Raw genomic sequence first — 108,984 nt, forward strand, 5'->3', positions numbered from 1 at the left:
GGACATTTAGGTTGTTTTCATATCTTGGCTATTATAAATAATGCTGCAATAAACATAGGGCTGTAGATATCTTTCTGAGTTAGCATTTTCCTTTTCCTCAGATAAATACCTAGAAGTGGAATTGCTGGATCATATGATAGCTCTATTTTTAATTTTTTGAGGAAACTTCATCCTGTTTTCCATAATGGCTATACCAATTAAGCCATGGTCAACCTTAATGTTTGAGCAAAAGAACTTGCAATCAGAATTCTGGATGATGTACGGCTACACACAAGAAGCCCATCAAGGATTACCAGGAGCTACACTCTTAGAGATTACTTAGCAGCAGGGTAGCCCTGGCCTGAGAGATGTTACTCATTTCTAATTCTAAGGTCAGTATGTAGGTAAAAGGCAGAAAAATAAATCAAAAGTAAAGATGACAATTACAATCACTTGAGGGTAACATTTCTAAGATTTGGGAAATAAGGATGGTGGTAGAGGAGCAAAGTAACTCCCTAAGTGCAACCTGATAGCCATTCCAGGGCTTAGGCATTAATTTGAAAAGCCTTAACACAAACCAAGACTTTAATGAAAATAACAAATCCCTATTTAAGAGGAAATCATAATTGGGAGAAAGGTTTCATAAAGAAGTTGATTTAGTTGCTTATGGGTGAATTTGTCAAATAAGCTTTGGTGTTCCAGATGACCCAGGTCAGCAGAAAGAATCAGAGAATGTAGAGGGAATAGTTTGTCCTTATTCTCTGTAACTGATAACCTACAGATTGATCATATTAGTTGCTTAATAGTAGATTAAGATAGTAGATTATTAAAATAAAGGCTTAGGCTGCAAGGCTATATTGTACAGCATATATTTTATAATAAATTTGAATGGAATATAACCTATAAAAATATTGAATCACTATGTTGTACACCTGAAACTATCATATTATAAATCAATTGTACTTCAATTAAAAATAATAATAAAGTTAAATATAACTCTCCTAAAAATAAACAAAATAAAGTAAATATTTATTTGTTAGGGTGCAGTGGACCCTCCAAAAGAGTGATTCTCCTCTATCTCTGCCCCTAAATTTCTCACCTTTAGTCCTAGACAAGTTTGCTGACAAAGCACTTGGTGAGGAGGCTTCTCCTGACCATGGCTTGTCTCCTGAAGAGACCTCATTCTCAATTGTTTGCTGATTTCAGGGACACCAGGTGTTAAATGTCTTAAAACGTCATCAGAACAGGATGGACAACACGGTAGCTCTGTTCTTGACAACCGCTCAATCTTACTGATCTCTTTGCCTCTCCTCAGTCTGTTTTCTGAAGTAGACACCTGCTCGTTATTGAATTCTATGGAATGTCTCTGACAAAGTATCAGAACGCTATATAAAGGTTTCTATAGAGAACCTGGGAGTGGGGGCTTGGAGTCTATGGGTTCACTCACTCCTATGGTACCATGTCCGAAAGGGGGCTTACATATTACTTACAGAGCAAAGTGTTCCAGAACCAGAAACATATTTTCAGTGAGGAATTGATAACTGAAAATTTATTTTTATATTCTTTAAACAGTACTTGTCAACATATTCAATTGGCTCTGAGTAAGGATGATCAGAGATGGCTTTAACAACTCAAATTGCAAAGCCCTCTTCTTGTCAGGTTCCTATACTCCTCTAATCATGACCTCAGGAAACTCTGTCAGCATCAGTACCTTAACAAGATGTTCCAGACCCCACTTTGCCATGACTGAGATTCTGAATCAGCCAACTTCGAGGAAGCCCAGATTCCATTTAGAAAAGGACGATAAAGCACAGCAGTTCCAAAAACCTGGAACTTAGATGCTTAGTCAGGCCTTCTCACAGAAATGCTAAATCTCAGCCTCCTGGGGTGGAACCCAAGATAACTATATTTTTAACAAGCTGCAGTTGATTCTGATGCCCACGCACATTTGGAAATCACTGATACAGATTCAGATTAGGCTATAAATTGCATGTTTATACCATTCCATATGACTATTTACAGTAAATAAGCTGATGCCAGAGACAGCACAAATTATTTCAGTGACAGACTGAATTTATGCTGATGTTTCTAATTTAATCATCATTGCTCTAAGGACAACTTAACCAGTATCTTAACTACAGGAATTTCTCAATCTGTCTTTTTCCACATATAACAGACTCATACCAGACTCCCCTTATCAAGTTGTATGTTTCCATAGCAAGCCATGTTCAAAGCTTTAGAAATAACATCATTTAAAAGTTGAGTTGTGGCTGCTTGTCCCCGTTACTTTTCATTTGTGGTCATCACCCATCTCATCTTGGGTGATGTCAGAGAATCCTTTGTAAATATTTCCTTTGGCAGCTGATGTGCATTTTCAAGTCTCTTAAATCTTACCTCCTACTTCAATCAATTTATTGGTAGAAATTTTTGTATTCAGTAGGTTCAGCACACTAGTAAAATGCCACCTAAGATTTTGTTTCTTTTTCTTAATCTCATGCAAACATTGCATAGAGCAGTAATTCTCCAACTTTGGTATATATAAAAATCACCTACAAGGGGAGGAGGAGCTTTTATAAATGCAAATCCTTGGTCCTCACACCTGTAGACTGATTAGATATGGTTGAAGTCCAACCAGATGATTATATACACTGAAGTTTTCATGCACCAGTACTAAGGTATTATTTACACTTAAATGAAGCAAGGCAAAAGCTAATCGTTTTGCCAAAAGAATGCACTGGTCATATCAAACACTCTTTTCCAGCAACACAAGAGACGGCTCTACACATGGACATCACCAGACGGTCAATACCGAAATCAGACTGATTATATTCTTTGCAGCCAAAGATGGAGACGCTCCATACAGTCAGCAAAAACAAGATCAGGAGCTGACTTTGGCTCAGATCATGAACTCCTTATCGCCAAATTCATACTTAAATTGAACAAAATAGGGAAAACCACTAAGCCATTCAGTTCAGTTCAATTCAGTTCAGTTGCTCAGTTGTGTCCAACTCTTTGCAACCCCAGGAACCACAGCATGCCAGGCCTCCCTGTCCATCACCAACTCCCGGAGTCAACCCAAACCCATGTCCATTGAGTCGGTGATGCCATCCAACCATCTCATCCTCTGTCATCCCCTTCTCCTCCTGCTCTCAATCTTTCCCAGCATCAGGGTCTTTTTCAAATGAGTCAGCTCTTCACATCAGGTGGCCAAAGTATTGGAGTTTCAGCTTCAAAATCAGTCCTACCAATGAACATCCAGGATTGATCTCCTTTAGGATGCACAGGTTGGATCTCCTTGCAGTCCAAGGGACTCTCAAGAGCCTTCTCCAACACCATTCAGGTATGACCTAAATCAAATCCCTTACAATTATACAGTGAAAGTGACAAATATATTAAAGGGATTAGATCTGATAATTATAGTTCTATGGACAGAGGTTCACGACATTGCACAGGAGAAGGTGATCAAAACCGTCCCCAAGAAAAAGAAATGCATAAATGCAAAATGGCTGTCTGAGGAGGCCTTACAAATAGGTGAGAAAAGAAGAGAAGTGAAAGGCAAAGGAGAAAAAGAAAGACATACTCATCTGAATGCAGAGTTCCAAAGAACATTAAGGAGAGAGAAGAAAATCTTTCCAAGTGATCAAGGCAAAGAAACAGAGGAAAACAATAGAATGGAAAAGACTAGAGACCACTTCAAGAAAATTAGATATACCAAGGGAATATTTCATGCAAAGATGGGCACAATAAAGGATAGAAATGGTATGAACCTAACAGAATCAGAAGATATTAAGAAGAGGTAGCAAGAATACACAGAAGAACTATACAAAAAAGATCTTAATGACACAGATAACCACAATGGTGCAATCACTCACCTAGAGCCAGACATCTTGGAGTGCAAAATCAAGTGGGCCTTAGGAAGCATCCCTATGAACAAAGCTAGTGGAGGTGATGGAATTCCAGCTGAGTTATTTCAAATCCTAAAAGATGATGCTGTGAAAGTGCTGCACTCAAGATGCCAGCAAATTTGGAAAATTCAGCAGTGGCCACAGAACTGGAAAAGTTGCTTTTTATTCCAATCTCAAAGAAAGGCAATGCCAAAGAATGTTCAAACTACTGCACAATTGCAATCATCTCACACGCTAGCAAAGTAATGCTCAAAATTCTCTAAGCTAGGCTTCAACAGTACATGAACCAAGAATTTCCAAATGTTCAAGCTGGATTTAGAAAAGGCAGAGGAACCGGAGAGATCAAATTGCCAACATCTGTTGGATCACTGAAAAAGCAAGAGAATTCCAGAAAAACATCTACTGTTTTATTGACTATGCCAAAGCCTTTGACTGTGTGGATCAAACAACAAACTGTGGAAAATTCTTCAAGAGATGGGAATACCAGACCACCTTACCTGCCTCCTGAGAAATCTGTATGCAGGTCAAGAAGAAACAGTTAGAACCAGACATTGAATAACTGACTAGTTCAAAATTGTGAAAGGAGTACATCAAGGCTATATGTTGTCATCCTGCTTAACTTATATGCAGAGTACATCATGTGAAATGCCAGGCTGGATGAAGCACAAGCTGGAATCAAGATTGCCGGGAGAAATATCAATAACCTCAGATATGCAGATGACACCACCCTATGGCAGAAAGCAAAGAATAACTAAAGAGCCTCTTGATCAAAGTGAAAGAGGAGAGTGAAAAACTGGCTTAAAACTCAACATTCAAAAAACTAAGATCATGGCGTCTGGTGCCATCACTTCATGGCAAATAGATGGGGAAACAATGAAAACAGTGAAAGAGATTTTATTTTCTTGGGCTCCAAAATCACTGCAGATGGTGACTGCAGCCATGAAATTAAAAGATGCTTGCTCCTTGGAAGAAAAGCTATGACAAACCTAGACATGTTATAAAGCAGAGACATTACCTTGCTGACAAAGGTCTGTCTAGTAAAGCTATGGCTTTTCCCAGTAGTCATGTATGGATGCGAGAGTTGGACCACAAATAAAGCTGAGTGCCGAAGAATTGATACTTTTGAACTGTGGTGTTGGAGAAGACTCTTGAGTCCCTTGAACTGCAAGGAGATCAAAGCAGTCAATCCTAAAGGAAACTGGAATGACTGATGCTGAACTGAAGCTCCAATACTTTGGCCACCTGATGTGAAGAGCTGACTCCTTAGAAAAGACCCTGATGTTGGGAAAGATCAAAGGCAGGAGGAGAAGGGGATGACAGAGGATGAGATGGTTGGATGGCATCACCGACTCAATGGACATGAATTTGAGCAAGCTGCAGGAGATGGTGAAGGACAGGGAAGCCTGGCATGCTGCACTCCATGGGGTTGCAAAGAGTTGGACACAGCTGAGCAACTGAACAACATCACACTCACCTTGGGTAATTCCGATATAGGTGATCTGCAAACCACACTGTAAGAAACAAGAATACTCACCTAAGAAATGTGAAAGTGGATAGTTCACATATATCAAGGCAAGATTTTAGATATCATTACCCAGGAAAAGCAGCACTGTGGACCTACCTCCATGATTATTTATATTCTTGGCAGAATCTTGTACCACTGGACAAGTCATGTTATAAACAAAACTCTTTGTGAGGTTTTCTCATTCTCCTTATGGGTCCATGGTGTCCCATAGAAATAATTCTTTTCAACGTTCTTTTTATTGCTTCTTCATAAACAGAACCTTAAGGTGACAGCTTCTGTATCTTATAACATTAAAAAGCTTAACAAATAACACTTTCATTTAAATTTCACTTAGGCTCTTGGTATGGTTTATTTCTTATTGCAACTTCATTATGAGTGTATATTCATTATGTATGTTCATTATGATTGTAAATTCATTAAGTATAACTTTATTATGAGTGTTGAAGTCCTAGGTGAACTCTCCCCCTCTCCACAATTGTCATATTTGTAATGGGTGTCTCTTCTGCATGTCTGTAATTCACAGTTTTGACAGTACTTATTATCACATCTATTACAAAGGATTTCTCTTCCAGGTAGATTCTAATAAAGGTATTTCCTTTCTGACTGAAGTCCATATCACACTTGCTAATATAAATTTTCTCTTGGGTGGGTTCTCAGATGAATACGAGGTGTTTAAGCCTCAGAGGAGCCTTACTGCACTCATCACATTTATAGAGTCTCTCTCCCTATGGGCCCTCTCTCAAATGCCAGGTTTCACACTCATAAAATTCTTACCGCACATACCACATCAATATGAATGGGAATGGAAGGTATAATGGAGAAGAGTGGAGCATCTGGCGAAGCCCTCACTGTGCTCATCATGTGGATATGGTTTTTCTCCCGTGTGGACTCTGAAGACGTCTAAGGTAGGCAGCTCTTCAATAACTCTTACCACCTTTACGTCCTTCATAGGGTTTCCCTCCTCCACAGACATCTTCGTGATTGCAAATATTTTTGTATTGGCTGATACCCTCAACCCACTCAGACCATTCGCAAGGCCCTTCTACTATATGAACTCCAAGATTGTTGAAAGCTTTAGGCTTCCCAGGTGGCGTTAGTGGTAAAGAATATGCCTGCCAATGCAGGAGCCACAGGCAATGCAGGTTTGATCCTTGGGTTGAAAGATTCCCTGGAGGAGGAAATGGCAACCCACTCCAGTATTCTTGTCTGGGAAATCCCATGGAAAGAGAAGCCTACAGTCCATTGGGTCGCAAAGAGTTGGACATGACTGAGCATGCACACACAATCACACAATCATCTAAAAGGATGTATAGAAGGAAGCTTCTGACTTGGCTGCCATGATATTCATGCCTCCAGGTAGGTAATTACAGCCTTGGATAATCCCTTCCTCTGGAGTTCGGGCTGGACCTTGCTTCTAACAAGTAGAATAAGAAATACTAACAATGTTGATTTCCCTTTCATTTGCTTAAACTGAAATGATTATGAATTAGGGTTGTTATTGTACTTCTGTGATTAGGTTACAGAAGATTGCGACTTCTGTCTTGCTGGTCATTTCTTTCTGACTCTTTTTGTGTTTAGTTGTGCAACCATCACCACAACCTAATTTTAGGACATTTTTATCCACTCACCCCTCTCAAGAAATTCCATACCATTAGCAATAAATCCTCTTTTCCACTTTTAGCCCTGAGCAACCACTGATCTACATTTTGTCTCTTCAAACTTGCCTATTTTAAGCCTTTTATATAACTTGAATCATACAATATGTGATATTTTGTGACTGACTTCTTTCACTTAGCGTATTTTAAAGGTCCATCTATGTCATTACATGTGTCAGTACTTTATTTCTTTTTATAGCTGAATAATAGTTTCGAGGTGGCTCAGATGGTAAAGAATCTGCCTGCAATATGAGAGACCCAGGTTCGACCCCTGGGTTGGGAAGATCCCCTGGAGAAGGGCATGGCAACCCACTCCAGTATTCTTGCCTGGAGAGCTCCATGGACAGAGAAGCCTGGGCTACAGTCTGGGTTGTAAAGAGTCAGACATGACTGAGCAACTTAACAACAAAGTGATTTGGTGTGATTACCTAAGTTTAATTAGCACATAGAATGAAAACTCTGTAAAACAAAGTTTCACTTAGATCTGATGGATATTCAGAAAAATACTCTCATTCACATGTCTTAGCTCATCATCACCCTGCAATAATGCTAATGAGGAAAAACAATTCCAAGCTCACATATTTAATCCAAAAACTTATGCTTCCAACCTGACTTTGTAAATATAGATTTAAGCTCAACACTGTACCTAAGCTTCACAAAAATGTCTGAAGAAAGAGATTAAGGACTCTACAAAAATTTCCCTTAAAATCATTGTGAGTTCATGTGTTTTTAAAGGGAATACACAGAATGTATGTAATGTCAAATTATAAGAGTTTCTAAGTAGTTCAAGGAAGGAGACAAGATTTTAAAAATAGCTTGGTTTATAGGAGTAGGTCTGGTTTTTACAAGGATATATCCTGCCTGAGGACAATCTTTGGATTAAACCTTCTGGCCAACTCTGTTATCTTAAAATGTAAATTATGGGAGTGGGTCTGGTGAGGTCTTTGCAGCCTCCAGACATTCTTTGGATTCATTGGAGAGTATGTAACTCCATTGCTAATACTAGCAAAGGGGTACTCTTTTGCCCCCTTCTGATGCCTATGTCAGAAGCTTTCTCTATCTCCTTTATACTTTAATAAAACTTTATTACACACACACACACACACACACACACACACAAATAGCTTGGTATGATACCTATGCTAGTCACCTGGAAATTTCCAAACATGTCTGAGATATCTCTGAATCAATTCCCTAAACAAAAAGGTAAGGACTGATTTTAGCAATAATATTGACAATTTAATTTTATTTTAGTCAGTAATATTGATTTTTAAGAATCTTCTTCCTGAAGTGTTGCAAAATATTTTAACACCTAATTTTTTTAAACTAGGTACTCCCGTTATATGCTGCTTCAGCTAGGCTCACTTCTACTTATGAAGTTGCTCCAGCAAAATAGGATGGCTTTTACTTATGACTGTCTACTTGGAGAAATGCCCCTTTCCCTGTACTAAGTACTAGCAGTAATACAGAACACAGCTGCATCCTTTCTTCAATGTCTGGTTAATCAGGATTAAATACATACACACACATGCACACACATATTTTGCATAGAGACAAAAACATATTACGTGATGTGCTCAGCTGAACAGAGCAGAAGACTTCAACCGTCCCTGACTATTATTTAAGAGGAAGCTCAAGAAGGCTCAGGCTCAGTAACAACTGCTGCAACTATTTGCAAGTGCCCCAAAATGGTTAGAGATCAAGTTCATACTGCTGAGCTTCATTTCCATAAGAAACCATATTATTTCACTTAAAGTTGGCAGTTCTGTATATGCTGATTTTAGGCTTTGAAGAGACAATGATGGTGTTTACCAAAAATATTAATAGATACAATTTTAGAAGGGGTTTAAGTTTTATTTATATATTATTTTAGTAAAGTATACATAACATAAAATTTACTATACTTAAACCATTTTTAAGTGTATGAGTCAATGGTATTAAGTATGTTCACAATGTTGTACAACCATTACAACAGATAAAAATCAGTATAATATGCATAGCAAATATGTCAAATATACAGATACACAAATTTCTAAAGCAATGCCGACATTTGTATAATTGGTGTGAACATCACAAATCAGGGGGCAGAGTATATATGCAATTATAGTCAGTTTGATGCCTAATTATACAATTTTTTCACAACTTCCTCAGTTTTACTGTACGGTAAAGTTGTCTACAGCTCAAAATTTTCCATAATTGTTTCCAAAAAATTTGTAATATCACTTACAGAACATGAATTTCAGACGTGCACTTCCACATTCGTTCAACTGATAGGGTTTTTCTCACAATGAATTCTTTGCTGCTTTAGTAAATGGCTAATTGGAAGTTTTCCCACATTTACAAAGCTCTCTTGTTTTTATGACTTCTTTGATGGATAAGAAGATATATTTTCTGGTTAAAAGATTTCCCACATGTGCTGCCTTTATTTTGTTGCTCTATGTGAGTTATGTTAAAGGAGATGTGACCTCTTGATGAAGGCTTTTCCACATTCAGCGCACCTGTGAGGTTTCTTGCCTGTGTGAATTCTCTGATGCATGCTCAGCACTGACAAGTCAGCAAAGCCTTTGCCATACTGTCTGCCTTGGTACAGTTTCTGGCCTGCATGGACTCTGGAGTGTTGATAGAGGGATGATCTGTACTGGAATGTTCTCCCACATTCCTTACATTCATATGAGTTCTTGGGTGTGTGAGATTTCATATGTTCAGTAAGGGAGTAAGGCCAGGTGAGTGATCTCCTGCACTGACCACATTCGTAAGGCTTCTCTCCAGTGTGAACTCTCTGTTGGATCTTGAGCTGTGTTTTATGCATAAACACTTTCCCACAATCACTGCACACAATGGGTCTCTCTCCAACATGAATTTCTGATGAGCTGTAAGATGTCCTTTTTATAAAGTTCATGAGGTTCTCATGGCACGTATACTGGGGTGGTTTGCCATTCCCTCCTCCAGTGGATCACGTTTTGTCAGAACTCTCTGCTATGACCCGTCTGTCCTGGGTGGCCCTTCATAGCCTGACTCATAGCTTCATTGAGTTACATAAGCCCCTTCGCCACGACAAGGCAGTGATCCATGAAGGGGATTGGAATGCAAAAGTAGGAAGTCAAGATATACCTGGAGTAACAGGCAAGTTTGGCCTTGGAGAACAAAATGAAGCAGGGCAAAGGTTAACTGAATTCTGCCAAGAGAATACACTAGTCATACCAAATACCCTTTTTCAATAACACAAGAAATGACTACACATGGACATCACCAAATGGTCAATACCAAAATCAAACTGATTACATTCTTTGTAGCTGAGTATGGAGAAGCTGTATACAGTCAGCAAAAGCAAGACCTGGAGCTGACTGTGGCTCAGATCATCAGCTTCTCATAGCAAAATTCAGGCTTAAACTAAAGAGAACGGGAAAAGACAATAGGCCAGCCAGGTATGACTTAAATCAAATCCTGTATGAATTTGCAGTAGAGGTAATGAATAGATTCAAGGGGCTAGATCTAGTTAACAGCGTGCCCGAAGAACAAAGGATGAAGTCCATAACACTGTACATGAGGCAGTGAACAAAACCATCCCGAAGAAAAAGAAAAGCAAGAAAGCAAAGTGGTTATCTGAGGAGGCATTACAAATAGTGGAAGAACAAAAAGAAGTGAAAAGCAAGGGAGAGAGGGAAAGGTACACCCAATTAAATGCAGAGTTCCAAAACAAAACTAGAAGAGACAAGAAGGCCTTCTTCAATGAACAGTGCTTAATAATAGAAGAAAACAACAGAAAGGGAAAGACTAGAGATTCTCTTTAGGAAAAATGGAAACTTCAAGGGAGCATTTCACCCAAAGATGGGCACAATAAAGGATAAAAATGGTAGAGACCTAGTAGATGCTGAAGAGACTGAGATGGAAAGAATACAAGAAGAACTGTATAAAAAAAGATCTTAATGAACTGGATTACTACAATGGTGTGGTTAGTCACCTAGAGCCAGGCATTCTGGAGTGCCAAGTCAAGTGGGTCTTAAGAAACACTGCTGTTAATAAAGCTAGTGGATGGAATGAAATTACAGCAGAACTAGTCAAATCCCTACAGGATGATGCCATCAAGGTTTTGTATTCATTATGTCAGCAGATCTGGAAGACCCAGCAGAGGCCACAGGACTGGAAAAAGTCAATCCTCATCCCAATCCCCAAGAAGGGTAATACCAAAGAATGTGCTAACCATTGGACAATTGCACTCATCTCCCATGATAGTAAGGTTATGCTTAAAATTTTGCATTCTAGGCTTCAGCATAATGTGACATCAAGAACGTCCAGATGTCCAAGCTGGGTTTAGAAAAGGAAGAGGAACTAGAGATCAAATTGCCAACATTCGCTGGCTTATAGAGAAAGCAAGGGAACTTCAGAAAAACATCTATCTCTGTTCATTGACTATGCTAAAGCCTTTGTGTGGATCATGTCAAACTGTGGAAAGCTCCTAGAGAGATGGGAATACCAGACCATCTTACTTGTCTCCTGAGAAACCTGTATGCGGGTCAAGAAGCAACAGTTAGAACCCTGTATGGAACAACTGATTGGTTCAAGATTGACAAAGGAGTATGACAGGGCTGTCTGCTGTCACTCTGTTTAATCTATACACTGAGTGCATCATGAGAAATGTCAGGCTGGATGAGTTACAAGCTGGAATTAAGATAGGCGGGAGAAACATCAACAACCTCAGATTTGCGGATGATACATACCACTCTAATGGCAGAAAGCAAAGAGGAATTAAAGAGTCTCTTGAAGAGGGTGAAGAAGGGGAGTGAAAGAGCCGGGTTAAGACTAAATATTAAAAACACTAAGATCATGGCATCCACCCCCATCACTGCATGGCAAATAGAAGGGAAAAAGGTGGTAGTGACAGATTTCCTCTTCCTGGGCTCCAAAATCTCTGCAGACGTTGACTGCAGCCACTGAAATCAGAAGACAATTGCTTCTTGGCAGGAAAGCAATGACAAACCTAGACAGCATATTGAAAAGCAGAGACATTACTTTGACGTCAAAGGTCCGTGTATAGTCAAGGCAATGGTCTTGCCAGTGGTCACATATAGTTGTGAGAGTTGGACCATAAAGAAGTCAGAACACTAAAGAATTGATGCCTTTGAACTATGGTACTGGAGAAGACTTGTGAAAGTCCCTTGGACTGCAAGGAGATCAAACCAGTCAATCCTAAAGGAAATCAACCCTGAATATTCATTGGAAGGACTGATGCTGAAGCTGAAGCTCCAATACTTTGACCACCTGATAAGAAGAGCCAACTCATTGGAAAGACAGTGATGCTGGGAAAGATTGAGGGCAGGAGAAGGGGGCGGCAGAGGATGAAACAGTTGGATGGCATCACTAACTCAATGGACGTAAGTTTGAGTAATCTCTGGGAGATAGTGAAGGACAGTGAAGCCTGGCGTGCTGCAGTCCATGGGGTCGCAAAGAGCTGGACATGACTTAGTGACTGAATGACAACAACAAAAAAATAAAAGACCATTGTTTCTTCCTCATCGTGGGTGAGTTTAACCCATTTTCAGTTAATATTATTGATATGCTTTTGTTTCTACCTTTTTTTTTTTTGGCAGGGGGACTTTCTATTTATCATGCCTTTTTTCTGCAACTTTCACCTTTCCTGCTTTGTTGGATTTATGAAGTTTTCATTATTCCTCTCTTCAGATTTTTAAGTTATACATTATATTTCTATGTTTTTCTAGTTACCATTGCATTTTTTTCACCTTATAAGGCCTTATCCTTTTTCAGAACTCAAGGATTCCTAATTTCAGATCTCCCCTTTCCATGTTCTTGTTTTCTTCTTTTCATTATCCTTTTCATATTTAATTCTTAAAAATTACCATGTATGATATAAACAGAAAAAAATGGAGCAGATTCACTGGCGAAAAAAAATGCCCTAAAAGAAAAAGAAAGGATTTTTCAGTGATCTTTTTATAAAGCTAAACAAGAAAGAAAATTTCAATGTATGACAAACTCTTGGAGGTGGGAAAAATTGAGGGATTTCTCCCTTAGACTGTGTATGGCTGTTTCAGCCCGAGAATACAGAGTAGGGAGTTATGGGAATCTGAGATGTTTGGATGGAGCTAAGCATACTTTTGGTTTTCTTCTTGTCAAAATCTTGTACAGCCTGACAATGAGGTCAGTGACAAAAGCTTTCAAGGTGGCAATTTATATTTGTCTAGTATTGGAAATATATTTTTAACTTGCTTATTGTATTTCTTCTTTCACTTATGGAAGGGAGCATATTAGAGAACCTAGATCACAAGCTTCCTGATGTATTACAATTAAAACTCCCTTATTTTAGGGACTTCTCTGGTGGTCCAGTGGGTAATATTCCATGTTCCCAAGGCAGGGGGTCTGGGTTCAATCCCTGATCAGGGAATTAGATCTCACATGCCACAACTAAGAGTTCACATGCCACAACTAAAGATTCCTTATTTTATTCACAGATCTTTACACACTTCTTGCCACATCTTTACACATTTCCTGCCTACACAGCTGCTCTTCCAGGGGGACCTCACGTCATGCTGACAACAATAGAGCTCCCTACTTCTTCTTAAAATGTGTTCTCCTATAGTCTTAAGTAATTTGGAGTTTTTCAGATGAGAAGCATGGGCATGGGAAGGGGAGATAGAATGGGGATGGGAAGCACTAAACAGGGCAAAATGAGGATTTCATGTAGGAAATGAGAAAACTGAGTTGAAAAAAGGCAAATTCCATGACTATAAGTACTTAAAGAATTCCCAGGACTTCCCTGGTGGTCCAGTGGCTAAGACTCTGCACTTCCATGGCAGGGGGTACAGGTTTGAACCTGGGTGGGGACCTAAGATCCCTCATGCCATGTGGCCAAAAACAGAATTCCCTGTGTGGCAGGCAAACTGATTCTGAAGACAATTCCAAAATAAGGTAACAGAGATTTGGGGAACTGAAAGAGTGTAAACAATATGTAGTCTCCTAAAATAACTGGCAAACTGTTAAAGAAAAAAAGGTATTTGATGACATTTGTTAAAGATGTCATCTTTAACAAAGTCTGACAAGGCAGACTTTCTTCAGGACCAGTGAGATAGGCAGAGGGACCATTGCAATGGGATTTTAGTCAGGCTCAACTCTGAATATACTGTGGACAAGTGGGTATTCACAGCCAATGAGTAGGGTAGGAGTCAGTGAGTGGAAAATTACTACGAGAAAACATTAGGGAAAAGAAGGGAAAACATGAGGGGTAAAGGAGGGTTCTGGCTAAATTGTCCTAACAGGATTCTTGCCGAAACAGGCCAGGGTAATCAGACATTACCTGAAGGATGATGGAGGATGAGAAATCTGATCAGACACTCAAGGTGGAGAGTTCTGTTTAAAATGAACTCTCTTTTTAGCAGGGTTCTTGCTAAAAATAGATTTTTTAAAGAAAGTGTGCAGGTGAGCCTCAGAAAGTTTCAGGAACCTGACTAAAGTTTAGTCAAGCAAAAAAATATTCAGTAAAAGATTTAATTTAGATCCTTAAGTTCTAGTATGCTTGTTCAAAAAAGCACTAGCATTCATTTATAATCATTACTCAACATTACTCTTCAAAATATGGTTAATGAAAGAAAAGCAACGTAAAAAAGTTGTAACTGAGCCTAAACTTGAAAAGGCCTGATTTCTGAATTTAGGATCAAGCTGTTTTGCCACAACTCAAAAAAAGGAATAAAAGTTTTTTAACATTATTAAGGAATATTGTGTACAATAATGAAAACTGTAGCTTAAATAATGATTGGTTCATCCTTTTAAGGGAATATTTGGAATTTACCAAATGTCACATTCCAAAGTGAAGTTGCTAAACAAAACATAACCAAAAAAAGTGCTCTTTTCAACTCAATTAATGTGCCTATGGAAATTTTCCATGTGCTGTCACATGGAAAATTCCAGGCAGTTCTAAGAGCTAAACCTGTATCAATCTCTTAACAAGAAAACAAAAAACAGATCCAAAAACTTGCTCCCTGAAAGTTGCAAAGTATCACGACACCCTACTTTATTAAGATGAAATTCAGATGATACCCTAGGTAACTACTACTCGAGCTATGATTACACCTTAGGTGGATACATCGATGAAAAAGAACAGGGATAGCTGAAGTGCAAATGTTTTATTTACATACTTCTTTAAATACTTCCTTTTCCACAACTGAGCACTTAGTGTATAGAATACAACTGCTTTCACCATCTCAATTGATATCTTGTTAAATTATACACACATGTAATTCTATAAATCTTTATAACAAGTTTTAGAATTAAAGAGGAGACTCTGAGATTCAATAACACTGCCATACCCATTAAAAGTGCCAGCAAATGGATGAAAATATTACTGAAATTCATACTATATCTTAAACTACATTTTTTCATTGCATGTTACTATTCAGATTGGAAGAAAAAGTGTGATATTTACTTCAGAAACTCTTAATAGATATAATTTAATATAATAAATAAACTTATTTTATATTCATACTTGCATAATTATATAATTTGTTATAAAAATAATCAGAGATGCTAAATGCAGTTTTCACTGATTCCTTGATTGTTTAATTTATGCTTTCCAAGCTCTAAGTTTTATCATTATAAATTAACATTTTCTGTGATCTTTCCTCTAAATACTTTATCACTTCCAGAACATGACTGGCGTTGATTTTTTTATGGGAATTTATCCTTTCAGTTCCTTCAAATTGTTGATTTCTCCTCACCATGAATTCTCTACTCAATAACTTATCAAATATTGAAGCTTTCTCATATTCATAAGTGAACGTTACATATGAATTTTCTGATGTACAATAAGATTTGACTTCTGGGAAAATGGCTTCCCACATGTGCTACACTCATAGGGCCTTTCTCCTGTATGAGTTATCTGATGTCTAAGGAGATGAGACTTCTTGATGAAGGCTTTGCCACATTTAATACATCCATAAGGTTTCTCTCCTGTATGAATTCTTTGATGGGTAACAAGCACAGAACTGTTGCCAAAGGCTTTCCCACATACAATGCATTGATATGGTTTCTCTCCTGTATGAAATTTAGAGTGTTTATAAAGGGATGAACTATACCTGAACGTTTTCCCACATTCCTTACATTCAAATGAATTCTCAAGTGTATGCGATTTCATGTGTTGATTAAAGGAAGAATTCCAAGTGAATGATTTTCCACACTGACTGCATTCATAAGGCTTCTCTCCAGTGTGGAGTCTCTGATGGACCACGAGCTGTGCTTTATGTGTAAACGCTTTTCCACAATCACTGCACACAAAGGGTCTCTCTCTGTTATGAATTTTCTGATGAGTGGCAAGGTGTGCCTTGCTGCTATAGGCTTTCCCACAGTTGTTGCATTCAAACAGTTTTTTTCTTGTATGATTTTTTTCATGTCTAATGAAATTAAATTTCTTTTTTAAGGCTTTCCCACATTCATTGCATTCATCAGAGTGTTCTCCATTATAACATCTATTATAATTAAGAAAGTCCAAAGTAGGTTGCAAACTCTTCCCATATGACTTACATTTATATGATTTTTTTCTTGTAGGATTAAGACTTGTGCTCATATTATAACCATGAAGTCTCTTCACAGTCTGAATTTTATTGAACATGAACAAAACTGAATTTAAAAAATTGTCTTTGCTTTTCTGGTGCTTGTCTGATTCATCAACAAGTGGGCAGTCAGCTTCTAAAAAGGAGTACAATGAAATGTTCCTAGTTAATTTTTGCCATTGACAGTCTTAGAAAGAAACTTGATTTCAAATCTAGTCTCATTCTGAAACAAGTATGTTTTCACCTTGCTCCTGAACTTTAAGAATAAAACTGCTAGGGAGGAAAAAGGAGACAGAATGACAGTGAGAATGGGTGGCTTAACTTGTGACCTGGAGGAAAAAAAAAAAACAACAGTAAAATAGCACAAAGTAGTGAGGAGAGTACAAAGAAAATCAAAAAGTTGCTCAACAGGGTGTACGGTCAACTCACAGAACAAAGACAGCCCACTACGGAGATGTGATCAATGGACAGGGAGAGGAATAAGAGACAATGGAGTTAAGGGAAAATTGGATTTGAAAGAGGGAGATCAGAATCAGAATCCTCACTACATAATTCCTAGATCACCCTGGTAGAATACCTCCCTTTTTTCTGCATTCATATCTCTTTTTTCCTCTTGGTCATCTGGCACAATATCAGTTCCCTTCAAGAACATTTTTATATCTCCAGCCCTCTGCTGCTGCTGCTAAGTCGCTTCAGTCGTGTCCGACTCTATGCGACGACCCCATAGACGGCAGCCCACCAGGCTCCTCCGTCCCTGGGATTTTCCAGGCAAGAATACTGAAATGGGTTGCCATTTCCTTCTCTCTCTCCAGTCCTCTAACCTTATCCAAAAGAGGTTGGTGGAGTAAGACTGCAAATCCACATAAGCTGACTACATTATTAGAACTAGATGTATGGAAAGATCTGCCATCATGTTGAGGAGGAAAGAACAATGAGGATTCTAGGAATTGAGAGAACCAAGCAAGCACTTCGATGCAATGGGCAGTGTGAGGAGTCAAAGCGGAGCGGCAGGACATCCTCCTACACAAGAGCTGAGGAAGAGAAAGAGCAGCCACGTGGGAGAGTGGAAATGAAGGTGTCATTTGGGGATCTGAGGATGTCATGTCAAGTGCACCCAGTCACTTCCAAAGGTATGTGCTTCCTAAAAAGTGTTTCAAAGGTGCCAGTCCCTCACTCACCAACTGGGACCCCAATTTCAAAGACTCCCATCTTCCTGGTTTTCTCTGACTCACCTGGAGAGCTCCGACGTGAGTTCTCTCCCTCCACCATCCATGGTTCTTGTCCTTGCTCCACCTTGAATATCACTGTTGTTTCAGTAACTGGACACCCTGTTCCTGGGAAACAACACAGAACTGGGGACAAAGCGCTAGGAACAACTACCTCATAATTCAGGTTTGCCTCCTGGTGTCTTAGGGCCTGTGAAGGCTGACAAACGGGCTTCAGAACAGAAAAGACCCTTCTTCACTTAGGAGGCAGAAGCATAAACACAGTACGTGATCCCCAAAGGAGATTAAGAATCTTTGACTAATGAAGTTCAAGGCCGAACTTACTAATGCTTCAGAATGTTCACAGCTTTCACAGGTCTTAAAGAAAGGGTACTGTTAAAACATTCTGAGTTACACCTAAAAAGTTACCACCCACTGTCCTTACCCACTGAGATGAGGTTTCTAAAGTTCTCCAACATCACATCCCAATACAGGGTTCTCTGATCACAGTCAAGCAGCTGCCACTCCTCTGGGGTGAATTCCACAGCCACATCCTGGAGTGTCACTGATCCCTGTAATAGTACATGGATCTTCAAACTAAAGTGTGCGTCATTTGGGGACTTGTAAGAGTCATGGCAGCCTCTTAGGATCATATCATGTTCATTGATGAGTTTTCAAAGTTATGTATGAAAACTACTATACACCTGATTCAGAAATTCCTTTGTGATAGAAACAAAAATTATATTAAAAATATTCAAATAGTATCAGAACAATTCAATAGCAGAAAGAATAGTCTTTTAAACGAATGGTGTTGGGACAGTTGGATATCCACATGCAAAAGAGTGAAGTTGGACTCCCTCCAACCTGCACACCTCATATCATAAAAAAAGAAAGTGAAGTCGCTCAGTTGTGTCCGACTCTTTGCGACCCCATGGATTGTAGCCTACCAGGCTTCTCTGTCCATGGGATTTTCCAGGCAAGAGTACTGGAGTGGGTTGCCATTTCCTTCTCCAGGGGATCTTCCTGACCCAGGGATCGAATCCGGATCTCCCGCATTGTAGGCAGAAGCTTTTACCTTCTGAGCCACCAGAGAAGTCATCATAATAAAAATGAACTAAAAATGGATCAGAGACCCAATGTAAGAGTGGTTAAAACTGCAGGTAACCCTTGAACAACTTGGGGGTTAGGGTGCCAATCCTCCCCACAGCCAAAAATCCACATAAGTTTATAGGTACCTCCATATCTGTGGTTCCACAACCATGAATTCAATGAACCACAGGTCATGTAGTACTACAGTATGTATTTACTGGAAAAAACCTGCACATAAGTGGACCCACACAGTTCAAAGCTGTGTTATTCAAGGGTCAACTGTATATAATTCCTACATGAAAACAAGGGAGTAAATCTTTATGACCTAGGATTAGGTAAAAGTTTCTTAGACATGATAGAAGAAGTGTGATAAAAGAAAAAATAGATAAATTGGAATTCATCAAAATTAAGCATTTTTGTGCTTCAAAGGACACCATGAAGAATGTGAAACTGACAACTCACAAAATAGCAGGAAATATTTGTAAATCATCTATCTGAAAAGAGAGATGTCTCTAAAAGAAACAACAACAACAAAAAGAAAACTGAATCTAAAAATCGGCAAAGGATTTGAACAGACATTTTTCCAAAGACAGATATGATCCAAAAGCACATGAAAAGATGTACAAATCAAAATCACAATGAGATATCACTTTACATCCAATAGGATGGCTAAAATCAAAGGCAGACAATGACAAGTTTTTCACAAGGGTAGGGAGAAACTAGAACTCTCATACACTGCTGATGGAATTGTAAAATGGTGCAGCAACTATGGAAAACAATTTAGGAGTTTTTCAAAACATTAAACATAGAGTTACCATATACCCAGCGATTTTTCCTAGGTATATACCCAAAACAGTTGGGAACATATGTCCACACAAAAACCATACACACATGTCCATGGCAGAATTCATAGCAGGCAAAAGTGGTAACAATATGGGTATTGAGCAAGTAATAAATGAATAAACAAAATGAGGTATATCCATATGATCAATATTATTCAGTACTAAAAAGGACTCTATGACATAGATGATCCTTGAAAATATTGTGCTAGGTGAAAGAAGCCAGTCACAAGAGATCACATATTGTATAGTTCCATTTGTATGAAATTTTCAGAACAGGCAAATCCATAAAAACATAAAGTAATTCAGGGCTGGGGGAAGGAAGGAATGGAGAGTAACTGTTAATGGGTATGGGGTTTCTTTTGAGGATATGAAAATGTTCTGAGATTAGTGATGACAGTTTCACAATTGTGCTAATATACTGATTTTAAGGTGATCAACTTATAATAAGTAAATTAAGTCTTAATAAAATTATTTTAAAATATTGCTTATATGTTCTTCATCCATTCACTCATATAATATTTAATGAGGATATACCAAGTACAGTACTAGTGATACAAAAAAGAAAAAAATTATTACTGCCCTCAGCAATCTTATAGCTTATTAAACACTACAAAATAAATGTATAAAGGTAATTAGATGTTAAACTGGCTATAAGGTTAATAGGCTAGACTTATATAAGCATAATAAAATAGAAAAACACAGATTTTTGTATGATAAAATATATCCTAACCATGAATCAAAATCATTTTTAATTTAAACTGAAATTAAAAAGGCACATAGCAACATTTCTAAGCTTTTTTTTAATGCCACAGAAATAATTTTATTTAGAAGAAATATAATTTTGTAAATAAAATGTAACTGGAAAACTGTTATGCCTATTTGTTTTACTTCAACTACAAGGGCAGAGTTGAGTAGTTGTCACAGAAGGTATATAACCTTCAAGCCTAAAATATTTACTGTTTGTCCCTTTAAGGGGAACAGTATTAGAAATTCTTTAAACTGTTATGTTAAAAGCACGAAATATATTATTGACAAGTATAAAAAAGTATATGAGGAAAAAAGTTCCCAATTTATGAAAATAATCTTAATAAGCTAAGAATCCTTAACTTGATTAAAAATAAAAAAACAAAGAACAACTATCTACCAGAATATAAGACACTGAAAGAATTGCCATTAAAAGTGGACCAGAAAAGATTTTGGCTAGCAATTATATTCAAAATTATAGTACTAGAAATCCTGTCCATTGCAATAAGACAAAAAAAAAAAAAAAGAGAGACAAGCAAATAAGGGACAAAACTCCATTTGAAGAGTATATGATGACCTATCTAGAAAATCTAAGAATAAACTAAAAAACTCTTAGACTTAGTAAGAGTTCTGTAAGTTGAATAAAGTCAAACAGACAAATCCATACTTTCCTATGCACCAGAGTAGCCAGTTAGAAAATATTATGAAAAAAATATTCATCCCATTCTCAATAGCAACTTAAACCATGTGTAAGAATAAACATTATAAGAAATGCATAAGAATTACCATAAAAACCTATACAACTATAATGAAGGACCAAAATAAAAATGGAAATAAAATGGAGAACTCATTACTGAAAAGTTATGAAATTCTCTCCAAATTTATCTAAAAGCGTAATGCAATCACAATAATGATACCTAATCTATCCCCTGGGTTGGGAAGATCCCCTGGAGGAGGGCATGGCAACTCACTCCAGTATTCTTGCCTGGAGAATCCCATGGACAGAGGAGGCTGGCAGGCTACAGTCCATGGGGTCGCAAAGAATCAGACACAAATGAGCAACTAAGCCCAGCACAGCACAGCACACACGGACTTACAAATGGAGTTCTGGGCACTATGTTCTCTGTTTACTCTAGGGAACACTCCTAAGAAGGTCATTGGAAATTGGATGTTACATTTATCACAGAATTGTTACTGGCAATACTGTAACTAACATAACCTCTTTGAAACCCTATTGTAAGATATTTTCTTTGGAGAACTGTGCTAGGATAAATTTTACTTATCAGGGGAATTGTTCTGCTTTATGCTTCTGGACAAAGCCAATACTTTGGTTGGCTACCTATTTTCTACGATCACCAGAAAGAGTGGGTACACATATGAAGCTCTACTTAAATGCTGACAAACCCTATAACCTGGATATCAATTTATCAATTTTCTGAATTTTGTATTGGACCTGATCTATTCAGTCTACATTCTCCCTAACTATACATCTCCTCTTTATAAGGATTTTTTAAAAAGAGATTTGGACCTCTTGTTTTCTGAGATGGCACACACTCTGTCTACGGACTGTGTATCTCTTTAAATAAATCCGCTTCTTACCCATTAAAAAAAAAGAGATTTTAATAACAATAAATGGATGCCTTACCTTGATCATTTCTGCCTCTCTTGCACAGAGATCTATGAAAGTAGAAATGGGGAATAGAATAAAGACATGAAATACCAGGACTGCAATGGAGAACCCTGCTCTATGAGAACAGAAGCACACACAGTGCAGTCTGAGAAAATGCCACCCAGTGAGAGAATGACACTTCCAGCAAGTTAGAAATGTCCACATTTTATAAGCAATGATCTTATATTAGTAGGCTATACATTTCTATCCTACTGACCTAATAGCAAATCGTTAACCTTTAAACCAGTGACAGGTTTTTTCCTCCCAGAAATTCATTCTAAGTAGATAATAATGAATGAGTTAAAGTGATAACTAAAAGCCTGATCTCTCCAGCTCAGTTATCTTTGGAAGTCATTCCTTCCTGTGATTCTCTGGCCTCTGTTCTGTAGGTGGATTGGGTAAGAGATCTCAAATTAGGTTTTATGAAGAGGCTGAATGCAGGGACGGGGTGGTGGGGGCTTGGGGGTGGGTGTGGGTATTTTTTTTTAAGCTGAAGTCTTCAATTGAGACTCTAAATCTCAATCTCTCTCTCAATCTCACCATCTCCTACAGGCCCAATCTGGGCTTTTTGAAATTCCAACCAGCACTGCTACGGCCCTAGAAAGGCTAAAATGCACAAGAGGCACTCTCAGCTTTATTTACAATCATCACTGGAAAATCTGCAGATTCACCAAGGGTTCTTTTTTTTAAAAAAATTCATTTTGTGTTGGGGTATAGCCGATTAACAATGTTGTGGTAGTTTCAGGTGAATGGCAAAGTGACTCAGCCACACATATACCAAGAGTTGTTTTTTTTTAAATGATGACAAACCAAAATTTACTCAGCATATATAAAAATATTTTGAAAGAAAAATAAATCCAATGATTTGTTTGGCAGGTTCTTCTCATCTTGCAAAAAGAATGAAACTTGAAGGAAACTCATCTGGAGTTTAACTCTTAGATCATCTACACTAAACTGCCTGAGTCCAGGCAAGTTAAACTCACCTTTCTGCTTCAGTTAACTCATATACAAAATAGAGATAATATTTACTTCAGATGATTGCTGTGAGTGTTGACTAAAAAAATATAGTCACAATCTGAAAGTAGAGAGTTATTTTATTTGGTGGGAATGTTAGCCTGGGAGACAGCATCTCAGTAACTCTGGGAAAACTGCTCCAAGGAGGCAGGAGAGGAAGTCAGGCTATATACAAGTTTGCAACAATGGAAGCAGGCAGGCTGCACATCAAGTATCAGTACCAAGTTAAGGAATTTAGCATTCTGTGTATGGGAAGATGCAAGCCTCTGGGCTCACTGAATTCATTCCTTTCATACGCACCTCACTCTCTGGGGCTAATACCGTTTCCTTGTTCACCTTACTTTTGGCAATCCCCCAGCTTCAAAGCAATCACCGTAGGGAGGGGGGGGCGGGCAGCAGCTTCTGCGGGATCGCAGTTTTAGCAGCCCTCATTCACATTTGGAAGCCAGGTATCACTGAGAGCTGTGACATTTCTTGTTTGTTAATACGGCAGGAGATATTTTCACTTCACATGAAAATACCCTAAAGCATGCACCGAAGTTTCTCTAAAAATGTTTTCTTCCTAGATCCCTTAAAATGGTTTACTATTTCCTTTTGCAGGCTCTGGTAGGTCATCAGGAAAGGTGCAGTTTAAGGCACAAGAGCAGGAATGCAAACTGAACTTGCTCAAGCCGCAACTGGGATCTAGGAACCCATGGAGTGGCAGTTGGACCCTTCCCTTGCTTTCTTTGAACTACTCCAGAATGGGACAGGACCCACACACCCAAACTGGAAGCCACCGCATGTGAGGGTTTTCAAGTTTTATTTTCGTAGGGTAAGCCAATAAAGCGGTCCCTTTCTTCCTGCCCCTTCCTTACATCCCCCGAGTTCTGTAGAGTCATACTTGCCAGCTTTGCACCGCCACACTCCCAGCTCCGGCTCTAAGCTGGAGATCAGGTTACGGAGATCTCCCAGATCCGGGAGATACCCCAACTCTCACTTCATGCAGTACTGGTTCGAAAATTACAGAATACCGGCTACCACCCCACTGCGCGTGTCCGGAAATAACTCTTTGCCCAGAGTTCCCAGGCTTCCGCGGGGTGCAGGCTATTCACCCAATACTACATTTCCCATAAAGCCTATGGAGCTTATTTCTGGAATGCGTCGGTTCTGCCTCCTTAGAGGGAGACTCCAGGTCTGGTATCTCTGGGGCTGCTTGAAGAGACATGCTCACTTATAAAAGGGAGATGTAGATATTATTTTTGCTTAAAAGCTATAGACCTCAGAATTTTTAAATACTGGAAAATCTAAGTCAGCAGTTTGCTAAGAGAATAATTTGCCTTTATTCAGTTCAGTCTTTTCTAGTAGCTTAGGTCAGAAACATGAAGAGGACCCAACAAAGAAGACTGAGACGGAATAATCCTGAGGCAGATGGAAAAGCAGGAAGGTTTGGATCTGCAAAATCAAGGGAAGGGAACGTTTCAAGGAGGAGGGAGTGATCCATTGCACTAAATGCTGCTGATAGGTTAGGTCGGATGAGAATTAATAATTGACCATTGGATTGAGCAATGTGGGGATGGCTGAAACATGCCCTTTTTGATGAAATCTGATAAGAATTAGGAGTGGGATGAAACAATGGGAGAAGGCAAGTACTTATAGACATACTCCTTCAATTTTTAAAAGATGAATAGGAAAGTAAAACTGTCCATTGCAGATGGATTTGGGGTTCAGAATTTTTTTTTAAGATGGAAGAAATTACAGTGTTTGTATCCTAATTAAAATGATACACTGGAGAGGGGAAAATCAACAATACAGGAAAGACAGGACAGTTGCAAGAGCAAAGTCCTTGAGGAAAGAAGGGATGGAATCCAGCACACAATTGGGAGGATCAGTTCTAAGCAAGAGCCTGGACAATTTATTCATTGAAATAACAGGAGAAGCAGAATCGATAGGTACAGATTTGGTCGGGGGAGAATAAGGATATCCTCCCTGAGTGTTTCTATTTTATAAGTGAAATTGGAAGCTCAAAGTGAAATTAGGGAGAAGGTATTTGAGATATGAGGAAAGAAAAGATAAGAAATTCTGCATTAGATTGATTCTAATTTTTTTTCATATTTCAACATATGTGAAATTGCTATCTCACAAATGATGACATGCCATAGTTTAATTGGTAGTCTTTTTTCTTTCCCAGTAATATGTAAAATAATGATGTATCTTATAATCAATGGCATCTGAGATTCTAATGTTAGTTATTTAGGAATGTGGGGAAGTGAATGGATACAGAAAATGAAGTACTATTACCCAGCACCATTAAGATCTCACTTGATGCTAGTAAGCCCTTGACTTTACTGGCGTTTTTTTATGTCATAAACACATATTTCTATATCTTATTGTTAAAAAATCATTTCTTGACTTTAGTTCACTTGAGCAATTGTGCCATTTCCTAGCTTTCTTTTTTTTAATGTTTGACTGTGTCCTGCAGTTTTGGTAGTTCTGTGACCGAGGATCAAACCCATGCCCCCTGCAGTTAAAGAGCACTGTCTTTTTTGGGGGTGGGGGGCTTAACTTTTAATTTGGAAACACTTTTAAACTCACAGAAAATTTGTAAGCAGAGTACAAAGAACCAATTGCTTAGGACAGCAATGACCTAAAAAAGGAAGTTCAGTTCAGTTGCTCAGTCGTGTCAGACTCTTTGTGACCCCATGGACTGCAGCACACCAGGCTTCCCTGTCCATCACCAACTCCCAGAGCTTGCTCAAACTCATGTCCATCGAGTCGGTGATGCTATCTCATCCTCTGTCATCCCCCTCTCCTCCTGCCCTCAATCTTTCCCAGCATCAGGGTCTTTTTCAATGAGTCAGTTCTTCACATCAGGTGGCCAAAGTATTGGAGCTTCAGCTTCAGCCTCAGTCCTTCCAATGAATATTCAGGACTGATTTCCTTTAGGATTGACTGCTTTGATTTCCTTGCAGTCCAAGGGACTCTCAAGAGTCTTCTCCAACACCACAGTTCAAAAGCATCAATTCTTCAGTGCTCAGCTTTCTTTATAGTCCAACTCTCACATCCATACATGACCACTGGAAAAACCATAACCTTGACTAGATGGGCCTTTGTTGACAAAGTAATGTCTCTGCTTTTTAATATGCTATCTAGGTTGGTCATAACTTTCTTTCCAAGGAGTAAGCATCTTTTAATTTCATGGCTGCAATCACCATCTGCAGTGATTTTGGAGCCCAGAAAAATAAAGTCAGCCACTGTTTCCACCGTTTCCCCATCTATCTGCCATGAAGTGATGGGACCAGATGCCATGATCTTAGTTTTCTGAATGTTGAGCTTTAAGCCAACTTTTTCACTCTCCTCTTTCACTTTCATCAAGAGGCTCTTTACTTCTTCACTTTCTGCCATAAGGGTGGTGTCATCTGCATATCTGAGGTGATTAATATTTCTCCTGGCAATCTTGATTCCAGCTTGTGCTTCATCCAGCCCAGCATTTCTCATGATGTACTCTGCATAGAAGTTAAATAAGCAGGGTGACAACATACAGCCTTGACGTACTCCTTTTCTTATTTGGAACCAGTCTGTTGTTCCATGTCCAGTTCTAACTGTTGCTTCTTGACCTGCATACAGATTTCTCAGAAGCAGGTCAGGTTGCCTGGTATTCCCCATCTCTTTCAGAATTTTCCAGTTTGTTGTGATCCACACAGTCAAAGGCTTTGATGTAGTCAATAAAGCAGAAATAGATGTTTTTCTGGAATTCTCTTGCTTTTTCAATGATCCAATGGATGAAACCAGGAGAATAAACAAATATACCTCCTGCCCCCAACTGGAATCAACCAGACAGCACTGTCTCCCAACACGAGGGGTCTCATGATGCCCCCTCATCCTACCTAAGGATGCTTAGCTGGCACTGGATGGGCCCAGGCCTGCCTCTTGGAGGTGGTTGACCAACATCTCCAATGGTCTGGGTCACTTTGTGGTAGCGAAGTCTTAATCACTGGGTCACCAAGGAAATACCCCTAGCTTTCTTTCATAGGAAAATTTCTCTTGCTTCTTGGTTCTGCCTACATTTTCTCACCTCCAGTTCTCTTAAGTCCACTCTAATTGGCTTCTTGACCACAACTACACTCCTGAAACTGCTCTTGTCAATTGATCAATGAAATTCCAATTGAAAAATTAAATGGGCTTTCTTTGTCCTCATATTTGACTTCAACAGCATTTAAGAAAAATGAAATACTTCCTTATTTTGATTTCTGCATCTCACGAAAGATAATTCCTCCCACCTCACTAATACTATTTTTCTATTTTCTTTATTGAATAGTCTTCCTCTATTCCACCTCCAAATGTTGGATTACTCAAGAGTTTGGCCTTGGGTCTTTTCTTTTTGAAGTTTTCTTCAAATGGTCTCATTCAGCCCCACAATTTTAAATACCATTTATTTGATGTTAACTGACAAATCTGTATCTCCAGCCCTCATCTCTTCCCTGAATTTCTGACCTCTAATTCCTTATGCCTACTTGAAATCTCCCCCCTAAAAGCTACCTTCAACTTCACATGTTCAAATCAACCTATTAATCCTGTCCCCATCCACACTCCCACTATAACACTTCTCCTAGTTCAATAAATGTATCATTCACCTGGTTACTTGAGCAAAAATTTAGGAGCCATCCTTCATTTCTCCTTTCTTTGATTTATATGTATTTGGCTTTCATCCCCAATTCTAGATCAGAGCTCCTAAAACTCTTGGAATTTCCTAAGATAGGAGAATGAGCATGTCTTTTGTTATGTTAATGAGGTGGCTTTTGGACAGCACCTAAGGATAAGGGCTGACTGTCAGGAAAACCAAACCACATGATTAGAGGGTTAGAACTTTAAGTCCCACACCTCCTAACCTATGGGGAGGGGAGAGAGGCTGGAGGTTGAATCAATTGCCAATGGCCAACGATTTAATCAGTCATGGCTATGTAATGAAGACTTCATAAAACCCCAAAAGGGGACTTCCCTGGTGGTCCAGTAGTTAAGAATCCACCTGCTAATGCAGGGGACACAGATTCAATCCCTGGTCTGGAAGATTCCACATACTGCAGGCAACTAAGCCTGTGTGCCACAACTATTGAGACCATGCACCCCAGAGCCCATGTTCTGCAACAAGAGAAGCCACCACAATGAGAAGCCCACACACAACTAGAGTGTAACCCCTGCTCACAAGCAGGTTGGTGAACACGTGAAGGTATCGGGAGAGCCATGTACCCATAGACAGCATGGAAGATCTGCACCCTTTACTGATACCTTACCTTATGCATCTCTCCATATGGCAATTCTTCAGTTATATCCTTTACTAATAAACTGGTAGTCTAGTAAGTAAAATGTTTCTCTGAGTTCTGTGAGCCACTCGAGTAAATTAATCAAACCCAAGGAGGAGGTTGTTGAAACCTCCAACCTATAGCCAGCAGGTCAGAAACACAAGTAGACAACCTGGACTTGTATCATTGAGTAGGAAAATATCCCTCCCATTTTCTGGATGTTTGTCTAGACTTCAGTGTCATTTCTAAATATTTGGTAGAATTCAGCAGTAAATCATCTGGGCCTAGAGTTTTCTTTGTGGGGAGGTTTAAACTACAAAATCAATTTCTTTGTTGGATATAGGGCTATTTAGGTTGCAAATTTCTTCTTGAGAGAACTTTGGTAGTTTGTATCTTTCAAAGAATTTTTCTGTATCATCTAAGCTGTCAAATGTATTGGCATAAAGTTGTTTTTAATATCCCTCCCCTCCTTTTTTTTTAAAACAAATCCACACTTTTCATTTACTTTTCAGTAAGTTTAAATTTTCGAGGGTACATCATCACATGGATTCTGTGTTCAATGTCTTCAGCAGGAAGGTTGCTTTGGAATTTGGCAGGAAACATGTCACTGTTTCCATGAGCTTGAGTTATCTTTCCCCAGATTACTAAGGTTTTCTGCCAGGAGTTACTGTATTGTTCTTTGCTTTGTGCACAAAAACACATCTCTTGACTAGACAGAATTCAGGTTCATCTCGAGTATCAGTCAGTCAGTCAGTTCAGTTGCTCAGTCATGTCCAACTCTTTGTATATCTCGAGCATATATACCTTCAATTTTCAGGACAGCTGCGTGCTCCCTCTGGCTCTGTAGACCCCACTTATAGCCAGCAAAAATGGCCTTGGACCACAGCCTTCCAGACATATTTGTCAATTCAGAAGTCCTGTTCCTAGCAGGCCTCCGCAGGATCCAAGATGGCTGCATAATAGTCCCTTATTTTCTTTTAATATCTATAATATTTATAGTGCTGTCACCTCATTCCTGATATTGGTCATGCGTCTTCCCTCTCTCCCTTCCCACCCTAATTCAGTTCAGTTCAGTAGCTCAGTTGTGTCCGACTCTTTGCAACCCCATGAACCGCAGCACGCCAGGCCTCCCTGTTCATCACCAACTCCCAGAGTCACCCAAACCTATGTCCATTGAGTCGGTGATGCCATCCAACCATCTTATCCTCTGTCATCCCCTTCTCCTCCTGCCCTCAATCTTTCCCAGCATCAGGGTCTTTTTCAATGAGTCAACTCTTCGCATGAGGTGGCCAAAGTACTGTAATTTCAGCTTCAACATCAGTCCTTCCAATGAACACCCAGGACTGATCTCCTTTAGGATGGACTGGCTGGATCTCCTTGCAGTCCAAGGGACTCTCAAGAGTCTTCTCCAACACCACAGTTCAAAAGTATCAATTCTTCGGCGCTCAGCTTTCTTTATAGTCCAACTCTCACATCCATACATGACCACTGGAAAAACCATAACCTTGACTAGATGGGCCTTTGTTGACAAAGTAATGTCTCTGCTTTTTAATATTCTGTCTAGGTTGGTCATAACTTTCCTTACAAGGAGTAAACATCTTTTAATTTCATGGCTGCAATCACCATCTGCAGTGATTTTGGAGCCCAGAAAAATAAAGTCAGCCACTGTTTCCACCGTTTCCCCATCTATCTGCCGTGAAGTGATGGGACCAGATGCCATGATCTTAGTTTTCTGAATGTTGAGCTTTAAGCCAACTTTTTCACTCTCCTCTTTCACTTTCATCAAGAGGCTCTTTACTTCTTCACTTTCTGCCATAAGGGTGGTGTCATCTGCATATCTGAGGTGATTAATATTTCCCCTGGCAATCTTGATTCCAGCTTGTGCTTCATCCAGCCCAGCATTTCTCATGATGTACTCTGCATAGAAGTTAAATAAGCAGGGTGACAACATACAGCCTTGACGTACTCCTTTTCTTATTTGGAATCAGTCTGTTGTTCCATTTCTAGTTCTAACTGTTGCTTCTTGACCTGCATACAGATTTCTCAAGATGCAGGTCAGGTTGCCTGGTATTCCCCATCTCTTTCAGAATTTTCCACAATTTATTGTGATCCACACAGTTAAAGGCTTTGGCACAGTCAATAATGCAGAAATAGATGTTTTTCTGGAACTCTCTTGTTTTTTCGATGATCCAGCAGATGTTGGCAATTTGATCTCTAGCTCCCACCCTAATTGCTCTGGCGAGAACTTATCAGTTTTATTGATCTCAAAATCAGTTTTTGGTTTTGTTGATTTTTCTCTATTATCTGTTTTCTATTTCATTAATGTCAGCTCTGTTGTTGCTTATTTCATTTTTATGCTTTCTCTGAATTTCATTTTCTCTCCTTTTTTTAGTTAAGGGAGACACTGAGGTCAGTAATTTGAGATCTTTCTTCTTTTCCAATTAGTGGCATTAATGGTGTCAATTAGGTATCCAACTGGCATTTAGTGTTATAAATTTCCCTGAAATATACTGCCTCCCACACATCTTTGTATATTTTCATTTTCAATTAAATATAAGTAATTTCTCTTTTTGTGATATCTTTATTGACTCATAGGTTACTTTAGTGTGTAATTTAGTTTGCATATAATTTTTGATTGTTTGGATATCTGTCATCAACTCTAACTTAATTCCACTGTGATCAGATAGCATACTTTGTATGACTTTCATTCACATAAATTTATTCAGATTTGTTTTATGGCCCAGAAATAGTTTATTTTGATAAACATTCTATGTTCACCTGAAAAGAAAAGCATGCTACATAAGATTTTTTATGTCTAATCACATACACCCAACACATGTATTTGATTTATATTTAAATATATGTTGATAGATCCAAAAAGTATCTTGAAGAACTTTATCCAACTTCCTATTGATGGTTATTTTGGGATTCAGGATTTATAGGTATGCATGTAAGACCAATATTTACTTTCTACTTTATACATTATTATAGTGTTTTTAGTAGGAAAAGATAGGAAATAGCTTAAGTATATATAAATAGAGGCCTAGTTAGATAAACAGTATATCTTTACAATGGAACCCTTTGCAGCAGCTAAAAGGAAGGAGGTGAACTATAAATACTAATATGAAACAACTCTAAAATACATTGATAAGTAAAAGAAACAAGGTGTGTTGAAGTTGAAAAATATTGTATATCAAAAAAAAAGAAAAATATTGTATATCTTAAATGAGATATCAAAAGCACTGATGAAACATTCAAACTGGCCTTCAGTAATATTTTGTTCATCAAAAGACACCATGACAGAATAAAAAGGCAAGCCACAGACTGGAAAAAAATACTCCCAATAAAGATATTCAATGAATGTTGTGTTTATTGGAGACATTATTAAAGAACAGCAGAAGTGAAGTTCAGTGGAATTAGAGATACTGAGGCTGGGATAACAATTCTTAGCTTACTTGTATTCCACATTCACAGAATCTGCTTATGAGGCTTAATCAGTATTCCTAGGATACTGACCTGGAATTCAATACAGTTCATTTTTCACTTCATCCAGACTTCTAGGACTTAGACCCTCCCCTTGTTCCCAATCAACAGAACCATCTGCATTTTTTGCTTCCACATGTGAGGATCTGACAACCTGGTGGACTATGACACCACTTAATAGTTCTAGTTTCGGATCCATCTGAGATAAATCATTCTGCAACATGTTAGCTTTTACCATGTCAGCTCCTCCTCTGGAATACTACTTTGCTCTCATTTACTTTTAAAAGCTATTGACACAGTAGAATATTATTCAGTCTTAAAAAGGAAATTCTGGCACATGCTATAGCACCTTTTAGAAACCTTGACTGAGAAAAACGGAGGGACGAGACTTAAAAGAAATGGAAGAATCTTCTTGGGAAAACAATGATTGTGCTCGAGCCACGATGAGCATTTGTCTTTTTGGCAACCTGTGGCAAAGATCTAGGGATAGTGTAATCCCAGATCTCTCCCACTCAGCCATGAGCCAGGGTCTTGGATTTGTGAGGTTAGAGGCTGAGAAAATATGAAAAGAACCAAAATAAGAACACTCTCCAAGAAATTCAAGCTCGGTTGAAAAGACTGGTCCTCTTTAACTCTGCTGAGTACATTAGATGCAGGAACCATCAAAGTTCTTGAAGGCACATCTTCTGTTCATTTGGCCTTTTTGACTTGTGGCTCTCGCGTGGCACTGGTCAACCCACCGCTCTTCTTCCACTCACAGATATCTGCATAGTTACACATCCGGCATTTCCAGGCCTCCTCCACGTCAACCCCTTGAGGCTCTCGGTGGCCCATCCAGTAGGTCATATAATGCTGTACTTTGCTTCTCATCTCCTTCTCTTCAAAGGCCACTATTTCTGTACCCAGCACAGTGGCAGTCTCTTGGTGGACATACTCAATTTTGAGGCTATCAATAAGTGGGAGGTCAGACAGTGTTAGAGACAAGAAGACCAGTTCTATGAGGTCACCCAAGGACTTCACAGAGTAGCCTCCCTGCTGGGCATGCCTCAGCACTGAAGGTCCCAGTGGTTTTTCTGGATGAAATTTTGTGTGGTGGATTAAGCTAGCAGCAGTCACTTTCCCCTGTACCATGGCATCAAAGATATATTTGTACAGGCTGACTTGAAAACTATCTTTTTTTTTCTGAGCATCTGAAGGGAGCACAGGGTTCCCACGTGTCTTGAGTTCCACCAGTTCCAGTTCCCCGCTGGCTGTATAGTGCAGCTCATCAATCACACCAACAAGAAACACACCCTCCACTTCTCCAAACACTGGAAACTCTCTGATACGTCCTTCTGACTGCAGGGTAGGAATCATTGATAACATGTTCAGAAACTTAACTGCCCAAGCATCTTCTGTACAGGTGATGGGGATACTCACAAGATCATGAACTTCTAGTTCTCTAGCTAGGTGGATGCTGGCACCAGTATCCAAAATACCTGATTTCTTGGGTGTCAAGAAACCAGGAAGCTCCTTTCCAAATACCATTTGCTGTTCACACCAGTTCTGAGTAGACAGGTCAGTGACATATAAATATTTAAGATGAAATCGCTCCATAGGTGATGAGAACTCCAATCTTCTTTTCAATTTTGGTAAACTTATGAGCTTGTCATCCTTCTCAGGTAATTCATAAGAAGGACCAGGCTTGCTAGGTGAAGCACTTGACTCTTCCGAATCCTCCAGGTCCAAAAATTCTGAGTCACTCAAGTCTGAGAACCCAGAAGCCTCTGCTGACACCGTCTCCTCTTCCCCAGTCTCTGCCATGGCACAGCTCTAGATTGGGCAAAGGCTATACACATCATATTAAAGAAATGCATTATTCAAATGAAAAATTTCTCAAAAGCACTCCTGAATTCCAATGAGGTAAAAAAGATTCACAACTAATTATTTATATATAGTCTTTAAAGATGCTTATTAATTTATGAACAATTAGTAATGCTATAGAGTTGTAGCATACATGCAGTTTACAATAAGGCTCACTGTATTGTCCATATATGAATACTTGGCAAATATTTTTTAAGTGCAAAATAGTTTTATTCCTAAATCTGGCACTAACATATTATGTGACTTTAAGCAAATCACTTTCCTCATCCTCAATTTCTTCATTTAAAAGAAGATTTAAAGTTTGTCATCTTTCCTTAAAAGCTCCCCTAGGGCTTCCCTGGTGGCTCAGTAGTAAAGAATCTGCCTGCCAATGCAGGAGACATGGGTTTGATCCCTGGTCCAGGAAGATCCCACATGCTCAGGAGCAACTAAGCCTGTGTGTCACAACTATTGAGCCTGTGCTCTAGAGCCCATGAGCTGTAACTACTGAAGCCTGCGTACCCTAGAGCCCATGTTCCACAAAAGAAGTCACTGCAGTGGGAAGTCCATGCACCATAACTAGAGGGTAGCCCCTGCTGGCTGCAACTAGAGAAAAGCCTGCACAACAAAAAAGAACCAGCACAGCCAAATATAAATAAATAAATAAAATTATATATATATATATATATATATATATATATATATATAAAATCTCTACTGCCTTGGGATATTATTTCATTATTTTAAGTAAATACAGAACATTGTAAATGTTGTAGCAATGTCTGCCAGTTTATCATGGACTGCTTCTACACTTCCTTTGTATACAAAGTCCTTGGCTAGGAAAACAAATCTCAATACCAAACTGTTCCATGAGAAAAATCAGCTCTACAGTGACTGTTTCAGGAACACAGTGTGGCAAAATTAAAAAACTAACTACAGATAAATACAAATAGAGCTACCCATATACAAAGTAATAGCATACAGTAGTAAGAGGATATTCACAGCAATATGCAGAAATCAGTTGTTTTTTCTATTTGAGATATATTAATACTTTACTGCCTTTATAAATTCTTCCTAACATAATAGAAATTGATGTTTCTTGCTAAGTTTTATTTTCTCTCCCCACAAGAAATTAGCTTATGATGGAAAACATCTGTCAGTGAACACTCTTAAAATATTACATGCTTGCTAAATCACTTCAGTCATGTACAACTTTTTGTGACCCTATGGAATGTAGCCCACCAGGCTCCTCTGTCCATGGGATCCTCCAGGCAAGAATACTGGAGTGCGTTGCCACGCTCTCCTCCAGGGGATCTTCCTGACCCAGGAACTGAATCCATGTCTGTTATATCTCCTGTATTAGCAGGTGGATTCTTTACCACCAGCACCACCTGGGAAGCCAACAAATATTACTGGATTTTGCTATAAATAATAGTGGATATTGGGAATTCCCTGGTGGTCCAGTGGATTGGGCTCCATGCTTCTACTGCAGGGGGCACAGGTTCGATTCCTGGTTGGAGAACTAAGATCCCACATGCTGCAAGGCACAACCAAAATGTGCTAGACACTGAGCCAAGTGCTTCACATTTAATATCTCACTACTTTACTACAGGACAAGTACTCTCTCTCTTTACAACAAGCAATTTCACAAACACAGGAGATAGAAAGAATAGAACAATGAACACAATCTAGTTAGCAACTGTTGACATGTTGCTGTGTTTGCTTCTTTCAGGTGCTTTTTGTTTTCAGTTTAACTATTTTAATGTAAATTACAGACAGCATAATGCTTCAAATGCTTCAGCATACATTTCCAAAGAAGACTTCTACATTAACTACAATATTATCACATCTAATAAAATGAATAATTCCCTAATACTCTAGTCCATATTCAAATTTCCCCAAGTGCCCTAAAAACATCTTGACATTGTCCAGATTCCAGGCCTGCCCACAAGCATAGTAAGTCAGGCAGCACTTTTAGATATCTTATCTAAAGGGAGTGGGTCTTGGAATTCTTGAGCCCCTGGAGGTCTGGCCAACTGCTCAGGGTATAATGAAATTCTGTGACTCACAAGATAAACAGTATTGTGAAAAGATTAAAGTAAAACCAGAACTGCATTCTTTCTTGAAAACTGATAATGTATCAGTTTGCGGCCTGGATTTTTAAGTGGGAACTCCCAAAACTGTAGTTTGAAGTCTCACCCGTGGCGTGGACACACTACCTGGGACCTTTTCCCAACTGGGACTCCAGGCTGCTGAATAAGGAGGGACTTCCCAGTGTTGTTCATATCTGGATGTTGGCCAGCCCAATTTGGTGATGTATGTCCTGTTACTTTTCTCTATTGTTTCTTTTCTTTTAATGGCTGTATATTGAAATTAAGTCAGATAACCTCCTATAAAATATTGAATTGTTTGTGAGTAACACGTGGTTTCTTTTGTTAATGAATCCTTCAAACCCGAAATGAAAGTAAAACTTTAAGCAAAATATAAACTGGTACCATAAGCAGGATTCATGAAGCAAAATGCCACAAGAGATTAAGATTAATGAAGTTTTTAATTCCTGGATGGGAAGATTTGCCTTACTGCTCATTAGTTACTGAATGGGGCATACCCACCGGATTGTGTGAGAACTGAGACCCCAAATTAAAGCAGCCAAAACTTTAGAATTTATTGAGTGTTTGCAGCTCACGCCAATTGAGAAAGGATAAGAATGTACTGCACTGGGTCAGAAAGGCTGATCTACCTCTCTGCCTTCTGTAAGGTACATGAAGCCAAATTAAAACTGGCTGAAGAGAAGTCAAAATTGGAGAAAGAATTATGCAATTTGCAAGGACAATTGTCCATGTTACAATGTCAAAGATTTATTTTAGCTGACCAAGTCCATTTTCCAGTTGGTAGCCGAAAAAGTCGCTATAAAGGTTGCAGAAACTATGAGCCATGCTGTGTAGGGCCACCCAAGATGGACTGGTCACAGTGGAGAGTTCTGACAAAACGTGATCCACTGGAGAAGGGAAGGCAAACCACGTCAATATTCTCGCCTTGAGAATCCCAGGGACAGTATGAAAAGGCACAAAGATATGACACTGAAAGATGAACTCCCTAGGTCGGTAGGTGCCCAATATGCTACTGGAGAAGAGTGGAGAAATAACTCCAGAAAGAATGAAGAGACAGAGCCAAAGCAAAAACAACACCCAGTTGTGGATGTGACTGGTGATGGAAGTAAAGTCTGATGTTGTAAAGAACAATATTTTATAGGAACCTGGAATGGCCGGTCCATCAATCAAGGTAAATTGGAAGTGGTCAAACAGGAGATGGCAAGAGTGAACATCAACATTTTAGGAATCAGTGAACTAAAATGGACTGGAATGGGCAAAGTTAAATCAGATGACCATTGTATCTACTACTGTGGACAAGAATCCCTTAGAAGAAATGGGGTAGCCCTCATAGTCAACAGAAGAGTCCAAAATGCAGTACTTGGGTGCAATCTCAAAAATGGCAGAATGATCTCTGTTCATTTCCAAGGCAAGCCATTCAGTATCAGAGTAATCCAAGTCTATGCTCCAACCACTAATGCCAAAGAAACTGAAGTTGAATGGTTTCTATGAAGACCTATAAGACCATCTAGAACTAACACAAAAAAAGGTGTCCTTTTTATTATAGGGGACTGGAATGCAAAAGTAGGAAGTCAAGAGATACCTGGAGTAACAAGCAAGTTTGGCCTTGGAGTACAAAATGAAGCAGGGCAAAGGCTAATAGAGTTTTGCCAAGAGAACGCACTGGTCATACCAAAAACCCTCTTCCACAACACAAGAGAAGACTCTACACATGGACATCACCAGATGGTCAATACCGAAATCAGATTGATTACATTCTTTGCAGCTGAAGATGGAGGACCTCTATACAGTCAACAAAAGCAAGACTGGGAGCTGACTGTGGCTCAGATCATGAACTCATTATTGCCAAATTCAGACTTAAATTGAACAAAGTAGAGAAAACCACTAGACTATTTAGGTATGACCTAAGTCAAACTCCTTAGGATTATAAACAGAAGTGACAAATAGATTCAAGGGATTAGATCTGATGGATAGAGTGCCTAAAGAACTATTGATGGAGGTTCGTGACATTGTACACTAGGCAGGGATCAAGACCATCACCAAGAAAAAGAAATGCAAAAAGGCAAAATGGTTGTCTGAGGAGGCCTTACAAATAGCTGTAAGGCTATTGAGAAGCAAAGCCTATTGAGGCCTTACAAATAGCTGTAAGGCTATTGAGAAGAAGAGAAGCAAGAGGCAAAGGAGAAAAGGAAAGATATACCCATTCGAATGCAGAGTTCCAAAGAATAGCAAAGAGAGATAAGAAAGCCTTTCTCAGAGATCAATGCAAAGAAATAGAGGAAAACAATAGAATGGGAAAGACTAGAGATCTCGCAAGAAAATTAGAAATACCAAGGGAACATTTCATGCAAAAATGGGCACAATAAAAGACAGAAATGGTACGGACCTAAACAGAAGCAGAAGATATTAAGAAGAGGTGGCAAGAGGAACTATACAGAAGAACTATACAAACTACACAGAAGAACTATACAAAAAAAGATCTTCATGACCCAGATAACCACGATGGTGTGATTACTCACCTAGAGTCAGACATCCTGGGATGCAAAGTCAAGTGGCCTTAGGAAGCATCACTATGAACAAAGCTAGTGGAGGTGATGGAATTCCAGTTGAATTATTTCAAATCCTAAAAGATGATGCTGTGAAAGTGTTGCACTCAATATGCCTGCAAATTTGGAAAACTCAGCAGTGGCCACAGAACTGGAAAAGGTCAGTTTTCATTCCAATCCCAAAGAAAGGCAATGCTAAAGAATGTTCAAACTACCACACAATTGCACTCATCTCACACGCTAGCAAAGTAATGCTCAAAATTCTCTAAGCTGGGCTTCAATAGTACATGGACTGATAACTTCCTGATGTTCAAGCTGGATTTAGAAAAGGCAGAGGAACCCCGAGATCAAATTGCCAACATCTGTTGGATCATCAAAACTGCAAAAGAGTTCCAGAAAAACATATATTTCTGCTTCATTGACTATGCCAAAGCCTTTGACTGTATGGATCACAACAAACTGTGGAAAATTCTTCAAGAGATGAGAATACCAGACCACCTTACCTGCCTCCTGAGAAATCTGTATGCAGGTCAAGAAGCAACAGTTAGAACTGGACATGTAACAACAGACTGGCTCCAAGTTGGGAAAGGCTGTATATTGCCACTCTGCTTATTTAACCTATATGCAGAGTACATCATGTGAAATGCTGGGTTGGATGAAGCACAAGCTGGAATCAAGATTGCCAGGAAATATCAACAACTTCAGATATGCAGATGACACCAACGTAGCGGCAGAAAGTGAAGAGGAACTAAGAGCCTCTTGATGAAAGTGAAAGAGGAGGGTGAAAAAGTTGGCTTAAAACTTAACATTGAAAAAACTAAGGTCATGGTAACCAGTCCTATCATTTCATGGCAAATAGATGGGGAAACAATGGAAACACTGACAAACTTTATTTTTTAGGGTTCCAAAATCACTACAGATGGTGACTGCAGCCATGAAATTAAAAGATGCTTGCTCCTTGGAAGAAAAGCTATGACAAACCTAGACAGCATGTTATAAAACAGAGACATTACCTTGCTGACAAAGGTCCATCTAGTAAAGCTATGATTTCTCCAGTAGGCATGTATGGATGCAAGAGTTGGACCACAAACAAAGCTAAGCGCTGAAGAATTGATGCTTTTGAACTGTGGTGTTGGAGGAAACTCTTGAGAGTCCCTTGGACTGCAAGGAGATCAAAGCAGTCAATCCTAAAGGAAATCAGTCCTGAATATTCATTGGAAATACTGAGGCTGAAGCTGAGACTCCAATATTTTGGCCATCTGATGTGAAGAAGTGACTCATTGGAAAAGACCCTGATGATGGGAAAGATTGAAGACAGGAGTAGAAGGGGACGACAGAGGGTGAGATGGTTGGATGGCATCACCAACTTGATGGACATGAGTTTGAGCAAGCTTTGGGAGTTGGAGATGAACAGGGAAGCCTGGCATGCTGCAGTCCATGGGGGTCACAAAGAGTCTGACACAACTGAGAGACTGAACAACAACATGCTCTTTCAGTCTAAACAACACTGAGGCTGACAGTTAGGAAATTAAAATGGAGAAAGTCTTGTTCAGGCTTCAGAAGCATGAGGGCAGGTCCCTTACCTGGCTTCTGACCTGCCTGGACACTGCCCAGATTCAGTGCCTGCCCACAAGCATAGTAAGTCAGGCAGCACTTTAGATAAGAAAGGGAGTAGGTCTTAGAATTCTTGAGCCCCTGGAGGTCTGGCCAACAGCTCAGGGTATAATGAAATCCTGTGACTCACAAGATACAACAAACAACATTGTAAAAAAATTAAAGTAAAACCAGAGCTGCATTTTTGCACACAAATATGCGGGAATCCCTGAAACTGCAATGTGAAGTCTCACCAGTGGAGTGGATGCACTGCTTGGGACCTTTTCCCAATTGGGACTTCACATTGCTATTATGGAGGGACTTCCCAGCACTGTTTAAATTTGCATATTGACCAGCCCAATTAGGTGATGTATGTGCTGTTAGTTTTCTCTATTGTTTCTATTTCTTTTCTTTTAATGATAGTATATTGAAATTAAGTCAAATAATTTTCTATTAAAAAAACCTGAAATTGTGTGTAACAAGTTATTTCTTTTGTTAGCAAACCCTTCGAACCTAAAACGAAAGTAAGACTTCTGGCAAAACAAACCCTTCATAGGAAAAAAAAAAAAGTATGATCAGTCCACTAGTATTTGACTTTGGGTGCCCAGGAAAATAACTTGACACAGAATTTAAGCTGATTGAGGTTATAAGCCAAATTTCCTCCTTGCTACTCTAATGAAAAATAAAAGAGATGCATTCACCAACTCCCATGGTAAAAGTTTTAACAATTGGTACCTTGAAAATGGTATAAATATTAATTATCATTGTACTTAACTAATTTTTAAATAGTCTAAATTCCCCCAAGGAAAGAAAACACAGATAACTGGAAGAAAAGTTATTTGCAATAAACAAAGGTAATACAATGCTCAGACTTCTGGGTATATCCTATTAAGTTATTGCTTTATAGGATACTTCAACAGAAATAAAACACAGGAGAACATTTGCACAAGTGTCTTAAACTATAAGTGGGTCTTAGATAATGATAGTGTCAAAATGAGTAATGTTATTTGGACAATGAAGTCTCTGAAAGTGGGAGAGAATCTTTACCTTTCATCAAAAAACAAAAGTTAAAAGGCATGACAGTGCACTGTCTCCCAAATTGCAGTCTGTATCTTTTTGACAGGAGATGATTTTACATGGTACATAGATCAACACCTTCAGATACATCTTAGAATAAATATAAAGACTTTAGAGCATCTATCAAATGCATAATTTCATATGCAGTGTTTCTCAGTGCAAGTTTGTTTTTTAAAATAAAAGTTAAAAATTAAAAATATGAGAATAACAGTAATACAGGTAGGACACAGGTATGGCATAAATAGGTGGTAAGTGAATAAGATGTTTGGGAAACACCAGCATAGTGTCAAGAGTCTGGGGGTCCTACAGCTCTAGATTCTGAATCTGACTAGGTCAATAGTATTTAGTAGTAGACTACTTTCCTTCTGAGTACTCTTGGGCAAATTTTTCATTTTACTGAGGCTACTGACACATCTTTAAAATTAGAGTACTTCTTCCAACAGTACTTCTTCCAACAGCAGCTTCTCTGGTGGTTTAGCCAGTAAAGAATCTCCTGGAATGCAGGAGACCTGGGTTCGATCCCTGGGTTGGGAAGATTTCTTGGAGAAGGGAATGGCTACCCACTCCAGTATTTCTGCCTGGAGAATTCCATGGACAGAGGAGCCTGGTGGGCTACAGTCCATGGGGTCACAGGGTTGGATATAACTGAGTGACCAACACTTTCCAATAGTACTCAGCTACCCAAATGATAGTGTGATGACACAGGAGACACTGCCACTCAACAAATGTGGGTCTCCTCCTTCCCAGAAAGACATAAGATAGTTTATTCATTCCCTCTGTCGAATTAAACTAAATTTTAGGAGAGAAAAAACTTCTACTCACCTGGGACTTGGCTGATCTTCCTCTTCACTGGGAAAGGCAAAATGCTAAACTGACAAGTCTAGGGGAGGAGAAAGGAGCTCTGAAAGACCAGGTCTGAAATTGGAGAATCCAGATTAGCAACCGCCGGACTTGCTGTGGTAAAAGAGCAACTTTTGGTCTTTTCTCACCTGACCAGTCAGTCAGTCCCTCACACTGTGGTGTTTCCTCCTCTCTGATCCTCACTGCACAGACTGTTGCCCACCCAGATCCTAGGTAATGCTTGCCTCTCTTTACGGGCAAATTCTCCGTAACTTCTTCGTTTTGCCCACACCCTGGATGCAGACACTCGATCCAATCCCTGCTTCCAGCAAGTAAAAGTGTCAACAATAGCGAAGGTCTCCCGGCAACTCCGAGGTCAGTTCCCTCTTCCAGCCCCAACCGGGGCTCAGAAGCTCAGAAAGAGATCTCAAATCCAGAGGCTTTTCCTCCCTGACGGATTCCTGATGCCTCCGGAACTGCCACTGGCTTTACCACCAATATTCTGAATGGTTGGTACAAGCCCGGACTTGTGGGTCCCAGAAACTTCTGCTTTCAGCGGGGACCTTCCCACCATCCCCAAACCACTGTCTCCCCGGGAGTCTCAAGCATGCCCAAAAGTTTACTGAGCACTCCCTTCAAGGTGCTAGAGGAGCGGCGAGAAGGGGATCGCTGACTTCGGGAAGGGGTCCCAGCCGACAGCAGGGTCTTCCAAGGTGAGAAGGAACTCAACCCACAGGAACAGACGAGATAAACCGCTACTCCGGAGCCGTTCCCACCCGGAGAAGGCGATGGGGGGACGTCGTAACTGCTGGTACAGATCCCAGGGTTCCAAAACGCAGCCCCTCAGCCCGCCACCCGCATTCGCCGGCCTTCTTCTAACCCTTCTGACCTTGGATACGCCTCCGAACCCAGGACTTCACCTGCTCCTCTTGAACTTCGCAACCGCTCCCGGACTCTTTCCCTTAGGCGCAAGTTCTAGTCAGGAAGAGGACCTGACTAGCCCTGTCGGGCTTCGCAGGAAAGCCGCCCGGAGACCACGCCCACAATGCCCAGCAGCTGCCCAAGGACCGCCCCCTCCCAGAGGCCTCAGCGGCGCCACTTCTTAACCCGCTGGCGACTCAGACTGGCAAACTGCTAGCTGCGGGTCGGAGGGGGTTCGTGGTGCGGGTACGCCTCCGGGGAGGTCGTCCTTGTGGCCGCTGGCTGTCCCTGTGAGTTGGTTCCGGACGAAACAGCGCTGTCACTTGACCTAGAAGCTCCCACCCTGGTGGCTCCCGGCTACCGCAAGGCCAGTTGTAGGAGAAAGGTCTGGGCACGTCCCTTTCCTCCGCGCACCTGGCCGCGGCCCATTAGTGCTGAGTCTGCGCTTTGCCACCTTGAATTCTGTATATTGTTGTTTGCATCTCGCACCAGCTTCCCTAGCCGAGAGAAAAAGCCACAAACTCACTTTTCAAAGATGCTGGCACTCGTCTCATCAATGTATTTCTTTTTTCTATATGCTTACTTTCTAGCTAACCCTTTTGTTAGGAAATATAACACAATTATATTCTGAACTAGAAAGGTAAGTATAATAATCACTGAACAGACATGTCATCATGTAGAGCAAAAATAAAATAGTGTCAGGCGCTTCACAAATACACTCCCTGCCTCCTTCCTAAGAAGACCACTAGTCTGACTTTTTTTTCTTTTTAATTTTGGTTTTATATTGAAGCACTTTTGATTAACAATGTTGTACTAGTTTCAGGGGTGCGGCAAAATGACTCATACATATGTATATATTTTGGGAGGGGGGGCTTCCCTGGTGGCTCAGTGGTAAAAGAATACACCTGCCAATGCAAGAGATCCCAGTTCGATCCCTGAGTTGGGAAGATTTCCTGGAGAAGGAAATGGCAACTCATACCAGTATTTTTGCCTGGAAAATTCCATGGCCAAAGGAGACTGGCAGGCTACAATCCACCAGGTCACAGAAGAATTGGACACAACAACTAAACAACAGCAATTCTTTTTCAAATTCTTTTCCCATTAGGTTATTACAGAATATTGAGCAGTGTTCCCTGTGCTATACAGTAGGTCCTGGTTGGTTATCTATTTTAAATATAGCAGTATATACCTGTCAACCCCCCACTAGTCTGACTTATATGACAATCATTGTTTTAAAAAACACAGTTTTTATAACATATTTGCAAACTTGATTTGTGACAAAGGTGGCATCACATAGAAATGGAGGAAAAAAAGATGGTCTTTTCAATGAAGGGTCTGTGACAAGAGGGTATCCTTAGGGAAAAAAAATGAGACACGTCATTTCATCACAAATATCAATTCCAGGAGGATTTAAGACCTAAATATATTTTGGACTTCATAATAGGGAAATATTTCTTTTAAAAAATACATGAATGCCTTATCAGTTGTGTCCAACTGTTTGAGACCCCATGGACTGCAGCCCACCAGGTTCATCTGTCCATGGGATTTCCCAGGCAAGAATATTGAAGTAGTATTTAAAAATTAAAAAAAATGTTAAATAATAAAGAAAACTACAAAAGACATTTTGGGTCTGTTGAAGTTAAATGTGACATATATTAGATAATTAGATAACTCAACCAATTACCAACATCCTGAGTGTGATTTTGTGGCTGTGTAGGAAAACATCCTTGTTTTTGGAAATGGGGAAGTTGAGGAAAATCTTCTTAATCAAGTGAAATATGAGTGGGCATTGCTTATTGAGGCTGGAGTTTTCTGCCTCCTCCCAAATGTAACTTTCCTTCACCAAGATGTAATTCCCAATGCTGCGAAAGCCCCTCCTCCACTCTTTCACATATGGACCTATTATCTTCCAATAGAGTTTGAGGAGGCAGTACTGCTGGGTGGAGTCAAGCAAAAGGAATTGAGAAATGATCACACCATGGGGAAAAGATATGTCCAAGTTAGCTGGATGATGTTCCCCAAAGCTTTCATTCTCAAATTTCAGAAAATATTACCCTCCCCCCAAAAGGCTATCATAAGAAGCCTAAGTTTTTAAGGTCTGTGTGTGTGTGTGCTCAGTGGTATCTGACTCTGTGACCCCATGGATTGCAATCTGCAGGCTCCTTTGTCCAAGGAATTTTCCAGGTAAGAATACTGGAGTGGGTTGTCATTTCCTACTCCAGGGGATTTTCCTGACCCAGGGATTGAACCCCTGTCCCTTGGGTCTCCTGCATTAGCAGGCAGATTCTTTACCATTTGCCACTTGGGAAGCCTCGATTTAAGGTCCATTTGTATACAAAAATCATTGATTTAGATATTCTACCACCAGGGATGTCTGTAATCCGGGAAATACTTTTAGACACAAATCGTCTGTTTCCTCTTTCCGTCTTACCTTCCTTACTCTTTCAGAGCATAGAGTTTGTACCTGTAAACAACACTGATTACATTCTTTCATTTAAGTGTTTATCTATATGAGTGTTCTCTAGAACGCCACTGTCCAATACATTAGCCTCGAGGCACATGGGGCTCTTAAGCATTTGCAATGTAGCTAGACCAAAATGAGATGTGCTATAACTATAAAACACTGTATTTGTAGATTTAGTAAAAAAAAAAAAATTAAATAACTAATAACTTTTATTTCGATTACATGCTGAAATGTAATAGTTGGATATATTACATCAAATTAAATATGTTTAAAAATTGATTTTATTTACTGCCTTTCATTATATTAGTGTGGTTGCTAGAAAATCTTAAATTCCTTATATGATTTGCATTTTTATTTTGACTCATATTACATCACTCTTGGACAGTGTACTTCTTGAGCATCAGAATATAAGGGCAGGGAATTTATCTTACTCAAGTTTGTGTTTGTCACAAATGCTAGAACAATTGTTATTCTTATTTTTGGCTAACTAAGGACTTTACTTCAAACAAAAATAAAAAATTGAGAGCTATCTCCCTGGGTGTGGGGAAGGGATCAGGGTAAGGAATTCCCTGAGGCTAGGCCAGTACCCTCAGACTGGAGGGGCTGTGATCTTTCCCTTCCTCACTTCTGGGATAGGGGACCTTAGCAAGTGCAGGACCCTATGCCAAAGCCCACCTACCCAGGGGAACTCAGGCTAAGGCTCAGTCCCCGGGAGGTAGAACAATTATTGATATAACTGTTACATGCATAAGAGAAACCCACTGATAATATTCTGTATTTGAGAATCTCTTCTTCCCTGTGTTAGGATCAGCCTCTCTTCATCAAAACACCAGTTTTTTTGGTAATTGAAAAGAGCATTGCTTAGTTGGAGAAACCCAGAAAAGGTAGCCCTAAAGCTAGGAATTTTCCACAGTTTATTGTGATCCACACAAAGGTTTTGGCATAGTAAATAAAGCAGAAATGGAAAATTCTGAAAGAGATGGGAATACCAGACCACCTGACCTGCCTCTTGTGAAATCTGTATGCAGGTCAAGAAGCAACAGTTAGAACTGGACGTGGAACAACAGACTGGTTCCAAATAGGAAAAGGAGTACATCAAGGCTGTATGTTGTCACCCTGCTTATTTAACTTATATGCAGAATACATCATGAGGAATGCTGGGCTGGAGGAAGCACAAGCTGGAATCAAGATTGCCGGGAGAAATATCAATAACCTCAGATATGCAGATGAGACCACACTTATGGCAGGAAGTGAAGAAGAACGAAAGAGCCTCTTGATGAAAGTGAAAGAGGAAAGTGAAAAAGTTGGCTTAAAGCTCAACATTCAGAAAACCAAGATCATGGCATCTGGTGCCATCACTTCATGGCAAATAGATGGGGAAACAGTGGCTGACTTTATTTTGGGGGGCTCCAAAATCACTGTAGATGGTGACTGCAGCCATGAGATTAAAAGACGCTTACTCCTTGGAAGGAAAGTTATGACCAACCTAGACAGCATATTAAAAAGCAGAGACATTACTTTGCTGGCAAAGGTCCAAGTAGTCAAAGTTACGGTTTTTCCAGTAGTCATGTATGGATGTAAGAGATGGACTATAAAGAAAGCTGAGTGCCGAAGAATTGATGCTTTTGAACTGTGGTGTTAGAGAACTCTTGAGAGTCCCTTGGACCGCAAGGAGATCCAACCAGTCCATTTTAAAGGAGATCAGTCCTGAATATTCACTGGAAGGACTGATGCTGATGCTGAAACTCCAATACTTTGGCTACCTGATGCAATGAACTGACTCATTTGAAAAGACCCTGATGCTGGGAAAGATTGAAGGTGGGAGGAGAAGGGGACAACAGAGAATGAGATGGCTGAATGGCATCACCGACTCAATGGACATGAGTTTGAGTAAGTTCTGGCAGTTGGTGATGGACAGGGAGGCCTGGCATGCTGCTGTCCATGGTGTCGCAGCGAGTCAGACACAACTGAGCGACCAAACGGAACTGAAAGCTAGGAAGTTAGGGGACCTGGGTTAAGAATGTAAGACTGGGCCATGCTTCTGCTAAAACAGGCAGCCTCAGATGTAGGACATTTTAACCTTGGCTTAAATAGGGTTTATTCATTTATTAGTTTGAAAACCCAGGAGCTCTAGCTTCAAGTGAGGCTTGATCCAGGTGTGAAACAGTGTGATCAGAACTGAGTTTTTGCTCTCCATTTCTTGGATCTATTCCCTCTGTGTTTCATTTATATGCAGTCTTCCTCCTCTTCCACTGTCATTAGCTTCCAGGGCCACTTCTAGGTTTTTGTCCAGTGGAAAAAACAGTCCATTCCCTAATATCTCAAAAATAAGTCCAGAAATTGTCCAATTGGCCCTGATTACTCAAACTGGGGCTGTATACTTGTTTTAACCAGAGTCACCAAAAACAAAACAAACAGAGCCTGAGGCAAGGACTGGATGCTTTTTTTTTTTTTTTTTAAGATACAAACCCAGGACTTCCCTGGTGGTCTAGTGATTAAGACTTATGCTTCCAATGCAGGGGACGTGGTTTCAATCCCTGATCAGGGAACTAGGTCCCACATGCAGTGTGGCATGACCAAAACACAAAGCAAAGCTGCAAAACCATGGTACCAAAGGTAAGAAAAGAAGGAAATGTAGCCAACAACAGTGTGAAGCAAACTGAAGTGGTATAGCACTGGCTATTGCGGCATGTTGAGCCATGGTCTTCCACAGTGATTCCAGAGTAATTTTATAAAATTAAAACCCCTTCTAGTAAAAAACCCAATAGGATAAGATCTAGATCTTTATTAATAAATTTAGTCAAGAACTCAAGTGTTCATCCAAAATTGTCACAAATTTTGGGTAGTATTTGCCATGGTCCGTGTGCAGGTTGAAAGAGAATTTCCAGACGTGAGGCAGAATGAGAGGAGACAAAAGTTTATAAGAGCAGGAGATGCTGTTAGAACAGTGGGCCAGCTCAAGGGAAAGTTGACCCCTTTTGCAGACTAGTAGCCAATTTTTATAGCCTCAGGACAGAGAAAAGTCCTCCTGAAAGGGTGGCCCTAGGTGATTGGTTGGGATGCTATAGGGTGGGTAATAGGGTGGGTATTTTACCTAATATGGGGTCCGAGAACTGGCCAGTGTAGATCAGGAGGCTCATGGCAACAACTGTTATGGGGCTTGGTTAATTCTGGAAATTTTTGTCCTGTGACCTTGATATAAGTCTCCACACCTGTGACCTTGGTAAAGGGCTCCATAGTCCCATCTCTTTTTATTTGTGGGCCAAATATTTAGCCTGCTCATGATGAACTGACTACCTACCCCATCTCAGGTCATGGGGACACAGGTCACTGGGAAAGGGATGATGACCATTCCTAGATTCTTCAGGCTTAACAGAGGCATCATAGGGTCCTGGGTCCCAGTGCCTGCTCTCTGACAGGGTGCATTTACAGAGGGAGATGAGAGTCCACAGAATAACAAGGCAGCTTATTCAAGCATTGTCTGAGTGTTGGCCAGGTGATATTCTTGTTCTGCTATTATCTGGAGATTTATTTGTTGTATTCTAGAAGAAACAAACTTACCAAGAAGTTTGAAGATACATGGCCTGAAGATTAATAGAAGTAGAAAGGCTGCCAAGTGGCTTAGAAGAGGGGCTAGCCAGGAGAACCAGAACCAGACATTGGTCTGTGGTATTAAATGTTTCTCTAGGTATGAGAAGATTCAAGAATTGGACTCATGAAAATCTTTACCTGAAAATATGAAAGCATCTCTCATACAGGGACTCTTAGGGATTTCCCCCCATCACTTGCTTGTTCCTTTCTCTTCAAACCCTCTGCAAACAGGCAAATGGCCATGGAAGCAATTGAGAAACTCTGGCTAGGGTTACCCTCTGGCGTGTTCCAAAGGCCCCATAGCCCACTGCATCCCAGTAGCTGTCACCCAAGTGGGTGAGGGCTCTCCTTTCCTCTTTCTTCCTTAGACTGAGGATTAGGCCAATTGATAATGTGCTGGCATAGGTCAGGCTCTTAAAAGACATTACTGCACCTGCTGCTTGGAGACACCTATGACAGGATAAGGTGGTCATGGAATGGACCAGACTACAGGGCATCCACTCTCAGCAAGACAACTTCTGTGCACCATGAAACATATATTGATTGGTTCAAGCAAAACACTAAGCCCACTTCCCTGACCACCACCTTCCCAGTAGGACTAAAAGACAGATTCCTCAGCCTGTCTTCCCTGTTATTTTCACTTCTCTTTCAGTCCAGATTGATTTACAGGAGCCTAGGTGTTGCCTCTGGAGAAGGAAACAGCAACCCACTCCAGTGTTCTTGCCTGGAGAATCCCAGGGACAGGGGAGCCTGATGGGCTGCCGTCTATGGGGTGGCACAGAGTCGGACACGACTGAAGCGACTTAGTAGCAGCAGCAGCAGCAGGTGTTGCCTCTGAACCGTCCCAAGAGTGCCTTCCATGTTTCAGGAAATCGCCAATTGGAGAGTTATCCGTTGGTCCTGGAAATCTCTCTCTTTTCTGTCTTTCCCCGCTTGAGTCACATGGTTGGTGCCTTAGCTTCATGGTTTACACTCAGGGGTCACCTCTCACTGTTGGATGCAACTGTTGGGATGGTCAGCCATTTGGTGCCACCAGTTGAATGGAGGGCTCACTGGGACAAAGGTGATGCCTCTGAGTCAACCAGTGACTCTCAGTATCCCCATTCTACAGCATATAGGCTAAAAATGGATACTGGTACATCCAGAAGCCTCCCTCAGACTCACCTCTTGGCTACATTCTCAGGAACTGGAAAAATTTGGAAATCTAGTCTGACCTCAATACAAATCGGAGGACCAAGAAAACTGACCTCTTAATGGCACACTAAATTATACCTCCATCCTCCAACTTGATCTCTTTTGCCAAAAGCAGGGGAAAAGGACTCACTCAGAAGTTCCTTATGTTCAAATCTTTATGACCCTTAATCAGAACCTTGTTCTGAGGTACACATGCCACATGTCTTTCTAAGGCAATAGCCGCCTTATCGCCATGCCCACCCCCATCCCCGTCCCTGTCTCCCTCTCCATCAGATCTCCTAGATGACCCCAACTCAACCTTTCCTGTCCACATTTGATCTTTATTGTTGTAGACAAGGAAGGGATTCTGAAGTTCCCTTTGGTCCAGGACTTTCTCCTAGCCTGAGGGATCAAAAAACTCTCCTAACATTCTAAAGAATCCCCTCATAACTTCTGCTATCTCTGGGGGTGGGGGAGTGTTGGGGAGAACCAAGCTTTCCCTACTTCTGCAAGTTCCCTTACTTCTTCAGATTCTTTGGATCAAACTAAGACCCCGCCTCCCCAATCCTTGCTAGGACAACATTTTATCAGTCAGTCTGCCCCTGTTAACAGAGCTGATTTGAGTACTCTAATTTAAATTTTAGCTATTAGACCATAACCACAGAAGGGGAAAAAACTGTATGACCATGATATTCTTTAGACTCCTGAGAAGACTGGTTAAAGTGAAATCTTTCTGAAATTATAAAACCAGTTTTCCTAGCCTATACAATTAGAAAAAGCTAGCTTGTTAAACAGAAATATGCCTAGGAAAAGCCTGAAGTTAACTCTTATCATGTCTTTGAGATACACAGCCCACATTGTCTGAGACTTCAACCTTTGTTAAATTGGTAGAACTTCAAGTCAAGGGACAAAAGGGACAAAGAGACATTTTAAATCTCAAGCGAAAAACTATAAGATCAGATCTTTGTCTCTCTGGATTTATGTATGTCTCAGTGTATGTCTTAGTCTTTGGATAATATTGCTGAGGTTAATTTGTTGTTGTTTTTTTTTTAGTTTTTATTTTTGAGGTTAATTTGTAAATGAGCTGTAATTTAATTGGCCTAAAGAAAGTAAGCACCTATAAATCAAACAATTCTAAATACAAGAGAAATTAAGTTAAAGGAATTCCAGGTTCATGTGAATGGGGAATAGTTAATATTAAATTAATACCTGGTATTTAATGTTTGTTGATCTAATTAATATAGACCTATGTTAAGAATCATCATTAAGCATAATACTTTTATTGTACCTAAGTTTAATATAAACTAAAGAAGAGCTTATTTTATCTGTTGAAAATTTGTCCATAAGGGAAGCAACTCAGTGTGAATAAACTTTTAAGGAAAGAAAATGTGAGATAAGAGATTTTAGGAAAACTCTATTAAAAATAATTTTGCTTTAGTCTTTCCAGATTTTGGTAACTTGAATTTCTAGGGTTGTGTTAAATTAAGTGTTGGAAGTTTATTAAATATCTAGGTCACTCCCAAATAAAATAAGATACTGAAACATTAATTACTAAACATTGGCTTCCTTTTACAGAGAAACTAAAGATATTTTGAACTATTAATGAATATGTTTGGTGCCATCCTGAGATGTTCCCTATAAGAAAGGAAATATTTTTAGAAATTACCACTGGTTATTTTCACCAATCTACAGAAAGATAATATAAAGGACAGTTCATGGTTGTTTAAGGAAAGTAGGGTGTTTTTCTAGTAAAGGAGGTATAAGCTCCACACCTGTGACCTTGGTATAAAGCTCCACAGAATTCTCTGAAGATGTGCACAAACTAAATCTGGGAGGATGAGTAGGAGCTAACTAAATAAAGAAGTTAGGCGGAAGGAGGAAAAAATAGCATAACTGATGAACAGAAACCATAAAAGAGCATGGAATTTAGAGGACCATAAGATGTTTTGTCTGGAGAGACGTGTGCTCAGGGAGAAATTTGGGAGCCACTGCTAGGAAACTAGGCAATGCTCTATACCAAGTATTCTATTAAGGAAATTGACCTTTACCTTTTATGAGAAACCATTGAAGGATTTCTAGCAATAACTTGATTAGTTATATATTTTAGAATGACTACTCTAGCAGCAGTGGGGAAGATAGATAAGTCCAGATTAGATATAGAAAAAATAGTTGGGAACCTAAGCAATTAGGAAATGCCAAGAGCCTGATTAAAGCACTGCCAATGGAAATAGAACAGAGGGTATAAACTGACAAAGTCCTAAATAGAATGTATAGGACCTGGTGACTGATTGGGGGGTGGAGGGTGGGGGCAATGGATGAGAGGGAGAAGTTTAAACTGGAGAATTGAATGAGTGGTGATACCACTTCCTGGATTAAGGAATACAGATTTTATCCCCAAAGCTGAGTTGAGTTTTGGACATGCTGACTTTGAGGTTTACTATGAAATATCCAAGGGGAGATATATGGTGGGATGTTGAAGATCATTATGACCTGGAGTTCAGGAGAGAGTTCTAAAATGTAGATGTAAGAGGTGTTGGGATGGTAACAAAATCAATCAGACAAAATGTCTAACTTGAGAAGAGAATGTGCCTAAGGACACAGCTCTGGGGAAGAACATTCACAAGACCAACAGAAGCAGAAGTGCCTGGGGGACAGATTGAATGAATGAATCAGTTCAGTCAGTTCAGTCGCTCAGTCGTGTCCGACTCGTTGCAACCCCGTGAATCGCAGCATGCCAGGCCTCCCTGTCCATCACAAACTCCGGGAGTTCACTCAAACTCATGCCCATTGAGTCGGTGATGCCATCCAACCATCTCATCCTCTGTCGTCCCCTTCTCCTCCTGCCCCCAATCCCTCCCAGCATCAGGGTCTTTTCCAATGAGTCAACTCTTCGCATGAGGTGGCCAAAGTATTGGAGTTTCAGCTTCAGCATCAGTCCTTCCAATGAACACCCAGGACTGATCTCCTTTAGGATGGACTGGTTGGATCTCCTTGCAGTCCAAGGGACTCTCAAGAGTCTTCTCCAACACCACAGTTCAAAAGCATCAACTTTTCGGCACTCAGCTTTCTTCACAGTCCAACTCTCACATCCATACATGACCACTGGAAAAACCATAGCCTTGACCCGACGGACTTTTGTTGGCAAAGTAATGTCTCTGCTTTTTAATATGCTGTCTAGGTTGGTCATAACTTTCCTTCCAAGGAGTAAGCATCTTTTAATTTCATGGCTGCAGTCACCATGTGCAGTGATTTTGGAGCCCAAAAAAATAAAGTCTGACACTGTTTCCACTGTCTCCCCATCTATTTCCCATGAGGTGATGGGACCAAATGCCATGATCTTAGTTTTCTGAATGTTAAGCTTTAAGCCAACTTTTTCACTCTCTTCTTTCACTTTCATCAAGAGGCTTTTTAGTTCCTCTTCACTTTCTGCCATAAGGGTGGTGTTATCTGCATATCTAACGTTATTGATATTTTTCCCAGCAATCTTGATTCCAGCTTGTGCTTCCTCCAGCCCAGCGCTTCTCATGATGTACTCTGAATAGAAGTTAAATAAGCAGGGTGACAACATACAGCCTTGATGTACTCCTTTTCCTATTTGGAACCAGTCTGTTGTTTCATGTCCAGTTCTAACTGTTGCTTCCTGACCTGCATACAGGTTTCTCAAGAGGCAGGTCAGGTGGTTTGGTATTCCCGTCTCCTTCAGAATTTTCCAGAGTTTCTTGTGATCCACACAGTCGAAGGCTTTGGCGTAGTCAATAAGGCAGAAATAGATGTTTTTCTGGAGCTCTCTTGCTTTTTCGATGATCCAGCGGATATTGGCAATTTGATCTCTGGTTCCTCTGCCTTTTCTAAAACCAGCTTGAACATCTGGAAGTTCACGGTTCACGTATTGCTGAAGCCTGGCTTGGAGAATTTTGAGCATTACTTTACTAGCATGTGAGATGAGTGCAATTGTGTGGTAGTTTGAGCATTCTTTGGGATTGCCTTTCTTAGGGATTGGAATGAAAACTGACCTTTTCCAGTCCTGTGGCCACTGCTGAGTTTTCCATATTTGCTGGCATATTGAGTGCAGCACTTTCACAGCATCATCTTTCAGGATTTGAAATAGTTCAACTGGAATTCCATCACCTCCACTAGCTTTGTTCGTAGTGATGCTTTCTAAGGCCCACTTGACTTCACATTCCAGGATGTCTGGCTCTAGGTGAGTGATCACACCATTGTGATTATCTGGGTGGTGAAGACCTTTTTTGTACAGTTCTTCTGTGTATTCTTGCCACCTCTTCTTAATATCTTCTGCTTCTTTTAGGTCCATACCATTTCTGTCCTTCACTGAGCCCATCTTTGCATGAAATGTTCCCTTGGTATCTCTAGTTTTCTTGAAGAGATCTCTAGTCTTTCCCATTCTATTGTTTTCCTCTATTTCTTTGCATTGATCACTGAGGAAGTCTTTCTTATCTCTCCTGGCTATTCTTTGGAACTCCGCATTCAAATGGGAATATCTTTCCTTTTCTCCTTTGCTTTTAGCTTCTCTTCATTTCACAGCTATTTGTAAAGTCTCCTCAGACAACCATTTTGCCTTTTTGCATTTCTTTTCCATGGGGATGGTCTTGATCCCTGTCTCCTGTACAATATTATGAACCTCTGTCCATAGTTCATCAGGCTCTCTGTCTATCAGATCTAGTCCCTTAAATCTATTTAATCTATTAATCTATTTATCTATTTAGTCTATTTAAACCCCTCGTCCAAGGTAAGGCTGTGCTTTGCTGGAGCAGCCGTGAAGAGATACCCCACGTCCAAGGTAAGAGAAACCCAAGTAAGATGGTGGTGTTGCAAGAGGGCATTAGAGGGCAGACACACTAAAACCATAATCACAGAAAACCAGCCAAATTGATCACAGGACCACAGTCGTGTCTAACTCAATGAAACTAAGCCATGCCATGTGGGGCCACCCAAGATGGTCGGGTCATGGTGGAGAGGTCTGACAGAATGTGGTGCTGGAGAAGGGAATGGCAAACCACTTCAGTATTCTTGCCTTGAGAACCCCATGAACAGAAGGCAAAATGATAGGATACTGAAACTCCCCACGTCAGTAGGTGTCCAATATGCTACTGGAGATCAGTGGAGAAATAACTCCAGAAAGAATGAAGGGATGGAGCCAAAGCAAAAACAACACCCAGTTGTGGATGGGACTGGTGATAGAAGCAAGGTCTGATGCTGTAAAGAGCAACATTGCATAGGAACCTGGAATGTTAGGTCCATGAATCAAGGCAAATTGGAAGTGGCCAAACAGGAGATGGCAAGAGTGAATGTCGACATTCTAGGAATCAGCGAACTAAAATGGACTGGAATGGGTGAATTGAACTCAGATGGCCATTATATCTACTACTGTGGGCAGGAATCCCTTAGAAGAAATGGAGTAGCCATCATAGTCAACAAAAGAGTCTGAAATGCAGTACTTGGATGCAATCTCAAAAATGACAGAATGATCTCTGTTCGTTTCCAAGGCAAACCATTCAATATCACGGTAATCCAAGCCGATGCCCCAACCAGTAATGCTGAAGAAGCCGAAGTTGAACGGTTCTATGAAGATCTACAAGACCTTTTAGGACTGACACCCAAAAAAGATGTCCTTTTCATTATAGGGGACTGGAATGCAAAAGTAGGAAGTCAAGAAACACCTGGAGTAACAGGCAAATTTGGCCTTGGGTTACGGAATGAAGCAGGGCAAAGGCTAATAGAGTTTTGCCAAGAGAATGCACTTGTCATAGCAAACACCCTCTTCCAACAACACAAGAGAAGACTCTACACATGGACATCACCAGATGGTCAACATCGAAATCAGATTGATTATATTCTTTGCAGCCAAAGATGGAGAAGCTCTATACAGTCAACAAAAACAAGACCAGGAGCTGACTGTGGCTCAGATCATGAACTCCTTATTGCCAAATTAAGACTTAAACTGAAGAGAGTAGGGATAACCACTAGACCATTCAGGTATGACATAAATCAAATCCAATGAATGACTAGGCAGTGATAAAAGGCAAAACTAGTGAGTAGGTTCTGAAGTATAATTTATGAAAGATCTCCTTGGGGCAATAGCAGATCTAAGAAGCAAAACTCTTAGAATGATGAATTGCAGCTATTCTCAGCCATTAAGGGCAAGTGTTTGGAGAACCAAGTTAACAAATGTAGAGGAAAAAAATGATTTAAAAAAATATGACTCAAGTGAATACATGTGAGTAATTAAAGAAGGGGATTCTTCACTTCTTCATCTATAAAGGGAGAAGTTTCAATTAGGTGAATTCCTAGACTCTTTCCAACTCTTAAGTTCTGATCTGATGAGCCAGCATTGAAGAGTGAGTAGGATCTGGATCTCTATGAACAGTAACTCTTTCTTCTGCTCTCCTGCCCCTCCAGCCCTCTTCTCCCATTCACCATCACACCCTCCACGTGGTTCCCACAGAAACTGAGATCTCTGCTTACAATTGACTTGTTTAGGGTAGGCAGCTGACCTAGCTGGGTCAATAAAATACCTTCCTCAGGATTTTGAGATAAAAAGGAAGAGAGGACAGTTTTTCTCTGGGTAATGAAAAGGGAATATATGTAAAATCTAAAGTTGATGATAACCGTGATTTGCAATGAGGTGTTGGCGGGGGAAAGCTGAAGAATGAAGACACAAGAAGCAAAGATCACAGATGGAGAGAAAACTGCCTGGGTTTTCCAAAGCATTTTATATCTCAGTCTCAGGCCACTGTTATAATGTATCATTGCCCTGAATTCCATGATACCCCAATATCCTTCTATTAACATCCCCCTTTAAGACTTAACTAGCCTCAGTTGATTTCTGTTACTTGCAACTTAAAAGATTCTCAACTATTAGAGCCCATATGGGAAAGAGAAAAGTAAATGGAAGGTGAAGCTATAAGGTAGACTAGATGTAATGAGTGCCATGCTTTGGTTTATAACTGATTAGTGGCTGTGGTGATGGAGATGGGAAATCCATCAACACTCTACAGAATCATGAAAACTTTAAACAATAAAACTACCAAAATGAAAAATGAACATCTACAAAATCACTGTGGTCCTTTCATTGGCACTCAGCTTTTGCAATGTAATAGGCAATGTCAACAAATTAGTGTTCTCATTAATTCATGTTTATTAATTAGAAAGTCATGTCCTGCCTCATTTCTGTCTCCTTCCACAAGTGAACTGTAACTCACTAACATAGCCATAAAATGCTATGTATGGTCAGTTGATCTTTTGTAGTATAGCCTGCCATCTTAAGTATCCTGACTGAATTGTCCATTTTCCTCCATTCCAAACAAAGGTGTTGTAGCCAGGATTATACTTGCTAAAGCAGGTGGATCAGTCTCTTAAGTGACTATATTTCATCAGACAGTTCCAGCCTCAGAAGTTAGGGACTGGAGCAGTTGGTGGAGAGGTGTTTTCTTCTCCAGCAGAGACTGGTGGGTTTGGCTGCTATTTGATAAGATGCAGCCAATGCTGACTCCAGGGACGGCAAGTACTGCTCTTTTGGGGGATGTGTTTAGACTGTACTTCTAGGCTATGCTATTGACATAAACTGATACTTCTTTAATGGCTTATAAGGCTGCTGGAGATGCTTCAGTATCATATATGGCTCCCACATGGCTTCTGTATCTTTCTAGTAGGAAAATAAATTGGTTCAACCTCTCTGAAGGTCAGTTTGGTAGTATCCATCATACAAATGCAAATACCCTTTAGCACAGAAATTCCCATTCTAGGAATTTACCCTCTGCATGTTCTTATATGTGAGAAGCAAAAAAAAAAATGTGTAAGAGTATTCATTGCAAAATTATATAAATAAAAGACTGGAAATCCAAAAGGTCATCTACAATGAAATGGCTAAGTAAAGTACATTCAAACCATGGAATACTATACAGCTGTTAAAAAAGAACAAGTAGGTACTTTGTTTAGTGATATGGAATAACCTCCATGATACACAGTGAAGTAATAAAAGTAATATGCATTTGTCTAGAGAAATTCCACTTATGCTTAAAAGTAAAACAATGTATGCTTGTATTCTCTTGGATTTAAACAGAAAGCTCTCTAGAAGGGTGTACAAAATATGAGTTATAAAAAATGGGTGCCTGCAGGTAGAATTTTGTGTGGAGGATGGAGAAAGAAGGTTTTTCACTTACACAAGTGACCATACCTTTTGAAATTTATACCATGTGAAGTGTTTCCCCATTAAAAAAATAAAATTTTAATTAAAAAATTAGGGGTGGTGGTGATGTTTTAAACAGTAGTTTCCAAATGCTGGTCTTTATCTATGAATGCCCAAGAAAAATAATTTATTAATCTACCATGAAATCATAAAAATAATGATGTACAAAATTTTCTATATTGTTGATTTTAATTTGAAGGGCCATCTTTTATTCTCGATTAAGTAACTTTGTGTGGAGGTATTAGTAAATAGTTGTTATCAATGTAGTGTTTATTTACACAATGAGCAAAACTAGAAGTTGGCATCATTATGTCAATTCCTCAAATTTAGAGTCCTGAAATTCAAAGCAGAGAGTTACTGATTTAGACTTAGCTTTTGTTCTCATGTTGCATAATCTGTTTTCAGATATTATTTTGGAAGACATTTCTCCTGTGTATTTCATGGTGTCGAGTAAGTGATGAATTATAGCTGAAGGCTTTTCCACATTCATTACATTCATAAGGTTTTTCTCCTGTGTGATGCCTCTGATGTTTCTTAAAGGATGAATCATGCCTGTATGCTTTTCCACAGCGGTTGCATTCATATGCTTTTACTCCTGTATGAACAGTTTTATGGTTGCTAAGGTGTATCCTCTGCCTAAAGGCTTTCCCACATTCTTTACATTTGTAGGGTCTCTCCCCAGTATGGATTCTCTGGTGATGCGTTAGATAAGCTCTATGACTAAAGGTTTTACAACATGCAGTGCATGCATAGGGCTTCTCCCCAGTATGAATTCTTATATGTTCACTAAGGTGTCTAATCTGTCTAAAGGTTTTCCCACATTCACTGCACGTAAAGGGTTTCTCTCCAGAATGAGTTCTCAAATGCTGGATCAAGCTAATGTTCTGGCTGAAAGCTTTCTGACATTTATCACATATATAAGGTTTCTCCCCAGTGTGGGTTCTATGATGCTGATTAAGAGATGAGCGATGTCTGAAGGCTTTACCACATTCTTCACATTCAAAGGGCTTCTCACCAGTATGGATTCTCTGGTGTGTGGTAAGGGATGCACTTTGACTGAAGGCTCTTCCACATTCCTTACATCTGAAAGGTTTCTCACCAGTATGAATTCTCATGTGTTCAGTAAGGTGAATGGGTTGTTTGAAGACCTTTTCACATATATTACACTCATAGGTTTTTACTCTTATGTAACTTGTTGGATGATTAATCAAATCTGATTTGCATTTGTTTCTCTTTCTAGGCGTGTCACATTTACGGAGCCTCTGTTCTATAACAACATTTGAACTCACAATATTTCTGCCAAATTTGTAAGTTTCTTGGCTTCTGTTCTTATGGGTCATAGTGGTTTGTCTCACATTTCTTCCATGGAGATCCTGGTGCCTTTCTAACCCATCATCATATTTTGAGACTTTCTTCAATGTGGAGTAAATGACATCATCCCTCATGAACCTTTCCCTCATCATACCATGACGTAAATGTTCTTGTAAAATGTTATATTTTGCATTTGACGCACTGGTTTCTGTTTTACTCTTCAAGTCTGAAAGAAATGGAAAAAATGCAAATAACTCATGTTCATTATGCTTTAAGAAATCAATTATTACACTGGATATGGAATACAGATTTAGATAACAATACATATGAAGTACATGAAATTTTGAGTATATTTATTTTTTGCATGAGGCATGTGGGTTCTTAATTCCCTGACCAGAGATCCAACCTGTGCCCCCTGCATTGGGAGCATGCAGTCTTAACCACTGGAGCGCCATGGAAGTCCCATGAAATTCTGAGTGTATTTAAATACGGTTATGCAGCCTGGAGAGGTAATGGGAAATTAAGACACAATGAACAAGGTAAAAGTGTGATTTTATATACAGAGTAAAATTTTGAACATTTTAATCTTCTATTAATACTAAAAAATGATATTTCAGGGCTATGTCTTAACAGTGTCTTTTTAACTGATAACTATTTTTGGAAAACATTCTCAGAAAGAGAAAAAGATTTCCCTCTTCCCACTCCAGCTAGTTCAGAAAAAGGTTTGAGGGAATTCCCCGGCAGTCCAGTCATTAGGACTCCAAGCTTTCACAGCTGAGGGTGAGGGTTCAGTGCCTCATCAGGGAGCTAAAATCCCACAAGACATGCAGTGTGGCTAAAAAATAAAAAAACAGAATAGCAATAAAATGTATGTCCTTCAGGATAAGTCTGACCAAAGATGTGTAATGTGTACAAGACTTTTATGGGGAAAAATCCTGGAAATTTATTTTAAAAAATTAGAAAATATCAATAAGTGGAACAATATACCATATTCCCGGACAACAGGACTCAATATCATAACATTAATTTCCCCCTAAATTGATCTATAGGTTCAATATATTCCAATCAAAATACCACCAAGAATTTGTGTGTGTGTAATTGATGCACTCATTATGTAATTCATATGGAAAAGCAAGGGGCTAACAATAGCCAGGACAGTTTTGAAGAATAAGATATTAAATCTCACTGTGAAATACAGTAATTAAGACAGTCTGACATTAGAGTAAGGATAGAAAATAGAAAAATGGAACAGAATAGATAAAGCCAGAAACAGACTCAGGTATATAAAGAAACTTGGCAGGTGACCAAGTAGCATCAACTATTCAATATATGGTTCTCGGGCTGATTACCCACATGTAAAAAGTTAAACTAGAGCCTCATCTCACACTATATATAAAATGTATAGATTTAAACCTAAATATGGAAAAATAAAATTTTAAAGATATAAAATAATATATATTTTTTCTATAAATCAATAAGGAAAAAATAATAGAAAGATTTGCAAAGGATATAAACAGGTAATTTACAGAAAAGAAATCCTGGAAGGATGGCTAACAAACATGAAAAACATGCTCCCTCTTATTAGTAATCATAAAAATGAAAAAAACAAGACACCATATTCAACCACTGAATTTATAAAAATGTGAAAGTTTGACAACGCCAAGGGCTGACAAAGATGCTGAGTTCTGGAACCTCTCAAAAGTCTCAGATGGGAGTACAAACTGGTGCAACTCCTTTGAAGAACAATTTCCTGAAACATAAAGGTACATCTGCTCCATGACCCAACAAGTCTGCTTCTATCAAATATCTCAGAGATATACTTACATACTTACACAAGAAGTTACATATACAAAGTTTTATTGCAGTATCTCTGTAACCCCCAAATTTAGAAACCCCTAAATTTCTATCAACAGAAAAATGGATAAATTGTGCTTTATTAATTCAATGGAAATGAATGATATGGATAAATATGAATGAATAATATGGATAAATATCAACAGTGTTGAATGAGAAAAGCAAGTGGAAGAAGTACATATACCATTTTTTTAAAGAATAAGAATATGCAAAGCAGTATTATAAGTAGTAATTTATGTGCTATAAGTCACAGCAAGGTCCTCTATGACCCACCTCCTAGAGTAACAAAAATAAAAAGAAAAATAAACAAGTGGGATCTAATTAAACTGAAAAATTTTTGCATAGCAAAGGAAACTATAAACAAGGTGAAAAGACAACCCTCAGAATGGGAGAAATAATAGCAAATGAAACAACTGACAAAGGATTAATTTCCAAAATATACAAGCAGCTCATGCAATTCAATACCAGAAAAACAAAACAACCCAATCAAAAAGTGGGCAAAACACCTGAATAGACATCTCTCCAAAGAAGGCATACAGATGGCTAGTAAACACATGAAAAGATGCTCAATATTGCTTATTACTACAGAAATGCAAATCAAAACTATAATGATATATCACCTCACACTGGTCAGAATGGCTATCAACAAAAAATTTACAAGCAATAAATTCTGGAGAGGGTGTGGAGAAAACGGAACCTCTTGCATGACCACTGTGCAAGACAGTATGGAGATTCCTTAAAAAACTAGGAATAAAACTACCATATGATCCAACAATCCCACCACTGGGCATATATCCTGAGAAAACCGTCTGAAAAAGACAGACGTACCCCAATGTTCGTTGAAGCACTATTTACTATAGCTAGGACATGGAAGCAACCTAGATGTCCATTGACAGATGAATGGATAAAGAAGCTGTAGTACATATATACAATGGAATATTACTCAGCCATAAAAAGGAACATGAGTCAGTGCTAATGAGGTAGATGAACCTAGAACCTATTATACAAACTGAAGGAAGTCAGAAAAAGAAAAAAAAATTGTACATTAACACGTATATACGGAATCTAGAAAGAGGTACTGATGAACCTATGGTCAGGGCAGCAATGGACGCAGACACAGAGAATAGACTTAAGGAAATGAGTGAGTGGGGGGAAGGAGAGGGTGGGATGAATGGAGAGAGTAGCATGGGAACATATACACCACCATATGTAAGACACACGGCCAGTGGGAATTAGCTGTACACTCAGAGAACTCGAACCAGGTCTCTGTGACAACCTAGGAGGGTGGGATGGCATGGGAGGTGGGAAGGAAGTTCAAGGAGGAGGAGATGTATGTATACCTATGGCTGATATATGCTGATATACGGCAGAAATGAACACAACATCATAAATACAATTTATTTTTCAATTAAAAATAAATTCAAAAAATATTATATATTGCTTGGGAATATATACATACAATACAAATATGAAGACACATATAGGAATGACAATGTTTAAAGTCAGAAGAGTTGGTTATTTCACAGGCAAGGATGGGAGTACTGGGGTTTAAGCTCTGTTTTATTTCTTAATCTAGGTAGAAAGTACATAGCAATTTATTGTAATGTTCTCTGTGCCTTCCTGAATATCTAAAATATTTCACAATAAAAGCGAAGTTTAAGAAGATTGTTAAAGATCACTGGATTTGATGAGAAGGAATCCCATGGTCATTTCTCTAGCAGGATTTTCCATAAAACATTTGTTACAATAAATAAGGATACTTTAGTTCAAAGAAGAGTGAGAATCAAAGTTAAGATTATAAAATCGAAGTTGATGAAAAGTGGAAATAGGATGTAAGAGAGAAGATTAAAGATCTGGAGAATGCAGTGAGAGTCCTGAAAGGAGATCTGCTTTCTGTGAGAAGAGACTACTACGTACATCTCAGAGCATGGGGAAAGGAGCTTTTGATTGGCAGACTTTAGGATACTGAAGAAAGAAGGAAAATCTTAATCAAGAGAAGACTTATCTTTCCTCCAACTCCAGACTTCTGCAAGGTCAGATGAAGAAAAGGACTGCAGACAGAGGGATGAAATCTAGTTCAGAGCATGCCTGTCCACCCGTTCAGCCTTTCTGCAGCCTGGGAAGATGCTGGGCACTCTGGCCTACATATTAAAAGGCACCAACTGCCTTGGCTCACCTGAACTGGGATCTCCTGGGCCTTCTTTCTCTGTCATCCATGGCTCTTCTCCTTTCTCCAACTGGGAAATCACACTAGGTTTGGAAAGCTGACAGCCTGCTTATGGAGTGAAAAAAAGGGTATCAATATTTATGTTGAGGTCAAAGATCCATCCCTGGGATGTAGTTTCAATCCTCAGGTATTTAGGGTCTCTGAAGATGGGAAGGGGTACCAGAGCATGTTTTCCTATTCTCACTCTACAAAGTAAAGTGTTCCCCGAGGGAAGAGATTCAGATATGTTCTGGCTTGATTTTCAAAGGTATGAAACATCCATCTCCGACACAGAACCCAAGGCCAGGCTCCAGGGAATCTACTGCATTTAGTAATTTAGGAATTATTAATACTAAACTAAATTAAATATTAATCCTGCTAATAGGCAGGATTCTGGATGTATGTGTAGCCTGTCCTTACCCACTGAGACCAGATTCCCATAGTTCTCCAGCATCACCTCCCGGTACAGATTCCGGTGAGCAGGCGCCAGCTGCCCCCACTCCTCCTGGGTGAAGTCCACAGATATGTCCTTGAAGGTCAAGAGTTCCTAGAATATCCAATATATCCCTTTTCAGCCTGAGACCACCTCTATCAAGATCCAATATGTTCTGACAGTTTTCTGAGAGATTCTAAATTAGTTTTACTGGGAGTCTCCTCTGGATCTGTTTGGTAATTCTCTAGAGACTATCATAAACAATATATGAAAGGACAAATGGTTATTATATGTGTCTTAGAAAAAAACAAAATGAAGCAGGATAATGGCACCAGGGAGAGCCACAGTGAGGATGAGGAAGATCTTTCCTGGAGGGTGTTAGGGTAGGCCTCCCTAAAAGGGTGATATTCGAACAGAGACATGAACTCAGTAGGAAAGAGCCACACAGAAATCTAAGGGGAGAGTATTCCAGGCAGGAACAAAAGACCTGAGGACTGCATGTCCTTGGCTTGTCTGAGGAGCAGGGGGCCAGCATTGCTGGGGGCGGGCAAGTGGAAGTAGATGAGACCAGAGGGCCCAGGGGAAGGGAGACAGGCTTTCAGCACTTACTGTCACAAAGACCAATGCATTCCTCCAAGGCTGAAATTCTGGGACCCTGCTGGAATTTAATGCAAGATGAACAAAACGGTTTGGAACTGTGATCAAGCTCTTCCTTAGCTCAAATACTGAATAGATCAAAAAGGATCAGCCCCTTAGCAGTGAGGGCATGGGGTGCTAGTAGTTGGGTTAATCAGAAGTGAACTCAATCAAGGACGCTGGCAGTGGAAGGTCCATAACTTCCACTGCAGGGGGTATGGGTTCAAGTCCTGGTTGGGGAGCTAAGATCCCACATGCCATGCAACCAAAAAAAGAAAAAAGTGAATTCAATCAAACTAAAGTGCATCTCAGCCAGAGCTCAGCCACAGCTCTAGGAAAAATATGAATAATCAGTCCCTCACCTTAACCACCAGTCAAGAGGAAAAGGCTTAGAGTCTTCTGCAAATAAACAGAACAGACAAACAGACTACATCTATCTGTCTATACATATATACATTTATTTATTGTTTATTTATCAAGAGAAACTATTCCATAGCCCAGATATTCATGCTTCATTAACAAACACAGGTCAGGGATGAATTTCATGCAACTCAACCCAAAGAAATTCTTTACATTCTGAAATCACTTTGCACTCTGAAAGATACCAGCCTTTCTCATCACCTTAAAATTTTTCACAGAACCATACTTTCTGCAGAATCTGCATATGCCTGCATTCTTGTTGTTTGCTGTTAAGTTGCTAAGTCATGTCCGACTCTGCTGCCCCATGGACTGCAGCACACCAGACTTCCCTGTCCTTCACTCTATTCCGGAGTTTGCTCAAACTCATGTCCATTGAGTCAGTGATGCCATCTAACCATTTCATTCTCTGTTGCCCCCCTTCTCCTCCTGCCCTCAATCTTTTCCAGCATCAGGGTCTTTTCTATAAATCGGCTCTTCGCCTCAGATGGCCAAAGTATTGGAGCTTCAGCTTCAGCATCAGTCCTTCCAATGAATATTCAGGGTTGATTTCCTTTAGGATTGACTGGTTTGATCTCCTTGCAGTCCAAGGGACTTTCACGAGTGTTCTCCAGCACCACAGTCTGAAAGCATCTTTGGGGCTCAGCCTTCTTTATGGTCCAACTCGCACATCTGTACACAACTGGAAAAACCATAGCTTTGACTAAATGGACCTTTGTCAGCAAAGTGATATCTCTGCTTTTTAATACGCTGTATAGATTTGTCACAGTTTTTCTTCCAAAGAGCAAGCATCTTTTAATTTCATGGCTGCAGTCACCATTCACGGTGATTTTGGAGCCCTGCTTTGGAGCTCCTGCTTTGGAGCAGGAGAAAATAAAACCTGCCACTATTTCCATTTTTCCCCCATCTATTTGCCATTAAGTGATGGAACTGGATGCCCTGATCTCAGTTTTTTGAATGCTGAGTTTTAAGCCAGCTTTTTCACTCTCCTCTTTCACCTTCACCAAGAGGCTCTTTAGTTCCTCTTCACTTTCTGCCATTATGCTGGTATCATCTGCATATCTGAGGTTGTTGATATTTCTCCTGGCAATCCTGATTTCAGCTTGTGATTCATCAGCCCAGCATCTCACATGATGTACTCTGGATAGAAGTTAAATACGCAGGGTGACAATATATAGCCTTGACATACTCCTTTCCCAATTTTGAACCAGTCCATTGTTCTATGTCCAGTTCTAACTGTTGCTTTTTGACCTGCATACAGGTTTTTCAGGAGACAAGTAAAGTGGTCTGGTATTCCCATCTCATTAATAATTTTCCACAGTTTGTTGTGATCTACACAGTCAAAGGCTTTAGCATAGTCAATGAAGCAGAAGTGGATTTTTTTTTTTTTTTAATTCCCTTGCTTTTTCTATGATCCAACAGGTGTTGGCAATTTGATCTCAGGGTTCCTCTGCCTTTTCTAAATTCAGCTTGAACATCTGGAAGTTCTTAGTTCACATATTGTTGAAGCCTAGCTTAAAGTATTTTGAGCATTACCTTGCTAGCATGTGAAATGAGCGCAACTGTACAGTAGTTTGAACATTCTTTGGCATTGCCTTTCTTTGGGACTGGAATGAAAACTGACCTTTTCCAGTCCTGTGGCCATTGCTGAGTTTTCCAAATTTGTTGGCATATTGAGTGCAGCACTTTAACAGCATCATCTTTTAGGATTTGAAACATCTCAACTGGAATTCTATCACCTCCACTGGCTTTGTTTGTAGTAATGCTTCCTAAGGCTGCCTTGTCTTCCTACTCCAGGATGTCTGGCTCTAGGTGAATGACCACACCAACATGGTTATCTGGGTCATTAAATCTTTTTTGTACAGTCCTTCTGTGTATTCTTGCCACCTCTTCTTAATCTTTTCTGTTTATGTTAGGTCCTTGCCATTTCTGTCCTTTATTCTGTCTTTCTTGGTTCACCAAAGCAAACTTGTAGAAAGTTGCAACTCCCACAGATACAACGATTGCTCTAACGATATGAAATTGCAGATGCTTGGCCAGGAATCTACACATCTGAGGTTTCATTAAAAAACTGGAAGCAATCATAGTTATTCTCAATACCAATGTCCTTCCACGCTGATAGGGAAATGAATCTATCTATGCATATTTCATCCTCCACTGTTCTTTTATACATAATATCTGAATCATAATAAAAAATTATTAGGCAACTGAAGGAGGAAAATCTGACCTATAATCAAGAAACAAAAACATAAGAAGCAAAGACCTAGGTCACCAAGTCACTGGAAGAAGCAGACAAGAAATTTAAAGCAATTATTAAAATATATATTGAAGAGTTTACAATAAAATATGGATGGAATAGGTCAAAACGTCAGGGTAATTGAGGAGAGACAGAAAGGCCAAAAAAGAACTGAAAGACAATTCTACAACTGAAAAATACAATATCTGAAAAATCCATTGGATGGGCTTAACATCAGATGGACCCTGATGAAGACAAGATCAATGAAACTTAACACAGGTCACCAGACAGTATTCAAATGGAAGCACCATTTGAGAAGCACCAAGAGAGAAAAAGAAAAAAAAAAGGGATAATATCACATGGTCTAATATACCTGTAATTAAAATCTCAGAAGCAGAATGAGAAGAATATTTGAAGAAATAAAGGCTGAAAATTTTCCCAGTTAGATTAAAAAAAATCAACCCATAAATGCAAAAGGCAGCAAATCCTCCACCAAAAGAAAAAAAATTCAAAGAATACCATGTCTATGCACATCATTAAAACTGCTGAAGAGCAAAGATAAAAGGAAGATTATAAAAGTAGTGAAAAGAAAGTAGGAAAGGAAGAACAGGAACACCAGAAAAGTTAGTATAAAATAAACAAAAAGACATGTCACATCTGGGGAAAGAATAAGAAAAATAGCTCACTTTTTATCTGAAGCAATATAAGCCAAAAGACAATGGAACATCGTTAAAGTGCATAAAAGAAAAAAGACAGTAACCCTAGAATTCTATATCCAGTAAAAGATCCTCTAATAGGAAGATCATATAAAGACATTTCTAGATCACCAAAGCTGTGAGGATCCATCATTTGAAGACCCATACAACAGGAAATGCTAAATGATGTTCTTCAGGCTGAAGGGAAATGATGTCAGAAACTTAGAACCTAAAGGAAGGACTGAAAAGTGCTCCAACTGGTAAAGTGAAAGAAAGTCACTTAGTCGTGTCTGACTCTTTGTGACCCCTATGGACTGGAGCTTACCAGGCTCCTCTGTCCCTGGAATTCTCCAGGCAAGAATACTGGAGTAGGTTGACGTTTCCTTCTCCAGGGGATCTTCCTAACCCAGGGATCAAACCCAGGTCTCCTGCACTGTAGGTGGATCCTTTACTGTCTGAGCCACCAGGAAAGCCTGCACTGGTAAATACGTGGGCAAATATGAAAGGCTCGTTTTTTTCCTTTTCTTAATCTCTTATGAGACAGTTTACTGTTAAAAGCAAAAATAAGGACATGTATCATGGGGTAAATAACATGTAAAGTGAAAAGCATGATGACAACACACAAAGAGTGGGAAGAGTGAATGGGAAAATAAGATCTTCATATTCTTTGTCAAACAGTATAATAGTAATTCAACTGTGACAGGTTTAAAATGCATATTGTAATGGCCAGGACAACCACTAAAAACAAATCAGGGTATAGCTAAAAAAGTCATTAGAGGACACAAAATAGAATACTAAAAAACTGCACAATCCAAAAGAAGGCCGGAGAGGAGGAATAAAGAAATGAAAGAATAGGTTTGACAAACAGCAAACAAAGGACAAGAATATACACTTAAATTCTACCATATCAGTGATTGCCTGTGCGCTCAGTCACTTCAGTTGTGTCCTACTCTTTGTGACTCTATGGACTATAGCCCTCCAGGCTCCTCTTGTCCTTGGGATTCTTCAGACAAGAATACTGGAGTGAGTTGCCATGCCCTCCTCCAAGGGATCTTCCCTACCCAGGACATTGAACCCATGTCTCCTGTGTCTCCTGCATTGCAGGCGGATTGTTTTTGGTTTTTTTGGGCTGCAGCGGATCTTTGTTGCAGCATGCAGTATCTTTAGTTGTGGCATGTGGGATCTAGTTCCCTGACCAGGGATCAAACCCAGGCCTCCTGCATTGGAAGCATGGAGTCTTAACTACTGGGCCACCGGGGAAATCCTGTAGGTGGATTCCTTACCCACTGAGCCACCTGGGAAGCTCCATATCAATGATTATGTAACTGTTAACAGACTAAGCAAGCAAGGCCCAGCAGTATCTAAGAAGGGCCATACTTTAAATATAAAGGCACAAATAAGTTAAAAGAAGGAAAAAAGCTATATCATACCAACAATAACTAAAAACACTGGAGAAGTTACATTAAATCAGACAAAGTGGGCTTAGGAAAAAGAATATGATGAGACATTTCCTAATGATAAATGGTCAGCTTGTTAAGAAGACAATAATCCTATGTGTTTATGTGCCTGGTAACAGAATTCAACTTGACAGAACTAAAGGGAGATATGAACAAAACCACAATAATTAGAGATTTTAACACTCCTCTCACTAAGTGATAGAACAAGGAGACAAAAATTTATCAAGGATGTAGATCTGAACACCTATCAATCAACTTAACCTGACATTTGTAGAGCATTATACCTAACCACTGCCACATACAGATTCTTTCTCAAAGTTTTTATTCTGAGATTATAGATTTATCAGATAATTGTAATCATAGATTTACATGTAGTTATAAGAAATAAAGCAGAAATCCCATGTACTCTTTCTCTACTGGGGGCCAAACAGAGTTTTGATTGGAAAAGGGCACAAGTGAACACTCTGAGAGGCAGAAATGCTCTGTATCTTGACTTGGTTATATGGTGTATAAATGTCAAAATAGAACCATATACTTTCTTAAGTGTTTTTCCTATATATAAATTATACCTCAATCTTAAGAAATTTAATCCTTTCCCAGTGCTAAGAATCCCACCAATATTTTTAACTGTCAGGAGGTAAGAATTCCAGAAAAGTGGAATGTAGAGATAAGGTAATTCTCCAAATAACTGGAATATTACTATTTCTTCCATATTACTGGAAATAGCCCTGGAATGCATTTCAATCCTAAAAGATGTTAGCACCTGAATTAGCTAAAGAAAATGGCATCATAAAAAAACCTAAAAAAAAAAAATCACGGAGCAAGTAAATACCAGAGATTAAGTTCAAATTCTGTACCATCTAATTTCAGAACCCAAGTTCTCAGTTAAAACTCTTCTGTCCTCGGATAACGTCTCCTCTTTAATAAGTCTTCCTTTCACATTTACTCTACAGTTTTCCTTCTCTACTTCACCTGTGCTTCTACCAGGTGGTGAGGACATGTTTCCATACCCTGCTGTAACTGCCCAGCCTGTCTAATGTGTGTGCTCCATGGCCTGACCATTTCTTCTCTGCTCAGGTCTTTAGCTGTTATTTGACCTCTGCTCATGCCACTATTCTATGGGCCACCTCATGAAGTGACAGATGTAACCCATTTTTTAGTATAAAATACTCATAAAAACTGAGGTTTATCTTAGATCCCATATGGTACCTGTTGGTTTTTATGGGTTAGAATTAAATCATTCATTTTGCTTTCTCTACAAAAATTTGTATTAGATGTTGGCTGGAAAGAAACATTTTTTAAAAAAATATTTTTTGGCCACACGGCATGTGGAATCTTAGTGCCCCAACCAGGGATCAAACCCGCACCCCCTGCAGTGGAAGTGCAGAATTGTAACCACTGGACTGCCATGGAAGTCCGAAGAAACGTTTTCTAAAAGGAGGGAAACTGCCGCCACTGTGGACCCGTTTTCTGCACAAGATCAACTTGCACTGAGTTCCCTAGTTAAATTCATTAGCCTCAATATACCCAACTCCCCAGAAAAGGGCAAATTATAATCTTAAAAACTAAAAAGCATGTCAAGAAAGTGACAGAAAACTCCAACCCACCTGGGAGTCTGTTGTTGGGGTCCCGGGGGTTAATTCATCCTTTAAACTTTCTCCCTGGGTCTCATCAGCATCCTGAGATAGCAGAGCTGAGGAAGGAAAAGAGCCAGAAAGTTTGCATCTTCCCTTACCCCACTAAATAGAAAAACTGCCTGCAGTCCTGCTCAATACAGCCCCTCTCTGAATACATTCACAAAGAGAGACATTCAGAGTGACTCAAGAGCAGACTAGAGTCTCCTTAATGAGGAGGACCTGCGGTGCATTGATTGGGGTATTAATGTTTCCCAATGGTCAATGATGATCCAGAAGCACTGACCTACAAGGCCACTCATCTGTTCAGAATCCTCAAAGGTTCCCCACTTACAAGCAAGAAAAATCCAAACACTTCCCATGGACTTCATGGCACTCTACAATCTGCCTGAAGTGTATCTTCCCAGCATTAGTTTCCTCTAACCACCACCCTTTATCTGTGGGACACACGCACTGACCACATTCTTATCCCTCAGTTAGACTAGAATAGTCTCCACTCTCTGAACCACTCTTCAAGGTCCCCACTTTTGTATTTTTTCCCAATTCTTCCATAAAAACCAAAGACATCTTTTAAGGCTCAATTCAGTGCTATCTGCTTTGTGAAAATTTCTCTGATAAATACAATCAGAAGAATTATCCTGTCTCTTCCAAAAGAACTTTACCATAAAATGTATTTAGGCTACTTTCTCTTCTTTCCATCCGGGTATGTGTCTATCTCTATCAATTAATAATTAGCATTAGAGATCATTATTCATTTTTCCATCTATCAAGATGCTTAACAAAGTCCCTGACTTTTGAAGTGTTAAAGATGAACTAAGAGACCCCATGAGATATACTAATTCCTCTGTCCATCCATCTATCCTAACCCGGCCAGCAAATACTGTGTAACCTTGGACATGTTTCCCACTGAACTCAAAACAGTTCAAGGTAAAGTGAGAGTAACCAAGAATGTCATTCCTTCCTCCTAGCAGGAGACGAAAAGAAAGAAAAAGCATTGGTATGGGGGTAAACTGACTGAGACTAATAAAGGAAAACCACTGGAGGGCTTAAGGGGGTAGAAACCTTTGACTCTGATGTCTGTAAATCACACTTATACAGTTGCTGGTGGGGAACACCCTGAATTCTGTCTTGCTGTCCTGTGTTTATTGGAGGACAGATGGAAGCAGCATTGAGCACACCTCACAGGGACCCCGTGCTTAAGAGCCTAACACTTTCGCACACAGCTATCTCCCTCCCCAAAGCCACAAGCACAAGCCCCAAGGACCTACTCTCTCCCAATTTTCTCTGCCAGAGACCACCTCAGTGATGTGTGTACCTATTTTTCCCAAGCAGATTGAGAACCCTTCTTCCTCCTCCACCCCTCCATCCATCAGCCTACTCTCACCTCCTCCTTCAAACATCTTGGTCACATCCTCCCACAGGGGCGCCCCCTCCTTGGCCTTCTCTGGATGGTGCAACTTCACCCATGTGCTGGCCTCGGTGGGCAGGGTGATCAGGAGCTGCTGCAGCATGATGATGCCTCCTGACTGACCTTGTCCACTTCTCGTGAGGAAACGGCCAGAGCCTCTGCTGAGATGCCTCACAGTTGCGTGGTCCTCCTGTGATCACAGTCTCCTGCCCTCAGGATTCTTGTGTGTGCCTGCGGCACCAGAACCTAGGGCCTCCTGGAGGCTGATGTGGCTCTCACAGCTCTGAAAAACTGATTCCTCTCTGAAATTAACTCCTGCCTGCTTGCGGGGTGGCTGGTTGAGTAGGTCTGAGTCTATGCCTCTTCATATTCTTCTAGAGGAGCAAAAGGCAGGGAGGAGGGATCCAGAAAACCGATCATACAGATAGAACTCCAGAATTTGCAGAAATATACTTAAAACTGCAAAATATCCAAAAACAAAGATTTAGCATCAATGTGAAAGTAAGTATAATCTACGCTTTGGATGCAGCTCTAATTTCCAGTTCCATACACACTTTCACAAATAGCACAGATACACACAAATACCAAAGATACACAAACATGCACAGATCTTGCCTTGACTTTCCTCTTTGGAAGCTCCAATACTTTGGCCACCTGATGCGAACAGCTGACTCTTTGGAAAAGAGCCTGATGCTGGGAAAGATTGAAGGCAGAAGAAGAGGACAACAGAGGATGAGGCGGTTGGATGACATCACTGATTCAGTGGACATGAACTTGGACAAACTCTGGGAGATGGTGAGGGACAGAGAGATCTGACATGCTGCAGTCTATGGGGTCACAAAGAGTCGGACACGACTTGGCAACTGAACAACAGCAAGCTGCATGTATCTTCTGCTTGGGCACAGACAGACTTGGGAGTTAAGAGGACAAGCTTAGAAATCAAATAGCCTGGGTTAGAATCCTGACACAGGCACTTAAAAGCTCTAAGACACTTCAATTCTCTGAGTTTCCATTTCATCATCTAGAAAATGCAGATAAGAAGTGTACTTCGTAGGGTTCTAACAATGTTGGGAATACAGTACCTTAATAGACATTATTATAAACCTTTTGCTTTAATGTGCAACCACAACATTACTTTTTAAAGTTATTTTTAAAACAATTACAGATCTGAATTTAAAGTTTCAAGTATCTCAAATATAGTACTTCAAATATAATGAGAACTACTGCAGAACTGCTCCTGGCAGGAAATTTTGGAAACCGCCCATCTTTTCGTGGAAGCCCTTGGCATCTGAACAGGTGCCTCTACAGCGACTAAGTACAGTGTATTAGGGCCTCAAGAACAATCCTAGTGCTAGCTCCCTGAAAAGGGAGCTGGCCCAGCTTTTTTAAGTTTGTGGGGCAGGGTGTTTGGCTTCTTGTCTTCAGCTCTGACTGATGCAGAGAAAGGAGCATATGTATTGGAGCATATGGAAAATACCCTCCCCCCAAATATATGAAAAGTAAAACGGTTTGTTAGCCAAGTGGAGAAACTTTCCAATCTTATTCCCGAAATGGTTAACGACAGAGAAGCTTCATTTCGAGTGTAACCCCTTCTCACTACTCCCAGACACGTCTCTCTCGGACCTAAGAAACTACAGACACAGATAGCGTAGCTTCCTACTCACCAGAGCGGCCGTGGACGCTGGTAGGACCAGAGATGGGGGGCGTGAGAGAGCCGGTTCTTGAGGCTTACAGCGCCAGAGGGTGTCTCTTTAGAGAAGAACCGGTAAGAGATTTTGTTCTTTCCCAGCCTTTTATAGACAGACCACATCGACACCCAACACAATGACTTTTTTAAAAAACGCCGAACATTCACGCAGGCTTCCTTCTGAAGCCCAAAGGACTATCGGCCTCCAGACCGGACCAGGGCCCTTTTCCAAATTCCTGAGAGGGGGCCTAGGGCGGGTGCTGAGGCGCCAGATAAACCCACAGCCCCTCCAACGTGTCCTTTCGCGGCCACACTCCTGGGAGCTGGGCTTTGGGGACCCGCAAGGCCAAGGGAACGCTGAACCGGCTTCCAACAGACCCGGGCTGGGCTACCGCCCGCCAGCCGCTGCTTTGATGCCAGGCCGGCGGCAGTGGCGAGGCCCACCGGCGCCCCGCCTCATGGGCCTCAGCCCGGGTGTCCCGGCCCCTCCGCAGTAGCGAAGCGCCGTTGCCCGCGCCCCTGTTCGCCTTCGCCCAGGCCTCGGCGGGTCCCGGGTGCTGCCCGCGACGCAGCCGCAGTGCTATCAACCCCGGCGCCCTCGAGTCTTCCGGCGGCTCGGCACGCCCCGCCGCCGGCTCCGCCCATCGGGAGCAGCGAGAGTTCGCCCTCTCCCGGGAGGCAGGCGCTCCCGAAAATCCGGAAGCCGGATTCTGCGGAGCGCGCCTGGGCACGCCGCCCCCACGACTGCCACACCCTGGGCAGCGGCCACCCAGGCGGACCGCCCGCGTTTCCTGACAGCGGTCCCAAGAGACTAGGTAACCGGCCCAGCTCTTCCCGTGCGAAAGCCCTTTCTCTGTCCTTCATTCGTTTATTCAATTATCTTCTGAATCCCTAGGTCTGTTCACACATTGTTACAGGCTCTGGGGAAATACCAGTTATCAAAACTCAGTCCCTGCTTTCTTGGATCTTAATTCTGGGAAAATTAAATAGATAATAATAATAATGTAGAAAGGTAATGTTCTCTGCCACCCCAGTTAATTACCCACCATCAAGGCATCAGCCACTGCAGACCTCACGAATGGTGTACCCTGAGGTGAATTCAGGATGGAGACAAACAGGAAACCTTCTGCCCTCTGGCTGACTGTAGATAGTTAAGACGCATATCTAAGGAATAATTTCAATGAGCAGGGCCTTTACCTTCTGCTATGACTTGTTACAGCAGATGTGAGAGTTGGGCTGTGAAGAAAGCTGAGCGCCGAAGAATTGATACTTTTGAACTGTGGTGTTGGAGAAGACTCTTGAGAGTCCCTTGGACTGCAAGGAGATCCAACCAGTCCATCCTAAAGGAGATCAGTCCTGGGTGTTCACTGGAAGGACTGATGCTGAAGCTGAAACTCCAATACTTTGGCCACCTCATGCGAAGAGTTGACTCATTGGAAGAGACCCTGATGCTGGGAGGGATTGGGGGCAGGAGGAGAAGGGGACGACAGAGGATGAGATGGTTGGATGGCATCACGGACCCGATGGACATGAGTTTGAGTAAACTCCAGGAGTTGGTGATGGACAGGGAGGCCTGGCGTGCTGCAGTTCATGGGGTCGCAAAGAGTCAGACATGACTGAGGGACTGAACTGAACTGATGACTTGTTAATGACTTGTTTATGACTTTTAATCTAGTCATCACTGAAAAGATTGTTTCCTGTATTTTGAGTTACTTCCTGACCTCTTTCAGGTACTGCGTCTGGTGTGCCTGATTCCAGAGCAACTTGTCCTTCTCCAGCGGATAAACTCTAGTCTCTTTTGGGATGAGGAAAGGTGGTAATGTAAACTCATGTTTACAAAATAAAGAGAAACTCACATAGTTAATCAGCCCTAGTTAATTGCATTTTAAACAAATTAACTTAAAAAATAACCTGCTATCTTAAAAGTATGTCTGTTATGATTCACCATTCTTAAAAGCTTATAAATTCTGAACCATTTGTAAAAAAAAGGAGGAGGGACTTCCCTGGTGGCCCAGTGTCTAAGACTCTGCCCTCTCAATGCAGGGGGCCCAGGTTTGATCCCTGGTCAGGGACCTAGATCCCACATGACACAACTAAAGAGTTTGTATTGCACAACTAAATATCCCGTGTGCCGCAACTAAGACCCGGCCAGCCAAACAAATAAAAATAAATATTAAAAAAATAAAATAAAAATCTGTATTAAAAAAAAAGGAAACAAGAAGATTTCCTCACCTATAAAAGCTAGGTGAGAAAGTATAGGAATGGCCTTTCTCTATTGTCAGAGATACCCAGTTCAATTCAGTTCAAATCAAAACAATTCAGCAAGTATTTATTGAGTCCCTACTGTATGCCAGGCACTTGTGATGCACCAGTAAACAAAACAGATCGCTCTTCCGATGCGTGCCTGATCATGGCGCCGGGGCAGCGCAAGTTTCAGGCGCAGAAGCCAGCGAAGAGCAAGGCGGCGGCGGCGGCGGCTTCGGCGCGGAACCGGGGCCGAGGAAGGGCGGTGAAAAGCGGGCCGGGGACTCGGGGGTTAGGTGGGCCCAATGTTCTCTGGCCTCACGAGAGCGCGTTTCTCCCCAGGTCGCGTTATCGCACCCAAGAAGGCACGCATCGTGCAGCAGCAGCAGCTCAAGAAGAACCTGGAGGTTGGGATCCGGAAGAAGATTGAACATGACGTGGCGATGAAAGCCAGCACCAGCCTGCCCAAAAAGCTGGCGCTTTTGAAGGCCAGCACCAAGAAGAAGGAGGCCTCTTCCTCCACCAAGACGCCTGCTTAGGGATGCGCCCCAGCAGGGACCATCACTGCAGCCCCCTCCTCTGTGCTCAGGCCTGTGCGGTTAACCCCACAGGAAAGAGGAACTGTGCTCTCCAAAGACTTGAATTGCGCCTCGAACTTGACTGGGGATCTGGCCCGTGAGCCAGCGAGTAGCAGGTCAAAAGCACACGGACTGGCTGGCTTTCCAGGTGCCGAGGTCTCAGCACAGGCCAAGGCCAGGGGGATGTCTTCACCGACTTCCTGTGTCCCCACTACCCCCTCCCACATCCTGTCTGGATAACTTGGAGCGAGGCACCTGACTTTGTCTTTCCTCCCAGGGTCACATGCTCCTGTGAGCAGGCCATGCTAGGGCGTCAGGCCAGGTGCCCGGACCACCAGTCCAGCCCCAGTTTACACACGAGCCACATGCCCAGGGAAGGATGGACAAGCTCCGGCACCTCCAGCCTGGGGGCTGGGGGAGAGTCTTTTCTTTCTCCCTACCTGGGGTGACTCGCCTGCTTGCCCTCCATGTATATCCCTAGCCAGACAGCCTAGGGAGCCACTTTCCCATCCACAGGACAGACAGTGACACCACCTTGTAGAGTCAAAATGCTGATTAAACCAGAAGCGCTTTCCAAAAAAAAAAAACAAACAAACAGATCCCTGCTCTCATGGAGCTTACATTCTCCTAAGGGAAAATATGAGTAAATAATAAGCATAATAAAAGTGTAAATTATCAATATCTAGTATGTTATGTAAGATGTGATATGGACAAAGGAGGAACAGAACAAATTAAGGGAATTTGGGAATACAGAAGTTAGGGGGCAAGGAAAAGGTTGTAATATTAAGTAGCATGGTCAGAACAGGCTTCAGTGAAAAGGTAACATTTGAGCAAAAGTGAGGAAGGAAGGGTAGGATGTCTGAAGGAACAGCTAGTGTGAAGCCGCAGGAATAGGCTATAGTTCAGAATGGAGGTCTTGGCTGGAGACATGAATTTGGCAGTTGATACAACCATAAAATACCAACAGAGATGTTATTTTAAGCCAGGAGGCCATCCATGTAAGATCACTGAGACACAGATTGTAGATAGAGAAAAGTGATGGTCGTGCTTTTCACTAAAGAAAGCAATCAAAAAAACCCAAATTCTTGGGAAATCTAAGACCACAGAAACATGGAAGAACATATATAAGGCACAGTGAGCACCGTCACTCTGTCCTTCTCCCCATCAAAGTCATACGGGACTTAAGAGTTAGAAGCCAGTTTTTTTCAGGTAAATATACTAATATAAAGTATCTAGAGATAATGGAATATATTCTGGATTAACAGCTTTACTTTTGATAGTTCACACAATGTTCAGGCAGTTAAATTATTTGTTTTGAACTGCCATTTAAGAGTAAGAAGCTGAACTTGACCAATCTCCACTGATGTTTGAAAGGATGCAGTATTTATAAAGACAGTGAAGTACTATGAATCAATTCCTCCACTTCCCCTCTCACACTTCTCTGCCTCAATTTGGCCCCTGCAGTCACCATCTCCCTGGTCCTCTTTGGTGGGTCCCTATGTGTTTTTCTAAGAGCTGTTTCAAAGACCTTCTCGCTCAAAAGACAACACACTTTTAAATTTAATGCCATACACTTGGCAATTGGAAAGTAAAAGACAATTAAAATGGCATCCACCAATCTTAATATATCTATCTTCAAAAGACATCAATATGTATTAGGAATTATGGTCTAATTTTCTTAGGTGTAATAATGGCATTGCAGTTAAGTCTTAAAAGAGTGGTGGTTGTCTTTTAGAGATACATCCCAAAGCACTTGTGGATGAATTAAAAAAAAAGCATCATTATGAACTAAAGTCTACATACATATCTCCATAAATAATTCCTAGGCTTCCACAACAGCATTACAATTGTGATTTTAAAAAACCTTTTTGCAACAAAATACCAAAGGGATTGATAAGGAAATAAAACTTTTGGCATAGATATAATTGAACATACAAATATGACATTAAATGGTAGTCTAGTGTCAGTATTAATCATTATACATATATTCATTTTACATAGTGGAATGGGCAAATTACAATCCTTGGGCTAAATGCAAACCAACACTTGTGTTTTAAATAAAGTTGACTGGAGCAGAGTTATAGCAATTCATTCATGTCAGTGGTTCCCAACTAGGAATTATCTTGCCCTCCCCAGGTCTGGGGAAATTTCTGGTTGTCACAGTGGAAGGGGGAACTACTGGCATTCAGTGGCCAGGGATGCTGCTAAACATCCTACAAAGCAGGACAGCCACCCACAACAAAGTATCCCAAAACATTAGCAGTGCCACGGATGAGATACCCATATATTGTCTCTGGATGCTCCTGCACTAAAATGATAGAGTTGAGTAGTTCTGACAGAGGTCATATGGCCTACAATACCTAACATGTTTATTATGTGGCCCTTTACAGAAAACATTTGCCAATTTCTAAGAAACCAAAAAATGTATGTACCTCATGTTTAGCTGGTTATCTATTAAGTCTAGAAAACTCTCTTTAACATTATTTCTTCTAGAATGAGACAATTGACATTTTTATTTCTACCTCTTCTAGTCATATAAAGGGCTATAGTAAAAGGTTATATTTTATTCTGATTCATTAAAGGGATATTTAAATCTGTGACTCTTAAAGTCAATCACAGATCACTGGCTTGTCATGATGATTTCACTGGCCCACAGTGAAATGAGAAAAATAAAGACAAATTTGGGAGATTTTCATAAAACGAATTTAATGTAAAAGACTGTTCTCTATAATTATAGTCTTCCTATATTTTAAAATAATAAAATGCCCTTTCTTTTCCAAAGCAATGCTGATAATAGGTAGTTTGTTTTTTTAACACAGCAAAATTAGTAATTGTAACATTGGGTCAAACCGTTAAAAAAAATGATTCGTTCTTGAAATCTGAAAGTCAGAAAATCACAAATTTAGAGGTTTTTGCTCCAGTTAGGGGATTCTTTGATGTTGAACATATTTCACACATCATTGCTGAAGGTTATTTCTTAAATGTGTTTTGCAGTGTCGAATAAGTGATGAACTACAGCTGAAGGCTTTTCCACATTCATTACAATCATATGGTTTTTCTCCAGTATGAATTCTCTGATGTTTAGCAAAGGATGAATCATGCCTAAAGGCTTTCCCACAGTGACTGCATTCATAAGGTTTCACTCCAGTATGGACTCTCTGATGGACAGAAAGATGTATTCTCTGGCTAAAGGCTTTTCCACATTCCTTACATTTATATGGTCTTTCCCCAGTATGAGTTCTCTGGTGTTGAGTTAGGTATATGCTGTGGCTGAAAGTTTTACTGCATATACTACAAATATAGGGTTTCACACCAGTATGAATAATCTCATGTTGCCTGAGGTGTCTAATCTGGAAAAATGCTTTTCCACAGTCTTTGCATGTAAAAGGTTTCTCTCTGACATGAGTTCTCAGATGCTGGATCAGTCCAATGTTCTGGCTAAATGCTTTCTCACATACACCACATTCATAGGGCTTCTCCCCAGTATGAATTCTGACATGTTGAGTAAGAGATGATGGATGTCTGAAGGAACCACATTCCTTACACTCATAGGGTTTCTCACCAGTATGGATTCTCTGATGTGGAATAAGGGATGAGCTTTGGCTAAAGGCTTTTCCACATTCTTTACATATGAAAGGTTTCTCTCCAGTATGAATTCTCATGTGTTCTGTAAGGTGAATGAGCTGTTTGAAGATTTTTTCACATATATTACATTCAAAGATTTTCATTCTTGTATAATTCCTTGAATGATTAATCAAATCTAAATTGCATCTACTTTTCTTGCCAGATATGTCATATCTATGGAGGGCCTACTGGTCCTATAACTTTTGAGCTCATATTAATATTTTTCTCAAATTTGTTAGATTCTTGGCCTTTCTCCTGAGTGAGCCTTCTCTTGTGGGTCAAGGGTATTTGTCTCTCACCCATTCCTTGGTTCTCCTGGTGGTTTTCTAACTTGTGACATTTGGAGATTCTTCCCAATGTGGAAATCAAGGTGCTTCCTCTCATGAACCTTTCCATCATCAGGCCATGGTGTAATTCTTCCCATGAAATGTCATTCTTTAAAGTTGTCTCTTTGGTTTCTGTTTCATCCTCCAAGTGTGAAAGAAATCCAAAAATGTAAATAACCCATATTCACTGCACTTCAAAAATAAATGGCCACAGTGCAAAGAGAAGGGGAAAATAATATATGCTAGGTACAGGAGGGCTGAATAGTCTTCAAATAGGATCCTGCCACCTAGAGAGCTAATATGAAAATAACAAAGTGGTCAAAGCAAAGAAGCTGTTAAAAGAATATGAGATAGGACTTCCCTGGTGATCAAGTGGTTAAGAATCTGCCTTGCAGTGCAGGGCATATGGGTTTGATACCTGGTCAGAGAACTAAGATCCCATATACCACCAGGCAACTGAGCCCACATTCAGAGATCGTGTGCTACAACTAGAGTCCATGCATCAGAACAAAAGATCGCTCATGAGGCAACAAAGATCCTGCATGCTGCAACTAAGAACTGACACAGTCAAATAAATAAATGGAGCTCTGAGGAGCTATACAAAATGAAAGACTTTTTAAAAAATGTATGTGAAAGTAACTTTGAAAACTGGGAAGAGTTCATCTATGAGAACTGCAAGAGGAAATGGACTAAGAAGAAAACATCACTATAAGGGCAAATATCAAGAGATAAGACAGGAAGATAAGAATTTTAACGCGATATCTCAACCTCCTATTTCTATGACAAAATTCTATTTACTTAAAAAATTTAAGTACCTCATTCATTTTGCATGCTCAAATAAAACGTTAAATAATACAGAAATGCATTCACTAAAAAAGGATAGCCTCTGTCAATTTCATCTCCATTTCCTTTATTCTCTTAGGATTATGGAATGAATCTGTTCAGATGTTCAGACATTTCTCAATAATATATATATGTAAATATGTGCATTTGTGTATATATGGTCATAAATATAATTGTTTTTTTAACTATATCTCATGCCCCCCCTCTATGTCTGTACATTTAGATTTATCTTATTCTTTATAATAACTGCATTCCACTTAGTGAAATATGACAGTTGCTCAGTCATGTCCGACTCTTTGCGACCCCATGGACTATACAGTCCATGGAATTCTCCAGGCCCAAATATTGGAATGGGTAGCCTTTCCCTTCTCCAGGGGATCTTCCCAACCCAGGGTTCAAACCCAGGTCTCCCGCATTGCAGGTGGATTCTTTACCAGCTGAGTCACAAGGGAAGTCCAAGAATACTGGAGTGGGTAGCCTATCCCTTCTCCAGTGGATCTTCCTGACAGGAATTGAACCAGGGTCTCCTGCATTGTAGGCAGATTCTTTACCAACTGAGCTATGAGGAAAGCCCACATTCCACTTATAGATATATTTCTTTGACTTTTCTCTACTGAAAAATATTTAGGTAATCTCCATTTTTTCCCTTTATCTTTTATATATAAATTTGTGTATACTTCTGTCAGTGTTTCATAGGATTTACTAAAAAGAAATTATTAGGTTATGGGTATATGTGCTATTGGTGAATATGTGTGCCTTTCACTGGATTTTTATCTATCTTTATAATATTGTCTATATAAGAGTTGAAAAATGGTTTCTTAATTTGTGACAAAATATTATGTACACTGTAAAATCTTAACAGATAGAGAATATATATTCTATCCATAATACACACAACACAGCATTTTCAGATGTGATTTTTATAAATCAGATGAGGGAGTCTCCTGGATTTTTACTCTCTACTTCTATCCAACTATTCTGGACTCTGTCATCCTAAAGCATCAATAGTTTCTGTTCACAGCAAACTTATTCTCCAGGATGTCCAAGCTCATTTTAGTCAAAGCACATACAAAGTACTTGGTAATAGCAGGATAAATTTTGGACTGGACCCAAAAAGCAAGTAGAGGTGTTTGGATTACTTATTATAGGGGATAAGCAGTCACTTTTCTTTTTAGGGTAAAAACAAGATAAATGAGATATTTTGAGTGGTCCAATCTGGCAGTAACATTCAAAAGGATTCAGAAAAAGAAAATAAGATATCCAGAAATGCAGCTAGAAATTATAGTAATTGGCATGGGATGATGGGGACCTGGCTTAACAATACATCAACAGAGATGTAGAAGTGGACTGAGTAGATAAAACCAAAGAAGAAAACATGGAGGATGGGGGGAAAACAAAGTAGAAAGCATGATACATTCTTGCTGATACAGTGATTTCTAGTCTTAGAGGCTGAAAGGACAGGAGGAGTCAGGATGAGAACTTAGTCTGGGAGAGAGATGAGTGCTTCCAATTTTGGATGTACCGGGCTTGAAGTAACAACAGTGTGTTTATACAGAGATGTTCCAAACACCAGGGAGATGAGGGAATAGAGTTCATATGAACATGTATGACACAAATGAAGATATGGAGAATACAGATATCAAAGGGATAGTTGAGAACATCACAATGCATCTGTGGGAGTTTGTGCAGAAATAGGACAGCAGTGTAAAAGAGAGGCTCCTCAGGGATTGTGGCAGAGACTGTTAGCTGTTCACGGAAACATCTTCTCCTTATTTTTGGACACACAACTGTACTATACTTCCCAATCTTCCCTGAATTTGAATGAAGTAACATTAAGTGAATGAGAGTGAAAAGTGATGTGAGCCATTCCAGTTTGGCCCATAAAAACCTCCCAAATGAACCCCTCTGTGCTTTCCCTCTGTGCTGTGCTGTGCTTAGTCGCTCAGCCGTGTCTGACTCTGCAACCCCATGGACTGTAGCCCGCCAGGCTCCTCTGTCCGTGGGGATTCTCCAGGCAAGAATACTGGAGTGGGTTGCCATGCCCTCCTTGTGCTTTTCCACTACTGCTGGCCAAACTTAGACCATGAGGAGGCCCTCAAGAATGATGGAACTACCATGTGGAAGGAATCTCTGTCCCTGAATGCGAGGTGGTAAAGAACTGTCCACTGAACTAACCAACTCCCCAGATCAATATATGAGCAAGAAAGCCCTATTCAGTTTGAGCCAAACTTTACAGTCTATATGCTATAGTAGGTTAGGCTAGACTAACAAAGGCATAAGTGATACACCTGCATTAAGAAGGAGATTGATGAGAAGCATGGAAGAATCAATAAGAGAGACAGAAGAGACAAAAATTATTAAACTAGCTGATGGAAGAAAACAATAACCTGAAGGTAGTGAGGTCTATATAACCTAATGCTTCCCTATAGGAAAGCTCCGTAAGAACGCAAACTGTCTGATTCATGTCAATGTATGACAAAACCCACTGCAATGTTGTGAAGTAATTAGCCTCCAACTAATAAAAATAAATGGAAAAAAAAAAAGAACGCAAACCATGGAGGGCAGAATGATTAGAATTCAAACACTGATTCCACCTAATAGTGGCTAAATGATCATGGACAGATTTCTTAACCTAAGCACCTTCTTTATCTCATTTGTAATATGGGGTTAAAGTCAGTATAGGACTTAGAGAAACCAGCTTGGAAAACAGTGTCATTTTTACTACTCTTAGAAGTCAAAGAAGACTATTAAAAGCCATTGGATTTGCTAAGAAGGAATTCTGTGATGATTTCTCAAAGAGTCATGTATTATCTGAAATAAAAGTTAAATTACACGAGTTAAAAAGAGAATCAAAATTGAAGGACTAATCATAGAATATAGGAAAAAATTTTAAATGGAATCAGAGAAAGTCATGATAAAATGACTTAAGAATCTAGTGAAGGGTGCTGATTTTTTGGGGGTGTTTGTCTTTTGTTGTGTTTCTTTTGTTTGGTTGGTTGGTTGATTTTTTGGCTGCACTGCAGCATGAGGGATCCTACTTCCCTGACAAGGATTGAACCCATGCTCCCTGCAGTGGAAACACAAAGTCTTCACAGAGTCTTAAGCACTGGATTACCAGGGAAGTACCAAGAGCGCTGTTTTAAATGAAGAGAGATCCATGGATATCTGAATGTACATGAGAAAGAAACTATGATCAGGGCAAGGTTTAGAATGCTGAAGAAAGCAAGAAAACCACAAAAGTCAGGTCAGAAGAAATGGTAAAGGCAGTTAACCCTGAAGAGAAAGGCATCTCTTTTCCTCTGACTCCAGAGAAACTAATGAGAAGAAGCAAGTGTAGGAAAGCAGGGACAGAGTGGTAATCGAGTTTTTTGTGGGTCTCACCCAGGTGACTGCAGCCTTCCCCACAGCCTGGAGAAGCCTTTAAGCTGAACTCTCTGGAAAACATAAGGGCTCCACCTGCCTTGCTCTTACCTGGACTTGGACCTCCTGAAACCTCTCTCTCCATCAGCCATGGCTCTTCTCCTTTCTCTAACTGGGAAATCACACCAGGTTTGGAAAGCTGATATCCTGCTCACAAGAAGAAAAAACTGCATGTGCTGAGATCAGAGAGGTATCCCAAGAATTTACAGACAGTGCTCTGTTAGTCAGGCCTTCTGCAGGGTAAAGTAGAAAGATCACCAAAGACCACAGCAATTCTGACTTGCTGTTCAAACAGAACTAGAAATTTCTAACACAGAACCCAAAGCCCAAGCAGAGCAGTTCAGTTAGAAATAAAGATTCTTATTCCACTAGGCAGGTTCTAGTTACAAACGGAATCCACCCTTACCCACTGAGACCAGGTTTCCATAGTTCTCCAGCATCACCTCCCGATACAGATGCCAGTGAGCAGGGGCCAAATGCCCCCACTCCTCCTGGGTGAAGTCCACAATTATGTCCTTGAAGGTCAATGGTTCCTAGAACATCAAATATATTTCTTTTTAGCCTGAATCAGGAAGTTGTTCTAACTTTATCTATATGCTAAGAGATTGTAGCCAAGTTTTCCTGGACACCCTCTTTTGTTTTTTTAAAAGCAAATCTAGAAACTAGAAAGTTTTAAAGTTTTAAAGCAAAACTAGAAACTGCTATTTCCCATAGTGTAACTGGAGAAGAAACCAAAATACAACTAGAAAAACTGCTTGCATATGAGAATGCAAATCAAAAATGTCAAAGGGCTATCACTCCAATACCTGAGACCAGGACTGTTATTGATTACTTGAAGGCTTGCCGCAATGTAGGGTCTGAGACACAGAAAATACAAATGTTAGCTGAAACAATGGCTGCTGCTTTTAAAAAGGGAAATGAAGGCTATTTTGCATTTGGAGATAAGACCCATTTAAAAAAAAGGTTGCCCTAAGAAACATGCAAAAAAAATTAAAATTAATAAAAAATTTCCCAAAATCTACCCTCACTGTCATAAAGAGATACATTGGGCCAAAGACTGTCAATCTAAATATGATATTGAGAGAAAACTTATTTTGAAAAACTTCAAACAGGGGACTCCCCAGGTCCCCTTCAATGAAAAACAGGGACAAACTCCGTCTTTTCCCTCAAACAATTCCTTCTAGAATACCTACTGGACTTTTTGGACCCCTACCTCCACAAACCTTCGGCCTTTTACTTGGCCGATCTAGCTTGACTTCTAAGAAAATTACTGTTCACCCTGAAATAACTGATTCAGATTATAAGAGAGAAATTCAGATTATCATGTCATCTCAGATACTATGACAATTCAAAAAAAGAGACAAAATTGCCCAATTACTTCTTTTACCTTATATTTCTATTAACTCCTCTAATGATATACAGATAAATAAATTAAGAAATACAGATCAAAAACAGTCCTTATGGACATCATTGGTATCTGAATATGCCCAACCAAATATAAATATCAAAATTAATGATAAAAGATTTTCTAATCTCCTCGATACTGAATCCAATATCACTATCATTTCCAAACACTTATGGTCTAAATCTTGGCCTATACAGAAAATTTCTTACGAAGTTACAGAAATTTCTCAAACCAAACTACAAGAAGTCTATCAAAACATTCAAATGTATCCTTGTGATAGACCAGAAGGCCAGCCTACAACATTACAACCTTATGTGATAAAGACACCCCTTAATCTAATAGAAAGGTATTTACTTATACTATGACAAACTCAAATATACATTCCACATTTTTCCTAGGGGCCACTGCTAATTTAACAAACAAAACAATTATTAAAATGACTTAAAATTATGACAAACCTATTTGGACAGAGCAGTGGCCCCTTACAAAAGAGAAATTACAGGCTGCTAAAGAACTTATAGATACACAATTAGAATTAAAACACATTGAGAAATCTTATTCCCCTTGGAACTCTCCCATTTTTGTTATAAAAAAGAAATCTGGCAATTGGCATCTCTTAACAGACCTTTAAAAAGTTAATACATCTATGAAACCTATGGGTGCATTACAACCAGGAATCCCATCACCTACTACTATTCCATACTACTACTATTCCATATTATTATTATAGATTTACAAAATTGCTTTTTTACTATACCTTTACACCCTCTAGCCTGAGAGAAATTTGCTTTCTCTCTTCCTTATCCTAATCACACCAGGCCCCATAAATGATACCAATGGACTATATTACCTCAAGAAATAATGAATTCTCCTACCATATGTCAATATTATGTAGCCAAAGCCCTGAAACCTATAAGAAAAAAATTTCCTGACTTTCTTGTTATTCGTTATATAGATGATATATTATTTTCAGCTCCATCTGTTTTAGAAACTCAACACATGTTTAATATAACTCAACAATGCTTAAAAGACTCTGGACTAATTATTACCCCTAAAAAAATCTAAACCTCTATACCTTACCATTACTTAGGGTTTATTATTAATAGACAACACATGACTCCTCAACTAACACAGATTCGTACTGATAAATTATCAACCTTAAATAATTTTCAAAAACTTTTAGATGATATAAATTGGATTAGATCTTCTTTAGACATTGCTAATTATCAACTGACTAATTTATTTAATACTTTGAAAGGAGATCCCAATTTAAATAGCCCTCGTTCACTTTCACAAGAGACAAGAAAAACTCTATTTAATACAAAATAAATTGCAAAAGCAATTTCTTACATGTATTAGACTCGATTTACCTCTAAAATTATTTATACTCCCCTCTCTTCATTCCCCCACAGGACTTCTTGCCCAACTAAAACACCGAATAAAATGGATCTATACCCATTTTAGAGGGACAAAATCACTTACACCCTATCTTGATTTAATTGCTTTAATTGTTATCAATGAAAGAAATAAAACTAAGACATTAATTGGCTCTGATCCTCATAAAATTGTTATACCTATTAATAAATCTCAATTCAAGAACACATTACAAACTTCTATTGATTTCCAAATAGTGTTTCTGGAATATTTTGGAGAAATTTCATTTCATTATCCTTCTAACAAGCTCTAGAATTTCTTCAAAAATACTGAATTTATTATCTCCCACATCATCAGCTCACAACCTATACCTCAAGCTGATGTTTTCTATATAGACGGGACCAAAAATGCCAAAGTCTCATTCTGGTCTCTTAAAAAATATAAAAATTTTTATACTAAATTTCATTCTGCTCAACAAAACAAATTATATGCTCTCATTCAAGTTATTTACTTACATCCTTACCCCATTAATATAGTCTCTGATTCCTTATATTCAGTTTTTGTGTTAAAAAATATAGAAACCTCTACTATAAATTCCAATCAACCTGTTATTCAAAAACTTTTTTTTGAACTACAATCTATTATTAGAAAACACATTTCTCCCATTTATATCACTCATATTCAAACACATTCCTGCCTTCCCGGCCCTATGACTCGTGGTAATGAACAAGCTAATAAATTTGTTTCTTTTGCTACTCCCAAAGAACAACATGCTTTATTACACAATAATACTGGCTCCTTACAGCAAATATAGAAAATTCCATACCACCAAGCGAAAAAATTCATTAATAATTGCTCTACTTGTAAACCCTTACATCTTGAACCCATTACACAAGATATCAATCTTTGAAGATTACAACCCAATGAATTAGGACAAATGGATGTGACTCATTGCCCTGAACTCTCTCCATCTTTTTTCTTACGTATCTGTATCAACACAAACTCTTCTCTTATCTGGGACACACCTCTTCAAGGTGAAACTGCATAACACGTTATAACTCATCTATTAACTTGTTTTGCTATAATAGAAACTCCTAGTTCTATAAAAATAGAAAATGGCCCTGCCTATATTTCTAAACACTTCAAACAATTTTTACAATCATTTTCTATTAAACATGTTACAAATATTCCTTATAATCCACAAGCACAAGGTATAGTCAAACAAACACATCACACACTGAAACTACTAATAAAAAAATTTAAAAAGGGAAAATACACAGGAACACTACTGTCTTCCTTAACTAAGACAGACTTTACTAGATTCCAACATAAGCTATTCTCTAAACCTATAACTATTGTTAATACAGCTTTATTTGCTTTAAATTTTTTAAACTTACCACAAGGAGATATTTTGACAAAAGCAGAAAAACATTTCGAGGCATTGAAGGATACCTCCCTTCCTCTGCCCATTTGCTATCAGATGGGTTAACTAAACAATGAAAATCTGGAAAATTAATATCACAGAGAAAGAGGTATACTTCTATTTCTCCAGATGGATCCAACGAAGTCAGTTGGCTCCTTTGGAAGATCCACCCCTGGGGAACCACCGACATGCAAGATAGAGAGGAAAAAGCTAAATCCCTGGGAAGAGGAAGTTCCAACACAAGCCATGGTGGCTTTAGAGATTTCCAAAAAATGCTGCACTCAACATCATCTACCTCATGATCTCCCTACTTGGGGACAGATAAAAACCCTTACTAACCAAGCTGAAAATCTGGCTTCTCAAGAGGGAATGCCTTGGAATCCACAAAATATTTTTGTTGCTATGCTTGCTTTGCTTGCTTTTGCTTCCCCCACTCAGGCTGACTTGATTAATTATACTTATTGGGCTTATATACCTAACCTCCCTTTTATCTCAGGTTATAATATAGACAGACATAAGACCAATCGTACCCACTAATGACTCAGTATATATACCTCCTCCTTAGAGCCTGGAGGGGCCCTCATGCCCTGAGGAAGAAGAGAGACTAATTAATATTTCTCTAGGTTATGAAATCCTTCCTTTATACATGGGCCCAACAGAATTATACATAAATGTTAGCCAACAAACTTGGGCTTTCATCCTGCCTCCAAAAAAAGACTATCGGACATTGCTTGGATTATTTACTGCCCTTTCTTTTTATGAGAACCATGTCAACACTACTGAAACTCTAGGGAAAGGACAAAAACCATTATGTAAAGGGTTTACTTATAAAAACTTTAAATATACTCCTGTTCATTGGGACAGATATCAAACCAAATCAGGAAAATTAATGTTTGTGGCCAATTATACCATTGTTGATTGGGGACCGCATGGTATATGGTTATCTGACTGTTCAGATGATATTAACAGTACTGTATGTCGTTATACTACTCAAGTAACATGGAAGACTACCAATACTACGATGAAACATTACTATGACAAAGGACTTCTTGGTGGCAGAGGTGGGATGGCACCTCCTCGCCCTCAAATCATCCTCAATAAACAGATTGGACCTAAACAATGAGACATTTGGAAATTTGCCATGAACACCGAAGAACTTGTAACTTCGACTGGATATTTCACAGAGACTGGTCATGGTTCTAGTCATTATTCCTTTCATTATAATCATTCATACAAGCTTGTGTTCCCCTTCCTTTTGCTGTAGCTACAATTTATGAGACTTTACATTCTGTAACTTGTATAAATTGCAAACTATATACATGTCTTAACTCCTCCATGTCTATAAAAAATGAATCCCTTCTGATTCTTCGATCTCGATGTAATATGGTTGCCAATAGATCTCCAATGACCCTGAGAGGAAGGTCCCATGACCGGACTTGCTTCCTGGTTACTTACTAAATTACTCTGACGATCTAAACAATTCACTGGATGGCTAATTCTTGGCATTTTGGGATTAATAGCCATTTACACTACTGCTGCTGTCACCAGCATTGCTTTACAAACCTCAATTCAAACACACAATTTTATCCAAAATTGGACTAAAGATGCTCATACCATGTGGACCACTCAGGCTCAGATAAATGAGGAAGTTCAAGATGAAATACGGGAAATAAAAATAGCCCTCCAATGGGTCAGAGATCAATTAATAGATTTACAAAAACAAGCTATACTAAAATGTGATTGAAATTCTGCTCAATTTTGTATTACCCCTGTTTGGTTCAACTATAGTGCCTACAATTGGAAACAAATCAAATTTCATTTGCAAGACTTACATGATAATGCTTCCTTAAATGTACAATTATTACAAAAAAAAATCTTTAAAGCCTTCTCTAAGAGTCTACCCTCTTCTAACAATCTAGAAACCTTAGCTGAACAGCTAGGTGATCAATTATCCAGGCTAGACCATCAAAGATGGTTGCAAAGCATTATACATAGTATTGGATCTGGAATTGTAAAGCTAATAATTGTCCTAATGGTTTTATGCATATTATACCGATGCCTTTCAACTAAAATTGTTCAAACTAAACCAACTCATTTGGTCAAGACCTTTTTCACTAAAGTATCTACAGTTACCCCCAATTATGAAAAAATTTAAAAGGGGGGAATTGTCAGGGGACGTTCAACTTTAAGGAATCCAATATGTTGCACTTTTCTTCCTTTGTGTGCCATTTCTCAAGGATTCTCTGTTCTTTATCAGTTCCTTATTCTGGGAATGAGTAGAGCTGCACGCAGTTCTCAGGACTGAGATCATGGGAAAGCGTACCAGCTTGGATTCCTTTCAGTAACTCCCTTCAGTGACTTTTTTCAGTGTCAGCGACCTTGTTATATATTAGACTATCCATTTTGTTACAACTGATGAAATTTCATTCTTTGTAATAGCTGAGTAATCATTTTACTAAAGATATATAAGCCTGCATTTCTGCTAATAAAATACCTTTGTTCCACTAGAGACCTGGGTCCCCCACGTCCTTCTTTCTGTCTTCATTTTCATCGGAGCGTGGAAACCTACCAAGCTCACTTTCTCACCCGGGCTTTCAAGACCTCCTTGAGAGGACGCCCTGTGCCTTCATGAGCGGTACAAGTCCTGTATATGGGCTTTATTGGTTTTCCACATAACCCAAGAGATACTGCTGTCTCTCTCTTTTTCTCTCTTTCTTTTCGTCGACTCCAGTCCACCAGGTCCCAGTCTGTAAAGAAGACCAACACCATCTCTGATGTGAGAAAGGCTAGAAGGAGATCTCCTTGTCATTCAGCCTTCATCAGCTCCCACAGACACTCTTTTGAAAACCATTTGGCTGATTCTCTGATGGAGGTTACAAAACAATGCAGGGAGCATGTAAGTTGTCTCTTCCAACTCGCAGTTTGGCTGAAGGCAAAATACTCATGAACCGTATTAAAGAAGATCATAGAACCGTATATAGTAATTTAAGGACAATAAAAATCAGGAATATTTGAGAAAGGGGAGAGTCCAAATGGAGGTTAAGGCCACAAGACAAGACAGGGACCCTGGTTGGGCTGAAAGAACTGGTTATAAATGAGAACATTTCTTCATGGGTAAGACCCTTAGCTAGGGATTTCCGTTAGTAAGAAAAGTATGTGAGAATAGCACATTTTTGGAGGGAGCATGAATTGTGGCTTGTAAGGAAGATCCCTTAACCAAAGCGGACACTATATTGGGAAGTACCCGGGTCTGCTGTGAACAACCTACACAAATAACCATTTGAGGTTTTTTGTTTTTTGGTTTTTTTAATATTACCAAATGGGAAAAGAGCTCAGAAGCCAGAAGGCTGAAATAATAACAAATTCCTTAAGTATACAAAATATTTTAATGCTTTTTATGGATCATAAATAACTCTGGAATGTATTTCAGCCCTATGAGGCCAACACTAGCATCTACATTTAACCGATGAGAAAACTGAAAAGCAGGTGGAGGGCTGGCGGCGGCGGGGCTGCGGTGGCTCTGCCTGCGGGCCCGGAGCTCCGACTCCCACCTCTCCCCTCCCGGCCCGCCCGCCATGCCTGCCAGCCCTTTGCCTTTGCCGGGGCTCCCGCCTGACCAGCCTCCCCTCCCCGTCTGGTTGGGACTTGGGAGCTGAGCCGTCTGGGGCCCTAGGGCCAATGCACTGCCGGCTCCTCCGGGGCCTGGCCGGAGTCCTCCTCACCCTTCTATGCATGGGGCTCCTCTCGCTACGGTACCGCTCAAGCCCGTCCCCGCAACGTGTGCCCGACACCCCCGAGCTGAGCCCGCCAAGCCCTCGGCCCTCCGAGCTGCAGCTGCACGATGTCTTCATCGCAGTCAAGACGACCCAGGCCTTCCACCACTCCCGCGTGGAGCTGCTGCTCAACACGTGGGTCTCCAGGACCAGGGAATAGACCTTCATCTTCACTGACAGCCTGGATGAAGGCCTCCAGGAGAGACTGGGGTCCCACCTTGTGGTCACCAACCGCTCTGCGGAGCACAGCCACCCTGCCCTGTCCTGCAAGATGGCCGCTGAATTTGATGCCTTCTTGGCCAGTGGGCTGAGATGGTTCTGCCATGTGGATGACGACAACTATCTGAACCCGAGGGCGCTGCTGAAGTTGCTGAAAACCTTCCCCCAGACCCGTGACGTCTATGTAGGCCGGCCTAGCCTGAATCGGCCAATTCACGCTTCGGAGCCGCAACCTCACAACCGCACAAGGCTGGTACAGTTCTGGTTTGCCACCGGAGGTGCTGGCTTCTGCATCAACCGCAAACTGGCTTTGAAGATGGCCCCCTGGGCCAGTGGCTCCCACTTCATGGACACCTCTGCCCTCATCCGGCTGCCTGACGACTGCACCGTGGGCTACATCGTGGAGTGCAAGCTGGGCGGCCACCTGCAGCCCTGCCCCCTCTTCCACTCCCACCTGGAGACCCTGCAGCTGCTGGAGGCTGCCCAGCTTCCGGAGCAGGTTACCCTTAGCTACGGCGTCTTTGAGGGGAAACTCAACGTCATTAAGCTCCAAGGCCCCTTCTCCCCTGAGGAGGACCCCTCCAGGTTTCACTCTCTCCACTGTCTCCTCTACCCGGATACTCCCTGGTGCCCGTAGCTGGTGGCCTGATGAACCCTGAACCTCTGGGCAAAGACTGGGCTAAGGCTCTCTGGTTGTCCTTAGTTTCCCAGGCAGCCTTGAGGGCCTGTGGCAGGTCTTGTGTGTGGGGGGGGGGGGGGGGGCGGGGGCGGGTGGTGGGCGCAGGCAGTCCCTGGCAGGGCCTCTGAGAGATGAGCAAGCCCAGGATTGGATGATGACTGGTGCTGAATGCATCTCAAGCCCTGGGGGGGGGGGGGGGGGGGGGTGTGTTGCACAGCCCAGGATTGGGGGCACCAAGTAAGCGCCAGAGAGGCCTCAATGGCTGGGCCTCCATGGGCCCTGGGCAGCTGAACTGAATGAGGGTGGAGGGTCCTTAAGCTACTTGGGCTCAGGAATCCTAACCCTCCAGAGAATTACCTGGGCCCCTGGGTATGCAGAGCCCCCAGCTCTCGTCTCTCAGTTCCTCTCCTGGGATCAAGCACTGGGCCACTCACTCCCAGCTTCCTTGGCTGGATCCTCAAGCACTAAGGGGACCCAAGTGGAAGAAGGGCAGAATCCAGAATCTGTGGCAGATAATGTTGTTGCTGACCAGTCTCCAGCCCCTGCTCCCTACCTGATGTTGTTTGGAGCATCAGCATGGCCAGACCCAGATGATGAATCAGAATGGGTCCCAGCCCATCGTGATGTTCCTTTTGCTCACTTTCCCAGCTTCCCTTGCTATTAGGAGCTAGTACATGGCCCAGCTGTGGCCAGAGCCAGATCTCTGTCTGTTAGTGCGAATTAAGCAAAGCCAATAGAGAGGCTTCTAGGGAAGGCTTTGTAGCCCTATACCCCATCTTTCTGATGCAAATGTGGGTGTGATGTCTGGATCTAGGGCAGCCACCTTGCTGCCATGAAGGGAATGCCAAGACAATCATTTCCACAGCTCTCCCTTCCAGTATCTGGTTCTGTAAGAAGATTAAACCCTTATTTGTTTAAGCCTTAAAAAAAAAAACCGATGAGAAAACTGAATTTGAGCAAAGTTAAAGACTTGGTGTTAGTCACTCAGTCGTGTCTGATTCTTTGTGACCCCGTGAATTGTAGCCCACCAGGCTCCTCTGTCTGTGGAATTCTCCAGGCAGGAATACTGGAGTGGGTGGCCATTTCCTTCTCTAGGGGATCTTCCCAACCCAGTGATCGAACCCATGTCTCCTATATTGGCAGGCAGATCCTCCTACATTGGTCTGAGCCATCAGGAAAGCCCCAAAGACATGAGACTAAACCCTATACCATGCGATTTTGGAAGCTAAGATCTCTCCACTTTAAAACTCTCCTGTTCTCTAATATCTCCTTCTACACTGGTTTTCTAATTCTCTAACTCTCTAACTCTCTTGAGTTTCCCTGTGCTTCTGGGGTTTGGTTGTAAAGAACTTGGCCTGCTGCCAGTACCACTGGATTTCTAATGAACTAATGTATGACTCTTGGAAGCTTTCCTTCCTTTTCCGCTCAGTCTACTTCGTTTGCACCCTTTATGACCTGTCAGCAGCTTCTCTACTCACTTCTCTTTTCATCTACAATTCTGCTCCTGGACATGACCAAAGATCCTCTCTCAAAGGTCTTTAAGGAAGTGCATGCATCTCCAAGAATATCAGAACCTCGCTCCGTTCATTTTAAAATGTTGCTTAAAATGTTTTACAATGCTTGTCTTTCCCCTGGATGACATCATGTGAATTTTAAGAGCAAGAATTACAGGAGCTCCTTGGTAGCCTAGTGGTTAGGATTCCGGGCTTTCACTGCTGTGGCCCCGGGTTCAATCCCTGGTCATGGAACTGAGATCCTGCAATCTGTGTGGCATGGCCAAAAAAAAAGAATTACTTTATGTACTTTTTCCACATACATACATACACACACACACACACACACAATACATGATTTTTAAATTTGCTGGATAAATGGCTAGAGGTTTGCTAGAAACAAGAGGGTTCTTCAGGAAGGTTACTACTGGTGGGGAAATTACCTGTAAAATAAATCCATGCAGGCTGATTTCAAACAGGCTAAGAAAATCCAATCCAAGAAGTCAACCTAAAGAAAATCACAGTCCAGGGCTCTTAAATGAGAAACAATTTCATGTAAGTGACAGGAAACTCCGACCCACCTGGGATTCTGCTGTCAGGGACCCAGAGGTCACTTCATCCTCAAAACTTTTCCCCTGGGTCTCATCAGCGTCCTGAGATAGCCGAGCTGGGAAATGAAAACAGCTATGAAGTTTGCACCTCTCCAAATCCCCCTAAAAAGGAAAACTTCCTGCAAACCTGCTGAATACAGCCCTTCTCTCAATATATTCACAAAGAGGGACTTTCAGAGCCACTCAAGAGCAGATTGGAGCCTCCTACTGGGAGGATCTGCAGTGCATTGATTACGGGATTAATGTTTCCCAATGACCAGTGCTGGTCCAAAAGCACAGACCTACCTCAAAAATCCTCAAACATTCCCCACTACAAGAAAGAAAAATCCAAACACTTTATCATATCATAGACTTCAAGATCCTCCACAAACAGTCCAAAGCTATTCCTCCAAGTATTTCTTGCCTCTAAACACTAGACACACCTACCACATAATCCACTCTTTGAACATACCTAGATATTAATAGCACCCAGCTCAGAACTTTCCCCCAAGGCCTACAGAGTGAAAAACTGAGGTATCCTTCTAGATCAGTTCAAGTGAAGTTTTCTCAGATCCCCTTAATGAGAAAAAAACTTCCTCTCCCCGGTATTCCTCCAAAGCTTGGTTTTTCTCTCTATTCTGGTATCTCAGGCTGCCTCCTATTATATTTATTTTTATAATTATATCTTTCAATTGAGTATTAGTATGAGTGTATGTGTAGAAACTTTATCTGGTTCACTTTTTCCCATCTGCTAGTTAAGTATAACACCCTGCCAGGCTACTAGAATTCAAGAAATACTGGCTGAATTTGACATGCTAAAAATATGGGGCTTCAGTGGTGGCTCAGTGGTAAAGAATCCGCCTGCCAATGCAAGGGACATGAGTTTGATCCCTGGTCTGGGAAGATTCCACATGCCACAGAACAACTAAGCCCATATGCCACAACTACTGAGCCCATGCTCTGCTGAAACTGTTGAAGCGCCTAGCACTTGTGCTCTGCAACAAAAGTCCCTACAATGAGAAGCCTGCACACCCCATCTAGAGAGTAGGTAGCCCCCACTCACGGCACCTGGAGAACACCTGTATGCAGCAACAAAGAACCAGCACAGCCATAAACAAATAAATAAATCTTTTTTAAAAATATGTGAACTAGGGAATCCCCTGGTAGTGCAGTGGTCAGGACTCTGCACTTTCACTGCCGAGGGACAGGGTTAAATCCCTGGTCAGGTTAACTAAGATCCCACAAGATGCAAGCAAATGAAAAAAGCAAAACAACTTGTAATAAAAGCAGATGAGATAGTAGGCTAATGGTGACCTCCAAGAGGGTTCACGCCAAGGGGCACTTTCCAGGATTGCTGCTGCCGTCCCGCTGGAGAGCCACTTCTGACCCACGTCTCTACAGGAGACTGCCCAACACTAGCAATGATCCCTTGGAAGATGTAGATCTTAAGCATCACACCTTAGAATGGAGAGTTCATCCATTAGGAAAGACACCTCCAAAAACTCTCTGTAATATCCCTAGAAAGGCTCCCAAGAGGTATTGCTAACCAATCCTTGTGCTGCTACACTCCAGGGAATAGACTCCTGGAGTCACATGACTCACCTAAATAAAGCACCAGTAGTAGAGATGCATATCATCTGGTGACCTAAAAGTAAATATTTCCTAGAACTGAAGCAGACAATATCATGAGAGAAAGATGAGGCGGCTTTCCCAACATATCCAGACCAGGACTGTTGGAAGTTCGTCACTAAAGCTGTAATGATGACATAATGCTTCAGATAATCTCCAATGTCTATGATCTTGATAACATAAGCACTTTAGATAAAAAGTGTCTGAGTTCTCCCTCCTACCCCTTCGTTTTACTCAAATTGACCTTAATAGGTTTCCAATTTGTACACTTTCCCTCTGATGTAAGACACTACTCCGGAAAGAACTTTCTTGACATCGAGGGACAAAAGGACTGATGAAACCAGAAAACCTGGCTCTTGACTAACCAAGTTTCCAGAGGAAGATCTTGGTCAAAAGGAGGAAATGTAGAAATTAACAGAAACCTCAATTTAAAAAGGGCTTCCCTAGTGGCTCAGCTGGTAAAGAATCTGCCTGCAATGCAGGAGACCTGGGTTCGATCCCTGGGTTGGGAAGATCCCCTGGAGAAGGGAAAGGCTACCCACTCCAGTATTCTGGCCTAGAGAATTCAATGGACTGCATAGTCCATGGGGTTACAAAGAGTCAGACACAACTGAGTGACTTTCACTCACTCAATTAAATAAAATCGGGAGACCAGAAGAGGGAGCTCTCATACTCTGCAATGATAGCAGAGTCCAACAGGAAGAAGAGACTCTTCTTTCATGGCAAGCATTCAGCCAGGGAAAAGCTATGGACTATTTTTAACTATAGCTCTCCCAACTTCCTTTTTCTCTATAAAAGTATTCTCCTATCCTTATCATTGGGGACTTGTACATGGTTCACAGTAGTTGCAGACCACAAATTGCAGTTCTCTGCTGATTCTGAATAAACCCATCTTGGTTGGAGAAATTTTTTAAAAAGCACATGAATTATTGTCCTTGTATTTTTCCCTTAACTTTTTATCATGAATACTGAACACCCATATATCTTCCACCCACATTCAATAATGACTAACATTTGCCATATTTACTTCATTTATCTATATTTTTTTCTGAGCCATTTCAGAGTTGCAGACATCACAGGACTTCCTTGGAGGTCCAGTGGTTAGGACTCCACACTTTTCCACTGCAAGGGTGTGGATTCAATCCCTGGTGAGGGAACTAAGATTCCACATGCTGTCATGATACCTCCTCCCTGAATACTTCAAAGAATCTTCTCCTGCATAACCATAATACCATTTATCTCAGTTCAGAGAGTTAATAATATCCATCCAAATATTCAGTAAATATTCAGATTTCCTCAACTGTTCCCAAACTATCTTTTATCCTGGATTTTTTTCCAAACTGGGAGCCAACCAAGGTTCACACACTCAAAGTGGCTGTTATTCAAAGCCTCTCTTACTTTTTTCACGTCAGTGGCTTTTAAAACACTGGTATCGTCTTACTGTATCCTCTTGGTTAGATTTATCTTACTTCTCCATCCCCTATATTTTCTTTAAACCAGAAGTTCAGCCTTTAAGTTTAATTTGGATCAAGTTATACATTTTAGGAAGGGATATATTATGGGTGATACCATGTGCTTTATATTACATGACCCAGAAGGCACAAAATGTCAGGTCATCCCATCACTGGAACACTTGGTTAAGATAGTGACCACCAGATCTTGCCACTGGAAAAGTATGTTCTTTCCCTGACATTTAGCAAGTGATTTGTGGGGGGGTTATAGCTCAGATGGTAAAGAATCTGCCTGCAATGCAGGAGACCCTGGTTCAATTCCTGGGTCAGGAAGGTCCACTGGAGAAGGGATAGGCTACCCACTCCAGTATTCTTGGGCTTCCCTTGTGGCTCAGCTGGTAAAGAATCCACCTGCAATGCAGGAGACCTGGGTTCGATCCCTGGGTTGGGAAGATCTCCTGGAGAAGGGAAAGGCTACCCACTCCATTATTCTGGCCTGGAGAATTCTATGGACTGTATAGTCCATGGGGTCGCAAGAGTCGGATATGACTGAGCAGCTTTCATTTCATTTCATTTCATTTGCAGGGGTGACACTTTGACACCTTGTGAATATCCTATTTCCCATCAATCTTCTAATTATTTCATTTACAGTAAAATATCCCACCATTCCTTTCACATTCATTACTGGAAGGTATTTTCTGAAAAGGATTTAAAAAGCAAGGTCAATGCATCCTTCAATCCCCTAATAATATATTTTCAAAGTAAGAAAATCAGTGTCTTAATCACTTCCAGTGTTGACAGATGAGTTTTCTCCCCTCTTCTTCCTCTATTTTAAGTATCATCATGAATGTGTGGAATTTTACTTATTTAAGGTGTTACAATCAATCTGGATACTTAAAGTGTCCCCAGTTTCAACCGGGCTGTTGCATCCTTCAAACACAGGTCCATTAGTCTCTGAGCTCTTCCTTGCTATTTGAGCACAAGATACTCCAGTCTCACCTGGTACTTTCCCTCCTGCCTTCTACTTCTGACCTACATACCAAGCACCTGGACAGGTCATTTGTTTGATTCACATTTCCTCACTGTAAAGTATGGAAAATCAGGCAAGTTCTCCCAGCCTCACACACCCATAGGGAAGTTGAAAAGAAATAACATACAACAGTCATGACACTAAAATACTGGCTTGGGGCTGAATTAACCACTACTACTTAGGAAAACCTTAGGCCAGGAGCAATAAAGAACTCCAGAGGCTTTTTACCCAACTGCTTCCCCAAGAGATGCTTCTGCTCAGATGTCTACATTCCTTCCCACTCTGGAGGATGGTGCTCTTCCTCCCTCCTACCCAGCAGTCTAGTCTTACCTTCCTCTTTAAACATCTCAGTCACGTCCTCCCACAGGGGCGCGGACTTCTTTGGATGGTGCAGCTTCACCCAGGTGCTGGCCTCGGTGGGCAAGGTGATCAGGAGTCACTGTAGCATGCTGACTTCAGCACTCCTTTCTGGGGAGCTCTGGCTCCGCCCACAGGGCAGAGTCCTGACTGGCCTTCTCCACTTTCTGATGAGGAAACCGCCAGAGTCTCTGACAGGAGGCTTTACAACTGCACAGATGTCCTCCACTCTCAGGAACCTGGGGAACAAACAGCACCAAAATCCGGAGTCTGGACAGTTTTACTCTCTAGACTCTCAAGGGATACCTCCCATCCTTGCCTCCATCTGTCTCCTCAGCAGGCAGCTGGAGGCTCCAAGTATTTATTCCCAATCACCATGATGGGCAAAAAATATCAGTGTCAGTAAAAGGATCTAGAAAGTTCGATTACATGGTCAGAACTTAAACCAATCAATGAAAATTTCTTTTACAACACATACACGGAGATCGTGGATAGACACAACCCACATAGTCCAAAGCACTGCTGGTGTCTAGAAGCATAAAGGAATTAATAAAACCCAATTCTTTGTTTTAGGCAGTACTACCTTTAAAGTAATTTGGAAATTACAAATTTGGAAAACTCAGCCGCGGCCACAGGACTGGAAAAAGTAAGTTTTCATTCTGATCCCAAAGAAAGGCAATGCCAAAGAAGGTTCAAACTACCATACAATTGCACTCATTTCACAAGCTAGCAAAGTAATGCTCAAAATCCTTCAAACTAGGCATCAACAGTACGTGAACCAAGATCTTCCAGATGTACAAGCTGGACTTGGAAAAGGCAGAGAAACCAAAGATCAAATTACCAACATCTGCTCTTGGGCTCAGACCTAGGTTGTGTTAAAATGGCAAAATGCACCAAGAAAGTTGGAATCGTGGGCAAATACACCACCTGTTATGGTGCCTCCCTCAGGAAAATGGTGAAGAGAACTGAAATCAGCCAGCACGCCAAGAATACCTGCTCCTTCTGTGGCAAAACCAAGATGAAGAGATGAGCTGTGGGCATTTGGCACTGTGGTTCCTGCATGAAAACAGCAGCTGGTGGTGCCAAGACCTACAACACCACTTCTGTCACAGTAAAGTCTGCCATCAGAAGACTAAAGGAATTGAAGGACCAGTAGAAGCACCACCATTTGATAATGTTGGTAGCCTATAGTAAATGGGTTGATTTATGTAACAAAATTACTTTGGCTTGTTAATTAAAAAAAAAAAAAAAATTCCCCAGCATCCGCTGGATCACAGAAAAAGCAAAGGAATTCCAGAAAAACTTCTGCTTCATTGACTACGCTAAAGCCTTTGACTGTGTGGATCACAACAAACTGGAAAATTCTTAAAGAGATGGGAATACCAGACCACTTTACCTGCCTCCTGAGAAATCTGTATGCAGGTCAAGAGGCAACAGTTAGAATCGGACATGGAAAAACGGACTGGTTCAAAACTGGGAAAGGAGTACGTCAGGGCTGTATATTGTCACCTTGCTTACTTAACTTATATGCAAAGTACATCATGCTAAATGCTGGGCTGGAAGAACCATAAGCTGAAATCAAGACTGCAAGGAGAAATATCAACAACTTCAGATATGCAGATTATACCACCTAATGGCAGAAAGTGAAGAGGAACTAAAGAGCCTCTTGATGAGGGTGAAAAAAGAGAGTGAAAAAGCTGGCTTAAAACTCAACATTCACAAAACTAAGATCATGGCATCCGGTCCCATCACTTCATGGCAAATAGATGGGGGGAAAGTGGAAACAGTGACAGACTTCATTTTCCTGGGCTCCAAAAGCACTGCAGATGGTGACTGCAGCCATGAAATTAAAAGATGCTTGCTCTTTGGAAGAAAAGCTATGACCAACCTAGACAGCATATTAAAAAGCTGAGACATGACTTTGCCGACAAAGGTCCATATAGTCAAAGCTATGGTTTTTCCAGTAGTCATGTACAGATGTGAGAGCTGGACCATAAAGAAGGTTGAGCAATGAAGAATTGATGCTTTTGGACTGTGGTGCTGGAGAAGACTCTTGAGAGTCCCTTGGAAATCAAATCAGTCAATTCTAAAGGAAATAAAACCCAAATATTCATTGGAAGGACTGAAGCTGAAGCTCCAATAATTTGGCCATCCAATGTGAAGACTGGACACATTGGAAAAGACTCTGATGCTGGGAAAGATAAAAGGCAGGAGAAGGAGGTGGCAGAGGATGAGATGGTTGGATGGCATCATCCACTCAATGGACACCAGTTTAAGCACACTCAAGAGATAATGAAGGACAGGGAAGCCTAGAGTGCTGCAGAGTCAGTCAGACACGACTTAGCGACTGAACAACAACACTTTTAAAGTAGTCTGCGATTTGTAATCAAAAGGGATCTGGGTTTGAGTCCAGCTCCTTCACTTGTCGGCTGTGGCAAACCACGTAATCCCACTGATCCCGTTTCCTCTTCTGTAAATGGAGATGATAAACCTTTCTCCAAAGATGGACCTGTCTGGCCCAGCCCTCGCAGCCTTTGTGTCAACCCGACTCAGAGACTGGGAGCACACCGCGAGCCACAGATGACGCCGGGCTGGGCAGAGGCGGCGCTTCCCGGCTTGACCGCTTTCCAGACCCAAGGGAGCCCTGGCTCACCCCTCTCACCTGCTCTGACCGCTTCCGCGGACCGGTCACCGTGCAGCGACAAGACGCTCCCACGTAGCGCAGCCCTGGCCGAAAAGCCTGCGCGACAGGCAGCCTCGGCGCGCGGTTCCCAGCGTCCTCCGGGGCAGCCTCAGGGGATGCTCTCCAGGGATGCGCCCCGGGATGCGGTTACATCACTCTGCTTTGCCTGCAGCCTGGGGCTAGAACCCAGCGTAAGGCAAGCCCGCTCCTGCGGAAGGAGACGGAGCCTGTCTTCTCGCCCGCCCGAAGACTACTGAATAGAACCAGCTCTCCTCTGCCGGGTATAGACTTATGAATATTTCCGCGGGGAGATTTGAAACCCTTGACAAAGGAAAAACATCGATATCTCTTTTTTGTAGAAACAGCATTGGTATAAAATGATCCATACCACTTTCATTTAATATGTACATAGAAAAGACTGAAAGTGGAATGGAATCCAGTGTTTCATTAAAAGAGTCAGACACGACTTAACTGGCTGAACAACAACGATTAGGTTGTTTTTTGTTCTGGTGTTCAAGAAGTCCTTAGGTTAATTGCTTTCCTTATATTTCTGAAATACCACAAAATACGAAATAATTATTACCTATAATTTCAACGAGTAACCGTTGCTAACTTTTGGTGCACACACTCACCTACACACACACATACCCACACCATTTTTTCATATCTTTTATGTATTTTCTGCAGAAATGACTATACTCTAATGCTATTTTATCTTCTACATCGATAGCTTACAAAAGCAACAATTTAGAAAACAGAATAAAGCAATGTCATTGCTAGCTGTTACGAACTGAGTGTCTGTCTCCCCAACTAGCCCCACAAATTCATATGTTGAAACTCTAACCCCCAGAGTAGCTATATTTGGAATAAGAAAGTACAGACCTTCCTCAGCTTATGATGGGGTTGCGTCTGGATAAACCCATAGTACTTTGAAAATACTGTAAGTCAAAAATGCATTTAATGCACCTCACCTAGCTTAGCTTAACCTACCTTAAATGTGCTTAAAACACTTACATTAGCCTAGAGTTGGCCAATATCATCTAGCACAGAGCCTATTTTGTAATAAAGTATTGAATATTTCATGTAATTTACTGAATACTGTACTGAAAGTGAAAAACAGAATGGTTGTAGGTACAGAATGGTTGTAAGTGTATTGGTTGTTTATCCTTGTGACTGTCACTGTCTGGGAGCTGAGGCTCACTGCCACTGCCCAGCATCATGAGAGAGTATTATACCGATTATTGCTAGCTCAAGAAAAAGGTAAAAATTCAAATTATAGTTTCTACTGAATGCATATCACTTTTATACCACTGTAAAATTGAAAACTCATAAGTCAGGGACTCTCTATAATTAAGATGAAATAAGATCATAAGGGTGGGACCCTGATCCCATAGGATGAGTGTCCTTTTAAGAAGAGACAGCAGAGAGCTTAATCTCTCTCTGAAGGCAGGCACTGAGGAAAGTTAATATGAGGATTTAGCAAGAAGTCACTATGTACAGCCAGGAAGAGAGCCCTCACCAGAAACTGATCCTGCCAAACCTTGATCTGGAACTTCTAGCTTTCAGAATTATGAAGAAATAAATTTCCATTGTTTAAGCCACCCAGCCTATGATATTTTGTTATATAACAGCCCAAGCAGAGTAACATACTAGCATGTAGTATTTACAGTGTATGAAGCTTTGTTCCAAGTGCATTATATATTTTAACCAATGTGGTCCTCATAACAACCTCTTGAGGTAAATGCTATTATTATTCCCAATTTGTAGATAAGAAAACAGGTTTGGAGAAGTTAAGTAGCTTGTCCTGCATCTTACAGCTTGCAAGTGATGAATCCAAGCAGTCTGCTCTTCTACCTGCTACTAAACAAAACCATGGCATAAAATATAATAAAATGCTAATGGTAAAGTCTAGGTAGTGGTACATGGATGCTCACTGTAAAAGTCTTTCAACTTTCCTGTATGTTTGAATGTTTTCATAATAAAATATTGATAAGAATAAATAGGAATTATGCAGGACCTTATCAATAAAGTCACAAAAATTACTGATTTAAATGGAAAGAATAGTGATGTACATCATGTTCATGGATTAGAATAGAACTTTCTAAATATGTCAGCTTCCTCCACTTTAATGCTCCCCAATAAAAATCTCAACTTTTCCTTTTAATAAGTTAAATGATTCTAAAGTTTACCAGGAATGGTAAGTATTCCAGAATGGCCAATAAAATTTTCCAACAATAGTGATGTCAGACTTGACCTACCAATATAACTTGTATAAATTGTTTTACCAATATAATACAAGGTTTGATAATCAAAATAAGATAAAACCAGCCCCAAAATATACTCTGAAACTAATAAAATTAAATTGAAACCCTCCAAACAGACTTGTTAGTTTACTTAAATTTAATATATTATAAAAGTGGAATTTCAAATTAGCAAAGTGATGATTATTCATTAAGTGTCATGAAGACAACTAGTTAGCCATTTAGATGCAAGTGAAAGAGGAGAGTGAAAAAGTTGGCTTAAAGCTCAACATTCAGAAAACTAAGATCATGGCATCTGGTCCCATCACTTCATGGCAAATAGATGGGGAAACAGTGTCAGACTTTATTTTGGGGGGCTCCAAAATCACTGCAGATGGTGATTGCAGCCATGAAATTAAAAGACGCTTACTCTTTGGAAGGAAGGTTATGACCAACCTAGATAGCATATTAAAAAGCAGAGACATTACTTTGCCAACGAAGATCCGTCTAGTCAAGGCTATGGTTTTTCCAGTGGTCATGTATGGATGTGAGAGTTGGACTGTGAAGAAAGCTGAGCGCCAAAGAATTGATGCTTTTGAACTGTGGTGTTGGAGAAGACTCTTGAGAGTCCCTTGGACTGCAAGGAGACCCAACCAGTCCATCCTAAAGGAGATCAGTCCTGGGTGTTCATTGGAAGGACTGATGTTGAAGCTGAAACTCCAATACTTTGGCCACCTCATGCGAAGAGTTGACTCATTGGAAAAGACCCTGATGCTGGGAGGGATTGGGGGCAGGAGGAGAAGGGGACGACAAAGGATGAGATGGCTGGATGGCATCAGTGACTCGATGGACATGAGTTTGAGTAAACTCCGGGAGTTTGTGGTGGACAGGGAGGCCTGGCATGCTGCAATTCATGGGGTCGCAAAGAGTCGGACACGACTGAGCAACTGAACTGAACTGAGTAGTCTGCTTGGGCTGCTACAACTAAATACCACAGATTGGATGGCTTGTTCTTCAGTCACTCAGTTGTATCTGACTCTTTGCAACCCCGTGGACAGCAGCAGTCCAGGCTTCCCTGTCCTTCACCGTGTCCCGGACTTTGCTCAAACTCATGTCTATAGAGTCAGTGATGCCATCCAACCATCTTATCCTCTGTCACCCCCTTCTCCTCCTGTCTTCTATCTTTTCCAGCATCAAGGTCTTTTCCAATGAGTTGGCTGTTCACATCAGGTGGCCAAAGTATTGGAGCTTCAGCTTCAGCAAAAGTCCTTCCAATAAATATTCAGGGTTGACTGCCTTTAGGATTCACTAGTTTGATCTCCTTGTAGTTCAAGGGACTCTCAAGACTCTTCTCCAGCACCACAGTTCAAAAGCATCAATTCTTCAGTGCTCAGCCTTCTGTATGGTCCAACTCACATCCCTACATGAAAGTGAAAGTGAAAGATGCTCAGTCATGTCAGACTCTTTGCAACCCCATGGACTAGTCCATGGAATTCTCCAGGCTGGAATACTGGAGTGGATGGTAGCTTTTGCCTTCTCCAGGTGATCTTCCCAATGCAGGAATCTAACCCAGGTCTCCCGCATCTTTACCAGCTGAGCCACAAGGGAAGCCCAAGAATACTGGAGTGGGTAGCCTATCCCTTCTCCAGGGGATCTTCCCGATCCAGGAATTGAACCGGGGTCTCCTGCATTGCAGGCAGATTCTTTACCAACTGAGCTATTGCAGAAGCCCATCTGTACATGACTACTGGAAGAACCATAGCTTTGACTATGTGGACCTTTGTCAGCTAAGTGATGTCTCTGTTTTTTAATACACTGTCTAGGTTTGTCATAGCTATTCTTCCAAGGAGCAAGCATCTTTTAATTTTGTAGCTGCAGTCACCATCTGCATTGATTTTGGTGGTATCATTTGCATATCTGAGGTTATTGATATTTCTCCTAGCAATCTTGATTCCAGCTTGTGATTCATCTAGTCTGGCATTTTGCATGATGTACTCTGCATATAAGTTAAATAAGCAGGGTGACAATACACGGCCTTGACGTACTCTTTTCGCAATTTTGAGCTAGTTCGTTGTTCCATATCCAGTTCTAACTGTTGCTTCTTGACCTGCATACAGATTTCTCAGGAGGCAGATAAGGTGGTCTGGTATTCCCATCTCTCAGAATTTTCCACAGTTTGTTGTGATCCACACAGTCAAAGGCTTTAGCATAGTCAGTGAAGCAGAAGTAGGTGTTTTTCTGGAATTCCTTTGCTTTTTCTGTGATCCAAGGAATGTTGGCAATTTGATCTCTGGTTCCTCTGCCTTTCTATACCCAACTTGTACATCTGGAAGTCCTTGGTTCATGTACCACTGAAGCCTAGCTTGAAGGACTTTGAGCATAATCTTACTAGCATGTGAAACGAGTACAATTGTATGATAGTTTGAACATTCTTTGGTATTGCCCTTCTTTAGGATTAGAATGAAAACTAATCTTTTCCATCTGTAAATTTTATTCAAATCACAATTGCTATTCACATTTCTGTTACAATGTTCAGCCTTATTCTTTAGAATTACCACTTTCACCACTAATGTCTGATAGGGTCAAGTAGAAATTAACACTATGACTAATGACAGAGTGAGGCCCAATTTCAATTTATAATTATTTAACTTTCTAAGTATTTTCCATCACAAATAATTGCCAACTTCCAGCAGAAGAATGATGGAAAAAGTGCAGGAGGAATCTATGCTAGCACTCTATCGCTTCCAAGCACTTACAATGGTAAGTTTAGTTGCAGGAGCTGATGTTGTTTGTGTCGTATGCATACCTTTTAGACTTTCCAGTGTGCTTCAGCGATGCCAGCTGCCTGTATTTGCATCTCTGCAGCTGGGCAGGGAATTAACACTGATTACCCTCCCACTACCCCCACCACCAGGCTTCCCAGGTGGCTCAGTGGGTAAAGAATCTGCCCGCAATGCAGGAGACACAGGAGATGTGGATTCAGTCTCCGGGTTGGTAAGATCCCCTGGAGGAGGGTACAGCAACCCACTTCTTGCCTGGAGAATCCCCATGGACAGAGGAGCCTGGCAGACTATAGTCCATGGGGCTGAAAAGAGTTGGACATGACTGAGCAGACATACAAGCACTCCTACCACCAGCCTGCAACCAATGACTCTCATCAGTTGGTTTGACAGTACCCAGGCTGCTCATCACTAGATGGCATGATTCTCAGGTTATTATGCAGTTTCCCAGAGTTTCAGTGAGATTAAACTCCAGTATCCTACAGAGGGAGCTTCCCTGGGAGCTCAGATGGTTAAGAATCCACCTGCAACGCGGGAGACCT

General features: G+C 40.6%; 7 protein-coding genes and 1 pseudogene across 18 annotated transcripts; 3 read left to right on the forward strand and 5 right to left on the reverse strand.

The window, feature by feature from the left end:
• Positions 1 to 15,225: 15,225 nt before the first annotated feature.
• ZNF684 (zinc finger protein 684) lies at positions 15,226 to 42,835 on the reverse strand. 5 transcript variants are annotated; one of them, XM_061122264.1, is made up of 5 exons: positions 41,935 to 42,835; positions 22,144 to 22,175; positions 18,269 to 18,395; positions 17,851 to 17,952; positions 15,226 to 16,754 (listed from the first exon to the last, which is right to left on the reverse strand). In XM_061122264.1, exons 2-5 carry the CDS (start codon positions 22,150 to 22,152, stop codon positions 15,850 to 15,852), a joined length of 1,143 nt encoding a protein of 380 aa, XP_060978247.1. In that variant the 5' UTR covers positions 22,153 to 22,175; positions 41,935 to 42,835; the 3' UTR covers positions 15,226 to 15,849. The 5 variants fall into 5 exon arrangements, with proteins under 5 accessions (XP_060978247.1, XP_060978249.1, XP_060978248.1 ...); XM_061122266.1 differs by lacking the exon at positions 41,935 to 42,835 and adding an exon at positions 24,065 to 24,267; XM_061122265.1 differs by lacking the exon at positions 41,935 to 42,835 and adding an exon at positions 24,069 to 24,266.
• Positions 31,813 to 42,974, reverse strand: EXO5 (exonuclease 5). Its single transcript, XM_061122269.1, has 3 exons — positions 42,842 to 42,974; positions 41,935 to 41,992; positions 31,813 to 33,771 (listed from the first exon to the last, which is right to left on the reverse strand). Exon 3 carries the CDS (start codon positions 33,744 to 33,746, stop codon positions 32,634 to 32,636), a length of 1,113 nt encoding a protein of 370 aa, XP_060978252.1. The 5' UTR covers positions 33,747 to 33,771; positions 41,935 to 41,992; positions 42,842 to 42,974; the 3' UTR covers positions 31,813 to 32,633.
• A 10,845-nt stretch (positions 42,975 to 53,819) lies between these two features.
• LOC133041717 (uncharacterized) lies at positions 53,820 to 54,503 on the reverse strand (the record flags this gene model as incomplete). Its single annotated transcript, XM_061122699.1, has 1 exon — positions 53,820 to 54,503. A coding segment is annotated over exon 1 (684 nt), but the record flags the coding sequence as incomplete, so codon positions are not given.
• Positions 54,504 to 57,248: 2,745 nt separating this feature from the next.
• ZFP69 (ZFP69 zinc finger protein) lies at positions 57,249 to 74,859 on the reverse strand. 8 transcript variants are annotated; one of them, XM_061122277.1, is made up of 7 exons: positions 74,259 to 74,856; positions 72,718 to 73,053; positions 71,160 to 71,245; positions 64,721 to 64,766; positions 64,099 to 64,225; positions 63,649 to 63,747; positions 57,251 to 59,844 (listed from the first exon to the last, which is right to left on the reverse strand). In XM_061122277.1, the coding sequence occupies exons 5-7, from the start codon at positions 64,130 to 64,132 to the stop codon at positions 58,709 to 58,711; spliced, it is 1,269 nt and encodes a 422-aa protein (XP_060978260.1). In that variant the 5' UTR covers positions 64,133 to 64,225; positions 64,721 to 64,766; positions 71,160 to 71,245; positions 72,718 to 73,053; positions 74,259 to 74,856; the 3' UTR covers positions 57,251 to 58,708. The 8 variants fall into 8 exon arrangements, with proteins under 8 accessions (XP_060978254.1, XP_060978255.1, XP_060978253.1 ...); XM_061122276.1 differs by having other exon boundaries at positions 64,721 to 64,769; XM_061122271.1 differs by lacking the exon at positions 64,721 to 64,766 and having other exon boundaries at positions 57,249 to 59,844; positions 72,571 to 72,968; positions 74,259 to 74,859.
• Positions 74,860 to 76,676: 1,817 nt separating this feature from the next.
• On the forward strand, positions 76,677 to 77,684 carry LOC133040365 (leydig cell tumor 10 kDa protein homolog; annotated as a pseudogene).
• A 2,192-nt stretch (positions 77,685 to 79,876) lies between these two features.
• Positions 79,877 to 100,830, reverse strand: ZFP69B (ZFP69 zinc finger protein B). The gene is given in 6 exon segments (XM_061120084.1): positions 79,877 to 80,904; positions 80,906 to 81,185; positions 85,353 to 85,463; positions 85,723 to 85,849; positions 96,264 to 96,349; positions 100,713 to 100,830. Coding segments are annotated over 6 exon segments (1,566 nt in total). The 3' UTR covers positions 79,877 to 80,060.
• LOC133040366 (beta-1,3-N-acetylglucosaminyltransferase manic fringe) lies at positions 93,192 to 94,251 on the forward strand. Its single transcript, XM_061120082.1, has one exon. It carries the CDS (start codon positions 93,563 to 93,565, stop codon positions 94,145 to 94,147), a length of 585 nt encoding a protein of 194 aa, XP_060976065.1. The 5' UTR covers positions 93,192 to 93,562; the 3' UTR covers positions 94,148 to 94,251.
• On the forward strand, positions 93,197 to 93,451 carry LOC133040367 (beta-1,3-N-acetylglucosaminyltransferase manic fringe-like). Its single transcript, XM_061120083.1, has one exon. The coding sequence runs from the start codon at positions 93,197 to 93,199 to the stop codon at positions 93,449 to 93,451; it is 255 nt and encodes an 84-aa protein (XP_060976066.1).
• Positions 100,831 to 108,984: the final 8,154 nt, after the last annotated feature.

The sequence above is a fragment of the Dama dama genome, chromosome 20, assembly GCF_033118175.1.
Source record: "Dama dama isolate Ldn47 chromosome 20, ASM3311817v1, whole genome shotgun sequence".
Taxonomy (NCBI): Eukaryota; Metazoa; Chordata; class Mammalia; order Artiodactyla; family Cervidae; genus Dama; species Dama dama.

Bases quoted from the DNA above. Each gene is read 5' to 3' on its own strand.
- ZNF684 (XM_061122264.1), bottom strand. The intron at 17,953-18,268 runs GTAAGGACAGTG...GTTGTTTCCCAG, and splicing joins TAGAAACCTCATCTCAGTGG to GAACAGGGTGTCCAGTTACT. The intron at 16,755-17,850 runs GTGAGTCAGAGA...ACTCCTTTTTAG, and splicing joins CTCACGTCGGAGCTCTCCAG to AAGCTGACTGCCCACTTGTT.
- EXO5 (XM_061122269.1), bottom strand. From the start codon at position 33,746: ATGGCAGAGACTGGGGAAGAGGAGACGGTGTCAGCAGAGGCTTCTGGG.
- ZFP69 (XM_061122271.1), bottom strand. From the start codon at position 72,697: ATGCTGCAGCAGCTCCTGATCACCCTGCCCACCGAGGCCAGCACATGG. The intron at 64,226-71,159 runs GTGGGTTGGAGT...TGGATATTCTAG, and splicing joins CCCCAACAACAGACTCCCAG to GAACTCTTGACCTTCAAGGA. The intron at 59,845-63,648 runs GTGAGCCAAGGC...CATTTCTTTCAG, and splicing joins CCCAGGAGATCCCAGTTCAG to ACTTGAAGAGTAAAACAGAA.
- LOC133040367 (XM_061120083.1), top strand. From the start codon at position 93,197: ATGCACTGCCGGCTCCTCCGGGGCCTGGCCGGAGTCCTCCTCACCCTT.
- LOC133040366 (XM_061120082.1), top strand. From the start codon at position 93,563: ATGGCCGCTGAATTTGATGCCTTCTTGGCCAGTGGGCTGAGATGGTTC.